Below are 119,137 nucleotides of genomic sequence, written 5' to 3'. Positions count from 1 at the left end.
AATGCATCAATCCTTTAAGATGGCGAGAAATCTTGCAATATTATGAAAAAAATAAAGTTTCTTTTTAGTTTATATTTTTTTCTTGTTGAAACAACTTCGATAAACACATAAAGTTTTCAGAATATAACGATCGTCGCGCATGTAATGCTTAAAATATGACTATTTAAAGAACAAGTTGCCGACGGTTCAAAGCTTAATGCCGTGCAAATCTACCTGTCTCCTGAGATGAACGCTAAGCTTTAACAGTGAAACTTTGTAATCCAACTCGATAAATCAACCGTACATCTTGAACAAAACTTATATATCAGCTTTACAACGTACTTTCGCGCTAAATTTCATCTCTTTAATCAACGCTTATAGCATCGTGTTAATTTACGAGTGGCAATAAAATTCTTTTTTCATTTTGCAGAAAGTGACAATATAAAGTCGTACAATCGATTCGGTCAAGCATACATACATATTGCCTAGATACTGTACTTGCAATCATATAAAATGTTTAAAAGTTAATAAAAATTTCACGCGTCTTTTTTCTCCAAACAAATGTCATCTCGTGAGTAAAATATTGGAGTTCGTAGTTGCGTAATAAAAGTACTAAAAGTATGTCAATTCGTGCGTATAAAACTTTTTTAATTCGGCTATTCCTCGAGGACTAGAATGTGTCAAACAAATTTTATTACATTCTGCATATCCTTTCTACATTATACACGTGCTGAAAATTCCATTATATATAAATCATATCAGTTGTAATAAAAGCATCAACGTAAAAATACTCATCTTATGTAATAAAAAAGTAAGATGATTCCATACAAAGAACACGGCAAGAAGTACTTGAACGATGCATCTCGTCGAGATCGTTTAAAAAACTTTCTTTTTATGGTGGGCGAAAAGTTATCACGGTGATTTTGTAACGATCTCGAGACTGAAAAAGATATAACATTTCCATGTATATATGCTACTCCCACGCAGCTTCTACATTCAAGAAATCGCAGATACGAAGAAGCCAGTTTTCATTTTTTTCAAGAATTACATCGCTTGCAACTAGTGTGTTAGAAAGTAAGTTATAAAATTCCCATAAAATTTTAGAAACTGAATTATTAACTAAATCTTTCTTTTATGCATTATTTTTATTTTTGGTCCAATTAGAGTTGACTTTTGCTAAATAGAAAATGCCATAGCGTAAATAACTTTGCAAATTTATAAATAACTAAATATAAATAGTTTTTTTTTTACGTAAATAAAATTTCAGAAATGAAAAAAAAATATTTTTTATTCAATTCCAAATCATATGACACTTTTAAAGCTTGATTTTTAATTAAAAAAAAATGTAACGTTAAATTAAAAAAAAATTGATTACTTACTAAAACATTCTATTATATAAACATCTATTATATTGTTTGCAAAATCACAAGACTCAAATCAGAGACGAGAGAAAATAAACGAAAGGAAATGCGGCATCCTAAGCATATACAACTATGTATCAGTCATGTATACAATCGTAACACATGTACAACCTCTCGATTCATCTGTCAACTTAAAATAGATCTATATCTCTCAGGGGAGAAGAGAGGAGCGAATATTGTTGTGCTTTGACTTCTCTGTGCGAAGACGCTTCGGCGTTCGTTGCGGAAACGAACGACCCGCGGGTGCACCACTGCGCGTTCGTGCGTATATAACATAGCGTCTGCATACTACGAATTCCTGGCACGAATTCCTGACCTAAGATAGGAAGATGTTCTGTTCATTCGATTGCATTGGGGTATCGGCATGATGATGACGCGTGAGGAACGGAACTCGCTCGGCGGCGCCCGCAATCAGAATCCAACATATGTTTTATACGGTAGAATATCGTCTTTCAATACCGCATGAAGAAAGTGCTCGATGTACGTCGTTTTATGACCACCGTACATTTTCCATGCATAAGTTATTGGATTCCTCCATTTGAGAAGAATTATTGCGTTACCGTTTTACGATATTTTGAAGTAGGATTTTACGGCGTGCTTTCGGATTTTACTATTTAACGCGAGCTTTCATCTATGAAATTTTTTGCACTGTATATGAGAAAAAGCGTATGCGAAAAGAAGCATGCGCAAATTTCGGTTTACTTTAAAGCTAAAATAATATTACAAAAACTTCTGCAATTCTTTATTACTATTTGAACTCAAATATAAAATAAATATATATGAGAGTAAAATATAAGAATATGTGAGTTGCCTTTTGGTTAAAAAAATTTGATCGATACGTCATAACAGACGCTTTGCAAAATCTGCTGTCGACAGATGGCAATCTGGGATTGACAGCAGAGAGAATTTTACTTTTTGTACAAATGCCATTTTTCGCCGATATGTTTATTTATGAATGACTCTGACAAGATGGAATAGTTCATCAAATCATCTTATCATAATCGGCTATATAGCCATCAGAGAATTCGAAGCAAACTCGAGTGATTACTTTTATAAATTTTGCAATTTCTATTCTACATTAGCTCAACGAATATTATTTTTAGATTGCTGCAGCAATTTCGCAGATAAATATCTTCTATTGACAAACTTCTGCACTTTTAAACATGTGAAAAAGTCGACTTTATATTTGTCGTGTAGTAAAATTGATAATTCAAAGCGTGGTTATTAAAATAATTATAATAATAATATATTATTTAAATTAGCTTTCACAAATTGTAAATATCGTATCGTAATGCGTTCGACTGTCAGTTTGTCGAATTTGTTTAATCACAGTACATGTAATTTAATGTAATTTGCGCATTGAAGCTTGTGGTAATGTTCATTTGCAATAACACTGACCGAAGGCACTCCAAGTTATTTATAATTGCATGTAATAGAACAATTGATTCTGTATAAAGCAGAACACGGGTAAAGTACCGCGGGGCCATTAAGCATGCATAACATTGTAATAATATCTTTCGATTGAATTCAAGCTTAATTTTCTTTAGCAAAAATGTCGACAAAAGCTAAATTAAATTATAAACTATATAACCATTTTTTTGTTGGTTTTATTATTAATAAAATATATATGTATACCGGTATATATACCGTTCTTGTTTTACAGCGATAATATACATATATGTATACTTCCTTTCTAACAAACTTGAAGAAAAATCTTACCACTAGAATAATATTATAAATAGAAAATGTCAAGCACGTAAACTCTATTTTGACTAGATATCTTTGAAAGTTAAATAACTTATTTCTCTTTCGATGCGACTGATCCAATGCAAAGCAAGAAAATTTCTTTCGTATGATAAATTTAACTGAGCATGCTATAGTGGAAACTATAAAAACTTTATCACACGTAAAATATTTTCTTTTTACTTCTGTATCTTTAAAGGTTATTCAAAACTTGTAAGTTATAAATATATTATTATGAAGCAAAAGAAATGTTACATCTTATTTTGCAATTTATATTTTATGCGACTTATTTATGCTTATTAATATATTAATCTATTTAATGTATTAATGTTTATAAATATGATTTAAGCATAAATAATTTATATTGTTAGACAAAATTTAAATAAATGTAACATATTGTGACATATTTAAATAATGATAATAAAATAAAATAATAATTAAGCAACATCGATTTTTACTTATACATACATATATATATACACACTCTGTTTCACTAATTTCATTATTATGCAAAACAAAAAGAAAGTGTTATTAAACTATTACCATAGAATATTACAAAAGTTTGAATGCACAATTTTGTGAAAAAAGCAGTAGTTTTTAAAGTGCAAGTGGTGTCTAGATAAAAGCAAAAATTAATGTTAATTTTATGAAAAAGTTGTGCAAAAAGAATACAATATTGGCGAAGAAGGAATCACATAATCTTACATTGCTTACAAAAATGTAATTGATATCGATTGTATATTTGTCCTTTCTGTTCGTCTACCGAAAGCACATGTTTTCACATTGCCTTTAATGAAGAAACCTTAACGAGATTTGCCACGTAATTATACGTTAGCTTTGAAAGAGAGGTATACTGAATACGTTGACGCAGCCATTTTTATGAAAATACACGAGCATGTAGAATCGAAAGGACGCATTAATGTAATTACATCTTAATGGTACAGCAAAGTATTCTTTGTTAATTTCTGTGCAATATAACATTTTACAAGAGTCTGTACATATTTTCTTGCAAAAATTTAATTTTTATATTTCTATGTTTTAAATTTTAAAAAATTGTTGCATAAATAATTTATATATTCGACATTAATAATAACTTTTAAATTTAATAATAATGTTAAACAATAAACGTTGGAAATAATATATTTTTTTCATTTTCTGTTTTGTAAATAAAATTGTAACAATATCTCAATATACACGCGGATGAATTGCAGTATAAACAATTTTGTGTAAAAATAAACTACTGGTAGCATCAATTTTCAGTTTTTAAGGGTCACTGTTGATTTTACCTTGAAAAATATTTCTTGTCCAACAAAAATTTATATATTGCTAATACCATAATTAATTCGCATAAAATATCTCGTATCTATGAGATCAAATTGTAATGATAAATTTTTTCAGAAGGTGTGCAATTAATTTTTTCTTAACAAATATGTTATTAATGTTACATCTTGTAACATTTCAACATTAAATATACTCTTTTTAACTAATCCTTAAATTGAAATGCTATTTCAATTAAAATAAAACCTATTTGAAATTTAATGAAAAAGGCGCTATATTATCTTATTTGCACAGCCTTTATTCGCGAAACCTTTTACTTTCAACCGCTTATAATTTAAAAGCTGTTAGTATTTCAACATTTTCATCAAGAAAAAACTAGTTTTAATTTAACTAAAGCATCTGATTTGAAATATGTGTGTGTGTGTGTGTGTGCGTGCGTGTGTGTATGTGTGTCAAGAAGCACGGTAGTCTATACAAATACATATTACAATTGCTGTATTAGTAAGTACATTGCAATAGCTACGAGCTGCAATGTCGATGCTTCTAGAAAAGATCTTCATCGAGCTTTTACACAGTAACTGACCTCAATAACAAAGAGCTCTTCGGAAGGAACAGTCGCTTCCATGTTGGATGCGTTCCCGGAAGATATGTCAATAGTGCGTTTACTGCTTTTGCCCTGAATATTATGTTGCCAAAAGCAACTCAACAATAATGGGCGTGATGATATTAATGTGACAGGAATATTCCATACACTTTTTATACATAAAATCTCTCCCCATAAAATATAATACTAATAAAAAAATTTTGCAGAAAGTAGAAATTTTTTGTATCACATTTTTATGAATCATAAAAAGAAAGATTGGAGATAGTTACGAAGTAAACGTGTTCAGCATAGTTATCGAATATACGCTTCTAGTGATAAGATAAAGCGAGGAACGTAAGACAAAAATAAAATAAGAAAAGAATGAACTCGAAACTGCTAATATTACAGTGTACACGCGATCAACCGTACTGAATTTATTGCAACAGGTTTCCATATTAGTAGATCGCATAGCACCAATATTGTTATAGTTAATTAACCTTGCGCGGGCACGTAACTACATCGGCGAATATAATGATCCGTCGAAGCAACATGTGAAGTAAGAATCAGAGCGATATTTCGTCGCATAAAATTCGTTTTTATTTATTTTTTTTTATTTTTTTCTGAGGGATCAATCGAACGAGCTACATGCAGAAACCCGAACGTTCCGTACACATTTCGCCAGGCGTGTCGCAGTTTTTCACAGTCGTTCACTCTCCGGAAATTATTCTTCGACGTTCGCAAAGCAAAATTCTGATAGCGGTTAGCCGAGGATTGCTTGAAAATTTCTACATGTCATGTATAGTTCATGAAAAACTCACTGTGACGCTTGATCTCGCAAACTCATATTTCTTTTCCTTTTTTGTTTGTTTGCTTGAATAATCGATGGAGCTCGTAAGGAGAAAAAGAGAAAGAGAAAAAGGCGAAAATGACGACATTCAGGTCCAGGGTCCTCGCTTCTGCGCACATTCTACGGTTAGTAAGTATAGCTTCGAATATCGGATGTATATTTTGGTAAAATCAGTGTGGAGATTATCCATCATTTTTTTCTTATAACTGTTCTTAGAAAAACTGTTGTATTTATCAATTTGCGAATAACACAATTTATGTAAATAAATAAATAAATAAATAGAACGACTAAATATTAAAAACAAAATGTATTGCTATTCCTGGAAATTTTGAAGTAAATTTTTCCGAGAAGATAAAGTATAAATATAGTAGTATACATAATAAATGTGAAATGTAATCAATAATTCATATAATTTAAAAATTTACAATTATCGATACGGTTTGTTCGCGATTTTATTGTATGTGGAATATGTCCAAAAATAATGAACATAATGAGATTTGAGAACATATTCCTTGACATGAAATTGCAATTAACTTTTTTTAAATAAAATTATTTAATAAAAGCGAATAAATCTGTATATTACCATAATTTTTAAATTTTTAATATAAAAACTTGAATTAAAATTTAATGTAAAATTGAGATAAAGCTAAGAACAAAGTCTTGATTTCCCATTTTCAGTTCTATTCTTTAATTCACCAAAACTTTTTATTTCTTATTTTCAATATAATATTTTTCTTAACGATTTTTATAAAGAAAAGATTGAAACTAAATTTGTTGAAAAATTTATATATCCATAATATAGGTATATCATTCAGTAACTTTGGGAAAATCTATATAAAAGTTCTTGTCTCAAAATATTCCTTTTTATTTTACAATTTCTAATTAAGAATAAGGATAGTTCTCAAGATTAGTGGTACGGAGAATGGTCACAGATAGAGAAAGAGAGAGAGAGAAAAAGAGAGAGAGAGACCTAGAAAAGAAAGATACGCTGTCGGAAGATATCAGAGCGTGAAATTCGTCGTACAGAATGTCCAAAGTATTTAATTATTTGTGCAAGTAAATAATATATGAGAAAGATTAAAGTAAAGCTACTAAAACTATCAAAAAAGATAGGATACTTGAATTGCCAATAAAATTATAAAATCTATATATTAGCTGCTCAATAGCGGGAATTCTCAGAAATAACATAGAATAATATGTAAAATACATCTCGAGTAAAATCATTCATATTAATATGCAACACTACAATTAGAACGAATTTTGCCTTAATCGTATTAAATCCGTATTATATCACGTGCGAAACACTCGAATATTCAGAGCAATTGTGTTTTTAGCTGTGTTATATCGCAGTGAATTGCAAATGTGTAAGCGGTAAACCCATTTTTAATTTTTAATTCTTCTAAATTGAGATGTAAAAATTGCACGCTTCTCTATCGAGGGCGCAGTTATACAGTTCGTTTAGTGGATACAGTCACGTTTTCTTGTATACAAGGAAATCTGAAGATCGTTGCGCTATTACTGAGTAGTTCAGAAGAGCTCGGCTTAAAGCAGTAAACCCGGCTCAAATATGTCTGGGTTGCCTACAGAGTAGCGAGTTTCTTAGGTAATCTGCGGGATCTACGTAAATGACCTCGCTGACAAATAATAGCGATAATAATAATAGTGACGAGAATATACGATAATTGGCTGTCCGGACAATTAAATTCCACACAATAATAACTTCGAAACATACATAAAGGCAAAAGAGCACGAATTCAAATGCCCACATTAACATTCGCTTATATTTACTTGTATTCAAAAACCAATTTATCCGAAGCTTTTTCAGTACTTGTTTAGAAATAGTGCGGCAGAGAGATGAAATCATATTTACTGAAATTTTCTATCTGTAGAGTTAAATATATTTGCAATTTCAGCTCTATAGAAAGCACTGTGAATAGAGTTGCCCTACCAGCATATGCGTAAAGACTGCTAAATTGCGGACATTCTCAGAAATGAGATAAAGGTAAGATATAGTTCGAGATAAAACAGTGATGAAAGAACGCCTCAAAATAACGGAGATCACCATCCTTGAAGACTTATGGCCACGTGTCTCCTTTAATCCCCAATGGAAGAAAGGTCGTTCAGAGTCGCGGAGGTCTTGCACGTGCTCGTGCGCAAAAACTTTCGCAAGAATTTCAAGTGTCAACGTTGCTCAGCCTCGACTTATCGAGGCATCGATTTTACATCGCTCAATGGCGGGAGCGCTTGTCAGCTTTTTGCTGCCACGCCATTATCTGGACAACGCGCAACAATTTGATTTTTCTATGCTTCGGACGCCCGCTTGTAAAATCAAACTAAGTGTTTTTCGATGGCCTCTCTTCCGGTTCTCTTCCGTTTAAAATTGCTGCTTCAATTGCTGAACGACGTTTATAGGGGTGAAAGTTTAACGATGGCTTTCAGCGCAGCTCTGACTCTCGGGTGTGGTCCGCGCGCATCGCGTAATAACGTCAAAGCGTCGTAAAGATACGTCTCGAGTATACGTGTACGATGTATTTACGAGTACGAAACCGATTAAATCGGTAGACGCGATCGTAAGGCGGATATTCGTTAAATGGTTTCTAGGCCGATAGAGATTCACTCGAAGATACGAAATACTCTTTTGGTCGGAAAGAAGCGACTTTGATTTGCGCGCATTTTTTATACATTTAATCTGATAATTAATAATACAGTAAAGAAAAGTACATCGGTAGTAATATGAAAATTTCAGCTAAATTGATTTGTTTTACGAAAAAATTTCTTCCAAAAATTAATATCGTTTGATTCCTTATTTCAACACGCAGTGCGCGGATCACATAAAATTGTTTGTGGACAAAATACGTGACACGCATAGAGGGAAGTTAGGCTTTTACTTTAATGGAATATCGGTTATTTAGCGTACGAGCGCGCGCTTGGCGAGATGAGACATAGCTCGTGAGAATTTGCGGTTTCACGATGGGAACGATAGGTGGGCGGGTACGAGTAACCTTGCCGTTGGCAAATACCACGGCTGCTCTTCGGAACTTATTTTGCTGACAGATAAAAAAAGAGACTGAAAATTTCATCGGGTTAAACGAAATCAAACCACAGGTGTTACATGCTGTATTATAGATAAAAATGTCAACATTTCTTTCAAGCTCTAAGATCTCAAATAACACAGAATGGAGAGCGAAACTTTTATTCTGACATTTACCCAACGTGTTATAATAATTAAACTTTCATCTCCTAAAATATACATTAAAATATACATTATTACGTAACTCAGCATGAAATAATTTCGCGCAATCTGAGAAACACAAAAAACATTGTTAAATGTTTTTAATTGACACACTTTTTTCAGACATACTTGAAATTACTCAGAAATTACTTGATAATTGTTGATGTAAAAAGGATTTAATTACTATAATTTATGTAATATGGCTGTTTACAAATGCAACGTTGCACGTGGCTACATTGAATCAATACTTGACTGTGTCAACATTTAGCCATCCTCCACATCACTTAATCGAATAATGTCCTTGCATATCGGCTAGATTCATTTTAATTAATAAGAAATGTATATTCCAGGAGTCAACCCTACGCCGATCTCCTCTCGGTTCAACGTCGGTTAATGCTCTCTCGACGATGTCATTGCACTTTACGCTTAATGCGACAGAATTAGAAGCAAGGAATGAAGTGATCTCATGTTATTTACAATTTCTAACTATTCTCGAAGAGAGAGAACGACAAAGAAGAGAGAAATGAGAACGAGCGAAGAGAGCGGTGGGCGGGCAGATACTTCGAAAGAGCGAAGTTAAAGCCTGTCAGAACGAATCATTCACCTTTCAAACACAGAGATAATATATTTTTCTCAATGAAATACACACCCGTTATCTAGAGTTAAGTTGAATCATTCTCTGACAAGTGAGGGTGTGAAATAACGCGCATGTTGTCTTTTGTATTCACAAAGTTGTCGTGAGATGTTTAATCGGAACGCCCAAACAATATCGATTTTTTGTTATCACCTTTGCTACTTACTGCGAGATCGCGTGTTTGTCGCAGAATGATGAAGTGTCACTTCAACATGCTGTTTGAAGTAGTCTGTTATACGCGGTATTTCGCTTAAGCTACTTTATTGCAAGAGTGACAAAGGTTTTAAACCTTCGCCGTTAGCATGTCAATCATTTCCGAGATTAATCTTTCATGCAAAAGTTCTCCGTATGTCGCTGAAATCTCTCTCTTGCATTGCCTTTGGGTAGCTAACTAAATAAATACAATAAAGCACGCTTTATTAGCAAAACCTGATATTTTCTTTTCGTAGTACGTAGAAAGCTGAATGCGACTACGAATAATGCATCTTTTGTTATAGATAAATTCTTGGAGATATTTGCGTTGTTTCTTGTTTTTTAAATGAATTGCGCATTGAAATGAGAAGTTATTTCAATAAGGATAAAACACACGGTTATTACTTACAAAGAAATGATTCTTTGTGTGTTTGTAAAACTGTATAAAATCAAGGAGAAAGGAAGAGAGTGGCGAGCATAAAATCTTTCTTCCGCCGCAAGCGTCTTTTTCGCTTTTCTCAAGTAGTAAGATATCTGTACGGTCAGACGCAAGAGAGCACGTCAATGTTTTCTCGTGAGTCTGATCGTACTATGCAAATCAAAATGCTGAATTTTGCTTACATCATTATACTACTACATTATCGTATAAAAATTTATCTATTTTACATAAAAGCAATTTCATCTAGAAATATTGCAAAAAATATGTCTTTATTTCTGTTAAACAAAAATAATATTTTTTTTTACCAAATAATTTAAAAAAATAATAATTTCTATAAATTTATATACATATATATATATATATATATATATATATATAATATATAACTAATTGAAAAAAATATATACGACGTATTATTTAATTAATAATACCGTTGTATAGATGAAATGGGTGCACGAAATTATAAAAAGTACGAATGCACTTGTAAAAGATCCTTTTTCCGAGTTCACATAAAATCGACACACGTATCCGAATTACCTAATAGAGTAGTATTGACGGAGGTTCGATCTCATCGAAGTTCAGCATGCAAACATTGACCTCGTCCTACGTGCATCACTAATAGTAGCTTTCGAGTAGTTGGATGCGAAGGAAGATTGATCATAACAATTCACGGACGCTTGATTTTACCACGAGATATTCAAAATACGCTAATCTAAACTCAAACTATAATTAACTGTGTGCTGAAAGATAAATTACTATATATTGGGAAAAAACGTAAAGGGTATGCTTTCCTGAAAGAAAAAATGTAAAGCGTGCAATAAGAAGCGATAAAGACATCAACATCAAAAGCAGAGATAAAATATCTTGAAAAGTTGTTAAACCATCTATTAAAAAGATGATAAACGAATGAAGTTTGTCGAACAAACTGATGTGTAATTTTTTACCAGAAACACAGAAATTACACCAACATTTCGTGCAAAATGCAATATTGTTTTTATACCAAAGTACGCTTCAGCTGTTTATTGAATGATATGTATTTTAGTTTAAATTTATTGGAAATCTTGATGAGAAATTCAGTTGTTTATATTGAAAAAACACAAATTCATTATTTCTTTGTTACATAAAAATATTGTTTGTTCGCATGTTTTTCTTAATTACAGTAATTTTTAAAAAAGTGTTGGATTTACGTTCCAAGGTAAAAATTGTAAACAAAATTTCATGGAAAAAAACCAGTTCAAACATTTACCCTAACGCAGGTACTCCGTCAGATGCTTCCGTAGCTGAGAAGAAGGAAAGACAGCTTTGCGATAGAAAGAGAGGGACAAACGACACGACTACACTTCGGTATACTACTCTAGACTGTGGTGGTGTTGCGCAGGTGGAAGAAGGTTACGGAAGGGTACGAGAGCGCAGACGCCAACTGAAAGCATCGAGGATACCACCCGGCACGGTACCGAAGTACCGGACAGAGCTGGCTCGCCCGCATTGCCGTATTCGTCTACCAGCGTGTCAGGTGGTCTACTCAGCAGGCTATTAGGGGGAAACGCATATTCGGGGTCGGAGTGTCCATCGCCGATATCGCGAGTCGCGAGAGTTTTGATTCTGATTTTGGTGCTGACCGAAGAGACCAACATCCCTCGTTACTTCGTCGGTTTAAAGAACCGTTTTCCCGCGCTCGGCACCAAGTCGATTTGCACCTGTTAACACCACTCTCACTCTCAACGTTGACCTGTTTGCCGTAAGTACCATTCCGAAGACGTTTGCGCTTCTACGCCGATCGACGGCACCTGTAGGATAACGCCACGAATTCGCGCAACTTTCAAAGTACAGTGTGAACAGTTCGAACAGTTCGACGAATCTACGTATATCTGCGGAATAGTTAGATATGTTGAAATGCGCACGAGCGTATGCATAAATATGAATGAACTTTTCATGAATTGGATGAAAATCTAATAAGAGAATGCGGATGCATGAAGAATTGTATCAATTTCTCTATTTTAACAAAATTTAGAATTTTTAGGCAGTCTAGTCGTCCAGTCTAGTCAATCGTTAACTAATTATTAGTTTAATTAGTGTCATACGTTGCTTTCTCGGCCTGTCATTCTATGAACAATGTTGCAGAAAGCACAAAATAAATCATTCAATTTTACGTATAGCATTGCTGTTTCTAAGCCGCTAGCAACTTTGAACAATTATATTATTTATACAATTTTAATCATTGTAAAATATATTGTTATTCAAAGTTCTTATTATTTAATATAACAGGGGCAATTAGGTATACGTATTATTTTTCGAGAAAATTTCAAAGTAATTAAACTACACTGTAAAATTAAATTTCCTTAATCACGGCTAAAATTTTCGATAATGCAAAGCAATGATGTTTGAAGTCTTTAATAAGATTCTTAATAAGATTCTTTTTGATAAAATATACTTTATCCTTGAAATACATATATAAAGATATTACATATTGTGCAAATAATAAATAATAAATATTATTATATACATTTATTATTTATTATTCTCATTATGCATTATTCATCTGATATTAACATTGAAAACAAAATTTGATAAGAGTGAAATAATAGCGTTAATATTCATTGGTCGTTAATATAATTATTTTATATATTCAAGTGGGAGATAATTAATAATTTCGGTGCTTCAAATTCTCATTCTCGTCACATTGCTTGCTGCAACGTTACCTCTGATCTTCTCAGAGCTAGATATTCTGAATGTCATCTCTTGTGCTGAATACAATTTCCTATTCAACACAACCGCCTAAATTGTATCATAAACATACACCCACATATACACATACTTATAAAAAATAATAAGCCTCGCGATCTTCATAAGCACGACTTCAAGATTCGACTTTTGTTGTAAATGCAATAAAATTCACTCGAAACAAACGAAAATTTTGAAAACTTACATTTTTATAATTAAATATTTAAATTAAACCACAAGAAATCAATCTATCTTCTGCCATTATAACTTGTTATAAATAATATTAGAGATAGTTATGTAATTTGTAATTACATGTAAAACTAAAAATTTTTATTGGCCCGCGCGCGTTCAATCGTCAGTTGATTTTTGAAAAGTATAATAAGAGCTTGTTTAATAAAATGTGAAGTACAAATTCTGATAGGTTGTATAAGAGAAGCTGGATAATGAGTTGTTTTACTTCGTAATTAGTATCAAACAATCGCAGAAAGTGATATAACTTCTTATATAAGTTATTCTTAATACAGCTTCCTGTTCTAAAAATAAGACAGCCGGGATAAAATAATTCCCGATGCGAGACATTGCACTGACGTTTCTGGCGAAAAATAGCATCGGTGTCTATTTTTGGCGAGCTGAAATACTCAACTGAAAGAAATATATTTCAATTTATCACTTTACTTTTTCTTACACACGACATTTTCTTCGTGCCGTAGTCGTGTCATGTGCTTTTTGAATTGTCCGCTATTGTCGCCATTCTACAACTCAATCGATCATACCGCACTTGGTCGAAGTAGCCGGACAAAAATTTTTGATTAAGCTTCCCGCATTTTATATTCGCTGAGAAGATACTCCCGATGCGACATTTCCCTCCGATTCTATCTGCGCAGTCCTTCCGAGTCAGGTGTCGGAAATGGCGCAGTAGATTGCATCATTTACCGAAGACCTTTCAAACCGCAACTTTACCACACTCAATGCACCGCGAACTTCAGTCGCACGTGCGCCCCTTTAACACTCGCACCGCGATCGCGGGGTGAGTCGCAAAGCGTTAAAGACTGCCTTAATAAAACGCGCGAGGTCAATTTCACCGAGAATCTAGTCGCTTGAAATTACGTCGCGGAAAGCAATCTCGGCACTTTCCTAGACATTGCTATAACTCTCTCCAATAAGTTAATATTATATCGAGCTTTGTGTCGTCTTGTATTCAACAATGTTTAAAAGTTCGTGTTCAGGGTTACTTTCGAGCTAATCTCATCTGGCAAATCTTAACGGAATATCAAGTTTCGCGTAAAGTTTAAGCAGGAACCACACGGAGGTGTGTGGAAGATACGAGTAGCAGCTATTTTGGTGGAAAGTTCCAATATAATTTCTAACTACGTCCGTTCTCATCCGAAACTTGAATCGACTTTTTCAATATAGTTTGCATGACGCTCTAATGGAAATACGATGACATTAAATTTGAAATTTGTCGACGGCTACAATTTCCAAGAACTTTTTATCGAAGCTTGCAAGCGTTTCAAACTAGTGAAGCAGAATTTAAAAATTATAATATCAAGACGAAGAAAACATACAAATTTAAAAAATATACATGTTTATATGTTTTATTATCGGAGCTCGTATAATTTTAATGGAAGTCTGATGCAAGTGCATTAATATGATAATGAGTCTCATCATCCTTGTCATCCATTACTATCGCTGCAGCAACTTAATTGTCGCGCATCTTACGTTTATTACGCATTTATTAATATCCATTAATGACTTTATAACTTGCGCGCAAAGTTTATTGCAACTCAGCAGATTTTCACATAATGTGAAATTTGCAACTTTGCTACAGCGTTGCGCTGTTCCACTAACATCACTTCCATCATCCTGCTTCCGGAAAGATATTTCATGTAGCACCATATTGTTCGCATAATTCTAGAATTTGAGCAATAGCTTGTTGTTGAGATGTTATCGATTATTTTTTTGAAAACCAAAAGAAATTTTTTTTTCGGAAAATAAAATTTAAATTCTGCAATTAGCAATTATTCATGTGAACGATAAAAAGAGCAGACGTCGTTTGAAATGTTGACTTCCTGCCAAGTAGTTTTGATAAAGTGCAGTACACTCACTTCGTAAAACATACAAATCAAAATTGTGAAAAAACAGAACTTTTGCGTTCACGAAAAATAATTTAGCTTTCATAAATTGCTAAACTTTTACTTTTTTATATTCTTTTACCATTGACATTTTTTGCAATTAATGTTTGTTGATATAATTTCAGAAGAATGCTTCATATATACATTAAAAAAAATTGAAATAAAAACATTAAAATTAAAAGTTCGAGTTTTCGATGCCAAAAACAGCCAGCCACAAATTATAATCTTGAATTTTATATGAATATGATATATTGAATTATATATCACAAATATATATTCTTCGTAATCGCTAATTAAATCGATTCTGTCAGTGAATCGTAGATTGGCGCGCTTCCGTTAGACATCTGTTGCATGACGCACGACACGGTGTCACCCTATAACGATCACAGTAAATTGCGATGTGGCTCGGCCACGCCAGAATAGATCAAATGATGAGCTTCTGGTGGACGGTTCATTGTTAGGAAATATCGCAACGCGATAAAGCGCTATCGAAACACGTTAGCGCAACATTCTGTTAACCGTCTTACGCTAGAAAAAATATACGTATGCCGTCTAAAAGTGTTAGACGAAAATTTGTCATTGCTTTGAAATAATATAACACCTAATTTCTATTCATATTCTGTTCATATGATTTATGACATTTCAGTGTCAATTTATCATAAGATCGTAAAAATAAAAAGTTAATAAATTATTCATACGATGAACGTGAATTGTAACTGATTTTTAAATTACGCAGTCTGATATGTCTAAGCGCGTAACAATGATTCATATTTGACTTAGCTGTACGTAGAACCAATATACATGTTTATTACAATAATGGAAGCGGCAACAACAACATTAATAATCACGCAATATGCCAAATTTGCCGATGTATATTTCGACGGAAAATGATGCTCATGGCGACACAACCAACAGGATTATATCAGCCATAAATTCTGAAGTGGTGTGCTGTTGTGAAACGGGCGGGGAGAATTGTGTTGCCATTGCCACAGTTTATTACGGTTATTGGATATTGCAAAACAATCGCGTTGCCACCTGCATCCTCAGCTATTCGCACAAGAAAACCTTTTGTGGTCGTAAAACCATATATGGTATTCATATGCAAAAGTGATGCGCTTCGCAAACATAATATAAATGGCGCACTACGTTGAAATTATTATTATCCACATAATAATAACGATTTCTAGACATAAAATATCTTACATATTATGTATTTTTCAAAATTCGAATAAATTTTTAATTTTAATATTTTATGCGCCTTTCGAAATCCATATTTTAATACAGCTATATATTATCAATCATTTTTTTTTAATTATTAAATATCTAAAAGTGACAAGTTTCTATAAAAATCGCCCTATCATTTCTAATTTTCCTTTTTTTTTCCTGAAGAAATGTTTGTGGACGGTGCGCCTGGTTTCGTGGATCGATAGTCATCTATCAATTCGTAATCTCTAAATGGAAATTTTTGCAAACTATTTACTGACATTTTTTCTTTTGACCTTTTAAACATACATATTTCATATAATCCACAGTCAAATCCGAAAATTGAATATTGACTATTGGATTATCTTCGCTGTGCTATTACACAGGAGAATTATAATGTTATAAAAAAAAGATCAGATTATGCTTCTTTAGATGCATTTTATCAAATATTTGATTCAAATATCTTTTAACAAGTAAAACTTGCTAAAATGAGCTTTCTTTCTTCGTCGTTTATAGATATACAAACGACTACTATAAGATTTAGTGACAATTCAATTCTTAAACATAATAGAAGCAATATTCTTAAATGTATTATATGAAAAAAATTAATATCTTTTTCGAAGAAAATATTTCTAATATGCATTGATACCCGTGATGAAACGACACACTACATACAAAGCATTGTCATATATTCTGGAGCACAATGCCTCTGGCAGTTGAAATATTTAAGATTTATGGTAACGATACGTCGACAAGATAGATTCCAGAAATATCTTTGCGTTGGCCCTCATCTTTTTCGCGAAACTAGAAGTAAGTTTTATAAGGAAGAGAATCAATTTTGCACAGCTGACTATAATTTTTATTCAAGATAGACCCTGACAGGATTCAAAATCGTTATTAGATTTAGATCGAGTCGAGTTTAGAACTCAGCATGTTATGTATAAAAGATTGCAGTATTATAATCGCAATTTTTTCCATTCAACTTTATAATGCTACAAAACACATCTCAAAGAGTCGTAAATCTTCAACAACTTCAGGTACTTTTAACATATGATATTTGCAAGAGTAGCTTTTTTAGTACTTTACTTTTTAGCAGACCGTTAGACAATGCGCAATAAATAACGATGACAAGTTTTTATCTCAAATAAAATTAGTTTCAAATATTCCTCATCAACACATATGTTAAAAAATTGAGAATTGAATATTTATTCAAAAATCGTAAAAAAGCGTGCTATACTAATTATTAAATGTTTACAAAGAATTTAAATAACACTAACATTTTATATATTTTTTTCTTTGTATTTTGTGTTTTATTATTATTATTAAACTTTTTACTTGGTATCATAATTAAATCTGTGCGATTAATTGTTTTATCATAATCTCCTTAAAGATTAAATTAAAAATTTTTAAGTAAGTCTTTTTTCAGTTTGTTCTGACTGTGAATTCACAATTGAAAGAATGTCATTAAATTAACACGCGCCGTCGAAGTGAATCCGACTTGTTTCATCGGGCGAACTCTAGCCACCAATTAATTTCCTGAAGACTTCGTGGGTGCTGATTAAAGTACATTTCGAGCTAAGCCTGTGCAGTCCAATTTCACGTTGAACATGTTACGATTAGTCGAATATAAATCCAAATTAATCTAAACTTTAAATTGACGGCATATGCATACAGAAAGTGGTTTCTGCACAAATAAGTTTGTAACAGCAGAAAGTGCGCTTTGGTATACTGCATTTACATATATTACGTAATATGCTGTAATGTAATTTTCTCTTATTCTTTTATTCCATTTATAAATGATCTTTCTCTTGAAGCCATTGTGTTCGACAGCCCGTGATAATTTAATTCGCAATTTTATAAAATATCTCTTAAATATTGAATTATATAGGTCAATATTATAATTCGATTAGTTTCCGACGCTAAAATATATATTTCTCGATTATTGTAGTATGTATGACTTGCTAACGGATAGTATTTTTACTCGTTGAAATATAGCATTCTTTTGCGAGTAAAGACGTGACGATGATATGTCATTCCAACGACAGTTTCGTAGATGAAAAACGATCCTTCTTGTTTCCACGATTAGTTTTCATTCGTTGAATTTTGTTTGTTTCTCTGACATATAAACATATAAATAATACAAATTGTCGCAAATTGTTTGTAATTACTTTCACATAAATTGTTAAATTAATTTGGAACATGTTATTAAAAAAAAAAATGCAAACAATTTATAAGATACATGTTCTCATTATAGTGAAGAAAGAGAGCACTTATAAAAAATGTAAAGAATAATTATTAGCCAAATGATATTGATCTAATAATATATTAAATTTTTGATAGCAGTATTTTATTGTTAAATTGTTTATAACAGTTTTAAGCTCAGGGAAAGGGATATGATTAATCCAATACTAATTGTAAGTCGAGAACTGTTATAAAGAGATTAAATTTCATCATTATCTCGTTAATGGAATAAAATTAGTTGATTATTATGCTACCTGTGATGTTATTATTTATCGTATTTTAATACTTCAAAAGGATTTTGATATATCCACTTTCGACTCAAATGATCAACTTTGCACAGGTACACAAAGTGGAGCTACATACATATTTACAACGCATAACGATCGGATAATTACATAATTCACCGTGAAATATGTCATCTCTCGCTTTACATTTTCCAACATATTTTCGGATGGTGTTAATTCTATTTATTGCAAACGAATCGAATTGGCCCGACTGAATTTCCACCCGAAATTCACGCACTGAGCATTCGTTCTTTAAACAATATTACAACGACAATTTATCACGTACAAAATGTGATAAAATTTCATCGATGAAAAATGATGGAAACGGTTTTTCCTTGTTAAAAAAAAAACTCTTTTTTCACTTTATGTTTCTCGGTTTGTATCATAAATTAAATACCGACATAAAACGCAAATGCGTTTTCTGTAAATGTTAACGAGCATACGTAACGTGCGGATGTCACCGCGTTTGTAAAATGATAAATGTTTGAATACAGGTGGTCGAATAATAAAGAGAAAAACGGACAGCCAGCACATGGTCGTTTTTTATTTCGGAGAGTGCTCGATCGAGTCAACAGTTCATCTGCGCATAATTCCTACCAACAGCTTTTACACGTTAAAAGTAAAGCGTTGTATATAATTCCTGAAAAGTTTTTACTTTGAACAAATACATCATTCCTTCTTTTGCACAAAAAATGCACTACAATTTAAACGTTGAATAAATTCATATAGTCTCGTTTAACTCGGCAATGTTGCGCCACACAAAGTATATGTGCAATGTAATATTTTTACCGCATTTTATAAAGGTAAGTTGCTCGAAATTGCTCTATAAGTAGAGAAGGTACACGTTAAAATAAACGCTTAACTGCATTGCACATACGACCGGGAAATTAATCTTTTACAATCGTGGTCCGACTCCGTACTTATAATTTCTGAAAATGTTGCAATATTAGTTATTAATGCTCGTGCTATCGAGTTTTACGTTTATAATAACATTATTTAACTAGTATTACCGATATCACTTTAAAAATCGATTTCAGCTGAATTCAAATGTAAATGAATATTAAAAATCAAATTGGATTAATTTCTTCATTATCTATTTTTCGATACGCAATATCTGGAAAGTGCCCGAGAGTGCGCGACTCATTGTGCGATAATGTTTATTGCTCGTTCATAAACGCGTTCCCGATTTCTCGAATGAGTTGCGTGCTGCGCATAAAGCTCACGAGCTCTACAGGCACAATATATTCCAGCCAGCTTTTATTTCGATTAGCTCCTTCGAGAATTCACTTTATTCGCGATGAAATGCGTTCGTCGTTTTCGGATTTACGTTTCTGCTACTTACTTTAAATTACTTCACGATTTACATCGTGGATTCAATGATACATTTTAAATTTTGCGGTTGATGGATTACAAAAAAGCTGCGTCTATTGTTTACTGAAATGGTAGAACCTTTCATCTCTTTTGCGTGGGCAAATCAATGCATTTGTTTCACGAGTAATACGAATGCTCCAAAAACAAAAATATAAACTTGTAATTTTTATTTGCGGGTTGCATAGAAAATATACTTTTCAATTTAGATTACGTCTAATCCTTTCTCTGCAAAATGTTTAGTAATATCTCAAATTTTAAGTTTTTATATTTTTATGTCGTATTAGAAAATTATGAAGAATTTTATAAACAGTTACAAAATTAAGTCCAACTCAAATAGTTTACTAAAAGTATGAGAAGTTAGTCAATTTCAATTATCGTAGAAAATCTCGTATAAAGATATATAATAGCTTGGAAGATTTGTGTTTTATATAAAACTTTAGAAGCTTATAATAATTATGACATTGCATATAATAATTATCTAATCGCACTAATATTTTTCTATATGTTATTTTAAGATTGTTCTTATAATTGTTAAAATCAATTTTTATTAAAATTTTTCTATCCAAGTTTTATGTACTTATATTTAAAATAATTGAAACAGTTAAATAAAATTTTGTGACAAATGTCTAAATAAAAAAAGACTTTTATAATAAGGCAAACTATTAGCAAACAAAAGTTTGTAATATTTTGCACACCATGAAATTTAAAACGCAGTATAAAGAATATAGCGATGATATTTCGTAGTTGTTGTTTGCAGAAAATGATGTTAGTAACACTCGCTGGAAGCTCATTCGCGTCGCATATGTTAATGTTAATTGTGATAGAAGCTCATTCGTTAGCGCCGTTGCGGAATGGAGTACACGTGTACAATGGTATACGTGCGGATGGATAAATCTTGTGAAAACAGGTATTTGTGTGAGATTGAACACGACACAAAATATAAAATTTAAAAGAACATGAATGATTTGAAATGGACAACTTGGTAATTTTGTGCATTTTTTCGCTATATTCTCCGCTGTATATTTGAATATCATATTTTTCACAAAAAGCAATTGCAATACATGTGCAATTGTTTTATTTTTTGCAAAAAATAAGTATAGAACAAGAAGATAAAAGTTTATAAATAATTTGAAATAAATAATCTCATAAAGTAAGAATATACTTTATCTCATAAAATAAAAATTGACTCTAATAATATATGCGATAAAAATACGTCATCTTTGTGTTGTTATAAAATATAAAATCCACTTAACAATCTATTTATAATAGATAAATAGATAAATAGTAAAATAATAATAATTCAGTGGTGGTGTGTTAGATAATTTAACTGAGTTATTAGAATTAATCATAAATGTTCATTTCGTCAATGATTTAGATTCAGCAATTTATCGGATAGTCATAAATTTACTGTCAGAATATTCAATGAGGTGTCTCGCTAATATTAATACATAATTTTGTAGATTAGATTTACATGAGTGAACATCGCCTTGATCACTCTCGCTCATGGAAATATAGGTCGCAGTTATCATATATGTCATAGAGTAATACAAGTTCTCCAACAATTGCGGGCCATAATTGCGTTAAATAACACCGTGCAAGAAATATTAATTCATTCTATTTAAACGCTTAAAACAAAAGCACTTAAAACTAAGCTCATCATAATAATAATTAAATGTTTTATGAAATTTAATTGAAGCACTCTCCAATATTGCATTACAATGTATGATATGTAAAAAATGCAAGACTAAAAGCTGTTTTCGAAATGAATTATGTTTCGTATTTGCAACAATGCAAATCTATTCGCCGAAGAATGTTAATTTTGGCTCAATCGATAACACACAAACGACCGCTTGCGGTTCGTAGTCCAATGCGTTTTCGCCGCAACCTATCAGCAAATTAATCATTAGGCCTAATGTTAGCTAACACAGATTCCATACGATCTGTAATCGAGGCGCATAATAGTACGTTAGCGTGTTTTTACGCTGACAGATGCAAAACACGATACAACTGCAATCATGTATTTGTAATAAAAGTTTTTATCATAATTTCTTAATGCAAAATATCATACAATTATTCATTTCTATTAATTATAATATATTATCCTACGTAACAAAGATTTCATTTAAAATAAACAAAATTTGACTGTTCTCAATACAGCTAATGGCCGAATCAAAATTACGTAAGCAAATGACAAGAAAAATGCATTTAAAACTTTTATTTTATCTCACAGGATACTTGATGGCAACTACAACTCGATTAATACGAAGTTGCCTCAAAGTATTCTATAAAATATAAACTTTAAAAGCATTTTTTCGAAAGAATATTTATGCCCTTTTTATCAATTATCACTTTAATTGTGGTTCGTGAAAGTTACTTTTAGTACAATTACTATTTATCGATCAGCGAGATCAGTTCATCGATAATTTTTCCTCATGCTATAAATCATACTAAAAAACGCATTAGAAGCGCATGATATAACGCGTAATTATTACCAATACGAACGTAGGAATACTGATTATGAGTCTCAACATGCGTTAAATGTGATTTATGATTAGCGATATTTATGATTGCGCAAGGTGTTACGGAAACAGGTCAGCGGGAATTTAATACCGAATGAATATAGTCGCCACCGCCATTTGCATAGCAGCGTCGTTCATTCTTAAATCAATGCGCGATTAATTTTACGTACTGGAAGATACTACGAATAATATGAGGGAATATGTATGAGAGAAATTTATATTCACCAAACGTACGACTGTTTCGAACATTATACGTAGAAATTAATGAATATAACAACATAATTACAACATAATAGTGCTGCGCGCTATTGTTTACTACATTTACTAAATTTGTCATCAAAATTGAATTTTCATCTTTGTGGATCTTTCATTTTTGTGGATTATAGAGATTCGTAAAAAGTTAAAAAAAGAAAAAAAAAGAAATCGTATTCAAAAGTGGACAATGGACTGTTCAGTCGCATGAGAAAAAGAGCTATAGCAATCGCTGGACCGTGGCAAATATTATATGGTTCGTGTGCAATGTTCTGAAATGAACAAATCGACTTCGAAATGTGCGAAATCATCAGATGTTGAAATATTTGAAAACTTATTCTCTTAAAGTTATAACTCAAAAAAAGATCAGTAATTTTTTAGAAAAATTATATAAGCTTTTAAAATTGCGTTTAAATCGACATCGCATTATTTTATTTTCGCGTCTTATTGATTGTGTGATTAAAACTGTACATGCACATCTCTCATATAAAAGTCTAAATCAAATATTATGCGATAAATAACGTGGAAAGTTAATACAAATAAATAAAAATCGCTTCATTAATTACCTTCTAGATTTTCCAGCAAAAGGTAATATTCTTTATTTGACCGAGACAAGCTGAAACAATATATCTTCGTGTGAGGAATTTACGAATTGAGCTCTCTTACATAGTGAATTTTATATTCAGCGCACGAGAGCTTTATTGTTTTCTCTTCGTGAGTGGATTTAGTGGAAAACCCATCGGAAAACGTCGTTTGTCTTTAGCTGCACTTGAAGCCGATCGATCCACTGAGTGTTCATTTGTAGGATGACAAAAAAAATCTTTTGGACCACTACGGTGGGTCTATGATTCGAAAGTAAATGTAGAAATCTAAGTGAGAGTGCTCGGTGATTTAGATTTCCGTACTAACTTTCGAGTCATAGACCCGTCGCAATAGTTGAAGAGATTTTCCTCGCCATTCTACAAAGTTTGGAGATTGCAATTAAGATAGAAACGCCGATAGATTCGAACGCTAAATCGAATGAATCGAATATAAACAAGTCTGTAGCAGTGCAAAAACAGATTATAAAAATAATTGCAAAGTTACGCTGAAATTTCGACTATTTCAACAAAAAATTGTCGAAAAGAAAATTTCATCAAGTTAAATTTTTTGAAAAACATTTGCAGTATCAGAAAAACCTTAATTGTTGCTTAGAATGATACTCAAAATAAAACAGAATGGAAAACTAGATGCAAAACTCGGAAATGTGTGAGAAAAAATGAAAATGTTTGCATAGAATATACGCGTGTAAAGATTTAATATTCTTTTTCTGCATTTCTTTTCCATACAGAAAACGCTTTGGCGTTTGCATAGAGATTAAATATCTTTTCAAATTATTTAATGGTTTACTCGGTAAAATTTTTAACATCTGCGATGGGCAAAGATGAGGTTTGAATTAATTTTTACCGATTGACAGTTGGTCAGTTTCGCAAACACTATAGACGGATTTTGATTGCTTGAATAAACGCGAATGAAGCACGGAACGCTTAAGCTCACAGTAAATCGGACCGGACCCGACGTCGGTTTTGCCGACACGTCTCTTCCTACAAAATAATCTCTCGATTTATCCGCGGTCGCCGCGCAATTTAATTCCGCGTCCGGTAACGTGATTACATCACGCAATTAATCCCATATTCAGTGACGTAACATTCAATTTCCGCGACCATTAGTCCCTGCTTTATGATGCACGTTTGTCCCGCCTACATTTTTCGCATTATTGAATTTTGAAATTTCACGGTCCATTTTTCGCACTCCTGACAAAAGCGTCACGTTTATCGAGTAATCCGCATAGATCGAAAGTTTGATGTTTCTTGAAATATCGAACGAGTCGACATAAAGCTCTTCGTAAGAAGTTTGCGAAGAAGAAAGACTCACTTTGTAAAAAGTCGCAAAGAGAAAAGTTACATGATCGATGTATAAAACAATCGGGCGAACAGTAACATCACAATCAATGGCGATTAGTGTCGAATTTCAATTTGAATACCGCGAATAATCGTAAATCTCATTCTTTGCAAACTAAGAAAAACTAGTCTTCGCTAGTAAAGAAGTTTTATCTTCGGAATATTGCCTTTTAAAGTTGCAGTAACCATGTGCTACTTTTGAGACATTGATTATTTGAGAAAAGAATAGAATATCCGAAGAAAAAAACAGTGTACTTATTTTTTTATAAATGTATTTGTATGTGTGACGCGTTTTCATTTTTTAACGCAGTAACATAGAGGAGAATCTGTGTCCGTTCTGAGAATAAAGAGATGCTCAAGTGACCCGTTAATAATATCTATAATTTATACGTCTCTACGTAGCGCTCCGTATTTATCGTGTGTCACGTCGTTTGCGCGTTATCACGGCTTAACCCAAATACAGCCCTATACTTGAAGCGTCACGTTGACACTTACACCGGTGTCGGATGTTGTTTATGCTGTCGAACGTTACCCTATCTTATTCAATATACAGAGCGTATTTATTTGCTGTTAAACATTCTTTTTTTTTTTTTTTTGGCATCGATCCGCACCGACATTTCTATATGGGAAACGGGAAAATATATAACTGCTTAATAATAAACGATAAACCTTCCTGTCGCGCGTACATTATGTTGTGTAAAATCGCAACATTTGCAACGTTCGTGTCGTAAATAATTTAATACCATAAGCTTAATGACGCGACACAGAAAACCTGACAAATATTGATTAAAGCTTAATATTATGTTGTTATGGCGCTCCTAACAATTTCTGCCACTACAGAAAGATATTATTAATGTTTAATAATTACTTACTTATTTTAATAATTTATAGATAGTAATTATTTCATATACTTTATGTAAAATAATCGACTATTATTGGCCGAGTTCGCTTGCAGAATGCTTCGATTAATCGTTTAGTACAAATTTTATTCTTCGCTACGTCGATGCATTTTTAAGGTTTTAATAAAACCGCTGAGATAGGCAAACTAATATATCTCTCTTTAAAATTCTCTATTAAAAATAAAAAAAAAAAGTTTTATAGAGAATTCCGCAAGTAGTGTTAATAATTTAACCAACATTATCAACTATATTAATATATTTGTAGATATATCTTTAGCTTCAAAGATTTTTTCAATAAATAAGTATATACTGCAGTTTTGATGTACTTAAGCCTTTTTGTCGTATAATATTGTACCAAAGTTCGCATTGTACTTGTATAATAAATTTAATGTCAAAAGTCGAGATCATTCTGACAGCTTTAAAGGGCACGGAATTGAGATGCGTGCAGTTGGCTCGCACACACATAGCGTGCCGATGCAACGAAATGCTCTCGAATGCTCTTCCTCATTTTTGACATGCAAGAAGTTTACTGATATTATCGACCGATATACGGTCCAATTGGAACAGCGAGAACATTACTCTAGTTTTGGTGGTGTTTTGATGTTCCGATTGTCCTAGTAGTGGTGCAGTTTCCTAGTCTCTGATTCTGATGTTGATGACCGAGCATCTTTTTCCTTTTTCGGAACGCCCTGGTTCCCTTTTTCACGGACCGACTTCGATAAACTTCTTCTCCGTCGACCTTTTTACGCGTGATTAATGTCGAAATGGCTTTTCCACGAGTATAATTCACGTAGCTACTTGGAACGTGTATTGGTGGAAGTCCGCAATGTATGTCGGTGCTATCTCGAAGGGATATACGATGAATTATTTGATCGGATTAATTTCTCCAAGGATTGACCACGCGCACAGGATGTTACATGCTTAGTGCACGATACCGCAATTTATATCATGAACAGCGTAATCAGTTGTTTGTAATCAACATAAAGACTAGCGAGATAAGTTCTACGTATTCTACTCCCCTATAAAAATATTTTAAAAATATATAAATATATTTTTATTAAAAAATAGATAAGCACTCTTCATCCTATCGTTAGTATTAATATTTATTTTAAATTTAGTACTCGTATAAAATAATTACAATTTTCTGTCATATTATTACTCTTATTGCATTTTCAGTTGAAAAGTGTTAAATTTTATCAGACACTTGCAGTCCCTCGAAAACAGAATTATATATCGAAAAATCTGAAACACTAAATACCAAAAACTTTTGCCAACCGAGAGTACTTTAGCTCTGATAATTCCGCGTATTTATCCAGCATCGCAAACAATGTGGCCACACGATTTCCGCAGTTGGCATTCCCATGGAATTCTAAAAATCCTGCAGTAAAATTACCCGTGGGAATTTCCACGCATACACGAGAGGTTGCGTAGGCAGTACACGTACGCGCCTCGATGACGGGTGGCTCTCAGCCACGTTGCGAAATCCGTAATACCCGCGTCCCGCGCACGTACCCGCGTGAGTGGATTGTGTGCAGAGGGATGGTGAATTTTCGTACATGCACTAAACATACAATTACACATCGATACGGGACGATCAGGCGTTGCGGGACGCGCGTGGGTAGCTGCAATGGGTGTGCGCATGTATATGTAAAGTGGAGCAACGACCGGCTCCATGCTGTCGGGTTTCGTCGTATTACACCGATCCAGCAACGACCGACCACCACGGCGACGACCGACGACGACAGCCGTCGCAGTCGACGCGATTCACCCTCACTTCCTTCTGGCTTCTCGCCTTTTTTTTTCTTGCTATGGACTCCGGCACCCCATTGCGCACGACGTGGGGATGCCAACATTCCCTTTTCCGCCGTCGGCGTCGTCGTCTTATTCCGCTCATTGGATCTCATCGTCGGTCTTCTGATCGAGCGATATGCAAGCCATTGTCGACATTGACGAAGTCACGTTCTCGCAATGTGTTGTGTTTGGTTTGGTCATCAACAAGATAATATCGCGGGTAATAGCTATCGTGTTTAACATCACGGATCTAGATTTAGTTCGCAATCAAAACCAGTCCGCACGAAAGCTCGTGCGTATATTTTTTTCAGAAATTTTCGAATAAAATTTTAGAAGAAATTTATCAGAAAATTTTTCATCGCCGGTTTATACGTTTCTCACTTATAATTTAACAGACGAGAAAAACAACAATTTCAATATTTTGCACAATTAAATCGAAACATTTTGCCAATATTAATATCATTCTAATATTATTCACTGCACTGTGTATGACAAGTTTTCAAATAATTTTATACATAATATATATTTAATTTACTTTTCATTAAAACTGCACTGTTGTAAATTACATTTGATGCAAATACGCGCTATATCATTAATACGCCATAACGTCGATTAGTACATCCTTGCACTTAATTATAACTTGATATATAGCTGAGCAAATCTGTGCAATATATACCGTATTATACACATATATTCTACATAATATTCTACACAACATGTATAAGTTCCAAGTAATTTAACAAAAGAGGTTTAGCAGTTACGGCCATTTTTTATAAACTGTGCATATCACCTTTATTAATTTTATAAGCTGTCTCAAAATATGCTAAAAAATTAATTGAAAATTAAAAATTTATAAATTTGATCATTTTTAACAGAATTTGTTACTTGTCGTAAAATGAAATACAAGTAAAATTGAACTTCTTTCTGTAATATCTTTTACATTACTGTAAAATCTTCTCTGATAAAATATTGACATAAGAGAGCGGCTGCGTTTCCGTCATACATTGAGCATGGCAGAAAGCTATATCTAAAGTCTAAGGGATCACGTTAAATGTATGAGTTCTAGCAGCTTGTATAAAAATACGAAATTGCTAAGAAAAAGAATCTTCTGGAGTTATAAATACTTCTTTTAACGTTTGCTCCGTTCTGCATAAAATTCTTCAAAAAATTAATAAAATTTTAGAATAAAAGCAATATAATTGTTAGCAAACCTACTTGGCATATGAAGTTTCTATCGATATTTCTTATTATCGAAAATTATAATAAATCTCTCTTTTGGTAAAAATGTCAAAATAAAAATACATTGCTAAGCAAAAAATCAAAAAAGAACACATACGAAAATATTTATAGATGAATATAATAAAAATAAAATACTGCAAATTTGATTTCTGTATTTTCTTTGAACTGTATTTTCTGTATTTTCTTTGAACTGTATTTTCTGTGATTATTGTTGCAAAACTCAATGTGTTGTTTCATACACTTCACGCTCTTCTCAGGCATTATTTAGACCCGAAACATTTTCGTAGAAAATTATTCACTTTGTCTCTCGTCGCACATTTCATGAAAATAAAATACACATGCCGTCTGCTGTGTCGCTCCTTTATAACATATGAAAAGATTCTACAACCTACATATGTTTACTAAAATATCTTCAGTAATTCCTCAAAAATACAATCTTCTATATTCGCTTTGAAAATAAAGTACAAACGATCGTATAACGTAACTATTGAATTGTTCACTCACAAATCGAAAACTTTCGAGCAAATAGATCTTTTGTCTTTTGATTATTGTTTATTATCTAAAAGAGTCATCCTTCATAAATGTTAGTATGTCTGTACACTTACAAAGTAGTCTAATGATTTTTCGATAATTTAATAAATTGCTCGTGGTTATAGATGATTGATCGATTATTTGGTCTAACAAGCCGTTCACCTCGTAATAAGATATCGCAAACTTGTTGCCTATACTTGAGATATAATGCATCAAACAAAGGAAATTTCGTTAAAGTATACTTTTGCATATAAAGCCTAACAAGTAATTTGTGCATTTTATACAATTTCACATTACAATTCCATTTTTTGCATTTTTTGCAATTTCTACTCAAAATTGCGCAGACTCATCAATTTCATTTTTACGGATCTCAATTTTCTAAAAATACATCATATTTTTACGATTGATATCTGTTGCCCATAAATGTATATTCTAGAAATTTCGCAATTTCCTTAATTCAGAACATCCACTTAAAGTAATTTTAGCTAAAGATAGCAGAAGGTATTTACCATGTTCTTGTCATGGAAAGTGTTTACCCGGATTAATTATTATATTAAAGTTATGGAAGTAACATTATCGTGCTTAAACAAAAGAATGGAAGATTCAAGGCACGTTCAATCGCGAATCTTCGTAATAGTTCACGTGACAAATAAGAAGTCGCTTCAGGCCTGAAGATTAACCCGTATCACTCTTAAGTCCCTGAAGTACAATCCAGCGAGAATACACAGTCAAGTTTCAGGCGGTTCCTTTACGACTTCGTGATCTGTCGCGCTGACCCTTTACAATAAATCGTCGGTAAAACTACATAAAATAAAAATCAAAGACTAGGCGGATCGACTATTTTCAGAAACAAACTTATATAGAATCGACGATATTTTTTTTACAATTTAAACATTTTTAATATAAATGTCGTGTGTGACACAAGACATGTATCATAAAAAATTACAACGCGTGGCAATTATAAATATTGAATTTTCTCTACTCATCTATACACATTTATTGATAATTGTTTACATAAAATACGATGAGCACACTTTTGATATAAAAATGATATAATAATATTTTATTACAAAATTTTTACTAAATTACTTCATTTTCTGCAAATTGTTTTTTAGCAAACATTTTAACAAAGTTAATAATGTTATTTAAATTTAATGGTCATTTAAATGATGAAGGGACGCAAACAATTACATAATATTTTATTTTGCAACGAGATACGTTTTACGCGAGTAAATGTTTTTGTAAAAAATACAAAGAATATTAAACGTATTTAATCAGAAAAATCAGGATTCATTGAGAAATTGGTGTTACGCCACGTAAATTCTTGAGTATAAAATACCGCCGCTTTTACGTCACCGCGTGCTACTTGTAAAACGAACCGTTTACCCGCATTACTTTTCGGAATAATTTGAATATCGATCCACGATATATCACCCGCTTTCGCGTAATATCAGTTGTTTTTGCGATACCCGCACGTTTACATTTCTGCGGTAGCGTAGAATACGACACGGTGCTATAAAAGCTTTCGTTATGCTTTGCACGATCACGTAATGAAATAAAAATACTTTTTTTATGCGCACGATATTCACGGTACCAGTTTTATTCGCTTAAATCCCACATTAATATTGTCTGTTTTTACTATAAAATACAGCGGCAAGATGTTTCGGTAGGAACATTACATAAATCTTTCTTCAAGTTGAATCAACTATGTTCTATGGATGTGAAACGCGTAATGTCATTATGATGGGGTCACAATGATACTACTATTCTTCTATTCTTTTTTATATAAACTCGTAGTTTCGTAGATGCATCAATATTGTTCTATAATTCACGAAAGCATGCAGAAGAAATTGTTCGGTAGAAAAAAACCACGGTGTAATTTATTCTATATCATGAAAATATTGATTTCCGATGTTGATAATTACTACATCACAACTCGATGTAAAAGTTTTTTATAAGCCATCATCAATTAATAGAAAGACATGCATTTTCAATTAAGTTGCATACAAGTTTGCCTCGATCGTATAAACTTTCGCACTTTCCAATAAATAATGAGTTAATAACATAATATATTCTATGAGCAATATAAAAATTATATGAAGCATAGCAATTAATTTCGTATTATAACACGTAGATAATGTAAATAAGAATTCTATTTTAAAGCATTCATTATATTACGTATGAAAAATTATCTAATTTTAATATGACAAAATATGAGAGATGTGATGTGTGAAGTTCAATCATACGATATCTATAAATATGCATTTTACAATTGCTTGAAAAATATCTAGATATTTTTCGCTGCTAACGTACGATTTACAAGCGGGGAACTATTGGACTGCCTTTGTACAGGAAAAGAGAAAATACGAATTCTCGACAAACTCTTGTAATTTCTCCTTTCGATTTCGAGTATTTCCGGATCGTAAATTCGGGCAAGCTTTAGATTGAACAATGCTATTGCGCAGATTGAAACGTAAGAATGATTTATCTGCACTTTTGAGTTAACAGTTTGAATTACGTATACATATATTTCGTTCGAAGTAATACCATTTTCATCGCACGTAATTGATAGATCTTTTTTTACATTTGATATCCTATATTAATGTCATATAGATACAATATAATTTAAAGAAAATATTGGAAGATGTCAATTTAAAAAAGCGTTTCGTTGAAATATGTGAATATTTCCCGAACCCCATTTTAAGATCGATCAGAGTTTTAACCAAATGCGCGCGTTATTGGCAATTGAGAAAAAGTCAGTTGACGAATGATTCAATATCACTGACACTTTTGGTCTGTCGCATAGCAGTAATCGCGACGCTCGCCTATCGATCGTTTTTGTTCCTCACAAAGATATGCAGACTCGCGCTCGTGTACTACATCGGATATCGGTTATCTCAATGGGAAATTACGTTACGGCTATCGATCCACGGTAAACATCGATAGCCAAGCTGGTTTACGTGTTTATCTGCGGCGAATCGCACTGGGCCGTTCTGAGAGAGATGGAAAAATATCACTTTTCCACAGCGGAAAACAAAAGGTCGTGTGTGTGTGAGCAACATCCCTAGGTGTGCCTCTTTCCAATATACAAACACTGTACACGTGCTTCTAGGATTAATAATAAAGAATGAGGATTTAAGAAGTATGTCATGATAAAGATTCAGGAGAAAAATAATATCCCATGGGATAAATCGTTGAGAACATTGTGATGTACTTGGACCAAATTAGATACGTAATTTCAAGATTAAAGTTTGATTTCCGATAAAATTTGAAAAAAATTTTTTATATTATTAAACTACTCGTCTTATGAAACTCGTTTTAAGATTATACACTTATATATATATATATAACAAATGTAAAATTGATAAAACATTAGATAGAAAAAGCTTAATATAAATAAGATTTTCTTAAGCATTGTTAAGAATTGCTTAAAAAATGCTGTAATAAATGCCTAAAAATTTGAAGATTAGTGAGCACTATAATATACATAATTTTTATCAGCTGTTTATTCCTTGATTTTAATAAAATAAAGCGGAAGAATCATCGCTTCGCTACATTTCATATAAAAAATCCTTTTAAAGACTTCTTAAAAATTTTTTTAATAACGTCACTTTTTTCTTCAGATTGTTACGAACAAAGTAGAACTTTAAAATCTAAAGTAGAAGATAATTTCAAAATAACGCTGGTTTTATCTGACTTTGTACTCTCTGTAATCTTTTACATGGTCGTGTTTGGTCGTCTTTTGTCGAAATAAATTTACATTTCGACAAATGTGAAAACAGAGGTAGATATATATGTATATATAAGACGAGGGTCCATTCTCGAGGGTGTTTTTCTCGAGTTCTTGATTACTTCCTCAATCAGTGGTCCTACGATCAGAAACCGTTGTCAAGAGACAATATGAACGGTACAGAATAAAAAGGAGCTCTTGTACGGAAACGTGCTGCGCTTTATACATCGAACACGTACATTCGATTATTTAGGGTGGTGGCTTAAGTCGCGATCTCGCCGAGCAGCGGCTATTCAATGAACTTTGTAGCAGCACAAAAGATTAATGATGTAAAGCGGAAAAGAGATCGCCTGGAGCGCTATTCCATGCGCACAAAAATGGCTTATACTTGGCGGGAAATGGATTTACTGTGTTACAGTTATTACACCGTAGGGCATGTATCTCATAACGGTATTGCGAGCAAACTTGAACGAATTCTTTGATGCCAGCTCTGTATCATCTCGAAATTAACTGTGCTGCAAAGGAACTATGTTCAGATAGTAATTGGTCGTTATTCAAACATAGAGCGGACTTAATATTTCTTGTACTTTACTTTATATTTCCTGAGATTACAATTTTAATTCACATGTCTTACTATGCGACTACAAAAGCACAATTGAACATCGAGATTGAACATGAAGATTTATAAATAAGATTTGCAATGCTTCTTAAAGATCGGTGCTTGAATAAAATCAATTTAAAATTGAATCGCGTGAGGATCATCACATCATTATCATGGCGATCGCTATTCAACATACGCGATTAATTAAGTCATATCGATAACAAGATTCTACCTATCAATACCGGATGTGTTTATCGTGACGAGCTTCTGTCTCATTGCTTTATGATGTAAATATGCAATCAAAAATTTTAATCAACATGCTAATGATACTTTGCGATATTACAATGTGAATTTGCTGAAATGCATAACATTTAATTTGACCTCATAATAGCACTCATAAGAAAACAATGACTGCCTATTTGTCCCCTATCAAACTTGTATAAAACACTCGTAAAAATATCTGAGAAAACATATCGGTTTTCACATTTTACTACCGTTCTCTCTTTCGTGGAGATACAAGATTAATAAAAAGAGAAAAATGATAGCACTCTCTCGATACTCTCTCATCAATTTTTCTTGCCTGGAGGTTTTTCTGGTCGCTAACAAGTTTTCGGAAAAAATATTGCAACAAACAAAAAAAAAGTTACAACACGTGCAAAGATTAAAATTGAAAGCTTCATTAGCGTAACTTTATTGCGATAATTGTGACACGAAATTGTTATTTTTTATACAAGTGAATTTTTTACCACCAGGAATTTCGCGGCACAAATGATGAAAGGCCGTCATCAGTTTCGTCGTCGTTTCAGTCTACAACCTTCGGCGCATTTAAAAGAAGAACAAGAAGAGGCACCACCGAAAAATGTCAGGTAATATTAAAGTTTCTATCGTGACTGCAATTTTTCGCTATATTTATCAACTAATAAATTATCAATAATTAAGCAAACCTAAATTATTTATATATAATTTTTTTTCAAGAATAATTAGAGTATTTCAAGAATAATTATTTTTAAGCTGCCTTTGATTTTCTCTCACGTAAAAACTATAAAAGAGCTGACATATATTTTTTATCTTTTTTTTGTTAATTAACCAAATTATCACATATATACATAAATTATACGAATGTAAGCCAGACATAATCAATATATTACGATTTTTGCCTTTGAAAAAAAAAACGTTGGAAGACATATGAAAAAAAGGATCAATATTAATCTTTTTATTCCTTTGACCGTCATTTCCTCCACATTTAACCCGCGGGAGGAGCGTTCTGTGAAGCAATATGCAGATACATATGTACGGAGTGTTCGATTTTTGATATTACATATATCTCTTTGGTGGCTGGAGTAAACTGAAAGTCCATGTACAAGACGTTATTCGTGTTCGAAGTAATAAATCACAGACCGGAAAAATTGCTTTCAGCGTGAAACCCATTCGGATTCGCACACGACACATCTTGCTTTTTCTTTGCGGTCCCCTTTCCATCACCAGCCATTCCTCATGACTAGTTCTTAGGTTTTAACCGGAGCTTTAATTTCACGGCGAATCCACGCGAAAAAGGAAGCTCACTCTTCCGCTTTTGTGTGCCTGGTAATAACCACGTCTGACTTCTTGTAATAAGCGCCGATGATTACGAAGACGAAGATACTTAGAAGCAGCTGCTGTTATCTGGTGCATGTAAAAGCGACTGTATAGCCTTGCTGTCGTTCACAACGAGCGATTCTAGTACCGATAGTGTGCCACGAATTCAGGACACCCTATACAAAACTGTGATATTCAATAACACTCGCTCCTCTATTGCGAGAGAGATCCTTCGCGTTCATTAGCGTAGCATTCTCTTTCTCGGATGATTGTCTCTCTTAAACGAAATGTGGTATCTCCTTACTTCCGCCATCATGCCACAGAAGAGATTTTATCCTATGTTCATTAATAAGAGTCTCTTGTATAACGAATCTTATCGTATTTTACAATACCAGCAGCAGTTTATATATATTTAAAGAAGTAAATTTGCATATTGTAATGAGAAATGTTGATGAAACACCCACCAAACCTTGTTATCAAAATGTAATATCACTTTGTAATATCACATTGTAATATCACTTGGCTAAGATACATAAGACGTAAATTTAAATACGTCTTTTCGTTATTAATACAAATTCTTATCTTCCATTCTTTTCATAAATTATTTATGTCTTTTAATATTAAGTTTCTATAATATGATTATTGCAAAACATATTTGTTGCAGTAAAATATCTCTTGTCTGTTTTTGTTCAAATCATTTTAACATGATGGAGAAACATCAACTTGCATTATTTGCATTAATAATCTTTGTGAACTTCATGTTGAATTTTTTAAATGTCAGTTGTATCCCGTGGCTAGTTTTTATATTTACATTTTTACATAAATCTGAACTTTCTGAAATGTAACAATGCTTATATTGGATAAATCATAGTTAATGAAAATGGCATGTTATTTCAGAAATGACAGGCTGGCGGAGTCGGACAGCGGTGGCGGAAAATCAACTGACAGTTCGATCCGACACAAAATTGTAATGATGGGCGCAGCAAAAGTCGGCAAGTCAGCGATAATTAACCAGTTTCTTTACAGTACTTTCACTCCGAAGTATAAGCGGACCGTCGAGGAAATGCATCACGGCGATTTCAACGTTTCCGGGATCCATTTGACTCTCGACATTCTCGACACGTCCGGCTCGTACGAGTTTCCAGCAATGAGAGATCTATCGATCAAATCAGCCGATGCCTTCGTTCTGGTTTACGACGTCAACGACTCTAATACGTTCCTCGAAGTAAAGACCCTTAGGGCTCAGATACTCAGCACGAAAGGAGCCGTCCCGATCGTGGTCGTTGGTAACAAGATCGATCTCGTAGAAATGGAACAGGAGGTAATTTTCGGCGGCAATAAAATGATCGTCACCTTCAATTTCTTCTGGAACTTTCAGAGTTCCGTTTACGGAAGAGGCCATTAAATGCAATTGCATTTGTTCACTTTCGAAAAAATTCATCTTACTATTGGAATTATAAAATCTTTTCCAATGTTGAAGAAAATTGAGATTTACCGTGTCACGTAATTCTGGAAATTTACATCCTCGATATCTGATTAAAACTCGATAAGGGTTGAATGTTTGTCCCAGTTCCGTATAATCGTATAATCCGAGATCAAGAGATAGGAAAACTTATACATCAGAACACTTTTAAATCCGATAATCGTAATATGCAGATAGTACAAATTCAAAGAGTATGCAAGACGAAATTTAAACTTTACTCATATCATAATTTGAATGCGTATTTCAAAACATAAAATCGAACTTTAATTTAAACTTTTGAATGCATATAGTAATTAATTTCAAATTCCATCCCAAAATATAATTTAAATTAAACCGCCTATTATAAACATATGATTATATATATATATATATATATATTTTATCTCCTCTAATTAATAGTTACAATAATGAAAATAAATTATAGGTGGAAACCGAGAGCACGAGAGAATTAGTTACTACAAAATGGGAAAATGGATTTGTGGAAGTGTCCGCCAAGGAAAATCTAAACATTTCGCAAGTATTTAAAGAGCTTCTCATTCAAGCCAAGCTGAAATATAATCTCAGCCCTGCGTTGCAACGTCGTCGTCGGCAATCTTTACCACCACCGCAACACATGAATTCACGCAGCAGCAGCACCCACGTGCCGTCCCCAGCTCAGTTGCAACATTTGCAACAGATTCGCGAACGCTCCGACTCTAAAAGAAACTCCTGCATTCTATCATAAAGCGAGATTTTTGCTGGCACTGCCGCGCGAAATCTCTCCTATGTCTTAAAGTCTACGCATACCGAATCAATCGGCGTCCAATTATATATTCGAAAATTATTTAACGTGACACACAACAGTTAAAGAGACCCCAAAAAGTCGAGAAGATTTTGTCACAGGTTACGAATATGATATAGATAGCTATGCGGAATTTGATTGCGCAAGACGGCAAAGAATGTCGTACTAATTCGGTATTCGTCCATAAAATATTTATAAAAATGTTTAGGCAAATTCACGCATTCGAAAAGTTTTGCTTTAATGCAATTAATTTTATTTATTTAATAATAGTTTTTTTATATACGAGTGATTGGGTTTTAATGAAAAATAAGAATTGTGTATTGTATATTACTGGTATTGTATATTACTCAATAAAAAAATAATAAATGTTACTGAATCAAAGATTACTTTATAAAAATGATTAAAAAAAAATCTTTTAATATCATCTATAATTTTATAATTTGTTTTAAAACTCAAAAATTTCTGAATATCTTTAGTAATTATGTAAATCACACTTTGTTCAGAAAAAGAACATATTGCAAAACTTACTCGAACGTGTGCAGAAACACTAGAATCTTGTCTCATACACAAATAGTTTAGAAGAATAATATTCTAAATACTTAAATGAATATATCAAAACACAAGAGTGTGTTCAGTTCCTTTTGTTCAATCTACTGGAATATTTCCGATTTGATGAAAACGTACATAAGTCATTAACAGTTATAACAACAATGTAAAAAGAAATATATCATGAGTCTCTAAATATCTCTTCTTTCAACTTTGTGATAACTATCTGTTCTAACAATGAACACTTTCAAAAAGTCAATTTCTATTATCATATTGCGTGAATAAAACATCATTAATTTGGTCGAGTACGAAGAATATTTGATAGTTTGTAGATATTTGGTAAATATATCAATTTGATTATTAGTATTTCGATTAGAAAGATATAAATATCAATTCTTTTCTCCTACTTCTGCAACTTATTGTAAGCAATTTCTCTACTTGCCGCAAAACGAAACGGACTGATAGTACTATGTAGCAAGTCGTTTAAAAGGATTGAGAAGGATCAAAGATGGTGCTAAATTCATCTTCGTATTCTATTAAATTAAAAAATTAGAATTTGTGAAACTTTTTAAAAGAAATTGCTAACTTCTGAATATGTGCAACTTCAAAGATTTCTGAGAATTTTTGTTACTATTTGCATTAAGATATATTGACGAAACTTTATAATAATGTAACGTTAAATACGAGCATTTTTCCATTTTGTCTTTTGACTGCGATCGGAACAATGGTCTAATGGAAATGAACCAATAGAGTTACTCGTGTCTCTTTCAATCAAGTTTATATAAAGATAATAATACTTCCGAATTATACAATTACGTAGTTTTATTGTTGCAGATACATTTTAATATCGTGTTTCAGGGTTATATACTTCGCACTGCCCGGCTTTTTATTATCATGAATTACACATATATATATTATAAAATTCAAGAAGATAATATGACAAGGTTTTATCAACTAGTTCTACGTGTATGATAAGAATTGGTTCTATCTCATTATTTAAATAAATATACTTTGTTATACTTAGTTAAAACTTACTACAAATACTATCGACATCAATATCTGTTTCCTTACAATATCAAAAAAATGCTAACAGTGAAACAAGAGGGAATCAAAGAAAACGTCGCAGTATTATGCACTAGTAAATAAATGTAAATTTTTCCGTATTTATACGATCCTATGAATCAAGCTCTTCTATTACACAACTAAAAAACAAAATATTCTATCTATGATAAAACATGAGAAGTTTCAAATACTTTCAATTTCAGTATGCTGAGTGTGAAAGATGCAAATAAATAAAAACCTACACTTCAAATTCACGTATCAAGCGTAGAATCTGTGCAACATTTCACAGATTGGTTATTCAAATGTAATAAGACACTTTTTCAGCTCCTGTTCATACCAATCTAGAAAGTTTATCTAATGTAAATACTGTCCATATGTCGTTTCATTTTCAAACTAGAGCTCCGTACGTTCATTTTCAAGTATATACTCGATATGTGTACGAAAAAATATTTATATATATGCATCCCATGTATTAAACATGTCAGTTGTTTCAAATTGGAAATTTGGGAATTAGTAGCAATCTGCTAAACTGTTGATAAAACTAATACTTGTGCAGTACACTTCCAAATTCAATGGTATAATATCGAAGTATATAAAAAACAATTGTGCTTGTTAATGTACATTCAGATACGTGTTAGATGTAATATATATATATAGATTTATCTTTATATGCTATTCTTTTTCCACAATATGCAATTAAATTACATTTAATATAATACTTTTGACATAATTTTAAATAGTTAATGATGATAACATAATTAATTATCATACAAAAGAAAGATTTTATTATTCATATTCTTTATCAAAAATAAAAATAAAACAATTATAGTGGGAATTAAAAAATAAATTTTCAAAATAATGTTTAATTAATTAATTTCCTATGTACAAATCTAGAAATTTTGTAATTTAAAATTGTGACCACATGTATGTTTTTATTATTAGATTATACTGATAAAAAGAAATCCATGCTTAGCTATTTATATCACGAGAACTATATTTCAATAGCAACTTATATTAGAAATATTAAATATCTATGTAAATAATGACATCGACATCTTGCTACTTTAAAAGCCCACATTGGGTTTAATTTTACACGAATATACACAATTAAGCACTTTAGTATAACTTTTAGTATAAATTGCATATATGTATATGTGTGTGCCACTAACTTGATGTTTTGTTAGTATTAAGCAGCCACAATGTATAGTTTAAATGTTTCAACTAATCCAATTACTTATATATATAGAAAGTGATAATTTGAAAACGATTATTATTTGAAGAAAATACCTTGCTTTTATTTTTACTGTATATTTTTCTTCATAATATGAAAAAGTTTATCGTTACGACACTATACATATATTGGGATTTCTAAGTATAAAACAGAATGTTATTTTCTTATACATATTCTAATGCAATCTCTAATAAGAGCGTGTGGGAAAAATATAAATTAGAAAAATATGTCGATATAATATCTAAGAATTAAATAAAGATATGATTAAAGCTAATTTATTTTATAAGTATAATAATATGACTGCAGCCTTTTCTTCTCAAATAAAATATATGGCAACAAATACTAGTTATATATACTAGCATTTGACTTTGTATTGCGTTATTGCGTTATTGCAAATTAATAAATAAAATATGCAGTATTATAAGAAATTATAAGAAAAATTACCTGCTTCTCCACTCTATTATAAAAACAAACTATTATTTTTCGTTAAACCGAACAATATTAATGTAAATTGCCTACTGGATATAGAAATATTTATGTTAAAAATCAATTAAAATAATTTTTAATAATATTTTATAGCTGTAGAGATAAAAAACCAAACGAGTCTTTAGAATTTCTTTTGTTTTAGGCATTTAAAATGAATAATTTTGTTATTATTTTAACCTCAAATAGTGTCGCTTACAAACACTAAAATTTTTTGCTTTATATGGTTAAAATGTTAGAATGTTTGACAATTTTTTTACTTGTCTATATTTTGATAATACTAAAAATTGATACTTTTTAATTATTCCTTGGACCATTATTTTCAGTTGGTAAATACGTAATGTTAAAAAATTAAAAATAAATTAGACAATGCAATTTTACATTGATATCCTTTTTTATAATAATAAAGTCTAGCATATAGTAGATAATTTTCTTATTTATCGATCTCATGTATTTACCATCATAGCAATGTTAGAGATGCGAATTACTACGATGAAGGCATTTTCTATATATTTATAACGGATCTTTAATATCTCATCAATGCAATTATTGGAAACAAATTTGATAAAGAAAATAATATTGTATTTGGAGAAAAAATATGATTCTTGTAAATTATTTCTTTAGATGGCGACACTATCCGGAAAAAGATTCCATGTGACCACGCTATAACAAGTTCATTCATGTTTCATCTGTGCATTCCGACACGAGTAGCAACGAATCGCCGGTTGAGGGGCCAAGAACAAGCGACGATCGTGTAACTGTTACGTCGATCACACGTTTCAATCTACATTTTGTAAAATTGTGACAGGAATCATGATGAAGCATCCACATTTTCGATTAAAAGTCGATTTGTCCAAGTTTTTTCACGATGCACGTCAATGCTGTTGGGTTTTTGTCGATGGAATAAAAATCCAGCAGGTTATGCATCTCAAACAACACATCAGTGAACTGTTTAATATCGCAGAACCTTTCCATTTATTATTAAATGATACCGAATATTTGCCACCAGCAGAAGATGTGCGTTTATTAGAGAATAACGAAATGGTTTTGTAAGTATACTTGCATTTTATCCACATTTCTTTTCAGTTTAAAATTCTGATGTAATTTTTGGTATACGTATATTACAATTATGGGAATTGTTAATTGCTAATCATATGTAATTTATTAGCAACTGTGAATTAATTGCAGGGTAGTTCCTGGATCAGGCATAACTAATGGGATTGTTCATAAAGAGGAATTATCTAACGATTCTTTAAATAAAGAGACCCAAATATGTGATATCAAAACAAAAAAAGATGTATTCAATAAGCTGGATGTAGCTAACAATATGTTGGATAATACGCAACGAACCTCAATAAGTTAGCTGATTTTACTCATATTGTATTATATAGAAATAAATAAAGCAAAGTTAATAATAAGTTATATGTCTATTGTTTCAGATAATACTAGAGATATAACATTCTACAGCGTAATCGATGAAGACCATGCAATGCTTGATGATACAGACCAAGATACAGATTCTAAAGTTACAGATAACAATTTAACAGAAGATTGGAATAGGACAGAATCTGTTGTATCTATTGCAAAAAGAAAACGAGTACGGAAACGAAAGTCAAAAAATCGATCTTCATTCGTATCACCTTCAGATACAAAAGAGGAAGATAAATTAAAGAAACCAAAAATCATAGATTCCTATATTATTCCTACTGCAAAACATATACGATTTGATAATATCGAAAGCAAAGAGAATAATATTGCGAAACATATAGTGCAAGAAACGTCTACGAATGAATCTTACGTAAGCAGAACATCGTCTACAAAAGACCTTTCCATGCTTTTATCACTAGGACAAAGCTCCACACCGATAACATTTGTGAACAAGAAGATCAAACATGACATTAAAATGGACACTGAATTAAATAATGGGTCAAAAAAAAATTTAAATAAGATTATAGAGGAAGATATCAGTTTGGAAAATAAATTGTGCAATGAAGAAACTAACAAAAATTCACAAAGTTTCAAATACTTTACTCAAAATATAGAAGAAGTTCCAATTATGACTAGGAAACCACAAGTTAAAGATATAATTGCCTTTAAAGTATGTACTATACATCATTGTGTATTAAATTAATTATATCTCTTTTTAATTAGCATTATATTTTAGACTTTGAAGATTGCTGCGGATTATACACCTCAAATATCGAATTTTATTGTAACTGAAGTGCTAGAACTATGTGAAAAGACTGCAACTTATACTCTTAAAATACTTTGTAAGTAACACTTGCATTCATTCGCAACTTGTATTCATTTGCAACTATATCTGTTTACAATTCAGAGGCAGTTTGATAATATGAAATTAGAGAATTCAATATAAAGTGATACATTGTTTTATTTTATTTACAGATGGTAGAGAGGAAGTTCAAGTGCCATTTGGAAAGTTTACTCTTTCTGATGATGAATCTACAGATCAACCTGATAATAATATATTTCTTCTTAATTATGCACAAATGAAGGAACTTCGTCTAATTAAAAAACTTTCCTAATAATCTTTTACTTGAAATACTTGTTTCTATTCTTTAATTTTACTTGAAATACTTGTTTCTGTTCCTTAATTTTATCTCATTCTATTTCGAACGCAACTTGTACTACACGTTTAACATATTAATTTTTAATTTACTTTTCCTGTGTTTTACACTTAACTTGATTATCAACTTTTTGTGTTTTCTCATACATTTATTTTTAGTACTTATGTTAATACACAATTAATATTTAATTTCCTATTCGATATTGAGTTTGTGATACGAAAATGTTCTGTTAAACTGTGTATACGTTACTTTATAAATAGAATAAGTAACTAGTGTTTATATTAAATAAAATACTAGTCAATTTTACATTTATGATATCTTTCATGCCTATCTCAGGGAAAAAAATCAAGATAATAGGTGTCTCATTTTTGTAAGTTACATCTATTATTAAAAAATTTGATAATTTTTATATATATGGTGTAAACTTTGGATTATGGTTTAGCAATACATGTGATTGTTAGGCAAGAATATTAATTTTCTTTTAAGTTATAAGACCACATTAAATTTTTTTAACGGTAAAGTTCTAAGTATGGTATTTTTGATCAGATGTTTACAAGATATAAATCAGAGCAGATAAAAACTTTGTGTCACAACATATCAACGCACAGATACTTGTAGCAGATTGTTATAATAAATAATGAGCAATTGAAAAAGAATAATGTCAATATTTTATTCACTCACCAGTCGTTGTATCCTAGCTAAGTCTGCCTTCAGCTCGACCTGGAAAATTTAATATATACTTTTAATTATAAATTCAGAATACATACATATTTATGTATGTTAATTATTATATAATTATTTGTATGTTAAATTTAAATATAATAAATGTGTAAATAATTATTCAAAAATTTTAATGATTTCAATATATATTTAATAATAAACAGGTAATCTTATTCACCAGCTAGGATATTGCAGTTTGCTTCATCCACTGCATCCGCTGCAAATTTCGCCTTAGATGTTCTGCATTAGCTCCATTGAAGAATCGATGAATATCAGGAATTAGCAACTCCAACACATCCTTTTCACACACTCACTAACACTTTTACGCACTTACACATCCGAACACTTACTCGAAAATGGCGAATCATGTCGCGAATTTGCCTCTTTATAGTACATGAAATGCACTGTTGTACCGTATCGCGTTCACGCACATAATTGTTCCGATTATTATAATCTTATACATTTCGCGATTTACTCGAAATTATACACGATTCAGAAGAGCATAACAAATAATGAATGCCTTGACGCGCCAAATACAAGAACACATATATAACCAACGATTATTTATCCGATTCAATTCTCATAACCTAAATTTTGGATATTTTCAACATTTAACAAAAAATATACCGCGGTTAGATTCTCCTAAGTAAATATAAGGATTATTTTGCATATGAATGATATTGAAATTTGTATACTAACTGCGCACTAATAACCTATTCAAATACACGAACCGCCGAACGATCAAAACGACATTAATCGCGAACATCGATGGTAAATAATACGTTTGGACAATAACCTGTTACTTTAATCGCCAGTATTGACAAGAATTCGCAATGATTATGCACTTTTATTAAGCGATTGCTACGTATAAAAGTACGCGATGAAACAACTTACTTTTCTCACAGCATTCCCGCTTCGTGTCCAGACCGGAAAAGACTCTGTCGGCCGTTGTGCGCGCTAATCTATCGACTGCAGCGCACTTCACCGGCCGATAAGGTAACTTCTAACAAAGTCTGTTCCGATTTGATTCATCTCATGCAGAGCGCGAACGCTTTATGAAACGTAAATTGTTTAATCGTATATTCTCCGTAGCAATCGTGTAGTAAAGTGTATTATTAGTAATGTATTATAAGTGTAAAATTTTTGTGAACAGTGCCGAGAAAGAGAGATTGAAATGAGCAATTGTCGAAACGTATCATTCAGCATGGAGATTCGCGATTTACGGCGTTTTTCCGACAGACGCTGGATTGTAAATTGAAATAGGTTATACTTTTCGTAAGTACATATCTTGATATGATACGCAAATGTGTAATTCCGTTTATTCAAAGGGATATAAGCATATTTTTCACTTATAGATGTAGTATATTGAAAATTTATATTTATCGGAATTTAATCGGGGATAAAATATGATCGTGCTGTGTACGTATTCGTATCTGATTACTCCACATAAAACAATCGTCGATTCACTTATATTAGTATGACTATTTGTACAGTGTAAATTACTAAAATAAATAATACAATCGGAACAATTAGTATACATAGATACGATGCGACATAAAATATGTTTTATCTCACGTTTGCGTTTCATGTACATACTATATAGTAAATTCATGACGCAACTCCATATAATCCTCGCTTATTGTTAGATAAAAAATGCGCCAGTAAATTTTTATTCTGTAATGCCTATAATTAATCATTGTAATTGTAGGTCCTCGATTTTCATCGATTCTTCGATGCAGTTGATGCACAGCAGTTCAAGGCAGAATCTACGAGTGAGTGAAGCAATCTGCAATACCTTAGCTGGTAACACTAGTTATTCATTACTTAAAAATTAATTATAATAAAAATTTTAACATAGTAAAAATAAATTAAGCTACTAAAGCCGGGGTTGGTTGACATTGTTCATTTATTAAATTAAATTATTAACAATCCAGTTGTATATGTACTGTACAACTGAATTATTAATAATATAATTTAATAAATGAGCAATGTCAACCAGCTCCGGCTCTAATAGCTTAATTTATTTTCATTATATTGAATAATATACTAAAAAGCTAAATCAATAATTTTATTTTTATTAAAAATTATAATGATTTAATTATAACTTTAATTATAACTAATGGTTTAATTATAACAACATACACATATACAATTATAAAATTTAAATTTAAATAATTATATATCTAATTTATTATAGAAATGTGTTGTATAATTTATTTTAATCACATAATAATAATTTATAAAATATATTTTAATATTTTTTTTAGGTTGAAGCATAGTTAACAGCGTATTTAGTTAGGATATAACGATCGGTAAGTGAATCATTAATTATACCATACTGTATACTACGTATAATTATACAAAATACTTGTATTATCCATTGACCTTTCATTCGTTAATATTTATTATATAATTGCTAAGAATCGTGCTTTTTTGTAATTTTATTCTTGTCTATAATTTATATTTTACGAGCAAATGATAAAGTCCAAATTATTTTCTTTCTATCTCAACAATTAAAAATTTCTTGGAAATATATTTTCCTGATAGTAACAAAGAATGAGATCGTAACTGTATAAAAAAAATTTTAAAACTGATGCAAATGATGATACTGAATTAGATTGGTAAGAATCTCAAGAAAAAGGGATATTTTCAAGCTTTTCTCTGCTATCGAATATCCAACCGAATGATTCGGTTGTCTCGCTTATTTGATTTTGAAGTAAAGTCGTATTTGTCACTTTCTCGAAAGTAAATCGAGCATATAAAGAAATTTCTCAAATGCTTCAAAAATGCCGAATATAATATCAGTCCATCACATTATCATATTATTTAGAATATTTATAATTACCGACATTTAATATTTTTTGATATACTGTCGTTTGCAAATATTTATCACACGTTCAAAGTAACATAGTTCTAACCAGAAGTAGAACCATAGTTTTAATAAATTTGGAAAAACGGCGGTATAGCAGCTGGTGAGAAAATTTATTTCTCGCACTATATTTCTGTGATATATTATTTAAAAAATTTGGAAATAAAACACACTAAAAGTCATATATAGCAAAGTTTCCAAGTGAATAAAGTAAATGGTCGACAGCAAGGCTATAAATTTAAAAAAAACTTAGCCTTTTTCTTTACAATCTGACATGTATATACTATTTCTAAAGAAACTTTGCTCAAAACGTAAATCAACAATATATAATCGACATTTGCATAACTTGAATAAAAATTATTCTTATTACAAAGAAAGAGTTATAGCCAGATCAATTAAATAATAATTAGAACGGACAAAATTTTACTCTGAATTCTCTTAATCTATTTTTACTTTCACAGATGTGAAAATGAAAAGAAAGAGCAAACAAAGGTAAAATGTTCCTAATTCCATGAAAATGATTAATTTGATGAAGTTCGTTGCATAAGATAGCATACGGTCGTACGGAAGTTGTAGTTCATAGTTGACACTTCCCGTGAACATGCAAAGCGCGGAAACCAGGTATGAGTTATCGTCTTATCTCCGTTGCAATATGTCTCAGCAACTGTTGTGTCGGAGCATGCAACACCTTTGTTTTGGTTACTCGGACATGAATAATTCAGGAATTAAAATGCGAAAATAAATGTACGCTCTCTCGCGTTTGCTTGGAATGTTAGCATAACGCGAAGGATTTAAATCCACATTCTACAAATAAATTCGCAAAACAATCAGTGAATCACTGTATTAAATGTGTAATGTAAATGTAAGAATTTATTGGTTTTTCTTGTTCCTAAGATAAACATTTTATGTACGTTACGTTTGACAAAATCACTTACTGAGAGAGAGAGACAATTAGTAAAAGTTGAACAAATATTTTGATGCGATTCTACTTTAGCCGTTTATTTCAATATTGACACTCAGAAACTGAAAAATCGTTTGAAATTATTGATGATAGTTAGCTCGTATTCAAGCCAAAAAGCGGATTATAAGTACTTTTACGGGTGAATTGTTTGCATGTTATCTAACTGCTACATCGCAAATTAACGGACGCCAATCATTATGCACGTTGCAATTAATGGCATTCATCCTTTCAATCGTACCTCAATTAGAGCTCTTCACATATTAATTATTTGTGCGTGCTCCTGAAATACGACGGAAATCTCGTTACACGGTCTCGATTTCGAATAGTCTTTCATAAAATAAATATAGCAAGTTTATAGAATAACTAGATCTGTTGAAAGTATGATAACAAAACGTTTTTATCTTCTGTTTTATAAATCACAAAATGCTATAAGTAGTACGCAGTTTTTTTATAATATTATTAATTTAATGTAAAGAGCGCCGCAAGAATTATGAGTTAAAAAAATTAAATTCTTGATGAGTTCCGATAAAAGCTGGCCACTTACTGGTTGGAGCAACCTAAAAGAAAATATCCGCTGGGATAATTACTCATTTTATAAGAACTTTCCACTCTGACTTTATCAGAGAATTTTTATAAGCTCTTGCATTTTTATGATAAGCAACCTACTTTTACAGTGGCAACCTTCAATCTTTAGTGATAATGTTATTCGCGAAAGTTGTAACTCTCTGAAATTATTTCTCCTTAGCTACTCAAATTCGGTATCGTCGAAATTTTCATTAATTAATTATACAAGTGTACAATATGTGTATGTACATAAGTACTTCACCCGGATATAAAATTAATTTTACTTGAACTTTATCTTTCCGTAATTACATGTGTAATTTTTTATTTCGAGATCAAAAGTAAACTTGTGCTCATAGCACTGAGAAAAAATGAAGGAAACATATTTATGGTATCACAATATTATACAGCGAATGTCGATATACGTGTAAATGCGAACAAAATAAATAGGGCTTCAAGTTGGGTATGTTTCGGAAAGGTTTATGATTTTCTCGTTTTCTTATACAGCTTTTAGCGTAAAAAATGATCGTTTCAGGCTAAAAATCGAATCAAATTATTTAAACAAGAAAGATACGTTGTTTATCCTATCCCTTTTTGTCGCAATAATTTATAAAATGGTTCTTATTATATATTTCCTATAGAAACTAGACATTCAGATTTCAGATGTGCCTCTTTAACACGATTGCAAACGGGGTTCATAACAATGCAGTGTTAAATTTACAATGCACATCTTGTTCACACAATCATAGTCAGTTGTTGGCTTATTCATTTGAATAATTGTAACAGCAATCGATAATTTAAAGGCGAATACCGAGAATTTGAAATCGAAATTACCCAATCATTGTTTACACTGATTGAGTTCTTTTACTAAACAGCAATCTATCGCGTATAAATTTTTGCATAAAGATATATTATTCGTTGGAAAGTTTTAAGCACCAACTCAGCTCACATAAATTTAAATAGCTTGTGTTTTAAAAACAAGGGCAGGGCGAGAATTTCTCGTAAGATGCTATAAAATGCTGACAAACCCAACGAATGAGCCATTCGCTGTAGCAAGTATTGATTTAAAAACTATTGACAGTTCCGACACACTTGGTATGCTATCTGTGACGTTCGACGAAACTTTTCTACCGTTGAATGTGTTACTATCCAATTTCTACTGTCAGAAGTTACGAATGTTTCAACATAAATATACATAAAGTTGAACTTATTAATATCCAACTTTTTAGTTAGTTATAGTATTACACGGTTAACTGATGAAAGTTTACGGAAAAGTAACGTATGTGAGTATGCATCTTTTACATAATTAAGTTTTCTACATTTAATAAAAAAAATAGTTACTCAAGCGTTGCTTCCCGCGTAATAAACTAACACTTTGGAGTAAAAATAAGCTTAGCAGAGTAAAATAAAATTAAAAAACAGGACATTTTTTCTTAGAATAAATATCTATTCATAATTAACGTATAAAACCAAAGTAAAAAATAGTGAACACACATAAAAAGTAAGAAGCTAGATTATATTATAATTAGCTCTAATTAAAGTGATGATAATATAAAATTTTCAGACTCTTTGGCGATTTAATAAATTCATTTCTTCTTTTTATGCTATGTTGATACACTTTCGTGTTCGCAACCAACGTTATTTTCATCGATCTTCTCTAACGGATAACCCACAGAATAAACCACCGTTCTATTTGGTCGCGAGGCCATCGAGTTTCGGGCACAAAAAGAACTCGTTCGAAGATGGATAGTAAATCATCGATCACGAGGCGGACGGTGAGTCTTGCCGGAATCTCTTCACGATCTGTAGGAACGGAATGAACAAACGAGGTATCCACCTTGTGTCCAGCGGAAGCGAATAATTCACGCCCTTTCGTGACCAGCAATATTAGGAATTCGCTGGATGTGTGCATGCAGAGATGCGTGCACACGTGCATTTATTTGCAACACATCTCGATAGATTTACGTGCCGACGATGGCGCGACCATATCTGCATCTGGATACATGTCCAGCGGAACAATAGATTTATGACGCATAACATAATGACCGGACATTGTGAAAATGAGAGTATATTGATCTGAGAATTCTTCTCTTCTCCGTAAAGAACATAATGTTACAAATCTAATGAAGAGAGAAGAGATTTCTCTTATTTAAGAGAAATATTCTTTTAGCGAGAATAAAGCGGAGTTAATTTAAATGAAAAGTAGATGATGTTGTTAAAAAGAAATTATAATTATAATATTTATGCTACTTATAATTACTTAAACGCTTAATAACACATGAAATGATTATTATAAATCATTATGAAAAAAAGATTTTAGATAAATTTATTCGCAGCATTTAGTTGCTTAATATTAATAATAATAATTATAATGTATTCATAACCGTGAAGATAAAACGATGATTAATAGCGATGACTGTTAGCTGTGCACGATTGCAGCATTGTAAGTGCAAAATCAGAATGAGGAAACATGATGGATGAGCGATTAACAAGCACATTTCTAATTGCTTCGCGTAGTGAATTAGTGGCAATTTTCTAGACGCGTATTCGCGCGGATTACTTGGCTAGAAGCAGATAATGTGCGTTTCGACAAATCTCTATCGGGTCAAGGATCCTTGATCTTTCATCCCTCTCGCCTGAAAATGCTGCCCTGACGTTTGTCGTATAAATCATCCCGGTAGCTCGAGACTCGCGCGATATGCTGAGATGTAACAAATTCCTATTCCTACCATTTCGCGTTCCAGTTCTGCCTTGACGTCGCTCGATTTCCCATTTCCCTTCGCCTAGGTATAAACCACGTATATAATTGGAAGTATCCATCTATCAGTAGGAAATGTTTTCCGTATTGCCGATAAGATATTTATTGCGTAGAAGATATTTTGATCATCTATATCTTAAATTACATCAATTTAACTTTAATTAAGTGTCAATTTTATTTTAATGAAGTAATTAATTTTTAACTTTCTTCTAATAAAGTAATTAAACTTTAATTTTAGTTAAAATAATTTCTGACACAAAATCGATCAACTTTTTTATAGACATCACGCACGTTAAAAAATATACATAAAGTATTTAATTTTTTGACATAAATTCATGTTTTTTTAATTTTGTACTGTATATTCTAACAATTTAAACGCAAATTATATTGAACATTGAATATTACGTATTGAAAATAAGCTTCTATATATTTTTTTTACAAAATTACACTTTGGTGTCTTAAATTTCCATCTGTCTCATATTACCACTTTCTTCGCTGTAACTATTTACAAAGCTTCCACTGCTTTCTCTAAAGATAGAAACTTTTAAGAATTAGTTAAAGAATGAGATTCGATATTTTAATAGTAATATAGATTGAAGTAGCAAATATTATGCTTGTAAGAAGCTAACATGTTAAATAATTGAGCGACTCGATATTTGCAAGTAATTATCAGAACAAACTGCACTTTATAGTTAATAGATGACTAAAGCTCGAAATAACTTATTGAATCTAAAATCTCAATTTATTTATTTTCAATTTACGACAATCAACGCTTTATTTTCAAAATACGACAACTGTGTCATGAGTAGAATGAACTGCGTCATTGCAGAATATTTTATGTAATTCTGAGAAAACCATTTTGTTAGTATTTATTTAAGAATACCTTCAACCTGTTGAAAACGAATATGTTTCAACATTTAACTAATTTTAGCGAAATTATATGTTTAATAATTTATATGTATAACAACTGTAATTTCGCAAATGCAAACTGCATAGCAGTGCAAATGTATAATAACAGAATTGCGGCAGTCCACGGAAAATGATATACACATGAACAAAATGGCCACTTTTAGTAAATTCACTAAATTTATTCTAAATTTTGATTTTTCCAATATTCAAACTTCGAGTTCGAGTATCGAAATTAACAAATTTAATTTTAATCCAAATATAAAAAATCTTTTCTGCGAAAAATTAACAATTTTTTGCATTTATATTCAAGAAATAAAACAGAACAATAATTTCAGACACAATTCTTCTATATCCATTGGTTTTAAATAAAAAAACAAGCATTATGAATAATATGCAATTAGAAATGATATTTTTGTTAATTATTTTTATTGAAACACATTGATACGAGTGGCTCTGCAGGGCATATCGCCGGAGTACCTCTTTCATTGTTATGTTGGATTGAATTTGTAAACACGACAAAATCCGATACTGGCACTGATACGGTTTAAAATCAGGATAGCGAATCGTAGGATTTACAACACTCTTGTGGCATTTTACAACGTTTGCGTAAAATGCTTCCTGACATATAAAAAATTTGCAGTAAAAACACCGGATGCATTTACTGTGGAATAAAAATCCGGGCTCTAATATCCCGTTCTGCTTAACTGGAGTAGCACCGTTTGATATTATCTTTTGTTACTACGAAAAAACAGTTCACACAACATACAAATGTTTAAAATTTTTTATTCGCAAAAATAATTAACAATCTGATAATATTTAATTAAAATCTTTGTGCGTTCTTAACGAATCTTTTATAAACATCGCAATAGCAAATTTGTTACTTTTTTTTTTATATATTAATTGTTATTAAACAAATTTGATTATAAAAATGATAAACAACTTACTAGAATTACTAGATTGAATGACTTGCAATATAATACAATTAATTATGTAATAAATTACACATACATTCATAATACTGCGATATCATGACGAATGTGTTCTCATATCTAGCCTTTTTTATCTTATTTACTAAACATAATAATGAAGAGGGTGTCTAATTTCTTGTGTAACGAAAGATACTATAAATAAGTTATTCTATAAATAAATAACTTCCTGTCTCATGTGCTGTTTCCAAGTATATTGCGCGCACTTTGATAACAAACTCGTCGTCTTAACAACTTAACGATTCTTGGGCAGCTAATTGAGTTTATCGAACGTCAAGTTGCATTAAACATCTTTCTTAGTAAAGTTGCAAGATTGATGTTTTCGAAATATTTCACTCAAAGTGACATACCGCTAATTTCACCTACTTTCTCGTCTGTAGTATTAAATGACGGTAATGCCTGCCGTTAGTTTATTTTAATCGATTTACTCATGGAACTCATTTGCCAAAGTTGTGCTTGCACAGAGAAAATGTTTCAACCTAAAATAATTGATTCTTATACATTGAGATTAAATACACGTATGTATCTGTATACTTTCTTTCACTTATTTATGTTACATATTTGTGCGTGTATTCATGACAAAGTAATCTCTATTGCAAATTTTTTGATTTTGATTTTTTTTTTTTTTTAATAATGATGTGTATCTTTTTTCTTAAAAAAATTGCATAATAATATGCAATTGACGCAACTTTGCGATGACGCAGGATCGGAAATATTATCAATATGAATTTCAAATTATTGTTCTATCCATAGTAATAAAAATTGTAATTTAACATGAAGATACAGCAAGAATATTATTCCATGAATTTTCAAATTTGATGCATCAGCGAACGTGTTTGTGTTAAACCGCATGAGAGTAATCTCATTGCAAGCGTTAGCTACTGAAAATTTAACCAATGGAAATGTGAACGCCATATGTGCTCATGGATTTTCATCAAATTTTCAGGGGAGAAATATCGAGACAATATTTTCCACCAGTAATAGAACTCCTCAAAACTTTCCTGATGTTAAAATGCTTTATTCGCTTCACGCGTTCTGCGTACCAATTCCAAATATTATGTTTTATACAAATCTCTGTAAATCAAAATTCATACGATAAGAAATTTATTTATATACAGTTCAATGAGTGGTAAGCTATTCTCTCAATGTAAATTCTCATGCTTTTTTTCTTTCATTTACACCCTTACACACAAAAAAAAAACCGATAAGTCACGATTCGCCACGAAGGATGAGTTAGACGCGGCGAAACATGATATTGAAGTACGGAAGTGGATGAGCGTTTGCTCGAAACTTTATATTCGCAATTACCATATTTATATCACGCAGAGCACGAATGAAGAAATTCACGAAAAATTGAATTTGTACTGCACTAATCTAGTTTCTGTCGTCCAATTAAAAACTTTATGCTAAAAATGGGCACACCTGTGCTTTATCACATGGAATACTTTTTTCAAAAATAGATGACTATTTCTTTATCGATATTACTATACGTATTATCTTTATCGTGCACATTTCTCTTTATCAATGTCATTATAATAGCAGGAGGAAAGTCGAGTTATCGTACGACTCTGCTGAGAAAAAGAAATGACATACCAATTTCCGAATTGTGCTATTCAGCAGCAATTGTTGTTACGAAAGGTATAAAGGCGGAAGCGCGTCGTGTGGCACGACAGAATTTTATTTTTCTTTGTATTCTTATGGAACGACGCAAGCTGGAACTAAAGATCTCCTTCCATAAAAGCCAAAATACACGTCGCAGTAGTGCGAAGCGAAATAGAGCGACCGAGTTGATAGTTTTCGTGACAGAAGTACTCCACTCTTGTGTATATGCGCAAATTGTCACTTCGACTATTCTCAGAAGAAACAGTAGATATCGCGCTGAATAAAAATAAAAAGATGTGTTTCAACAAAAATTGCTACTTTTGACTTACATTTCAACATTTTATGCTTTGCATCAACTAATGTAATTTATAATCTATCGACGATACAAATCGATATAAATCAGCATCGGCTATGCAAATTTAATCAATTTCGCGAAAGTTTAAATAAGAATTGTTTGTTTTATTCAATATTGCGGTGAACAAATTGCAGCTTTCGATAAATATTTTCTTTAATTGGCTTCCTATTTGTATACGTAATTTACCAAATACAATGAGCTGCGCTTTATTTGCATATTAATGAACAACGCGGATCCATATAATGTACTTAATCGCAGCTTAATTTACTTTTCGTTAATTTTGATGAAATGCACATACTGTAATTTAGTGTAAATGTAACACAATGTGAGATGATTGTACAACAGTTACATACCTACGTTTTACAAAATATTATATGTGCATTACATTTTACGCGCGCCATAAATTGCACTCGGAAAAAAAACACGCACGATCGTAAAGAGACAGTCGGGCTGAAAAATCCGCTATTCTCGTATCTTGGGGTGAAATTCTCCGACAAGCTTTCAGACTGGCCGCGATGATGCGAGCATCGGATGCGAATCTGTCGCGGGGGTGGGTGCAACGTAGAAGGAACCTGCGTTTAATCGGACGCGAGCCATGAGAGAAAGAGGCCCTCGGGGCGCATGCGCCTCCCTTTTACACCCCCTATGAACCACCGGTAGCTAGTAGCACGCGTCGACGTCGACGTCGTCATTGTCGTGGTCGTCGTCGTCGTCGTCGCCGGCGCCGCGACGCCAAGTGGCCACGGCCGTGTGCCGTGTCTTCCTCGAGTAGTGCGCGTTCACCTGCCGCGACGACACGTTTCTCCTCGTCGCGAATCCACGTTCCAAATTACTTTGTCACGCGAGTTTGTAGCGTATGCACTGTCGATCCGTCGTACACGTGACACCGTCGTATTTCTTAGAATTTTCATTTTTTGTCTCTTTTACGGATGTTTTACGTTTGTACACGTTGCACTTCGCTCTCTTTTCATCCTCTTCCAATCGAATCTTGTTCGAAGAGGGACGTTTGAATGCTCGGAGGAAGTTATCAAATGCCACATGGCAGGCACATCGCGCACGGCAGGATATTGAGGTAAAAAGATAAACGAGCGTGTGGTCTGCATGCGGGAGAGCATGTTGTGTGTATAGCACATTTGGAATTCAAATTTTTGGGCGGAAACTAGGATCTCCCGCCGTGCGAATGAATCGCGTCACTGAATTTTAGATGCATTTTGAAGCAGTGATGCTTTATTAGCTAGACATTTTTCCGCTTCCACTGATATCATTTTTGTACGTTGAAAAAGCCGGTACGCGTTATGATGAACAGAAAAATATAAAGAGATACAAACATGTATCCTATTTATATCAAAGTATAACATATTTTAAAAGTACAAAGCTGTTTTTCTGAAAAAATATATTAATTCTTGGAAAATAACAGATATTCTATTAGTCTATTAAACTTTATTAAAATTTAAAGCAATGTCTTAAAATCGATCACAAAAGTAAAAGTTGAAATAAAAAGAAACGTTACTCTCTCAGTAATTATATACTCAATTGAATACTAAAAACAAGTTTCACAATTAAAATCAATGAAATACTACTATATCTTATGTTATTAAAGTTAAATATTATTTAAAATAATAAATTTTTATTCCTATATTTTTTGAATATTTGATTATATTTTCTGTGACAATAAAAAGTAAATATTATATATTCAATTTTCGTTTAATTTAAAATTTGTAAAAATTTTGTTAAGATCTTGTTAAAAGGCCAAGAAACAAACAGTAATTTTACATTACAAATATATTTGAATATATTTTGAATATATTTTGATTGTGTAAATACATTTAAAAAATTTTATGCGTCTCATAAAATTAAATTTTTATCCTTTTATGTATTTATGTTTTGTTAGTTTAATATTTCATTATATTCTCGCACACGCGAATAATTTTTACGAATTATAAAATATATTAAAAAAACAACAAAGATTAAATTCAAGTACGAACAAACAGAGAAACATAAATCTCACGTCGGATATATTTACAATTATCTGAACAAATGTAAATAAAATATTTAACATCATGGAATTGAAATAGATCGATCGGTATGAAATGATATCTGCAGTTCAAATTGTAGAGATAAGAAGCGCTGAATTAATACCGGCAGTGTTATTTGATATTTTACGTATTTTAATAAACGAGAATAAAAACGTAGTAGCAAAGACTTAAAATAGAAATCAAGAAATACATCTTTTTTTTTTATCAGTGCTTTTTGCATTTTGTATAAAAATATCGCGTAAATTATACGATTCATGAATGTTTTAATTAATTTAATGAGAACACATCATTAAATGATAGCATATACCTTTGCCTTATTTATGCAAAAAATAATATTTTATGCACATAATTTTTTAAAACTTTTGTGTCAGTTTTTAAAATAATCATATATTTTTAACTATATGAAAAAATAAAAATCTATTATTTATTATTTCTAGGACTCATTACGGTGTAAAATATACAAGTGGAATTATTTTTTGCATGCGTCTAATGACTCTTTATAAAACATTGTAAGGACGCTTGGATTTTATAATTTTTTTACCACAAAACAATTGCGAAGCGTGTCTCGTAAGTAGTATGAGTTCAACGCTTCCTTTCTTTCTATCCAAGATTTTCTCGAATCCAGAGAAAGTTATTGTAAGAATCCACGTGCACTCCGGATAAAGACTATTCGATTTTTATTTTCCAAATAAAAGCTGAATTTTTCGGTGTGCTACGGCAATTGCATACTCTGGACTTAGCGAGAAATAGAATTTTGTGAAAAATCATATAATTCGCGTTTCATGAAGAGAAAGTATTACTTCTATTAATATCTTTTTTTAATCTAGAATTGCAAAAAAACTCCATATTCGCATATATTTTATATACCTATTACATATTCGTTAAAATATTCGATAATTGATCGAAAGCAATCAAAACGCTATTGCACAGACAATCTGTCTAATAATGAACAATGTTTAAACAATGTTTCGTATGCGTATAATATTTTTTAAACTATCTGTTAGAAAAAAATTACACCTTCCTTCTTCTTCGCCTTAGTTTCTTTTATCACACAGTGCATTATACGAGGCATGTATAATGCTTTATCATTGTATGTCTTTTCTTTTCTTTCCGCGTTTCATTCTCTGCGTCATTCGTTATTGTACTCGTAGTGTGCAACCGCGCATACAACCCCTTGGCATATCATCCTTTTTGTTTCACTTTTTCCGTCAGAAGAAAAATATCTCATTGTTTCCCTGAGATATTTAGCTACCTATATATCTATTGTATAACTTGATGCATTACAATGTATTCATAAAAAGATTTGCGTAATTGAATGAGTATTCATTGATACATTGCAATATGGACATATGAATGTAGTATAAAGCTTTATTTTTGTTAAAAATTATGACTAAAAATTTTAATAACGTGCTTTCAGTATTTTTATTAATTCGTGGAATTGACATTTTTAATAATAATCATAAGACAATCGCTGGCAATTTACATTAGAAAAATTACCTCAATAACAATAATGCTAGAATTATTGTTATAGCAATATAAATTTTATACATAAAATTTGAATATGGACGCAATTGCGTCGAGTATGCTTTGGCTTTAACGCAGAGTTTATGTGCTCAATGGGAACAATTGAAGATCTTCCCTTTATATATAAGATTCCTTACTACTATTTGAAGAGAAGCAAACGGCAATAGCACATTTGCGACGAAAGTGTATAGATTGAATTCGGAAGTACGATATTAAAATCCTAAATAGCGTCACGTCGTACTTCTTTTTGCGACCGTTTATGACGCTTGCACTCAAAGCATCCCATTACACTGTACTTTGTAAAAGAACTTCCAAGAGGCTGCACTAACTGTAAAACTCTCGCATGTACAGGGAAAAAGAAATCGAGATTATAAAGACAGTCATTTTATAATTTCGATTTGTATGACTAAAAATGCCTTAAATTGTATTATATGTTAGATTATTTTATATATTTATATATATATATATATATCAATATGCATTACATAGAAAGAATATAAACAAAATTGTGCAGACTAACTTCTAATTTTCTCGAAAACTCACTTAAAAGTTTTAACTATGGTAGTTTTCAATGATTTAAGCCATTCCAGCAATTGCTGTTATGAACGATTACAAATATATTAAGGTCTTTTAACGTTTAAAACTTTTGAAAAATATAATTAAATTTCAATAAAAAATAAATTTAATTAAGTAGTCTCACGCAAATTAAATAATACGTCTTCGAAATAAGGAAGAGTATTCTAAAGACGCAAGAAAGTAGATACTGTTTAAAATTATATATATATATATATATATATATATATATATATATATACATATATACACACATTCCCGCGTATATTATATATCATTCTGTGATTTTCATGAAAAATATCTAAAAACAATAATAAATTATAGTAGGAATTATTTAGAAAAAAAAGAAATATTTTTATTGCATTTTTAAATTGCTCATGATAAATTTACTTAATAAATTTTTTATAAAATTATTTTTCTTAATTAACAAATCATACAACTTACCAAAAATATATTTTACTTTTTTTCAAAAAAAGAACAATTTTTCCAACCTTCCTAAATGGAAATAAAACATAAAAGTCACCGGAAACTAAAATTTAAACAGCAAAAAAATTAAAAAATGTCGCGTTGTCAATATTTGAGCCGGATTCACGTGTGCAAAACAAGATCCTTAATCTTCCGTAGATCCAATCTTTTTTTACGCGTCACGATTTGACACGTGACGCGCGTTAAGAGAGTCGGGAGAAAGCCGAGAGGCAACAGACTTGATAGGCATGGCCGCATCGCCTCGTTCAAACATGCTTAAGTAAATATGCATCAAGTTGTCTCGCGTGTCGCGACCCATGATCGATCGATGCGTCGCGCGTCAGACTGTAACGTCGTAATTATCGTCATAAATCTTGTCTGGCGCTACGCATTAGGGAAGTTAAGGTGTGAATTCACATGAATTCACGCGTCTATAATTAGCGTAGCGGCCGTTCAGGTCGACGGAGCTCATTTCGATCGTGTATTCCTCGCCTCGAGTGCTCACGTTGCTAAGCGATGAACGTCCGTCCTCTATCTCGTTTCTACCTGCTCCCGTTCCCACGACTTTGACGGCTATCTGAGAAATATAACTCGCAAATGTTCTCGACTATTTCCGATCTTTTAATTTTGCTATTGCACTTTACAGCGGCTTTTATCGTAAACCGTGCTTTATAACTTTCGTTTCTTCGCTCACAACATCGCCATTGAGCTTCGTGAAATATGGTGTCTCCGATCGTACGTTCATTTCAGATCTTCGTCTTTCCGTGCTCGAGTTACGGAAATAAGTAGAAAATTTTTAATGACGCATTTTATTATATTAACACACGAATAAAACCATAATATTGATCGACCGATGGCAATTTATGAGTAACATATATTTAAGCAAATAATAAAATAAAAAGCAATTCTGTCTTGTTGCTAAAACACACGACGGTATTAAATATTCGATTAATGTAACAAATGTCTTGTCACATATTCCCTTGAGCTTGTTAAAAATGTATACCTGCTAACTGCGACTAGCTTGGACCTTTGTTCTTAAATCCAGCAACGTGATATTTTTATTTTACAAATACACTCATACATATTGCAATCTTGCAATTGCATTTTCCTTATCAGAACATTCCTTTAAAACGTCATTCGTGCTAAGAGATGTCCAACGTCTCTAGCATACTTTTACTTCCAAATATACATAAGTTCGAATATTTGACAAATGTCGCTCGTGGGAATAAAGTTCGGATGTTCGGTGATAAGTGTGATAAAATTCAACGTGCAGAGGGTTTTTTCTTCATTGAATTTTGCAGCTTGGAAACGTAATAAAACTATTTTTTTCCTGTTCGTATAATTCTTTTACGTTACATATTTGCCGCGCACTTGTTATGCCGCATTGAATATATATTTTTACGAAATTCTTTTTCGTAAAATGCGAGATTGTTTACCGCGTAAAACGAAAATAGAACGGTTTGTACGTGACTGAAATTGCTCCTGCGCATCCGTTAGTACACACCGCTCTACTTGTACCACCCACATCTATTTTCTTCGTCGATGAGTGTCATACGATAACGCGCAGACATCCATCTCACGAGTGTCCCGGTATCATTCACAGCGCTTTTCTTTTTTCTTTTTTTAAATTTATTTCCACTTATGCAAGCAAAATTCTATCGCACACTTCTGTGCTGGTAAACATTTCACGCGTTGATAGGTGATATTTATGAAGGAAGAATTGCTACACATATATCTCTGCGGGATTTCTCATACCTACGATCTCCGCTCCTTGCTCAACGGATTGATTTTCTCTCTTATCGAAACTTGTTTTATTTGTCTGATGCTCATATCAACATGAGAAAACGTGTCACGTAGCAAACTTCCTTTATCAAGCTTCTTCGCGATTACATATCTCGTGTTGCGCACTTCGATTTCCTTATGCCATTGTAAGGAGAATCTTCTTATCGCCTTCTTATCGGCGATGCAATTTTGTTCGTGATTTTGCCAGTTGTTGCAATTTTTTTATTTTATTTTTTTTATTAATTTGGTTAATTTTAACTATTTATAACATTATTGACCAAATTTATAACATCATACCAAATTTTTTAAATCAAAATATAAATACCATTGACATAATAATAATATACAATTTTGATACAAATATTTATTTATATATTTAGATATAAGTTGCTAGTAAAAAACTTTTTGAATAATTAGCATTTGATTAATTGCGTTTGGTGCTTCATTCTGTTTGAAAAATTAATTTTGTACGCAATATAACAAAAGTGTGTGTTTTTATATTATTAATTATATAAAAATACGTCCTTTTATTATATATTTTTATTTATTACTAGTTTTATTTGTATTTGATTTTTAGTGAACATTAAAATTAAATTTTGTAATCACTTACAAAGCGTCTTATTAGCTTTAAAGAACTCTTAACAACCCATGATCCGTTTAAAAGATCCAATAAAATCTTTCGATACTTTCAAAGTGGTCGTAAGTCCACTCGTTACAGCAAAATGCGATGATATGAAGTCTTAGAGTGGTATAATTCGAGATACTGAAATGATTACAAAAAGAATTATACTGCACCGTATACGTAACGGCATATCGCATGAAAAGCGGAATTAATGACCAAAATTAAAGTAGTCATAGGCGAGCACGTAATTTTCCACGAGGTCGCCTATGGGGACCGCGAGTGTAATTAATCCATGCATTGTTCTAATCTTACAATCGCGTGCAATGCATGTAGTTATATCGAGTGAGAGATATTTTTAAATGCATGCATGCGCTATGCTAATACGCATTTTTTTTTTTAAAGAAATATTCATGTAACCGCGATTGGAATGGATTTAAATGTGTCTTTTTTGTTGTGCTGTAAACAGTGTGTTTACAAGACAACTTGTACGCACGTGTGCTGGTCCTTATATTTAAAATATCCAACGTTATATAATTCCTTTTCCAATACTGATATTTATTTATAATATCGGCATTTATTATATTATGAGACCGTTCACATTTATTACATAAATATTATTGCACAAATATAACAAACATCTCATCATTGGTTCCATTTAAGGTATCAACGATTTAATGGCGTATTGATTGACGTCAAGTCGCAGATAGGATTAATTATAACTGATCTAACGTCCGTGTGGTAGCAAATCGACTGTCGAAATTCATTAGCAGTTAAATGGAAGCTTCTATCGGTATTTATCAAACATTGGAAACAAGTTTCGCGATTGGGAAACTTCGCGAGGTCAGTTTTGATGTTTGCATTTCAAAACTCACGACGATATTAGATGCCTAATACGTTTACTTATCAGTTTGTTCGCCAAAGTTTTTGTTTAATCTCTGCGTTTCTGCTTTGAAGTCTCGCATCATTAACATTTGATCCGTTTGAGAAACAAATTTGAATAATCGTATTCGATAACATTCGGAAAACATGATTGGTCGCTGAGGTCGCTAATCGCTTTTATGTTCCTTCGCACGGATTTCGCGCTGTTTAAATATCATGTTTGTATGTCGAGATATCAATCTGGATTACCGATGCATTTTCATTTCCACGCGTACAGATCGAGTTATGTTCCGGCGGAACTAATCGCGTTATCTCTAGTGATCGTGAATCGTCAGATGGTAGACAAACTCGGATCCAATTATTATCGTTCTCCTCGAACATCCGGCTATCCACCATAACGCAGAAACTTCGTGGAGTTCGCTGCGAAAGAGGGAACGCGCGAGAGAGCGAGAGAACGAGAGAGAAAGAGAGAGAGAAAGAAATAAGCAAGCATCGACCTCTCGAAGTTAAGGATAGCTCGTGTCCTTTTAAGAGTCGTTATGTCGTACGATGTAGCTCAGATCAGGATTTGCCAGTACGTTTGCACTCTCATGTGAGAAAGTCAATGAAATGCAGTCGGAGATGGAAAGAAATAAATATATGGATCGACATTGGCGGAAGTAATTGTGACTCGCATGACGCACGAGAATAATTGCGAGTAAACATAGTGTGCTCCGCATATATATACATCAAAAGTACCTCTTTATTCGAATGTATTGTAATATGTACAAACACATCAACTGATTAATTAAAGGGTAAATCTGTAACATTCAATGATGCAATAACAAAGCGATGCTTTTCAGTGAATATCTAGAAATATTAATATTGATTCGTGTTAACAAAGCGAAACTAATTTAATCGGCAAATTGATGAAGAAAAACAACGGTCAATTACGAAATGGGAAGTATACGTGCAGAATTAATATACGTGCATAATCTGTGAAGTCATAAGAACGTAGACGCAGTGATAAAGTCTCAAGTTAATGGAAGTTTCTTGTGTGAGCGATAGATTCAACAAGATACACAACTTTCAAGTATCAAAGGGATTAAAGATGTCGAGTGATGGAAAGATAATATGTATTATACAAAATTATGATCTTTTTTGTCTTCGCCTTGAGAGCGTGTTTGAGAGCAGATGATTTTATGACTTCAGATAAAGAGCTTACACAACTTTCGCAGGAAGATTATTTATTATAACACACTTAGCAACTGATGTAATTCTATTTCTTTTGCCAGACTCACTTATGCCACCGTCGAAGTATATTTTTTCGACTAAAAAGCAATAACTGTTTCTTTACTTGATCAAAATCACCCCGACTGCTATTCGTGTGTATCTTTTCCGCTAAAAATAACAGTCGAGCGAGTCATAAAATCGAGCGGTCTACTATGGAATACCGTTCCGTGCGAGATAAGGTATTTGTTGAAATCGCGAAATCGGAGATGAAAAAAAAAGATCCAGCCATCAGGCGATAAGGGAACCAGGAAAACGAGTTGTTATGCGGTGGACTTAGCGGCAATCAGGTACAGCGGAAAAATACGATCGAGCGGCGAAAGGATGGATCCGCCCTTGCCACGCTTTAGTCTTCGAGTTGCTGCTGCCGCACCCTCGCCGGCCTGACATGCGCCATGACCTGTACATAGATATCCATAGGTATGTTCCGACGTTTCTCTACGCTCTTATCGCACTGCCGACTCTTCATCACAGGCCGAACACATGCGTGAATACGCACGTTGCGCGCCCACCCGCGTGGCCACACATTCCCTCCCTCTCTCTCTCTCTCTCTCTCTCTCTCTCTCTCTCTCTCTCTCTCTCTCTCTCTCTCTCTCTCTCTCTCTCTCTTTTTCTCCGTCACACTCTCATCCCGGTATTACCCCTTGCACACACGCGCGCGGGGTCACATTCATCGCGTGAATAACGCTTTCGTCGAATAACCGCGTTGTTCCTCCAAAAGAATTGATTCCATTGGTGGCACGTGTACGGTTTCAAATGTAGAGATTCAAGATACGGAAGGCACGTACCGCGCGGCGACTCGTTCGCCCGGTTTGCAAACTCGTCCGGACTTGTAAATAGAATGGCAATGGAAATCTCGATGCGCGATATCGCGTACACTCACTAGCGCTGTTTCTGTTGCCACTTGTTACGCTCTTTCTCATACAGCTGCACACGAATAAAATAGGTCAAGTCTTAATTTATATGGTGACTTTTACGCCAGGAACTGAAAGCAGTGTTACGGAAATGGTTACGTGCGGTTTATATGTTTTCACGATCGTAATTCTCGTGAGAGAGAGAATTATTCGTTCCTATGTGTCTTGCATCACACTTCACGTTAATTTGAAAAAGCGAATAATTTAATCATTTTTAATAATACCGTTTTTGAAAAAATCAAACGTGATCTATTATTATGTAAGAATTTAATTTAGGGGAGTAAAAAGGATGTATGCGTTTTTTTCTATATAAAATAAATTAATTGAAAAGGAGAATGGTTAATATATCATACAATATCATCACTAATTTAATTTGCATATGTACCATACATTATCAATGCTATTAACCGTCACAAGCAACAAAACAAGCTACTAGACAATCCTCTCCATAAACACATTTTCCTCGATTTCCATAATATATCGTGGATGTGAAGGCTTTGAAGTTTTGAACCCTCGAGCCTTTTCTCTCATGACACGGAAGGTACAGGATATGAGATTTGCTTGCACAACGTTTACGTGCCGTGGTGTTAAAACTACCCCATCTTGGTAACCGAACCAAATTGACAATACGCGAGTAACATACTTGATTCAACGTGTTTCCGCGAAATCGAAAACCATTCATTTCGCGACGAAACTTTTAAATATAAAAGGAGAACGTGTATTTTTCAACGTTTATTTTTATTTCTTTTTAATAAAATAAATGTGCAAAAAATCGATTTATAATGAAAACATTGTTGTAAAACATGTTTTGTTCCAATCAAGTTTTTAGCAATAATTAAGCCATTTTTAATTTCTTGAAAAATTTAGATGTTCTCTTTACTTAAAACTGTTCTAATTTTTTCAATGCTTTGTCTACTCTTTTCTCTTGTATACTCCATAAATTTCACATATTATTTTATGTGTTGTTTTTATCTGACATCAATATCACATTGTGGAGATATTAAAAACTATCGTTCAGTCACGCGTCACCTCAGTCGATTGAACAAGGAAAAGAAACGACGAAGAAAGAGCTCTTAAACTATTTTGTAACGTTATCGATCGGCATGGTTGCTTTATGCATCTTTTCATAAGCGTAATCAAATATGCGCGTTCCACCCGCCGTTACTGGGCGTGAACGAAATAAGCTTGATCGAATACTCGTTCCGCGCTATTTCGGAAATATTTTTCCGATGTATAGAAATTGCTACGATGAAAAGCCACAGCTTGGATATAGAGATGGGAAGCATGTGGGCGACCTTGAGGAGCCAGAAAGTGATGAGAATTGACGTTTACCAAACGCTGTTGCCAAATGCGGAACACGCGATCGATAAAGACTTAACACGAACAGGCTTCGAGATAATGTCTTTACTCCCTCGCGCGTCTCCTCCTCTTCTTGGGATGTAATATAACTTTTTATTCTTTCCTGTATCCGCCATTCGTTCCAGGCCTTCAAGTGTGTATATCGCGTATGTATTATGAGAAATAAAGGAGTGCGGCTATACGAGAAATATGCCCGTGCTATAAGATATTGCCTCGATATTTTTCAATTGTAGGATCGTGAGAGCCACGTGACATCGCCGCTTAATCTTTCCCTTATTTCGAAAGATGCTGCTCGCTCGAATCGATTTTGTACGCGATTGCTCTGTTACTCTTTCATAGCGTTGAGAAGCTTCTAGAGTATAATTTGGTCACGTCATTGTATGAACAGTCCGAACTTAAGGAAGGGTGTTGTTTTCAGGTGCTTCATCCTTGTATTACGCCCCAACAGTTTCCGTTATTAAATGGATCCTTCGTGACGACTGAGAAATGCGATTTCCAGTACACAGGGTTCTTTTGCGAATACAACGACGGGTATTCATAATGAGAGTACCAGTCTCGCCTAGCGAGACACAATTACGCGGTAATTATTTGCCGTTTGAGAGCACCTTGGAAACAGTGCTTTTATTTTGTTTAGTTTAGTTAATATTTTTTAACGCGAGACTACGATTAATTGTGTTACACTTCATCATGCTTTGCTCTGACAAAGGGAAAATATTTCTCTTTGTTGAATAATGGTGCAATCTCTGCATTTGCGATCATGCAATTACTAGATTAATATGTTCTATCTCGTAATAACTCGTAATAAATAAGATCACAATATCTTTGTACTTATTTTAAATCAATATTATTACGTAATCCAGCATCGACAAGTGTACAATTACATTTAAATTCTGTAAACTTGATTTTTTTTCTGGATTTACAAAATTACTAAATCTTGCAGTTTTATGTGAGTTTGAAAACACATTTTAAATTTAAACTACAAGTCTGCGAGAATGTTTTATCATGCATTGTGTGCAAAGAAGGTTGTGCATATTGTACTATCGTAATATTGCCCTTATATCTTGTGCGTTTTTTCTCTTTTCTGTAAAACTTTAAGGAAGACAGTAAAATATGGCATATAAAGATGATTCAAAGATATCGAAAGTTTACATAACGGTGAGAATCCTTGTTATTACATTTGACATTTGACTCTCCGGGCGAAAAGTGGCAGGAGAAAGAGCAGGAAACACGTAAAGTGCATAAAAACGACATTATAAAACAAAATGTATAAAAATTACATAAGATTATAATTGTGCGACGTTCTTTGCATAGCGATTCACAATATGTGTTTCAGCAAAGAATTTGAAATTAAATTACGAGAAGTTGGGTAGAAATGCAAATTAATTCAACTAAAGACTTAGTGCATAATTACTATTTCTGAATTCGTATGGTCACAATTAATTTAGCGTTATGAATTAAGGTCCGTGACTCGAGTTAGGATCATCGAATATTTCATCCGTATTATATCTGTTACAGACTTTTAGAACTTGCTCCATTATTTCGCAAGAAATGCTACCTTATATTCTGAAAATTCTATATCACAAATTATGAATAAAATATTTAATGTCGTTAATTTGACTAGCTTAAATTTAATACCTTATTCAACCTAATAGTTTTGTACATCAACAACGCGGAAAATTAATTATCTCTTTAGATATTCTTTGTAAACTACCTAGCAATAAGAGATAATTATTATATTGAATCCATTTAATGGCGAAACAATTGTACGAGCAAATTCATTGTCGGAAATCCGAGCAGCGGAAATCGTAAAAGAGCACGGGTCAAATACCGCCATCTCGCCTCCATTTCACTGTGTGGAATGCAAAGAAAGGAAATGGCGGTCTGGAAAATGAGGATAAAAGCTAGCATGGAAGCGTAGACGCGTAGCCAGCCAGAGGCAATTCAAGCTAGACAAAAAAAAGAAGCGTGCACCAGTTTCTGTTCGCCCTTGCTGCACACTGCTGTGCACATGACCACGCACTGCCGAATAATTCCCACGGATGCCGTGGTCGAAAAACGATCACACAGAAAGGCACAGAGTTCCTCTCTCCACGGCTTTTATACCTATTACTTCACCATGCGTCGCGACATTATCTTTCTCTCAAAGGGCAATTTTGCTTCATCTCTCTCTCGTATTTTATTCATATAACCTTTCACTCATAACTGACATATTTTTCTAGCAAAATGTGCACCTTACAACAAAATGTATACTTGTCTCTCGACTTACACAATATTTTTAATACAGACAATTTCATCTTCAAACAATAAAAAAATCCCTCGATGAATATTTAAATAGAAGTCATCCTATTTTCTGAACATTTTTTATATTTGTGTAAAATAAAAACTTACGACGACTGAGATAGTTCATCAAGTCTATAAATATACAAAATCTGAAAATTAGTTATAAATTGAGTTTGTAAATTAAGAAGTTAAGTTGAATTTATTTATAAAGAAATTAATTCATGGATATCAAACATCGAATGAGCAAGATATTTAATTTACTGATATGAAAGAATATTTGAAATATTAAATATTTCATTTATTTATTCATTTATTTGTTTATATTACGAAAATGGGTTAAACTTTCGCGTTTACTTTCGTGCCGCTATATTTCCAATTTTCCGCGTAAATTAGATACTTTATCGATATATCGCATGGAAAGAGATGAGTGAATAGATGCTCCGGAAATTATTCACATGCCACGTGTAATCGAGATCGGTGAGCCAACTTTACGCTATTTGCACGCTTCCGCTGATAGTACAACTCCAGCGGCACGTTGCTACGTCATCTCTCTTTTCTGGGAAAAGTTTCGTCCATCCTACATCTCTGTCGGAGGAATACGAGCCAGTTACCGAGTAGATTGCACAGGTATGTTTCAGGACGCAATGGGTGCGCACGTACACAATATTAGACCATCAGTTTCTTCATTCTTTCTTACAGATTGGCAAATTGATCGAAGAAGCGACCATTCATTAACAATCGTGATTAAATTTTAATCTTTGTGCGGTAACTTTTCGAATGCCAGCTCAAAATAATAGGTCATTTCTTATTTGTTAATACACATATATCGATAAATATGTTTCATTTAAGCTCGTACAGGTTTATATTCACTAAATTCACAAGCATGAAAAATAAAAGCAGAATATTGAATCTTGCAGACCATTTGTCGCGAAACGTCGAGACGGATTATGTTTTAATACGTGGCAAACTAAAATAACGATGCTGTATAAAACTTATCGTACAGACGAAATAAAACGCAGTTTATGTACTTTAAGGGCGAGATATGAGATTAAGCAGGCATATTTAGATGTAATAAGAAACATTATGGAGAAAAGAATAACATTACGAAGTAATGCATAAAAATAAAATAATCTTTAGCTTTAATAATATATTCAAAAATCCTGATATTTTATACAATTCTGCGTCTCTTTATATTGGGAGAAATATATTTATATATTAATTGGCAATTATATTACAAGCTTTGGTAATTTTTTAAAGGGTGGAGCTGCGAGGTGGAGGTAATATTTCTGACTCAATTTATTGTTAAGACTCGCATCGATTTCATTTGTTAGGGTGCGTTCTTCAACAACAGTCCTTCTCATAGTCGCGGAGCATTGACTTCTTGTCACTTCTAAACGAGAAGATCGATACTTGGTTAGAAACCTGATACGCTCACGCTCCTCTCTTTAAGGTGGCCGAAATATATTACGGAAAGAAGTACATTCCATCGAGTTACTTCAGGATTTTTACAAGCAATTTAAGTTTCTTTATAGATACTTATAAATTCTTATACGAGGTGATATTAAGGGATCTCATTAATTAATCATTCTATGCAACAGCAGGAGTTTGTTGTTGTTGGTTAATTCTTCGCCAAAAATTTGAAACAAGCGTATTGCGTGAAACCATTTATTCGCCTAATTAAATGTAGCTAGAGTTCGTGACGTTCGTGGAAGTTGCTAATCATCTGCCATGACACGTACAACAATGGCGGGATTCGTTAACACGAGTACTGTAACAGTTTATATTTACGATATTTATAACAGTATTTTCGTCTACAAAATTGCGCAAGTTACTAAATTAAATCCCTCGTGTATAATACACTGTTATAATATTATGAAAAAGCAAAGAATTCTAAAAGATAATACTGTTTAGCAAATTATAGAGCGAATAAACATATTTTATATTTGCTCACATTTTAAAACATAAAACGTATTATATAAAATTAATATATTTAGGGACAAATTGACATTTTATCATAACGTTAATGTATTATTTTCCACAATGACGTAATGATACACCTTTGTCTAATATTCAGAATAGGAATTATATTAATTATAACAAATTAAAAGTTTCCCAAAATTTAGTTAATACCGAAATAATGAAACGGTGTCTTTACATCTTTGGCAATGGCAAAGAGAAGCTATCTTCGTGTGGCCGGCTTTAAGCTTCTAATACCTAATTTTCCAAGTGGTTGAGCGTTATGTGCACATGGGCCTTTAGATACTATTATAATGTAACGTTGATTATAAAGTTCGCAACATAATAACAATAATTATCTCAACAATGATATGAGCAAACTACGAACGGCTCTTCAAGAAGAGCAATCTATAGTTTGATACTATAATTGCTTTGAGCAGAATTCCATTATTTTCATGTCAAATAATCAACCGGATAATATCTGACTTGCATCTATAATTAGTACTCTTATCTTACTTTCTTTCCTTCGACAAAGTTCTTTTTCGAACAGCACATTTTTCAAATGTGACTTCTATCTAATAAACAAGCTATCTGTAAAAAATGTTACAACCGTCAACGTTAATTGAGCAATGATCGTTCTAAAAAGTTGATGTATCGAGATAATTTGCCAAATATTTTTCACGATGTCGCAAGGGGTTCTAATGTAAATAGCCCTCGTAAATTTTCCTTCGAGCGTTAAATTGCGATTCTTTAACGCGTTCGTCCGGAATAGAGTCCGTGCCTCAATTTCTAAAGCCCTATTCCGTTGACTTTAGTCCATTCTTTGGTGTGAATATTGAAACTCATTTGTGAAAGACGTTTTATTCATTTCAAACAATTACTACGTACTGAAAAGAGAAGGAGAAGATTAAGCGAGCCAATTTGCAAACTTCCTTAACGAAGAATTAACCAATACCTAGTTTCGAAGTACAAGTATTGTTAGAAAGTTAGATTTTTGTCATTTCGCAGAAATTTGTCATTATAGTTTTCTTTTATTTATAGCAGTAAGTTCAAATCAACTGTAACAACAAGGACAAAATATTAAAAATTTTAACACATTTCCTAAGCTTTCTTCTGTATTGTTTTGGCCAACTGTAGAAATATATAACACAAATATTACTGCATACTTGAATATTGTTGGAAGATGACTACATTACAAAATGTTTTTAAGCTGTCTTCTGTTTCTATGTTAATATTGCATCAACTGTCTATTACAATATGAGTCAATCCAAAATGGGAACTTTACCTGATGCTTCTTGTTTTATGAAGGTAAATTTCCGCGCATTTTAGCAACCCCATTCTTATTTCTTTACGTTGTAGTCCGCCTATAAATTTACTTTGCCATTCTCTTCAGGATACGGTAATTTTTCACAATGAGAAATACAAGAACACCACCTCTTACTTTTTCTCTTCCTTTTTCATATGCTTCCATCTCGATGTTAAGTAAAGTGAAATTCATGGAAAACGTTACACTGCTATATATACTCAATCTGCACGATATAACTTCTTGTTTGTATCATCCCCCAGGAGAATTGCAATTTTTTTATCAATTACTATCGTGGTTTATCTTAAGGAACTTTGAATAGATAATTACAGATAAAGTAAAGCATAAAAAATCGAGTTGCAAAGAATTAATTAAAACTAAAGTAGAACTAAATTTAGATCTACTCGATTTACTTGAGAGAATACGGTATTATATAACAGATTCTAGTTATTATTATTAAAAAATTTTATGAATAATTCTATTAAAAATTCATTAATAAAGAGCAGAAATTATAAGTACAAATATATATGTAAATGTGGAGAATAATTTTGTTATTTTGCAATATAAGCAATGCGGCTAAATAATAAAACAGTAATATTCTTCTATATATAAGCGTCTGTGTACGATTTTGTAAGCGACAAGTAACGTAATAACGAGGACAAGTTTGCAGGCCGCTGTTGTGCCTTAATTTCGTCAAATCCTAGGATCGTTAAACAACAAGTAGTGCAATGGTAATAATAGCATTCTCAATGTTGAGTGCTTTTGTCGTAGTCGTATCGGCCAAACACCGTGGCCGTCGCGTAGTGACGTAGAAAGTTAAAGGTGGCAACAATAACCATAAGCTTCGCTCGTAAATTCAGCTTCGGAAATTAAATCGTGCTCGCTTAATTCGTAATCACGCCAGCTCTCTTTCTACCCGATGCCTGTTCTTTTCACTCTTCTTTTTTCGCCGTACTCAACTGCTCAAAGTACTACGTGACGAAGAACAATTCGCGAGGAGGAATCTCGTCGATGTAGGACATAATGTACCTTCGAACCCAAGACGTTTTTTTATTTTTCAGACCCATCCTTTATACTTTTTTTTCACTTTCAGCGACTCCCGTCATTTTTTAGCTTTTTCCCCTTTTTCCTTCAATATGTTTGAAACTGCGATTACCTGTTATCCGGATTATTACATAGTCTGGAAGAGATTTGTCACAGTGACAGTTTAAAACGTTTAGTTATATATCGTTATATATCTGTTACATAAATACTAAAAAAAAAAACTAAAAGTCATATATCAGCGTGTTATAAAAAAACAGATTTATTTAAATATTTTTTTTAGAAAAATTTTAGATAGAAACAGAGATAGAAGATAAAAGTTCATGTCCGTTTAGCATCTAGAAAATTTTTTAAATGTGTATTGCAATCAATGCAATAATGTAAATTGTATATTAAGTGAATAATACGAAAATTATGCATTTCAGTTATAATAGGATAATATTTTTAATACAAGAGTAATTTAACTGTTTCTTCAGAAAATACGTAAAATGTCCATCAAGACTTTCTGACTTACTGTTATCTTTGCCATTACTTCAGAGACTCGTTTCTCGTAGCATAATAAATTGTACGGTGTTGCTCTTATACTACTCCTCTGTTTCTCGCGTTTTCTGTTTCTTTTTGTTCTTTTTTTCTGTTGTTTACTCGTATTACAACTCGTCCAATAAGAAAAAAGTTTCATAAATAAGTTATCACCAGTTGATTCCAAGTGAGCTTTTATCTGATTGCAGGAGTGTGCCAAAGTGGAAAGTATCCGAAATTTTCGCTTCTGCGAGACGCGCGAATCGAATTTCATTCAGATCCGGGTGCTCGATATTCGGAATGTTCAGGTAATGCGATTGTCTTCCATAGCACAAAAAAATTCAAGTTACCCAAACTCGATAGGACTAATTGGATCAGATTCACTCTAAACTTTGTTATTCGTCACGCTTCTATCTGTACACTTATTATATGAAATAAATTACCCATGTCTGATAATCAATTGAAAACTGATAAAAAAATTACGTATTGTTATAAATATTATTTAAAATTATTTTAACAATTGTACGTTTAATATCAAACTTGCACATTTTTTTTAATTTGTCACGGTGATACTAATTTATTTAAGTTTGTATTAAATTAAAGAAATTCCACATCCGTACATGTGTGTATCATTCGTATGGAATTTAATATACAATATTCAGAAAGGAAAATATCTAAATATACGACTTCATCGAGGTGATGGTGAACGCTGTGAAATGAATGCAACCTGCGACTGTGCAAATATTCTCGAAGCTTGCATAAATAGGACATTATTCAGCAATGCAATATTAAAATATATTTCTTCCGCGACGTACAATTTTTCTCAATTATGCGCATTTTTTAAAGCGTTCTCCCGGCGGCATTTATTAATTTGCACAGCATCGAAAATGCAATAGAAACGCGAATAGGCGAAAACGCAATCGTAATCGAAAATATTACCGTGCGATATTGAAACTTCCATATACAAAAAAAAAACTCGGATTATCTGCAATTTCCACGCGTACAAGCAAGATTGCTCTTTAAACTCCTAATTGCAGCATCCGCAAGGGCGTATAACTCATTCAATGCGATGCAACGGAACCGCATATTCCCGACATCGCCGTAATGATTTGGCATTACAAAGCAATCAGAGATTAACGAAAAGCAAACGCGAATGAAATTCGCGTTGCATAATTCGCCTTAGCAAGAAGTATCCCGATTCACTTGCCAAGCTTCTCTACTTAGAAAGCAGCGCTCTTGCTGCGGGATAAACCAATTTCAACGATGTGGTACAGAAAGTCCATAACTCTTATAAAGAATACTCGAAGCGCTCCTAGCGACCGATAACAAAGAGAAAATGCGTTACGAACGAAGTGAAATATTCCAAGAACGGCTCTGACAAATTTACGAAGAACAGAATATCGGAAATAGCCGCGCAATAAATCTTTTTCTGGCTTCGATGCGTGACCGTCGCCTCAATTCCATTCGGAAATGAGTCAAGCATCTGGTAAATCGCGAGAATTTGCGTATCGCGTTACAGCCGTCAAGATATCATCGAATCGAATTTTCCTTCACGCTTCATGGTACTTTGATCGTCACCTGTCACGTGAAAGGTATCCATATGTATGTATGTATGCTTATTTATTCACGGTGAGTCGCGTACCTGCCGAATCCAAGCGCTTTTCAGACAGGTTTCAACAATCGTTGACTACGAGTGTTTACACGGGAGATTTTGTACTTTATGTTCGCTTTTACATTCGTGAAAAATTGTTCTTTTAAAAAAAACTGCATTTTATTAATTACTGTATGACATTTGGTGTAAACAATATTCCAGGAACATTTTTTTCCGAAAAAACATTTTATTTCGATGAATAATTTGTTAAAATTGCAAATTTGTATGACCTATTTGACTGGATTTAATGATTATATTAAGCATAAAATTCTTATTAAATGATAAAATCGAGTATTTGTTTTTGTTAAAATTAAAATAAAATTAAAAATTGTCATTTTCATTTTTAAAACAAAAGATATGTTAATATGTATGCATTTGAAAAGACTTAAAAAAATCAATAAGATTTAAGCGATTATACCGATAATCTATTTTTAAAATAAAACTAAAAAATGGCGTATTAAGCGTGATTTAAAACGAATATTCTAGCGCCATTTATTTTTCATTACAAGAAGCATTCACGGAAATAATCGGCGACATGCCCCGTAATACATTCGAGATTATACTACCAGATTTTGCTCTCAGAAACGCTGCTAGGTTCGGTTAATCATATTATAATTTTCTCGCTGAAAGTAACATTAGATTTTCTTATCTTAGATATTCCGTTTGCAAATCGAAATGATTTGCCCCTCGCCAGCGCTGCTATTATCGATTATCTTACTATACAACCCACTTTCATTGTTCCGCACTAAAGTTGCGAGCATATAATATAACCACGACAGGAAATATGCGCCGTTGCAGGACGTACTTTTATTGCCGTACGGCGCAACAGTACTTCCAGATAAGAGAGTTCCTACGAGGTCGTTGTCATCAATATAACACGGACATAATATAAGAAAGTGCAGCGTTGTTCCGTCTCGATAATAACGTCCGTAAAACAACTCGAGTCCTTTCCAGCTATTCGTAAAGTGGTTAATAACATTCGCATAAAGTTATTACACTATTCGCGCAGCTACTCTCAGCTCCAATATGTTTTCTGTGACTGTTGAAATCGTTGAGTTAGAAATTTTAATTTTCCTGCAAATGGAACATTTGAGATTTCAGAGCAGTATAATGGGCGTATGCACATTTAACAGAAATAAAGTATTTAATGCTACAAAAGTTTAATTAATTTCTCTTAAGAGCTTATGTAGATTTATGAAACATAGTAATTAATGTAAATACAATATAATGTCTTTGATCCTTTAAATGGGATGATTTACCGTTTTATTAAACCTCTCAAAATTATATATTAAATCATATCAGATGCAAATACTTTAAGCCTTGTATAAATTGGTCCATCAAGGAAATTTCACCTGCGAACCATTGTATTACAGTGATAATCGTTAATTGTAAATACCTTTTTTAAAGCTAAATCTTATCTGTATACATCTGTGTAAGTCTACAACAAATACCCGTCTGTTATTAATTTTTATTTATTCCCAAGATGCGTTTAATAAAATTTTAAAACAAATGATCACAGTTTAAACATCCCAATTTAGAATTTAAATCGACATTCCGACTGTCATGTGTTTTCATTCACGTGTGTTTCTAAACGTCTTCGTTAGAGATACAAGGCGGATGTTTATTCTGGAAAGTTTAACCCACCTAGCGTAAATATTAACGCGACGACGCACCGGTATACGCGCCTAATTCACGCGGAATGCTGCTGGTTTTCGTTCCAACTTTAAGCACGTACTTAAATTCAACCGTTTCTTATCCGCGACATTATCGCTAATACAGCGCCGGAACGTACAGATTACAACGCGTTTTTTTTGTCTTGCTGTTAAAATAATTGCGTAATCCAATTTGCATCTTCTCTCTCACGTCAGGAGCTTGCGAGACAAAGCACGCGAAACATATGCATGGCACCGCGTGACGCATTATAGCGTCGCGACGAGCGGCATAAATTATCGATGTAACTCGCCGAATACAAGACTATAGACGTCTCGATGGCTGCCCGTCCCTCGCTATGAGTTGCGAAAAGGTCCTAAATCAACCGGAGCTGCACGACGCGAAAGTTAATATCCGGCTCGATCGTCGCCTTAACGGCACGGAGACGCGCTACATTGCACGACCGGCCTGAAATCGGAAGAAAAATGGAAAAGGAGAGTACAGATGTATATAAATCACGTAAAATCGCGTTCGCGCGCGCCACTCTCCTTCAAGACGCCTCAGTTTCCTCAACATTCAACTCGAAATATGATACTCGCGACTTGAGCTGTGGCCCGTTTTCCAAAGACCTCATTGTCGATGTGATCGTATATAGTCAACTTATGGATTATATAAAGAAGTTACAATCTTCCTCCGGAAGAAAGTAAAGTTCGTAGCGCAATTTCTATCTTCCTTTATTGCCGGGTATTTTTGGAGCTTTTAAGAACGACCGCTTTCTATCGATGCTTCCAGATAAGAAACAAATCAATACGATTCTTGAAATCGTCGAGATAGAAAAGTAATGATAATTATAGATCTTATCGCGTTGAATAATAAAGTTGCAATTTTATCTTGTAGACAACGCGGACGTCGTCGAGCATTGTTTATTCAATAAGACGAAATATACCTATATTTCTTTTATTCAAAGATAGACCATTTGTATTCGAATTTATATGCCTGTCTGCTCGGCTAATAAGATTGTCGAAAGGACATATCATACCTTTTTCAAGAACTGCCACCGACAGAGCTCCTGTTTTTTCGTCATGACATCATGATGCCGGTGTGACACGGCATAACAGTACTCGCTTTAAAGATTCGCCGGGGTGGAAATAAAATAAACGGATTACTCCCCTGCGTAATCAGATAGTCTGAATTTCTGGGTATCCACATATACATGCGCTCTTGCATATGTATTGTCGGGGTTTGTCTGCTTAGTTACCTTAAGCCTGAGGTTATGATTAAATCTGTCGCTTCTCGTCTGACTCCCGCTGCGCGCGACTGCGGTTTCTCCTACTGCAAACGCAAACGCGTCTGCCTTACAGTGACGCAATTTAGGCCCTTGCTGGTGGCTAATGCAGATCAAGCCTCTGAGGTATTAGCTCCTATAATAGACGGCTTAATAACACTAATCTAGAATCTAATACGGTGGAAACAAAGAGGATTGTTCGTTCGAGGCGAACCACCGACGCCAAACGTAACGCCAACGTTAACAAAAGACTTGTACCAGATCGATATTTTTAATTCTAATTTTTTTTTCTTATATTATTTTCTTTTATTATTTATCTTATATTATTTTTTATACTTTTTATACTAATTAAAAATTATTTGTTCATTCAAACGTGATATATAACGAAATTAACGAGATTTATTGGTACCAAGTCCAAGTGGTATTACGATTAAAGTGGTAGCGATTGAAACTAATCTACAATTGCATACTTGATTAAGACAAAAATTAGCACAGAAACTACCCTTATAAATTTATAATAAGTCACCTCCATCCTGTGACAGGTAAAGTTTATAATTAATCCGTCGCGAGACTAACTTATTAATTTTTCACGATAGCGTCATACGATATGCAGTCACTAATTCCCGATTCCGATTTAACTGTGAGAATAACTACATATACTGAAAGCCAGCGGTGCGGTTTAATACTGAAATTCTATTATAATATTTAAATTAATGCTTTGCGAACCATGATAACAATTATTACGTAATATAAATTTTTAAATTAAAACATACATTTTTTTTTCAAGTTTTTATATTGAGAATTTTTGTAATTGCTATTTTTTAAATCAGTTCTAAAAAAATGTTTTAAAAGTTATCATGAACGCACGATAAAATGTTCCTTTAGATTTAAAAAAAGATTTATTTGATTAGCGTTGAAACGGGTAAAAAAAGAGAAGAGATAATCCCAATCACGAGTCTGACGTAAAAGAACTTTGTGTACGTGGTTAAAACTAGGAAAAAAAACCTAGACACAGACGGCTGAAGTGTGACAGCTAAAATCTCTATGATAAAATGTGACAGTTAGACTAGAATAAAGGGAAAAATTGTGCTTGCTGTGTGTCATCGGCGGATAATAATTAAAGGATGCTTCCTCTCTGCTTCCGTGCTATTTCAGGAAATAATTTCCTGCGCGCATTTGTGCAATATTCACTTAGTTCACTTGCGACTGGCGTAATGACATCAGGATCGAACCACATCGCAGGACGAAGTCGTAGGTGGAATTAGCTATCGGCTAATAAAGCGAGACTCCGCGTTAGCACTTTGAAGTCGCGCTGACCGACTTTACGCCACGCTTCACACCGATCGACGGAGTAGCGGAGACTCGTCTATTAGTTTCACTATTACGTTTCTCTCAATTTCCCTCTTGTCATCGAGTAACTGCGCGTAACAGGAACACAAGCGCGAACACCCTAAACATCCCTTTGAGAAATACTTACATTAATTATTTAAAGGCTTGCGAGATGCTCATTTTTTCCAAGTACCTTATGTATCGATAGATGTTTTCAAATTTCCATGGAGATAACGTAATTTAATTGTAGCTGTCTTTTGTCAATACCTTCTATAATATGATAAAAAATTAATTTCATTGTGACTAAGTTGATTGATGAATGCCAGAACTGCTATTGACATTGGGGTAATATATAAAGAGAGATATCTTAGGAAAATCTGATGTAATCAGCAAAATGTGGAGGAGAGTTGTGGAATTTAACAAGAAAAAAAAACTTGAAATGGAATTGATGGAATTTTAAATTAATAAACATACGAAATACGAGTTTTTAGAAAGATATAGCTAATGATAAATTAAAGAAAGTATAGACATTTATGCTAATTAATTTTGTTTGTTTTCTTATTCATATTTAGACACATTTTTCACACGTAATAAATAATGTTGTATAACGGCTAATTATAGTCATAATTTCTAATAGAATTTTCTAATAGAACTTTCCATTAATTCCGATGACTTGAGTATTTTGCTTTCAAATGCATTACGCATTTTTTTATTAACATAATCATAAGTAGGTTATTTCCATCTATAATGAAAAACTGTGTTATCTAATGTATTTTCTTTTACGGAAATAATAATACGAAGATTACTAAAAAGCTGACTTTGTGCTCATTATATAATGTGCATATGCTTGTGTCGTGATGAAATAAAAGTTTTAAAAAAGAATGAAAAGTTTTATGATATTATATTTGCAAGATAAAGTGTTAACTTGTTTTGTTAAAGACATCTATTTGAATCTCTTCCGCTAAGTGTAACATTGGTAACATTGTTAGACTCAACAGTCAGATGCGCAACTCTGAACGCTAGACCGCATTATTGACCCATTACACTGCTAAGCATTAGGCTAATATTTGCATATCACCCACATGGGGTTACCAATGATGCATCATTCTCTAATTTATCGTGTATTTGTAGTATCACGTATACACGCTATATCATCACATTTCGTTATCCAATAAGCTCAAGAAAAACATTTTACTTGTGCACTTTTGAAAAAAAATATTGCAATATTTACAATATACAAACAATCTGCCACAAAATAATGCAGTAAAAATGGAACGGAACACTCTGTACATTTAAAATTTATATAATAACGAATGCTATTATTAATCATAATATATTTATGCGTTATTTGATTTGATATGGCAAATGGAAACTTTTATAAAACCTTTATAAAAAATAAGAATCATTACAAAAGACCAAAGATTCACAAAGTGTGCTTTAAATTGTTTGACTTAATTCTTATTAATGTAAACGACATGCTTTATTGATATAATTTAATTGTCATTATAATACGTTGATCTCTGACATCGTAATTAAAGCACATTAACATTATTATGCTGATATAACAATGCTTGCTACGCGCATGACTATATGTCATTGCACACATTGGAATAATTGGGTCTCGATGTTCTAGACAATTGAAATTGGTGTACGCTCATACGGTAATGTAATTAATCGACGATGGTAGAGTAAAACGTGCAGCTGAATTATCAATCTGAAGGCGTGACAGTTTTTCATTTCGACCAATAATTGTGAACGCATTTTGTCGCGGCAATAAATTATAGTGCATTTTAATTATTTCCGCGTTAATAGGAAATTTGATTTTAAACGACAGGTACTAAATTGTAAATGACACTCATGCGTATGTTGTTCAACAACTGCATATTTAAAAATGCTACGGAAAAAGCGCCAACATGTCAATTCCTCCACCATTAGTTGGTTTCAAAGTTTTAAACCTCTCTCAATAATATCGTTTTCAATTAGAACCACAAAGCTTGAACATAATACAAAGAGGACATTTACGCAGGCGGTATAGGTACACTCATCTTTCTATACGAAATCCGATTTTGAACGACAAGTACTAAATTATAAATGTCACTCACACATATGTCACCCACAATCGCATATTTGTTGAAAATGCTATGGAAAAAGCGCCGATATATCAATTCCTCCGGCAATAGTTGGTTTCAAAGTTTTAAATCTCTCTCAATAATATCGTTTTCAATTATAGAACCACAACGCTTGCACATAATACAAAGAGGACATTTGTATCATCGGTATAGATACGCTTACTTTTCCGTTCGCAATCAACGGATAAATAAATTTTATTAACGTTTCACTAAAATGATTAAAACATTACTAAGTAATATTAAGTGCTAAAATGGAAATTATTTCTGGAACTCTTTCTGTGGCTTTTATTACCAGCGACATAAATTCAATCAAACGAGATAAGATCAGTGATATACAATCTTTTAATTTAAATCCGTAAGAATACAATCGAAGTTGCTTATATAAGCTAAATTAAGCTACATTAAGGAAAAGCAATAAAGGAGAAGGAACGAATAATGAATACAAACGGATAGTAATATATTCTAAAATGTTCTGTTCAATATAAATCTCTCTCGCAAACATCGCGACACATTAACGCATCTAATTATTACGAAATTCGATTATAAACATCCAGATTTTATATGTGTTAAATCTTTTTTTAAAAAATATCTTTTTTAATCATTTTTAATATCCATTTCAGCGGCAATTTACTATAAAAAGGATGGAATTATTAAAGCTGATAAAAAAATTCAAATTATGAAAAAAGCGCAAAACTAATTGCAGTACTGACATGCATATATGTATACCGCAATATTTTGCAAAAATAAAACACGCGTTGAAAAAAAATATGTGTATGTGTGTATCTGTGTATTATATATGTAGCATTTAAAAAATTTGACGGATAGTTTAGCTATTCTGTTTGTTAAAATGTCACATACAAGTTTTCCCTTCTTAAATTCGCAATGCAATCTAAATGCTTTTAGCTACTTTTCGCGTTAGAATGTTGAAGTTATACAATATTCACAAAGCACTATATCATAATTTCCAACTACAGAGGAGTATAATGCTATAATTTGATTAATACGCGTGGCATTACTTGCCTTGGTATAGCATTGGTGGAGTTGTAAAATATCATAATCCGATGACGTATTATCTATGAGATACCTTAAGCTTACGGAATTAAAAATAACTTGCTGCAAAAATAACTATCGTTTACACTAGATTTCTTCTTTAATCAAACCGTGAAAATAATAAAGAGCAATAAGATGCCGTAAAGAAAATAATTAAGTGCTGCAGCATTCTTTAAATACTTTTCTATTTTTTCATTTCTTTCTTGCAAAAAATAGCTATAAAGTCAGTAGAGGTTGATAAGCTCTTTCGAATGTTTTAGACGTCATATTATTTCAGTTTTGCGCGTAAGACATTATTAATGCATTTTTTTGTATCACGCTATGTCAAATTTGCATAATTCTAATTTGCATAAAGTGTTACTGAACACATATATGGATTAAGGCAAATCACTCTGTGTGTGTATATATATATATATTGCCGCTATTATTTATAGACTACCAGAGAGGGAGGATATCTGTCAAGAGCTAAAAGTATTATAAAGGCTGCATCAATGCTAATGTGTTGACAAATAGTAATCGCGATACATTTTCCTCCTGTTCTTACAGGTCTTACCTGTAAACGAGACCTGTAAACAGGTCTTACCTGTAAGACGAAAGATGTGCGCGCGCTTGTGCGTGGCTCCTCATGATCCACGGAAGCAAAGGCTCGTATTACTCCCCCACAAAATCTACAGCTCGGAAGCTCGAATCATGATACGGTATATCATTCCAGAAGCGCCTCGGTGCCGGTGTTGTTATCATTATACCTCGGTTCACCGAGCGGCAAACGAGCTGCGTGAAAACAGAACCGCGTGCGTGCCAATCTGTAGCTCTGTGGATGTTTCCTTCCGGACTTTCCCAACGCGCACACACGCACCGTGTCACAGATGAAATACAAGGTCCCTCCTCCGCACGAAATATACACATACTGCGTTACCATCGCGACACCGACATGCATTTCCACCCCGATGCGCCGCGCGACCGCGAACGTCGCGATACATTAACGCCTTGGTAATCAACACTTCCAATCGCAATTCGATTATCGCCGCGCCCGACCTTTCCACGAATCCTTTCCCTTCGTGGACATTCCACTACGCATTTCATGACGTTTGTAAAATTAAAACACGAAATCTTATTCAGAATTTTTGCATGAGAATATGGTTCTTTTTCTCTGTAGGGACGACATATTTTCATGATTTATTGCTGCTATGTTTTATTTTACATATATTTATTTCTGAAGTAACATGAATATTTTTGAAACTTATTCATCTCGAGATAATGAAACGCGCTCAATTTTTTATAAATCGCGCAATCTAGAATTACATCGCTATGACAACAATATTTTAATTAAAATCGTTATTCAATGGGACGATACAATATAAAAATTGCTCTACGTTCAAGTATTTTTTTAACCGTTTAAAATTAAGTCCATCTTGTTTAAAGATGCAAAATTTAAAAAACATTTACGTATAATGTTGTTGAAAGAAAAACATTATAAATTTAAATAATAAAATAAACATTTATAAAATTAAAAAGAACAAAAATACCATAATGTTTTTAAAAATGGAAATTTTTGAAAGATATAAAATTTTTATTATTTATTTTTTTTAAGGTAACATTATTTACACGTTTTATTGGCGTTTTTAGAAAATAAGTGCCAATATTTTTTTATTCTCGCTGTATCGGATGACAGAACTGAAAAATCGAGTTAACGTTAACAGATATTCATGATTCATTTTTGTTATAAACGTATTTCTCTATTTCATGGTAATAAATGACTGAAATTAGCAACAGTAATTAACACTTTATGAAGCTATTCGCCAGAATGTATTAATTCGCACTATGCGAAAATCAGATCTACACAGTTATCAGATATACTGCGTAACTATAACTTATGACGGCATTCATCCGTAATTTCATTCAGTATAATGATAATTGTAATTGACTTGTAATTAATCGTAATTACTTCGTATTGAACGAATGTAATACTTGCATATAATACTTACATTCATATGGTTATTTAACAATATCAATAAAATAAATAACACAATAAAATCAAGTGATTGTATTATGTTATTTTTAGTAAACAATGTAATTTCAAGTTTTTAATTATGTTTATATTCTGCATACTTTATCCAATATTATTTAATACTTGAAAAATGAGGATTTCTATTCTTTTTATCATTTATGAACGTAATATTATTTTCAGAAACATGTTTACGTTCCTAGTCTCTTACTGAAATAATAATTATATTTTCGTGAAAATACGATGACAAATTTCGTTTGTTGTTTGCGTTGATACAACTAAAATTGGACCGCCGACTTTTGCCGCGAAAGTTTATAAAATACCATTATTTCATCCAGAATGCAGGCGACAGAGAGATGCAATCTATTTCTCGACCTAATAACATTTTATCGTCACGCTGATGATTGGCAAAGCACCAAGCAATTTTTTCGATCGCGTATTTGTTATTATCATTAACAACACTGCTCTCCCAGTCTACTTTTTCGTAGTTCTTCCCCTTTCATATAACGTCACTCGCTTCTATATAGCATACTATATAACGACGTCAACACAATATACCGGAAGTGCCGGAAAATATCGCTGACCGTAACTCTAGCTACGTGCCCTACACAATTGAAAGTTTCTTCCGCTGTTATCTCATCTCTCGTCGGAACGGAAATGATGCGACGAGGAGACGAAAGCTGGTTTAGTTGAAATCGTTCGATAGTAAAGGCGTGTATCTCGTAAACATTTGAGAATGATGCGAGTAAACTGACTTGGTGATGAAAGCTCGCGATCTGATGCGCAAGCTCTTTTTACTGAGATGATCACATTTGATCTCATTTAAATAATAATTCGTACATAGGTAATATAGAATCTAATCTAAAATATCTAAATGTGGCGTCAATACTATTACAAAAAATATGTTAAATTTATTTAATTTCAGTAAACGCAGGAAATACACAAAAAGCATTCTCGTGTAAGAATAATAAAAGAATTTCGAATAACGTAATACTGAACTCGAAAAAAAACGTAAAAATAAAATGTAAAATGTAAATGTAAAACGTAAAAGCCTTTTCCTGGTAGTGATTTCTTGCTCATAAAAAAGTACTGCCTTCAAACTGCGGGAATACCGTCGAATTCAACTCGTGATAAATTCAATAAGTAAAAAAAATTGACAACAGATCCATTAAAAAAAGTGAAGTTCCATAACTGACTTTTACAAAAAAATTAACGTTTGAAATATACTACGCAATAGAATATTATGCGATTCCGAAAGCGCACATTGTGCCTCATTAACGAGAAATTTTCATCACTGTAAATTATTACGACACTATGACCAGTCCGTCCGATAAGTTTTTCATACCGAGTTTATATACATATGTGGGATCTGAATAACCAAGCCATTTCTGCTCAGAAATGACTATCAGGTGCGATTAATTTTACCGTCTGATATTATCTGATACGTACTTCCTTTTTGCAATGTTAGAAATCTTTTTTGTTACAAGAGTGATGTTGTGCTCATCGAGATATCTTAAAAAATTAATCTTTTCTCCATAAATTTCTGTAAGTATTAAAGCACTGCATTGAAAAACAAATTCTAAATGTCACGATTAACATTACGAAATAACCCTCTCACAAATATCTTTTATTGTTTCTATTTCTGCACAATTTCTTTTTTTGTAACTACTACTTTATTGCACGAACTTTTGACCCTATTATGTCCAATCTATAAAAAACTGCATGAAACTGATATTCAAGCCTATCGAAATATGTTATTATCCGCCGCAATGTCGATAATAAACGTATTTTATTTTGAGCAATGACAAACGAATCAGAAAGATAGAATGAAATTGAACTATTCAAGTTGAGTTTTAAGTTTATCTTCCATTAAATAATCTTTATTTTAAGTCGCATATTTAAGTGATTCCTCTGGACATATCTACAACTGTTTATGTATGTATGTTGTTCAGCTGCATTATTTTAGAACAGTATTTGCAAATTACAAATGCATTCTGATCATTTTCAAACAAACGCAATAGCGTTCCGTCGCGTTCATTCACGTACTTCGGTTTTAAGCTGAGGAGATCCATACTTCATACCGCAATCAATATTGGAGCTCATCTAAGCAGCATGTTCGGCAAGCTGCAGAAAAGGTCGTCCTGAATTATTCTGGAACAAACACTCGCGCGATGTGACCTAGCACGGTTAATACGCCTTAATGTACACTTCATCAACGCTCCATCAGCTGGATGGGATTTTAACGAGGTCTGTCGAGCTCTGCTAGAAGAGCTTAGCTAAAGATATATGAGTTTCTATCTATCAAAGCCACGAAAATGTTATTGACTCGTGCGCACCAATTGTGGATTACCGCGTAGTGGGAAATGTCCCTTCGAACGAGAGAAATCTACACGTGGCATTTCTCGGCATACGCCATGGATGTGTATGTGCTGCATATATATGTATCCGAGATTGCTACATTTGGAATTCGCGTATCGATTGCACGATATCGCTGGCAACATCGCGAATTTATTCACATGCTTTTATAGCTTTATCTAAAAAAACGTAAAGCGAAATATATCGTAATCAAAATTGTCAGAATTTTTAGTCGAACGTTGATTTGACTTGGAATCTGGTTCATATCGAATTTTCGAAGAATTTCGACTGTCATTTCTCGAGGCCAAAAAAATGTAATAGCGTTTTGCACCAAATACATCTACCTTTTAAAATATAATAATTATATAAAAATTTCCTTCGTCATTCTTTAGTGAAAAAAGCAATATGTAATATACAATTATTACTATTATGTTCAGAGAATTTATAATACTGGGTTTTATATATACAATCAAATACCTATGTACATAATTAAAGACATATTCTTACTCATTCAATTTTTTCTAATCTACAATAATGAATGTAATAATCCATTATTTTCTTATTATCATAAAGTGGCTACTTTTAATTTATATTTCTTTTAATATTACAAAAACATTAGAGATAATGCATTTTGGCCCAACTTTGGATATTTTATTTTGCTATAAAAATCGTCTCGCGGTCTCATCACTATTTATGAATATTTTAATTGCATACATTTCAACAAAGCAAATTTTTAATAACGGTATTGGACATGTGTATGCCGTTTTAATTAAGAGTGATCAAAAAGGTGAAGACCGCTTCGGAAAGATTTGCAACAGTTACGTCATTGCGCCGTCATACTCGTGTAAGGAGGTATAATTTGATATTTTGCACTCATTATATCATTAAGTCATCGGATAGTCATTATCATTAATCATTATATGTGTACTGACCTTACAACGGTATTTATGCGTTGCGTACATTAGAGACCAATAAAACAAAATAAAATGTAAAATAATTCATACAAAGTTACTTTCATTAAACACAGCTTTAGTTATGAAAAGCAAATATATCACAAAATATAGTGAAACGCAATGTTTATTTTCCACAAGCACGAAATTCGTAATTGCTTCCCTGTCAAATATTTTTATTAAAAGAAACTGGCCGCAAAATACTAAACATTTTTATTATATAATTTATTTTCTTTTAACAGTAATTAAAATGGACACTTTTATTGCTTTATTAAAAATTATTAATAATAAAAATTAATATCTATAGATGGATATACACAGTAATACCTGTTGTCTTTATGAAACTCACTGTATTTTTATCGATAGTTTGTTCGCTTCGTTCGTTTATCATGTACTTTATCATTTACAATTATTGCGTTTCGTTCTTAATCCTGGATAAATTTTCTTGTTATATTCGTTAATAACTTTTAACGCACGACGAAACTTTATCAACCTCTACACTTTACAATATTTACCATCCATCTCAAGTGACAGTAAGAGCAAACAAACACAAATTCCACATTATCTCCCCAAAATCGAATTTCGGCTCCTTCAGTCCCCTCGCTTATCACAATCTAAATGCGCATCCATGAATGCCTACAAGTTTCTTCACAGAAACTTTCTTTCCAGAAAAGATATATTGGAGCATTGAATTTTTTCTCTAATATTTCATTGACAATATCATAATATTTCTGATATAGTATATAGATATATTATATTTCCACAAAATGTAATATGTATATGCAATTTCCATAACAGATATCTGCTCTTTCTCCTATCAATTTCGTTAATTATTAATTATGCTTTCAAGTATTATTTACTCATTATAAATAACAATAAATTAGTAATTTCAATTAATCATTTGCAAAGCTAAATAATTGATTAAAATTAACTTAAATTTATTACCATTAAAATATATATATATATATGCGTGAATTATAAAATATGAATATGAATAATGTGTTCATTTCTGAAACCTTTATTCACACTCTAAGAAAAATGTTTCCTTAATATATCTCCAAAGAAAAGTAGAATGTAAAATTTATACAAAACATTTTTTCAATTCACTAAGAGACAATAATGTTAATTTTTTCTCATTCACTAAAATAAATTGTAATTCGTAAGATAAAATCGCAAAATTTATATATTTAACATAAAACGTTTCTAAAATTAAGTGCATAGTAATGGTAAGTCTTGAAATTACCAAGTAAAGTAACACATTGTGTTATATGTATTAGATAAATATTTGTTTCACTTCTGCACGTCCAAACAGAATTCTGCGTTTCTAGACGACTCTTTATCACGTCAAATGGAAAATTTCGTCGTACGTTGTTTAAAACGATCATTGCATGGCTGTGGACATACTATCTGCCTTGTCATTCTCGCCAGTCTATGAGCTGATTAAACTGTGTACGCTACTCCAATATTTGGAGTGGTTCGGAAGGTTTAACGGACAATAGCCGAATAACGAGGGAGACACCAATACTAATGACATCTTTTGTTTCAATGTTTGATGAACATGTGCCAAATACATAAAATTATTTTGAACAGAGAAGGCGAGGTCAATATAATTATGATATTAGAGATTTCGCATATTGCGCACGTAAATATAAAATCATAACATACATTATTTAAATTAAATTTTAAAGACAACATGCATAATTTACTATAACATGTATGTTATCGTAATATTTATCACAATAATTAAAGATAAAAGTTTTATTGATAAAAAATATAAAATGATAGAGACTTTTGACATTATAAACTTTTTCACTAGTTTCGTTAAATTATATAACTCGTTTAAAAAAATGAACGCCTTTTTATTAAAAACTGTGTATTTAGCAGATTCTTTTTTTACGAACATTAGAAATGCTATTAATTAATATCTATCGTATAAACAATTGTTATATGTACTATTTTAGTGTGCTATCGAAACTTATAATACGTACAAGCACAAAATACGATAGATGTGTGCTTATATTTGCATTTACGGACAATATTGAACATTTAAACTCTATCATATTCCTGAATTATGCGATAGTGCTATACTTGTCCGTAATTGCCTGCCAACCTTTAGATTAATTTTAGTAGTGTGTTATACACGTGTTTCGTGTACATTAGGAACGTTGAACTAAGCATTCAATTAAGCACAACATTGTCATTACATGAGCTTACATAAGCTCATGATGTAACTACTATTATCGAATAGTCGGTAAGTAATGTAAGATCTCAAAGTTTCATGATAATGCATGCTACAACACTGGCAGCGACAAATTCTGAGCGTATTCAAGAGTGTGCATAAAAAAAGAATGTTTTAAAAATAAGAGAACAAGTGTGAAAAAACGGATAAAAACAGAACATGAGAGATTGCAAGAAAGACGTGTATTAGAAGATTACTAGTTTCGTTCTATTATTTAAATCGTTTATCACATTCGACTTCTCAAAGATCCTACACATTTGTGTCTGCGAAGATATATTAAGAGACATAATTTCTCGTATCTCAAATCATAGCAAATGAGAACATGTCATTCTAATCTACAAATTCGGCGCGCCAGCCAGTAGCGACTATTTTGTATTTTATGCTATCAAAGGGTTAATTTTTATGTTAAGTGATGATATTAATTATTCTAAAACAAATGATTCTAAGGTATCAAAAGAGTCTCAGTTTTCAAATAACATTTGTTTTTCACTTCCTCTCTTCCATGTAAAGATATTGACACTTCTATTGACACTAATGATTACATCGATCGCACCTTGATGGATCTCAAAATAGTCCAAAGCCGACTGCTAACAAAGCCATGTGCTCTATATAGATTAATGGTCTACATCAAAACGTACATGATACTACTACCGATTAAGTGACCAGCTGATCGTAGTATTGTTAATTTAAATACCCGTTCAAACTCCGCTTCCGAAACACGTACGTACCTATCTCACACATATGTACGCGCGCCGGATTTTTAAAATGCTATAATTTGACAAAAAATTGACGTAGCGAGGTGCGACAAAAAGGGTTCTTCTCTGCGTCGCGTCCCGCAGATACCACTACTCTTTAATAAATTATAAAATGATAAATTATGAAATATAGAAAATATCATCTGACATAATTACAAAATGCTTGGTATTTATCATAAATAATAATGTTTAGCTTGCGGAAACTCAATCTATCAAAGTTTTTAGTAGTATTGACATTAATCTACAGATATTTGAATATTCCTGCGGTTTGCTATGTCAATAACTGGTTAAATCTATCATATACGAAGATAAAAGTTTGTAATTATGCATATATGTATATAGTAAACTGCAAACATCACGGAAAATAAACGCGACACATTTATCCAATATAGCAATGTTACCGTTATATATTATTTAATATTCCTACATTATATTTACAATTTTTATTTAGTTTGTCGACTGTATTGAACAAATATTAAATGATACTTCTTATTTTTTATTAAATGCAAAAAATTAATTTGCAAGGCATATAAGTAAATATAACATATCACCGTATCCGCAGGATATGAAAAAAATTATAAAGATAAGTTAAGATCAGAATGTACTGCAATCTGCGATATGAAGAAATTACAATGATATAAAAAAAGAACTAAGGGAACTCCGGTTCAATTTTTTAAGAAATGAAATTTTCAGAACCCAAAGGGACTTTGAGATATAACGCAAATAACGAATATAGATGCGTGATCCTATATCTTGTGTGTGTGTATGCATGTCCCAGGAGAGGCTGGTACACAAATCGTTTATTTATCGGGTCGACGTAATCTGACCGACGCTGCCCGCAGGATAAAGGATAGCACGTGAATGTGCAGAGGGAATTTATTAGTGACCAGGCTCGTTATATAACGCTTCGAACAATGCTTTCAGGCATTTCGTGTGATTGTTGCTATACAATGACCAAGTAATCCGCAATGGTGACTGATAATTAATTCACAATGTAATCAAAGTTAAGTCGATCTTCTCGCTAATTAATAAGATGTGCTAATTATTTTCACATGATTAAAAATTTGATTTGATTTGATTGAAAAACATGATTTAGATATTTAGCTATGAAGGCTATATGTTTGGTCGAGCAGGATGAGAATAAGATTAATAAAAAGTTAATCATATTTCTAAAAAGTTTAATTAAATAATTGTGTATTATATTAAACTAACATTAAATGTTTGTAGTGATTTCGTTTTTCTTTTTTATATAAAATTTGAAAATCCATATGCGTTGTACAAGATACGATATAAAATCTACAACGAATTCTTAATTGTATCTGTACACGATCAGGTTGTAATGATTACTTGGAGTTGAGTAGATTGATTACTTATTTGCGTTACGTGCGTTTGAACGGAAAATGTTTTCAAAAACAAGAATATTTATTTATTCACTACGTAATATTGTGAGACTTCATTTGCACTTAGCATGAAGCAGCTGGTGGCCGCTCTGCTGACTGTACTGATGCAATTGAGATTGTCGGAAGGGAAATGGTTATTGGCAAGAACAGTCTTAAGGGGAATGGAATATGAGGCGACGATTCAGCGACGAGTATCTTATTTGCCTCTAGCGCCAGTTTATATTTCACAACAGCGTTCTTTATCTGCCCAAAATTATTGCCAAGTGTATCTTTTTTTAAAATAAAAAGTCAATATAAAATTTTGTTCCATATATTAAAAATATTTGTTTGTTAATAAAATTGGCCATTAGCGTCCGAATCTATATGTTTACAACATATCGTATATCAAACTGTTAAAAAAAAAAAAACAATTTTAGGGAAATGTTTTTTCCCGTCTACCAATCAATAATTATTGGTATATGAATATTGATATATCGATAACATCATAACGATGCAAAAAACTGTACAAGTATTTAAAATCGAAATACAATTTTCAAAATGTAAATTTCATTGTATTTTATAAATATACCCAAACAGGAAATTACGACTGCCGATTTACAAGTCAGATATCGATGGAACAGACGAAAAGCGGCTTTATATCGAATATTTATTCATATAAGCCAAATACGCATGTAATACATATATACACACAGCTTACTCTCCTCATCGAGACTGTGATATCTTTCCGGAGTTAGAAAAACGTAAAATGCATGTAAGCGTATCATAAAATTTGCTCGTAAGCAAAACAATGAAATATTGATTTAAATCAAATACGCGTCAGATCACACGTACCGTACATTGCTCGTAGTTCAAACGAGAATTGTTTTTGTTACAACTAACAAAGGGAAAAGTAAAAAGTGAAGAGAAAAGAAAAAAAAGTTAAAATTTAAATAAGTATAAAAAGTCAAAGCATAACTTCACAATATTCAATTTCTACATTAAATCTAATATTAAAGCTAAATAATTGAAAGTGTAATGTTCTATGAAAAAAGAGTAATACAATTTACCGTCACGAAGTTAATTATATCGTCACGCATAAAATGAATTCCCCATATAATGCATTACGATTTATATAGTCCATTGTTCGTAGTCCGCGATACACATGTACAAAAAAATTTTTTTAATATAAATAAATTATTTTCATATATTACGTGTGTAATAAAGTATTGAAAATATTACAATATATTATATATTTTCCATATTTTTTATTCATATTATTATTTATATTGTTGTATAAAATGATTAAATGTAGAATCAATATTAATTATATTCATAAAGCATATTTTATGCGATAAATATTACTGCCAAATTCGGCAGCTATAAATATTTATTGATTCATAACAAACGAAATTCCATAAAAGTCGCCGAAGCAAACAAAATAGAGGGGCTATATTATCGATGAGATGACAATAACGTGTCATATCGCGCAGATCTATTTCAGCATAAATATCATGTCGTAGAGCGTGTGAAATTATTCATAGCTCTAGCATCAATCGTGTGTGAATCAACGATAGGATTGTTCCAAATATACCGGCATAAATAATATAAATGAAAATGAAATAATTTAGAATTCAGATATATTTGTGCTTGCAACATTTGAACATTTAATTAAGATTGAATCAAATTAACCTAATTTAATTTTCACCGATAGCGAATGGATTTCGAACAGAAGTATGTGTCTTATATATTAAACTACGAATATTTTGAAAAGATTATTGAATTTTCAGAAATCCATCATCGTCTAAGAAAAGATAATTTCTTTTAATTACGATCATTTCACACTTGACACACAAATAATTGTGGACTAAACACAATGCATATATTTAAATATTTTTGTTTAAAAATACACCCTACACATTCATAAATCGATTATTTTCGTAGAATGGCTAAAGCGTCATTCAATGTGCGTATCTATCGTGTCACCGGCGCATGCATATGTATCAGATAAACTTGTAACAAAGAATGCGATATGCAGGCGGGCCGGCGCGAAAAACAAACGTATGAAAATGGTGGTCGCGGGAATGGACCGAAGTTTCGTCCCGTTTATTATTGTTCTCACGCACACACCCGCTCAAGCAATATCGCGGGTTATCAGTCACATGCGATGCTTTTTGACAGGGCAACCGCTTCTTTGACGGCTGCAAGCTGCCCTCGGGATACACTTATCCCTTGGATTAGCAATTTTACGGTCGTGCCCCTTAGTCCCACCCTAGGAACGCCCGAGATGTTGTCCCATATTTTTTCGTCATATCCGTCCCGCGATCCTTCGGCAACTATGGTAACCGGCGCTTTCATAAAGCGGAACGACAAAGTGTGCCACGTCGCGGCGTCCACAAGCACCCACATATGATCCACCATCATCTCCTTACGCCGCTGCCAACATTTTACGCTGCTCTTAGCGAGATAGCTTTCTTAAGTAGCACTTTTACATCCTATTGCATACTCAGCGACAACGAAAAAACGCGTAAAGATTTCGCGGGAGGTCCGTAACGATTCGAATGAAGCGGTATATTAAGTATATTAAAATATTCAGAGAAAAAAAAAGAGAGACGTTCGAATAATTTATATAATTATACCTATTATACATAGCGGTACTTTCTAATAATTCAGTTAACGTTGCGTTTGAAGTTGATTTTAACGCCATGTCCACTTTTATATTCGGCACGATAGAAGAAACAGCACTGATTTAGAAATCTCTGTTATATATCTGATTCTCTCTACGCTAAAAATACAAATTTTCAAAACTCTGCTAGTCAAATGCGGCACAAAATTTTAATATTTAAATACTTCAAATCATTCATTGATAAATATATCATTTCATGCAATTGTTTCACATATTTAAGTTTACAGTTGAATTCTGTGCGCACGCAAAAAATAAAAGTAAAAAAATAAAAAACAAAAATATATTGTTATTCTAATGGACAGTCTCGAGCGAGATGATATTTACAACGCGACACGACGTACGTTTGTTTCGAAAAACGCATATTAACGGTTACAAAACCGAAAATGTAGGTCAAAATTGTGAGCACGTGTATGCAACTGCAAACAACACTCTTTTGACAAGCAATTTTAATCTCTGACGAACTGCATCGCACTTCTGCCTTCCGGGACGAGTTTAAAGAAAAAAGGGAAAAAAGAAAAACTTTTCTCTCGTTCCTCGCTCTTTCGATCGTCTCATTTCTTTTTATATGCAGCACATACTCTCTAGAGACCGGCGACGTTCCTATTACGCGCGGGAAATGTCTCGTATTATCGGACGCGTTCTATCCGGCAGCTCTGTCAGGGCACCGAAACCGCAGCAAATCGTTCCTTAACCGAGATTCCACCGCTCTGCTTGCGTTTACGAGGCTCTTAAAGTCGCGCATAAATTCAGGACGTAGCTGGCCGCAGCTTTCCAATTCGCGGAGTTGATAAGGAATTTTAAATCGATCATACTTTCAGTCGCAGATAAATGACAAGGCATCAAGTAACATTTCCTTGATGCGTCTGCCGACAAAACTATCAAAAATAAATCGATGATTCGGCTGCTATATCGCTACTCGGGTCAAAGTAATCCCTTACGGTGTCGTATCGCAGAACATTGCGCGATGGAAACTCGGACACGTAAACAGCAGTATGGGAAGATCTCTCCTATATTAACCCGCCCGAAATGGATGTCATCCATAAATGAGAAAGCAATCATAGGGAATGATAAATATATGTTTGCGAGTACGAGTACTGCGTTCTAACGTGATCATTTTTGACAAAGTCCGATTTATATCGGAATTTATCCAGAAAAATATGGGTGCAAACGTACATCACTATTCAACTAAATACGTTGTTGGCAGAAAATCTTATTTATTTATTTTGTAATTACATATCACTTGATAGTTCAACCCGTTTTTCATCGTTATATGATAATTGCTTTCGCGACAAAAAATTAGGTATGTCAAAATTCAATTTAGACAATTTGTATTTTACTTCCGATTACTGCTTTTTAATCGCTCATATATTCGACACACGACGCGTCACATGATTCTAGTAATAAATGTAATAAACAATCCACCGCGGTGAATACAATGAAACAATAAGATAGGACCGAGGGATGTCCATACGAGTATAAATCATGTACGTATATGCGCGCGGTTGTATGCAAAACGCATTTACGTATAATCCGGCAATAATCGTAAAACGGCTTACTACCGTCCGAGGAGCCATAGACGCACACAAACGTGGCTGTACTAAATTCTACTCCCGGACGGTTCCGTTCACAGAAACTCGCGTGGGAACGACCACTTCTGCCGAAGTTCCGGTACTGTCGCGAGCGATTCTAGAGACGATACCCGCTTCTTGTCGATACGTGCTTATCGTAACTCGTTCCACGACAAATTGTCCACAGAAGAATACAGCATCCTCTGCGTAACTTAGTTTGACAGTTTCCTTATCTCCATCCGACATTTTAAAAGCTTCTGAAAAATTACAGCCACTTTGACGCAGCACTTTTATTACATATGAAACAATGTCATCGAGATTTTCCCAAATTCTATCTTCCGATAAAGATCGAAAATATGAAATAAAATTTGGAATGCATTTTGAGAAAATGGCGCGTGTAATATTAAAGCTCGTCTTGTTCCATCTTTCCTCTACAAAAGTTATACAAAGTTAAATTTGTGTTTTAATTGGAATTTTAACAATAGATAATTACTGCGCAACAATTTCACCCAATCAGAAACGCTACCCTTCTTTGCAAAAGAGTGATCACACTCCTCTACGAAGACAACGCATCGATCGTTCTTTGTGCTTGATAATACTATCGATTCATTTTGAATGAGCGAGTAAACACATCGAGATTGCTCAATCACGCGTGTCGTTTCTCCATTACGCCCTTTATCTCATCGAGGAGGAACAGCGTTACGATGAAAATGGAGAGTCGTGTTATGTGCGTAACCGCAGGGACTTAAAGCAATTCAGACGTTCATGCGCAAATGTATCCCCGAGGTCAGATGAATTTCGAAAACTACGAAGTACCGTGCGCGACCAAGTTTCCCCATAGAAAATAATCTTCTCTGAAAATCTACCTCGTCGTAGCCGGTTAGATACTGGCGTTATAACGCTATAAACATAAACGTAAGAACTTCAATATGTGCACATATTTGCTATATGCATTTACATATAAATGTCCTTACATTCTTATATGTCCGTCTAAAAAGTTAAATGTAATATAATATTATAAAATTAGTGATAAATTTGTGCGTGAATAAATATGTGAAAAAGATAGATAAAAGTGAATATTTTTGTATCGTGAGAAAGATAACATATAAATATATCAAAGAACATTTTAAAAAATAAACAGAACTAAAAGATGTCTGTAGTTCTTTGCTGAGAATCACATTGACATTAAGAAATTTATTCATCGAAACATTATTAGCTCTTGAAAACAAAACTTCGATAACTTAAGCCTTTAAGAATATTTTGCATATTGTTTAACACAGCGCTCGGAATTAGTTGCACATTTCGGGCCGATTCCCGAGACGACGCCTCCTGTTCCCCCACTACCGCTCGGCCGCTGGCGGTCGAGCCGCCGATAGCTCTGGCGCAGGAGCGTTTTATATAAGAAATAGGCTGGGTTGTTGAGGCACCTCTCAGAAAATAGTAATATTTTCTTTGCTACATAAATAATGTTTATTTTCATTAATAATTAAATATATATATATTATGTATTAATAAAAATAAACATTATTTATGTAGTGAAGAAAATGTTACAATTTCCCGAAAGATGCCTAAACAATCCAGCCTATTTCTAATATAAAACGCTCCTGAGCCAGAGCTATCGGCGGCTCGGCCGCCAGCGGCCGAGCGGTAGTGGGGGAACAGGAGGCGTTGTCTCGGAAATCGGCCCGAAATGTGCAACTAATTCCGAGCGCTGGTTTAACAGATACTTCTAAAAGTTTTCAAAAATTCTTTCGAGCAACAAACATTTATGAAAAATATTTCTTTCTTTCATGTCCTTTCATGTAAAAGTTACAGTATTAATTTTCTGGTAAGTCGTTAAGCACGAGAAGATCTTCACTCGTCCTGTTTATGGCTCCCAAGAAATTCGCGAAGATGTTTTAAAAACTTTGCACTTGAAGGAAACTTTTTCGCTAACCGAAGAAAGTTAGAATCAAGCCATGCACTCCGTTTTGTCTTGTTCTTATTATGCACGCGCACGAATGAGTGTAATTAACTCAATAATTCTTAAGAATGTTGGGCGAAGTCGTAATTTCGCTTCACATCAGTAAAGTTCAAAATACAATAATTTTCAATAATTTATATTATTTCACTACCGCATAAACCGATGTATTCACCATATAATAATTCTACCAAAGATTCATGTTCCAGAAACTCTAGTTAACGATATTCTTATCCCTATGAAACACACACAGACACGTACAATGCTCTTGTTCCCCCGACATCTTGAGCAGAAGATAAAGCAAGGCGGGGACAAAGCTTTGCACGGCGTAACAACATAGCAAACACAAACGTAAATCTACCTTCAGCATGCCTGAAATCGAATTTCCACCGACCTATTAATCATCGGCTCACATTCCTCGACTTTTCTACGGATCTCGCCATGAAATACCACCATGTATTACTAAGCGAATACATCTGTTAAAAAACGCAATATCTTATTACAGATAGTATTATATTGTGATATACAACATCATACATATTAAAAAAGAAGTCGGTCAATTCTTATAATTTGATTAATTATGCAGAAAAATTCAGAAAAATATGGAAAAGACTTGGTAATGAAAAAAGATTTAAATATGGAAAAGATTTGATAATTATAATTTTATAATTTCAATTAAATTCTCCAACTTCAACGTCAAAAATTTTACTTTATATAGTTATGACATTCTTTTCCCTTGAGTTCAATTTGAGTTACGTCATAACCCAACTTTTCTCCAGATAACTCATTAAGAAAATTACGCCGGATTGTGCCAGTAGACGCGCGAAATTTGCAAGAAAATTTCTTTTCATTGCCACCCACACATTTATTCTCTTGTCATTTTTCCACAATTCGTCGCGATCCATTTCATTCCTTAAGGACAAAGCACCCGGAATTAATTAAGTCGTTTCTCGGATATTCTTCATGACAAATTCGCAATTCTGAAGAACGACATACTAGCATCTCAAGAAACTGCACAGCTGGGACAAAAAAACGGATTAAGTGGGTGTTTAAAAGAGAGTAACAGGGCGCTCGAAATATAAAAGCGTAGGAAACAACGGTGAATGCATGAGTAATGGAGAAACGTTGGAATTTAATAAGCTTGTAGGAACTCTCTCATCTATCTGCACAAAGCAGACTCGCATTTTGATGTAATTAACTGACATCACCATCAGGTTATTTCGAGTAATCTGATCGAACAAGCAAGACTTTGTGTTACCTTGTTAAGAATTTTACGCTGACTCAGGATGATAAATCTTTTTTATCTACAATTTTATATTCTTGTAAAATTATTTAAAGAAAAAATTAAAATTAATTGTTGTACGTTTTTGATGCTTTCATAAAAAAGACAATTAATTAAAATTCGAGATTGTGCAAGCAAAATGAAGTTAATAATAAAATTTTGCTTTATGTGAATATGAGATAATTAAATTTTCTAAAAGCAAAGTAATATATTAATATCATTAATGTGTTCCACGAGTGGTATACAAAATATCCCAGACCAAACGTATCACTCGTTGATAGCAAACTCATCTGAGGAAATTCATCTACAAACGAAAATTTTTATACAAAAATGTCAAGACTACGATCATTTTTAGATGCAAAGTGTTTAAAGTTGATCAATTAGATCGCCAAAAATTTTGCGCTCAGGCAGTCGCATATTGATTTCTATATTCTTACCATATATGAGAAGTCTCAAAAATTCACTATTAACGAAAGATATGGTTGGTCTGAAACATTTCGTATAATTATTATAATTAATATAAAAAACACTAACAAATTTACATAAAAAATAAAAAATTCTAAAACAAGATAAACATGTATTTGCATAAAAATGCAAAAGTACGTAACAATGTGAAAATCAGCGAAGAGTGTTTGCTAAAACAGTTTAATTTTTAAACGCTGTTTTTAAATTTTTGTACGCAGCTAAACGGAGATGCAATGTAGTTTATTTTGGTTACTTTGTATGCGGTTCCTAGCGGCTTTGACACGTGTACAATTTTAACCTTCTACGATACCTTCTCTGTAGCATAAACATAGACATGGTGACAAGGTAAAGGCGTATGCTCCCTGATACCTTACAAAGTATCCTAAACGGAACACATCTACAACGAATGTACAGGGTAAAATGTAGTTGAAAAAAATTGTTGTATAAAGCATGTAGGAAAACTTAATCGCATTCTCCCCATTTAAGAACAAATTAATCGGATTAAATCAAAGATTTCTATTAAAATAACTCTGTACTATTATCCAAAATACCATAATTATCGATAATATAAGATACAAAAGAAATATATATTCCAGATTATGAAAATAGCATTATATCCTTCACATGTGCGACGCATTCATTATGCGTTCCGAGCGTTCGTTCAGCTATATGCGCCTAGTTTTCACAATAGCATTGCATCAGTTAAAGTGTCTGTCATTTGTTTCTCTTAACTACGCGAAGCGGGCTTATGCGATCGTATGTAAGGGAGAGTCATTAGTTCTGGTTTATTCCGTTTACGTCTGGATTTTACCCTGATAAATGCAACGCGACAACTTGATTGCTTGCGCTGTCAATGTTTCATTGTGCGACGTGTCTTGAATGAGTTGCACAAGACAGCCTGGATACGCACGTATCCGTTGTTAGAATATTAACATGCGTTCGAAACAAAATAAATTTATTGGAAAAAAAAATAGACTTGTTACAGTTCCAAAAATTTTGCAACACGAATATCTTTCCAACGCATATAAATGTAGTCGTGCAAATTGAGTTACACATTAAACACAGGCTTTTCGTTTAAAATACAAATGTGGAAGTGATATTGCTCGGCATAACAAAGAGAACTGGAATGGCCAATATGATTAATTTACCAATACTACATTCTGTGTCGAATTCTTGCGAATTCATAATTTCCGCACAACGCAACAGGACTAAGTAATTGCATATTAAATTTTATATTAATTACTTATCGATATACACTCTTTCGTTTAAACACGTTATTTGAAGAATTTAGTTAGCATGCGTTAACAAACGATATTAATTCGTGCAAATAATCAAGATAACGTTAATTGCAAATCATACATTAAGCAACAACATGTTAAATTCTCAAACAGACACTAAAATATTTATATTGTAAATATTTGAATAGCACATTATTATAATTATATTGCGCGGAATTATATCAACTTCATATTCCATATGTATATTTACTTTTATAAATGTTCTTCCTTTCCGTCGCTACTTCCCACGTATTAAATTAAGTCTTTATCGCGGTGTGCGTCTCTAACGAAAAAACAATTCCCGTTTACGATTAATAACAGTAAGAAAATTTATGTCCAGCCGGATGTAGTCTGTCTACTTGTTCGTCTCAAGGACTGTGTATTTAAGAACCGACGACGAGGTATCTCGCGCGCGCATTCACTTGATCGAGTTCCTCCTTTTAGTGCCCGCTATGCTCGCGTAAGAAAGTAATTAATTTCTCTCGTTGCGTCCCGCGGCGCACTTCTCTGTTTCACCTCTCTTATTTCTCGTCTGCCTACGTGTTATTTCTTGCATTTCGCGTATTTTCTCTCGTATGCATCCCTTTCTACTATCCGCAAGGTAGGGTCGATGTATTTGTCGAGCTCAACGAGTAAAATTGAATAAATATTTGCGATTCACGACACTTAACTGACGCATTCGCACATTTAAATTGAATTCCCACAGCTGCACTTGTCCGACGTCAATACGCGTTAGCAAAAGGCTCTTTTTATGTTTTATATTTTCCAATCGCCGCTCGTGCGATATCGTTTTAACAAGCGTAATACGCTCGCATAGGCACAGGCATGAGAACGGCGGCTAAAAGCAATTTACAGCTTTTATGTATCCATATAGTATCGCGTCCATGATTCTTTTATGCGGTAAATAATTGACTAAGTGAAAAAAAAAAATCAATGCGGTTTGCCGTATATGAAACAGTTGATTCCCGTGCAGTGATTATAGTCGTGCATTAATCAGACATATCATTTCTCGCATCAATCGATCTCAGTCAATCGGTCTCGCGATCAACAGATAATTAGCGATTTTTAATTTTATATTTAATGAACATTTAACAGAAATAATTATAATTTCAAATTCTTATAATTCTTGTAATTTCAAGATATTACTTTTTTATCAAAATTTAAAATATTATTTTACTTGTAAGAATTAATTATATATTTTCTGAAGAATTACGTGCGATAAAAATGATCAACCAACAAATAATATTCTTTCTGACATCTAAAAAAAGACAATCAAAACCGGTCCCTGATCGCAGATATGCAACTTTTTTCTATTATACAAAAAGTAGGATGAATGTCGCAATTAAGGAAACTTTAATCGAAATTCGAGATTTAAATTAAAAAGTTATCCCGCTCGGATTCCATTGTACCACCAGTCAATAAATGAAGTTCCGCAGAGAGATCTGCATCCTTTAATAATGCAAGCCGGCCATATGCATGAAATATTCATCGTTCACGTATTGACTATATATATTAACGTTTTCTGTTCTCACATCGGATCCTACTTTTAGTTTCGCTCGAAGTAGGAAAAATTGTAAAAGAACAAATCTCACGATTGCAATATCTGAAAAGCAAACGCGTTTCATACTCTTTGCAAACACGCAAATGACTGATTCGACTATGTAAAAAGTTTGATTTTCTTTGCGCTGACTCCACTCAAAAAGTAATATTCCACAGAAATCACGAACGTATTCATTTCTATATCTGAAAAACGTTGCACAACGTTTAAGGTTTATCGTATAAGTTTTTCAATCTTATGATCATCAAAATATCTTGATATTAAATTATAATTCTAAGATCGCAATTGAAATATTGTATGTAACGCACGATAAAAAAATATCATATATTGGAAATTCACATTTTTACATATGTAATGAAACAAAACGGAAATGTTACCGAAACAAAACTGCTACCATACCTCACTTTATACGAAAAAGAGCATAGAAGCACTTTATCCGATATATATATACTAGCCAGTTAATGGTGCATCGATCGAAAGTCATTATATTGCAAAGGAGGTCGTAACAATTCTCTTGATGCAACGAGTTTCCGTTTTGTGCCGGAATACCTTAATAACTCCTATATATTTGTAATCTCGCATTAAAAACGTAAAAAACATATTTTGTATCTTTAACAAGTGAAGTGTACGAACGCGTACGCATACAAATATTACGCAATCGTACTTTCACATTTTTCATATTCTTAGCGCTGTTAGATTGCAACGTCTTAACTACAATGAAACAAAATAACGTGCAATATATCTCATCGAAACAAACAATTTTATGCGAATCAATACGGATAATCCACAGTAACCGAGATTTTCAAAAGTTTTGTAAGCTCATAAACGCATCATACCGATCTTGGAGGAAAGTAGTTCAGATTTATTTTCGCGCCATGAGTTCTTCCGATTGCTATTCCGTGAATATCTATCCATCTATCTAGATTTTATCCACGTTCCACTTTGAAGATAAAATGTCCTATTTACGTGACTTTACCAGCTATTTGTACGGTTGAAAACTTAACTCCTACTCGAAGGTTATTTCAAGTCATTAAAGACGATTTTAAGTCGTGTTTTTCTCTTCCTATAAGACTGTCAAGAAACTGACATTCGTAAAAATTGTCCAGCAACTTAACGTCAGATAAATTTATAGATTTATCTCGACAGTTGCTTATAGCAAGGGAATAACACGATCAATGCCTTACGAAAAAATATCGAATATATCTTTTTGCAAAAAATTATTAAAGAAATTAAAAGTTTGTCAAAAAATATTAATCTAACGAGCTCTTAATTCAACAAGTGATGCTTGTAGCATATATCAACATTTTCTCACGGCAAGTATTCAACCGCTTTATAAATAAACAGTTCCGCACAGAATTCTACCGCACTGTTTTACAAAATATTTAAACGGTTCGTATTCTCTCTATCCAAGATCCAAGTTTCCCGAGAACCGTTTGTTCGGCTTACCAACACTATGCATCCTACTTGCATAGTGTGACGAGAAACCTGCGGTTTACGAAACGTTGCACCAACTGCAGCTTTCAAGCTGCAGCGAGGGCTTTCACAGGTCAACACAGTTGGGCACAAAGGTACTCTCTCGCTCACTCGCACTCACTCGCTATTTTACTCGCGAGCTGCTGACAAAATTCCCCAAGCCATTGTCGGAATGTGTGAGGGCTTCGGACAAGATTATTTCCACGGAAACCGGTACATGGAAAATTATCACGTTGCCGCCAGCGTCACTGCTGTATCACTTCTATAGTAATTGCACTCTCTGTCTTTCGCATAGAGTAACGAGATGTCCCGAGTACGTTTCCATTCGCTAGTTTCCAATTGCACGCGAATTGCGTTGAACCGCAAGAACAGCAAGTGACAATATATTCCTCAGTGAGATTGAGATTACAATTTCTGACGTAGATAGATTGTTTCAAATTTAATTGATATTAAATTGTGTCGCTGTAACCTAGACATAAAAGAGAAACAATGATACGACCTACGAAAAATTGAGCAATTAAAAATATTTTTCTGTTTCCCAACATTAAAAATATCTTGTTTCTTCTGTAAAATTCAATATTAATTTTTCCCATGGTGTATAATATATTTTTAATAATTTTCTTTTTCTGTGTGTTTCAGATTACACTCTCGAAGTCGACAGGCGGTTTAATAGAGCGTGGGAGAAAGAAGTTCGTCCTAAAAATTGGTATTCGCTCAAGTTACAACCCTTGGGTCGTGTGCGCGGCGAACGATTGGCAGAATGACATCAGTGTCACGTATGTTATCCTCGTCGACGAAACAAACTTTACGTCTACCTTATTTCCCGCGAGGATGCTGAGAGGATACTTGTAATCACGTATCGATAGAGAACACAATCCCGCTGTGATTAACTGGAGTTGTCTAAAGACCCGACGACAAGGAAAAGTTACTCGATATTATAGTATATACAGTCAAGGCTTTCGCCTTTCTTGAAACTTATTCCCGTAACATTTGTACACTCCGACCTTGGAATTCATGATGATATAATGGATGACAAAGATTACAACAGAACAATGGATATAATGATGGATTACATCCAGAATCTGACTTACGGCAATCAAACGCACAATATGACGGATGTGAACTGCGAGGCCGACTTGCCGATTATCGCTCTGGTTAATCAGATTCTCTACGCTATCGTCTGCATCGTTGGACTCCTCGGTAACAGCCTCGTCATTTACGTCGTCTTACGCTTCTCGAAGATGCAGACGGTGACGAATATGTACATCGTGAATCTGGCGATCGCGGACGAGTGCTTCCTAATCGGTATACCGTTTCTAGTAACGACGATCAGCCTGCGCAGCTGGATTTTCGGCAAGGTCATGTGCAAGGCATACATGACGACAACGAGCATTAATCAGTTCACCAGCAGCATTTTTCTGTTCATCATGAGCGCGGATCGTTACATCGCCGTGTGTCATCCGATTTCGTCGCCGAAGATGCGCACGCCGTTCATCTCGAAAGTGGTCTCGCTCACCGCCTGGACGACCAGCGCACTCTTCATGGTCCCCGTGTTTCTCTATGCCAACGCCATGGAATCTCCGGAGGGTATTGTCAGCTGTAACATTTACTGGCCTAACGATCGCGGCGGCCAGACCACCTTCACTCTTTACACCCTCATTCTGGGCTTTGCCGTTCCGCTGGCTCTCATACTCATCTTCTATTTCTTGGTGATTAAGAAGCTGCGAACAGTAGGTCCGAAGAATAAATCGAAGGAGAAGAAGCGATCGCACCGGAAGGTAACCAAGCTGGTTCTAACGGTGATTACAGTGTACGTTTTTTGCTGGTTACCCTACTGGGTTATGCAAGTGGCGCTGATATACACCCCGCCGAAGCAGTGTCAGACCAACATCAGCATCACCAGCTTCCTTCTGGCCGGTTTTCTCAGTTACAGCAACAGCGCGATGAATCCGATCCTGTACGCTTTCCTGAGCGACAACTTCAAGAAGAGCTTCCTGAAGGCGTGCACTTGCGCTGCCGGCAAGGACGTAAACGCAGCGCTGCATATTGAGAACAGCGTGTTTCCGCGAAGGAACAAGGGAAGCAACGCCGACAGACTTCAATCTAACCGGATGATAACGTCCGGACAGTCCAGGTTGGAGCTCGAGGACGAGGAGGCGGAGAGGGGGCTGCTAATCAGCAAGACCTCCACCACCACAGTGACCATGACGTCACGATCAAACATCACGGTTAACAGCGATCCCAAGGACTCGGCGCAGAAGGATAAGGATCTAATTAAAAACGGTGCGCAGTTAACGCGATTGACACAGGTTTAAAGACCCTCCGTCGGAAGCGTCACGAAATACTGAAATACGAGCGCTTTCAACTAAAACGATAGGCCGGGGCTGGCCTCTGCCTGGATCATGTGATACAGCAACGATATCCGAGTGAGCTGTACCTATTGCGCTGTCATAGTGACCGATAAAACCGAAAATCCGGATTAAACGCGACGGTAGGAAGTTATTCACTAAGGACGCACTGGACTGTCGATAATCTGTAATCGACGAGTGATTTCACGATGCAATCACGGTGATCGGAGATTTTTCGCCGGATCGCACAACGATGGAACGCATCGTGTCAAATGTCAACGCGGTTGATAGATGCGCGAACGGAAATAGCTGCGCTTCGCATCAAAATTCTTGGTGCTATCTGTTTTGACGCGAACTTGACAATTCAAACAAATAATTCGAAAGACATCGATGTTAGCATACGGAAATTTTTACGAGTCGGTGCGATGTATTTTAGAATCTGCGCTACGAAGAAAATGATAAGGAACTGAATCTTAAATATTTTCATGTAATAATAATTTCTTTTAATGCAACAATAGTTGCATTTGGCTGTTTTCGTCACAATGTGCGTTTATGATATTGTTCGAACTTTAATATCAATATGATGAGGAAGAGTTCTTAAAATCCAAAGACGCGCTCAATTTTAAATGCGACAGTCGTCTAGCCAAGATGTTTTTTTCTCCATGGAGGAGACGGACTCTTTGTGTAATAAACAATATATCACTGGATAGAGCTTGAAAGCTCACGATCAATGACTTTCTTACTTCAATCCGTAAACACCGAAAGTCGAGGCTGCGAAAAAAGAGTCGAGATCAACATCCGCGTCGCTATTGATCTATGAATACTTCTCTGAAGAAAGTTTCGTGATTCGTATTTCGAAGCGACATAGAAAGACATGCGCGCGCGCGCGCGCGCGCGTGTGTGTGTGTGTGTGTGTGTGTGCATGTGTGTGTGTTAAATGGCGATGAGATTTTAATTGTAAGGCAAGATATTTACTAGAAATTTATTAGAGAGATTTAGCGTATAAACTATTACGATTTATTAACACAGAATGCAAATTACTAGAAAATCTTAGCCAGATTGCAGAATAGAGCGTTATATTAAGGCGCTGTGCCAAAGATAAATGTCAGTTCTTACACCTAAAGCAGTATGCGAAGAAAGGAACCTTCTCGAACAATTACAGAACCGCAAGTAGGTCTTCAACACGGCTTCTCGATTCAGTGCTTTTCATGGCCTAACCATATTCCTGAAAGGTTCCTCTCACCGCAGGAAAAATGACTCTGCTCTTTCGGGACTTACATTTCATCTAACTCCCTCTTCCTGTTGTTCTGTTTAATATACTATTCCATTCTTTTATTTTTATCTTTTCTTGTCTAACAAAAAAAGTACCCAGGACAGTAGAATACCACAAGAGAAATCGCTAGAATTACGAATGATATATTCCATAAGTCGTATTTCTTTGAATAAGATTACTCTTGAGACTTATGTTAATATTGCCTACAAAATGGAAAATCGAATAGAAATGAAGAATCTTAATATCAAAATGACATTCTTACATTATTTAGTTTCTTACATTATTTATTATTTAGCATTTACAATAAAAAATTGCAACGTATTTTATTTATTATTTGTTTTGAAATATAACATTTATCATATTTTTTGTCGCATACACGCATATTCGTAGAATACTCGGAATATAAATTTAAATAAAAATTGTCAATAATATTTTAAATCAACAATAGAACGTTAAACAAATTGCAGAGTTATCGAAATTAACGATTGAACGATTTGAATGCTTTAAAAAGTAATTGCATTAACGAATTATACTATACATTGTCGATAATCTCAGTTAAATATTTTTCGTAATTCTTTGTTTAGTGGTAAAATACAATTTTCTTTTTCGAAAAACCTGATTAAAGAAATATAATTGTATTGATTTTATACTGATATTATCATCACCACTGTTGCTAAAGAAATTTTTATTGTTTAACAATTTTCTCATTCATGTTTTCAAATTTCCGAATCTTTCCATATAAAACTTGTCAATTTTCAATTAAAATATTTGTTATCTGAACATCAATCTTTAATTAATAATAAAAGTTAAATAAAAATACACAGTACGAAGAAATGTTTGCACAATGTAAAATATAGATTGCAATAAAAAATAAGGTTGCGTTCACACGTGACAGTAGGTCTGTTCCTCTCATATAGGTATATATAATATAAATTAAAATGTATGAAAAAATGGCTGCTTGAAAATACTTTTACAATGAATTATTATTTTAAATCATATGGTTTTCATTAGAGACTACAGAACTCGTAAATTACAAGAGAAATGTACTGATTGCTGTACGTCTTTGTGTTACTCTTCAATTATCGTATCCTTTGATCAGTTCTTCTCGTATTTCGGTTCTCTATGCGTTAAGATTTTACCCCAATCAGGATTGCAACAATTCCATAGACGTGGCAAAAAAATTTTCAAAATAATATACTCTTATTACGTACAAAGAAAATCGTATTCTATATTTTTTTATTTCAATTATGTTGCAATAAAAAACTGAGTAGCATTAGTAGCATTCAAATTCCTGTAAGATCTTTAATCAATTTTAGAAATACATTGCAAATAATTAATTTATTCTCGTTTAAGCAAATAAAAACTAACCAGTTTTAACCAGTTAAAAACTTCACAAAGATACAAATACATAGATAGTAAAACTTTCTTTATTAGTCAACTTATTGTTAGTTAAAATGGAATCGATTTAAAGAAATTTAATTTGCGAAGTTATATATCAAAGTAATTAATCTCAAATGTTACAAGCTTGAAAAAGATGTTAAATCAAATTTTTGTTAAAAAAACAATTATTCCCAGAGAATCAATACTTAAGAACATATAAGCAATTATTGATGCATTAAATAATTTATAACTTAAATTTAAACCAGATCAGCCACGATTTGGAATATAATGAATGAATACGAGATTTGTTTAGGAAACGCGAATCATGGGACGTATCGACGTCACGTATGCACGCGGACTTTAAACAGTAATCAGATTAGTCGCCCAGCTTTACTATACGTGTACATGAATTACATGCGCGTAAGACCAGTGTAAAGCGTGTATTAAGTTACCGTGTAATTATGTGTATATGTATGTATATGTGTGTATATTCATCTATCTTTCCAAGAATAGACATCGTTGGGAAATAAGCGCGTATAGTTAATTAATGGGACACCGTAATCACCGGAATCACCGGATCATTTGATAAAACCTAATGCCTTGTATCTCAGAATTGCTTAACGCTTTGAATATTGTACGAATGTGAATTTCATTTGAAATCGCACAAACATCTTCTGTATAATAAAATAAATTTTGTATAAAACATTATCGGATGGATAATTAAAGTTTAAGTATGCTATATAACGGGGAAAGATGGGAGTCACCGACTTGCTGGATATTTTATAGAATTTTTATTCTTTTCTCGAAAGATATAATCTTCGCGATTTTTTACAATTGTATACTTAAAAACTGTATGAACTATATATACATTGGGAAATGAAAAAAGAAAAGTATAGACAAACTGAAATTAAATTGAGATTTAATTGGAAAAATTATATGATTGAGTTAAAAACACAACTTTATGCTGATTAAGCTCTAACATTTTTCTTTTATCTTCTGACATTTTTTTCACTTTCCAGTGTATATTCAATTTTCGTCTTTTTTCTAAATATTGAAAGGATATTGCGCACCGTTATTTTTGCACTTTATTTTCACGCTATGTATAGGTATGCTACGTTAATTAACTTTACTCTACAAATACGGACGATTGAATCTAAACAAAGTACATAACGGAAATCAGGCCACGGTATTAGTCTTCGTCACGGTCTTGTCACACCTGGACTTCCCAGAGAAGTTCATAATCCGACGCTTTGGCCGACATGTTTGCCAGCGAGATCTCTCGCAAAGAGCGGAACACTACGTTAACTTTCTTAAACTTGTCGGCAGCGAGCCATAAACTCCGACTCGCCTGAAGGGATTCCCCCTTAGCTCGTTTAACAACGCGATGAAATGTCTTCGCGCCAAAGTCACGACGCAAAAACTAATGAAGAGAATAAAAGGGGAGAAAATGAGAAAGCGAGAACGAATGGCTATAAGGATGGCGAATGTTTATTGCCTACAAAAACTATTTTTCCTAAGAGCAACAATAAAAATTAACGTACTGTAAAGCCATACAATGCGTATCGCTGTTGCGGCAATAGATGTGTTTCTGAACTATCGTTGACACGACGGAGTGACAAATTGGCTAATTCCGGATACAGTATACACGCGATTGCACGTCGTGTAAGTGATGGAGGTTGACGGATGAACGCAGTCGACGATTTCCGCGTCCTGTGATTCGTTTTCTACGACGACAACCACCTTTCCTTTTTCATCACGCTCTTCCTACGTTCTTAACAATCGTCTCTTTCATATCTTTTTTAAAAGCTCTGTAATAATTTAAAAATAGAACACGTTTGTTTGCATACCGTAATGCGCACCTTTACATAACAGATTTTTTCCTCGGAACTTAGTGTTTGTAAAAATAACTGCTTATATAAGAAATGTTATAAGTATAATTAAAAAAAAATTATTTATATATTATATTTTAATAATTTTATACTTTTGATATTAATAATAATTTGATACTTTACTGTTTTATATATTCTCTTTCATATTTTTGCGATAATATTATTTCAAAAGATATAAATGTACAAAATTTATTTAGAATACCAACATCACGATTCAGTTATGTTCACGATGTGACGATTTAACGATCCGATCATAAAATTGGAACGTAATATTCTTCAAACGACATTTTAATCGCTTTTAATGCGTCAGGCAACCAGATTCGGATTATCGGGAACGACTGCTACTAGTGTGAAATCTAAATTTCATCGTGATTTCGTACATGATTTATAATCTTTCCGGAGTAAGCGCCGAAGGTATTGGGGAAGTATTCCCGAAATAACCAAAGTGAAGGAACTAATAATAATTGTTATGACTGCCGCCTTCTACGCAGTATTTTCGTTTTATAATAACGAAGCAAACATCGTGAAATGAGGGCAAAGTATAATAAATTTATTAGCCCTTTTCGAGGAAGAAATAAGTAGAATAATAATAATAAAAGATAAAGATTTATAGACATCAAATTTCAGGATATTAAACGCATAATAGGGTTCTGTGATACTCTCTCCCCTATACAACATATATTAAACTCCGTTTATATCAGTTACATCATACTTTTATCTGATTCTTATCTGATTTAATCGATTCAATTTATTACCTACATAATGCGACACAAGAGAGAGCCCCATCTTCAAATTTTCAAATTATATCAACTATTTGTTTTTATCGATTTCGTCCGATACTCTTTCGCAATGTGTTCTTCCCCGGATTCTCGAGATTTCTCGTTTAAATTCGCAGTGTAATATCATAGGATACGCGTGCGATAATAATCGTGGCGACAACAATGACGTTAGTAGGTCGTCCTTTGTGCTGATTCCCTTTAGCCTTCCTTGTCGGTACAGAATGGCACTCCCGTTACGTACGATCGAGTCGGGAAATAATCATGAGCGTGCGTCGCATTGTAACGCACGATGAATGGAATAAAATAAAGCGCGCAGGAGCGCAATCCACTTTGAAAATATTAATTATCGTGACGGCGAGACCGAAACCGACGAAATCACGGTGTGCTGAGCCGTTTCGATATTTGCCGATCGATTATTGATGTCCTTTAAGGCAACGCAAAGAGTATTGCATATTGTACGAAATATCGATCGATATGTCGCGTATGCCTTCAACACCAGACACTATGCAAATTGATATCCACTCCGCGGCTCTTAGGTAGAGTATGCACATCACACGCGTATCCTGAAAGCGGTGACAGGTCAAGGGTCTCGTTTTACGATAGCCACGAGAATAAACCTGTGCTACAAAAGTGCAATGTCATGAGCGCACTGAGCGTTAAGGACTGAGCAAATTTATCGCACGCCAAGGATTTTCTCTGGCAGAACGCCATAATCGCTGTTCGAGTTTCCAATTCACATATGTTGGTATGTTTTTACAGCGCGGCTTATACGTTTTATTTGAATGTGGAATTATAAATCTACTATTTTTAAAAAGTGGATATTTATTACCTTTATTTCTAGTACGTGTTACGATTGTAAAATTCAAATACAAAGAGGGAAAAATCCATTATGTGCCGAGTAAAGCTTTAACAAATCAGTGGACAAATAAATTTGCCAGAGACGCGCTCATTTGTCATAAATAAAATTAATAGTTACCGTCACGTGCAGCGTCGGTTTTAATTACTCAACGCGACGCACGGGGTATTAGCGCGATTATTAAACACGTTAATACCACATAATACGCACGCTAATTATGAGCCAACGCTTGCTACCAGCAACTCGCCTGCTTAAGACTTTACTTATGTGCCGACAGTTGTAAAATTATCACATATGTAAGTTACGGCTCTACATTCACTCATGGCAAAAATATGATTTTTCCGTGACAATAAAATTTTACTGTTAATTGCATAAAACGGAAAATTGTGTTTAACGAGTAGATATTAGATAATGGAAAAGCGCTGATTATATGCTTAAGAAATTCAATCCGCGTTGAGTTGCGAAAGATTAAGGAGCGCATCGACCGCCGTAACTCGTATCATAAGAACGACCTGTTGCGGTAACATAAACAATTTCCACTGAACTTCAAAAATTTATTCCAGTATCCTGAGCATTCGCTCCTTCTTTTGAAAGAAAGATAAAAAGCTATAAGAGTGATGCATATCATAAATAATTTTCATGATACATGCGCCATATCATTTGTGATAGTTTCCTCATGCAGTAAAATACATAAAATTTCAGATCGCCTAAACCAATTCCAGTTTACATAAACGAGTCACTTTGTATAAGAAAAAGTCGAAGAGTAAAAACGACATTTTCAGTTGATTTGGGAATCAAAAAAGTGCCTTTACTTTCTGACTTCCCTTAGTATTCCCTACGTATATTCTCGTCGATAAATTGGACATTGGGTAACTTTAATATTCTATGATACAGCCGAACATTTTAATTAATCGAACGAAAGCCCAAATTGGACCAATTGAAGCCTATAGCAATCTATATTGCGAACGTAACCTTCGTAATAAAATGAACCGACCCCCTTTCCTCTCTGGACCGCGATTCATGTCAAAGATTTATATAATTTCCTATCGCTATCGGATACAGCTGGCGATTGAACGGGTAATTTATTAATTTCGTTAATTCATCAAGCCCACTCGCCCAAAGGCGATTAAATTCGCAACGGTCATTGCGCACAGTTTGCGCGGTTTGAGGATATTTAGAGACGTATATGACCAGCCGTTCGATTATTAAACGCGCTAATATCGGAGAATATGTGCTGATTGCCGGACGGCACATTTATGCCTCGATTGCCCTATCGCTTTGCTCATAGTTGGTGAGTTCATTCTACACGACCGCCGTTCGTTTGATCTGTCGATAATCGCGGCCACCCTCGAGAGAGAGAATATCGCCGGCGTATAGAACTACGGTAATAGAACTATCATAATTGCAGGTTGCGCCTTTATTGCTCCGTATACTATTTCACATAAATCATTCGCGGGACCAATATCGATCCGAATCTTTGACAAGTAGAAGCCTTGGGCATGAGAAAATTTCAGAATATTCGAGAGAAGAACGTGCATTCTACATCGATGGATGTATTCTACCAGCTTTTTTAAATATGCAAATACATGCATAAATTTAAGTGCATTGATTTTAAAGAGAATTTAAATATAAGCTGTTTGGCGCATATTTTAAAGTCCAAAATAATATATGCGACAGCTATTAAATTATGCACGTCAATATTTTTATTCATAATTTTTATTTATTTATTTACGACCAACCTTTCGCATTTATAATTTTTACTCGGTAAACTGCACGCGTCACTTTAATCAATTCAAACTACAATATACAGTTTAATTACAGACTAGTTGGATATAATAGCGGAGAACGTAGGCGTAATATATACTACAGTTTCTGGAGGGCGTTGTTTAGTATTCAGATTGTGTGGTCTGTTAATCTCTTAATTGATTGAACACCACATTTGCCGAGTCCCAAAGTTATGTATTTGTATCAAAATCAATATTAAATGCAATATCATTATTATTATTGATTGTTGTGATATCAATTGATTTAAAAAAAATATGTTTCCAGTAACTTTAACAAAACTTAAAAAATATAATATAAATATTATTGTCTCTAAAATCGACCAAATATCGAGTGTATAAGTTGATATAATTTTTTAATTATTTCGGAATTAACACTGACTGACTATACGTTATCGTGTAATATAAGGTATGCTAAATAAAAATAGAATAACATAATAATATAAAAAAAGATTAAAAATTATTCATTTTTTTACGTGTTAAAAAATAATTAAAGAACGTAGTTTAATTGTTGTAACGTCATTAAACATTTCCTATTGACATTTGGTAATAAACGCCAACAGGAAATTGTTTGTTAAAACATGCTGTGACTATTCGCTTCACATGTGAAAAAGCAATTGCTTTCCAGTGGACATTTGTCACTGAGCGATCCTAATAAAATCCCACCAGTCACCCGAAAAGTTAAAGAGAACGATAGAAAAGAGAAAAATCTGGGGCAATAAAAAAATGTGTGTATATAAAAAAAAGGTATAATAGAAGTATTTCGAAACAAAGTGTAAATTATAGTAAATTATAAGAATTCCTCAAGTATAATGATAGAAATTATAGTAAATTATGATTACATATACAACGGTCTGTAATTGTGAAATTATGAGATGGTTTCGGTTTATTCATCACGTTTAATCCAAATTCGCTAAAAATTAACGCCCTTGAAAGATTTTAATTAAAAACCAATTTCAATTAAATGATATAGGCACTGCTCGAATCTCATTAACATTGTGCTAGTTACAAAGGGATTATACACATGTAGCCCATTAGCATAATTACACTGCACCGAATTTACATTTACACATTTGTAGGAAAATTGGGCTATGCACAGATTATTAAAGAGAAAGAGAGAAAGTGAGAAAAGAAATTAATTAAAATTATAATTATATCCAATATATTGTACATAAATACATATGTATGTAGTATATGAAATCACATCATAAACACTATTAAATTACAAAACTTTATATTGCACCTCCATCTATATTTCAGTCCTTTATGTCCATACATTAGCGCTTGATGCATTTGACATTATTATCTCATTACAACTTTAAAAAACAACATATGGCCATCAAGTAGATTAAATTGCGCATCAACGTCTAATCATCTGTGTAAATTTCTGCGACATTCTAATCAGTTAATGTCGCATCGTCACACCCGAGTTAGTATTGCGCCATGCTGATGGGAATAACTTTACTTTCTCAGAAAATCAGATGAAATCGTTGAAGAGTAATGTACCTATCTTTGTCGGTACATCCGAAGCAACACAACAGACATTATTCACTTTGCTCGCGCGTGTGCGCGCATATCGTTGAGTCTCCAGATACGCGCTAGTTTCCGCGGATTTCATAATGCGAATGAGAATTTGCGGCATGATGCCAAGATAAACGCAAGTTTACTTTGTAAGTTCCGAATGAGACGCGCGCCGCCGTCGTCGTGTTGAGAAATTTTACGGGAACGGTAACTAGATTTATGCGTACAAACGCGTCACCCTTCTGCTTTCTTCGCGTGATTCTATGTTTTCGATCTACAAACAATATCTGACTCTCGTGTGACAAAGTGCTTTTGTCGAATTCAAACGACGTTTCGTTCAATAACTGCGAAATCGCGTTCCGCATACAAAGAACTTGATAAATTCCTTCGCAGGCAGTTTCATAAACACTATACGATTCGTCAAAACGCGCAAAATTGAATATATGTGATACAAGATATATGTGCAAGTAATCGAATAATTTTAAAAAATCTAAAAATACCAATGTTGGATTATACTGACCATCAAATATATAAGAGAATTTTATTTTCTAAACAAACTATAAATATTATGGGTATAAATTTATGACAATCTTTGTCGTTTCAGAATTTATAATGTTTAGTATACTTTTACTGATGATTCAACAAGAAAATTATTTCTAACGTTCACAAGGATGCTATTTATACGGAGAGATGTTCATTTTAATGTCGGCATTCTCCGATTTGCATGCCGGCTTTGGTCAGCATCCTTTTGCCTTAAGGAATGATATCGCCCTTGTCATGATAGCACTAGAGATTCTCGAAATTCCTTGAAATTTGCTCACCTTTGCAGGAGATCACACTCGTAAGCGTCATGGCTCGCCAGAAATGCACTTGTTAAATGATACGATCGCTGAACCCGATGTACGCTATGTTCAATCGTCCGCGATCTCGACCGATTAAACACATAGGTAGTGCATAGTCTAATTGAAACGGAATGCATTGTATAATCAAGCGTGAAAATATATCTAATTATTAAAACGTAAATTTTGATGGTGGCTCTCATACTTTCCACAAATATGAATCCTTTCAAGTGCGTAAAATTGTTCAGATCTTTACAATCGAGAATGGAACTTGTATTAATTCGTTGCTACATTGCGTATGCGGCATTGACCTTTTATATATAATTTGTAACTTGTTATACTTTTAATAATTATAGAAATAATTTCCAGCACTTCGTTGTCTAAAGATAATAAATTTAAATAATTTAGCGACTTTATCACGTAAAAAAAATGAATGTGTGTGAGCGTCAAAAACGTATAAATACTATGTATAAATATAAATACATATTGCGTTTAATTGTATATGTATATAAGTATGTATCTATATCGATATATACATATACTTTAAACGTATATATCGAAAGTCTTTATTGCGATTTATGGTGTATTCATCGTCTCACTTTACTGTCCATGAATACTATCATTTTGTCAACTAATCGCACTAACGTATCAATGTACCTATAAAATTTATATGTATTATTCTAAGAGAAATGTATCATATGTTTTACTTAACAAAAAAAAAAAAAAAAAACTATATTTAATGTAAGTAGATATGTACGTACGGCGTGTTCGAATGTTTAAATATTTTCTTGTACAGAGTATTAGTGGTAAGTCAGTGTTTATGGAAACATCGATTTTTTTTAAGATTATCGTAAGAAAAATTTAAACCACGAAACTGGAAGTCTATTAAAGAATATCCCTAGTTAAGATACTTAATCGCGACTAAGTATAAACGATTTTCCTGTGAAATATGTTATATTCATTGTATCATGAATTCGATTTAGATCTTCACTCATCTCCGGATCGGTTTTTCAAAATATGTCTATTACCTCATTGCATGATGTTATGTAAATGTATCAAATAACTTGCTGTGCGTTTCAACTAAATAATAATTGGAATCTCAAGAAAATATTCAGGTCAATTTTTTGTTGTTATTCACTGATGTAATAATTACTACCACCTAATAAATATTTCTCATTCTGAAAGATGCAAAAAAATATTTCTCATAAAATTTTTATTGCATCGAAAGATGTGCAAGATGAGACAACATTTTTTTACGAAGTACATTTTTCAGAATATGAAATTTTCTTCAACATAACACCTTATATTTTTTAGTTTTCGCTGTCCATATTGCGTATAAGCAGATATGAAAAATGTATAAAAATATATGTAAAAGTATTTTCGTTTTTTAAAAAAATTTTTTCTTGAATTCTGTCAAACAAACTAAATCAATTGTTCGTATTTCAAACTGCAACAATTCAACAAGGAAACAATTATTTTAATTATCTATATTTATCTAACATTATAATTTGACGAAATCTAACTTCTCATCTTATTAGCATAACTTGAAGCGAAATATGTAATTAATACTTGTTTCAATTTTAAACCTCTTCTGTCAAGCTGATTGAAAAGTGTTGTATTTCAAGTCTACGAAATTA

The 119,137-nt window shown here is 33.0% G+C and overlaps 3 protein-coding genes and 1 long non-coding RNA gene across 4 annotated transcripts; all 4 read left to right on the top strand.

The window, feature by feature from the left end:
• Window positions 1–11,759: 11,759 nt before the first annotated feature.
• LOC105678798 (ras-related protein rapA) lies at window positions 11,760–40,908 on the top strand. The gene is made up of 4 exons (XM_012378447.2): window positions 11,760–12,086; window positions 34,555–34,668; window positions 36,275–36,698; window positions 37,285–40,908. The coding sequence occupies exons 2-4, from the start codon at window positions 34,571–34,573 to the stop codon at window positions 37,582–37,584; spliced, it is 822 nt and encodes a 273-aa protein (XP_012233870.1). The 5' UTR covers window positions 11,760–12,086; window positions 34,555–34,570; the 3' UTR covers window positions 37,585–40,908.
• Window positions 40,909–41,615: 707 nt separating this feature from the next.
• coil (coilin) lies at window positions 41,616–44,207 on the top strand. The gene is made up of 5 exons (XM_012378441.2): window positions 41,616–42,012; window positions 42,152–42,321; window positions 42,403–43,061; window positions 43,128–43,233; window positions 43,367–44,207. Exons 1-5 carry the CDS (start codon window positions 41,777–41,779, stop codon window positions 43,504–43,506), a joined length of 1,311 nt encoding a protein of 436 aa, XP_012233864.2. The 5' UTR covers window positions 41,616–41,776; the 3' UTR covers window positions 43,507–44,207.
• Window positions 44,208–45,296: 1,089 nt separating this feature from the next.
• LOC105678797 (uncharacterized) lies at window positions 45,297–46,636 on the top strand. The gene is made up of 3 exons (XR_010888629.1): window positions 45,297–45,543; window positions 45,977–46,071; window positions 46,536–46,636. It is a non-coding gene; the product is annotated as an uncharacterized lncRNA (long non-coding RNA).
• A 9,103-nt stretch (window positions 46,637–55,739) lies between these two features.
• LOC136996865 (somatostatin receptor type 2-like) lies at window positions 55,740–118,620 on the top strand. Its single transcript, XM_012378442.2, has 2 exons — window positions 55,740–56,341; window positions 105,474–118,620. The coding sequence occupies exon 2, from the start codon at window positions 105,860–105,862 to the stop codon at window positions 107,147–107,149; it is 1,290 nt and encodes a 429-aa protein (XP_012233865.1). The 5' UTR covers window positions 55,740–56,341; window positions 105,474–105,859; the 3' UTR covers window positions 107,150–118,620.
• The last annotated feature ends 517 nt before the right edge of the window (window positions 118,621–119,137 follow it).

This window comes from Linepithema humile, chromosome 2 (genome assembly GCF_040581485.1).
Source record: "Linepithema humile isolate Giens D197 chromosome 2, Lhum_UNIL_v1.0, whole genome shotgun sequence".
NCBI classification, from domain to species: Eukaryota; Metazoa; Arthropoda; class Insecta; order Hymenoptera; family Formicidae; genus Linepithema; species Linepithema humile.
Note: the sequence above shows the minus strand (reverse complement) of the source record. Positions and strands in the feature narration are given on the sequence as shown.

What these genes read in the sequence shown, in the direction of transcription:
- LOC105678798 (XM_012378447.2), top strand. Translation starts at nt 34,571, where the DNA reads ATGATGAAAGGCCGTCATCAGTTTCGTCGTCGTTTCAGTCTACAACCT. An exon ending in GCACCACCGAAAAATGTCAG is followed by an intron (nt 34,669 to 36,274) that starts GTAATATTAAAG and finishes ATGTTATTTCAG; the next exon opens with AAATGACAGGCTGGCGGAGT. An exon ending in TCGTAGAAATGGAACAGGAG is followed by an intron (nt 36,699 to 37,284) that starts GTAATTTTCGGC and finishes AATAAATTATAG; the next exon opens with GTGGAAACCGAGAGCACGAG.
- coil (XM_012378441.2), top strand. Translation starts at nt 41,777, where the DNA reads ATGATGAAGCATCCACATTTTCGATTAAAAGTCGATTTGTCCAAGTTT. An exon ending in AAGATATAATTGCCTTTAAA is followed by an intron (nt 43,062 to 43,127) that starts GTATGTACTATA and finishes ATTATATTTTAG; the next exon opens with ACTTTGAAGATTGCTGCGGA. An exon ending in TTATACTCTTAAAATACTTT is followed by an intron (nt 43,234 to 43,366) that starts GTAAGTAACACT and finishes TTTTATTTACAG; the next exon opens with ATGGTAGAGAGGAAGTTCAA.
- LOC136996865 (XM_012378442.2), top strand. Translation starts at nt 105,860, where the DNA reads ATGGATGACAAAGATTACAACAGAACAATGGATATAATGATGGATTAC.